A 144,179-nucleotide genomic window follows, 5' to 3' on the forward strand; every position below is an offset into this window, starting at 1 on the left:
ATGTCACCGCTACTATAATAAAGTTATTAACCCCTAAACCTAAGACTAACCCTAACACCCCCCTAAGTTAAATATAATTTAAATAAAACGAAATAAATCTACTATAATTAAATAAATTATTCCTATTTAAAATAAATACTTACCTATAAAATAAACCATAAGATAGCTACAATATAACTAATAGTTACATTGTAGCTATTTTAGGATTTATATTTATTCTACAGGCAACTATGTATTTATTTTAACTAGCTACAATAGCTATTAAATAGTTAATAACTATTTAATAGCTACATAGTTAAAATAATTACAAAATTACCTGTAAAATAAATCCTAACCTAAGTTACAAATACACCTAACACTACACTATCAATAAATTAATTAAATACATTAACTACAATTATCTAAACTAAAATACAATTAAATAAACTAAACAATAGTACAAAAAAAACAAACACTAAATTACAAAAAATAAAAAAATATTACAAGAATTTTAATCTAATTACACCTAATCTAAGCCCCCTAATAAAATAAAAAGCCCCCCAAAATAATAAAATTCCCTACCCTATACTAAATTACAAAAGTAATCAGCTCTTTTACCAGCCCTTAAAAGGGCTTTTTGCGGGACATTGCCCCAAAGTAATCAGCTATTTTATCTGTAAAAAAAAATACAAGACCCCACCCAACATTACAACCCACCACCCACACACCCCTACTCTAAAACCCACCAGATCCCCCCTTAAAAAACCTAACACTACCCCATTGAAGATCATCCTACCTGGAGCTGTGTTCACCCAGCCGGGGCACCTATTGGCCAGAAGTGTACATCCGGAGCGGCAGAAGTCTTCATCCGATCGGGGCAGAAGAGGTCCTCCAAGCGGCAGATGTCTTTATCAAAGCTGCATCTTCTATCTTCAATAAATCGGAGCGGAGCGGAGCCATCTTGAATCCAGCCGACGCGGAACCTTCCTCTTCTTCCGATGTCCTAACAGCGAATGAAGGTTCCTTTAAATGATGTCATCCAAGATGGCGTCCCTCGAATTCCGATTAGCTTATATGATTCTATAGGCCAATCGGAATTAAGGTAGGAAAAATCTGATTGGTTGATTTAATGCGAGGTCAATTCTATTGGCTGATCCAATCAGCCAATCGGATTGAACTTCAATCCGATTGGCTGATTACATCAGTCAATCGGATTTTTCCTACCTTAATTCTGATTGGCTGGTAGAATCCTATCAGCCAATCGGAATATATTATAATTATCTATCTGTATGGATCTGTCCCTTGGCTTTAACCAGCATTGATTACTTATCTCTTTCCTATCTATAAGATCACCTTCTATTTTCACCCAAAGTTTCATATCCTTTTTGGTATGCCACTCTATTACTCTTTGTAACATGGATGCTTGTCTGTATATAACTAAATTGGGGAGACCTAAACCCCCCCGCTTGTCTTTTCCTTAACATAGTCATTCTCCCTATTCTTGGGTGTATTTTACCCCACACATAGTTGTTGATCATTCTTTGAATATCTTCATATATTTATTTGGGAGATAAATAGGCAGAGCCTGTAATAAGTACAAAAATCTAGGTAAAACATTCATCTGAATAATATTTATCCTCCCCAACCATGAGATCCTTTTAGGGTACCAAGATAATAAATCATTTGTTATGGGTTTTTTAAAGCTTATATAGTTGAGGTCATACATTTTGCTTACTGATTTAGTCAAATATATTCCTAAATATTTCAGTTCTTCCATCCTTTTAAAAGGTGAAATCCTAGCTATACATTCTTACATCTTATCGTCCATTCCCACATACATTATTTCAAACTTACTCATGTTTACTAAAAAATTGGACATTGTCCCAAATACCTTAAATTCTTTCAATAGTGCTGCGATTTATGTTAGGGGTTCAGATAGGGACAGGAGGACATTGTCTGCAAATAAAGAAACTTTGTACTCATTATCTCCTAAATTAATCCCTCCAATATATTTATTTTGTCTGATACGGGCTGCTAGAATTTCTATAGTTAAGGTAAATAGAGTTGGTGATAATGGGCACCCTTGCCTCGTCCCGTCGTCTTAAAACTATTAGAGGTTCTCCCATTTATATATTTATGTATAATTCGTTCTAAAATCTGCTTAAGGCGATTAGCCATAATCTTTGCATATATTTTTAGATTCAAATTTAAAAGTGATATAGGTCTAAAATTTTTCACTTCTTCCTTACTCTTACCTGGCTTGGGGATCACAATTACACTCGCTTCCTGCATTTCTGTAGAAAATTTCTTTCCTTCATCTATTGGGGTATATAATTTCAATAAAAATGGGGATAAGATATCTTTATAATATTTATAGTATAGGGCCGTAAACCCATCCGGGCCAGGGGCTTTTCCTTCTGGTAAATTCTGAATAATCTCATAGATTTCCTGGAGGCTTATTGGTTCATCTAACTTTTGGTTTTCTGCTTCTGTTACTTTATTTAGTCTGAGCTTACTTGTATAATTTCTCCAATCTATTTCTTCACTATCTTGAGACTCTAAATTGTATAAGGATTTATAAAAGTTTTCGAATTGTACAGGGAGTGCAGAATTATTAGGCAAGTTGTATTTTTGAGGATTAATTTTATTATTGAACAACAACCATGTTCTCAATGAACCCAAAAAACTAATTAATATCAAAGCTGAATAGTTTTGGAAGTAGTTTTTAGTTTGTTTTTAGTTATAGCTATTTTAGGGGGATATCTGTGTGTGCAGGTGACTATTACTGTGCATAATTATTAGGCAACTTAACAAAAAACAAATATATACCCATTTCAATTATTTATTTTTACCAGTGAAATCAATATAACATCTCAACATTCACAAATATACATTTCTGACATTCAAAAACAAAACAAAAACAAATCAGTGACCAATATAGCCACCTTTCTTTGCATGGACACTCAAAAGCCTGCCATCCATGGATTCTGTCAGTGTTTTGATCTGTTCACCATCAACATTGCGTGCAGCAGCAACCACAGCCTCCCAGACACTGTTCGAAGAGGTGTACTGTTTTCCCTCCTTGTAAATCTCACATTTGATGATGGACCACAGGTTCTCAATGGGGTTCAGATCAGGTGAACAAGGAGGCCATGCCATTAGATTTTCTTCTTTTATACCCTTTCTTGCCAGCCACGCTGTGGAGTACTTGGACGCGTGTGATGGAGCATTGTCCTGCATGAAAATCATGTTTTTCTTGAAGGATGCAGACTTCTTCCTGTACCACTGCTTGAAGAAGGTGTCTTCCAGAAACTGGCAGTAGGACTGGGAGTTGAGCTTGACTCCATCCTCAACCCGAAAAGGCCCCACAAGCTCATCTTTGATGATACCAGCCAAAACCAGTACTCCACCAGCCACGGGCCCATCCATCTGGCCCATCAAGACTCACTCTCATTTCATCAGTCCATAAAACCTTAAAAAAATCAGTCTTGAGATATTTCTTGGCCCAGTCTTGACGTTTCAGCTTGTGTGTCTTGTTCAGTGGTGGTCGTCTTTCAGCCTTTCTTACCTTGGCCATGTCTCTGAGTATTGCACACCTTGTGCTTTTGGGCACTCCAGTGATGTTGCAGCTCTGAAATATGGCCAAACTGGTGGCAAGTGGCATCTTGGCAGCTGCATGCTTGACTTTTCTCAGTTCATGGGCAGTTATTTTGCGCCTTGGTTTTTCCACACGCTTCTTGCGACCCTGTTGACTATTTTGAATGAAACGCTTGATTGTTCGATGATCACGCTTCAGAAGCTTTGCAATTTTAAGAGTGCTGCATCCCTCTGCAAGATATCTCACTATTTTTTACTTTTCTGAGCCTGTCAAGTCCTTCTTTTGACCCATTTTGCCAAAGGAAAGGAAGTTGCCTAATAATTATGCACACCTGATATAGGGTGTTGATGTCATTAGACCACACTCCTTCTCATTACAGAGATGCACATCACCTAATATGCTTAATTGGTAGTAGGCTTTCGAGCCTATACAGCTTGGAGTAAAACAACATGCATAAAGAGGATGATGTGGTCAAAATATTAATTTGCCTAATAATTCTGCACTCCCTGTATACTAATCTCTTTTTGGTTCTTACAGAATTTTTTATTATCATGCTTTATTTTGTAAATGCCATTGCTTATTTCTTTTTTCTAAACAGCTCTAGCCAGGAGCCTACCATTTTTATTTCCTTCCGTATAATATTTATGTTTTAGCCACATTGCTTTTCTTTTATTTATGCTAGACCAGTACTCCTGGATAGTCCTCCTTTCTTTCCTTAGTTCTTCTAAAATGTTTTTATTTTCTGGGGTTTGCTTATGGCTCTTCTCCAAGGTATGTATCTTGTTCATTATCTCCTGAAACGGTTTTTCTCTTAGCCTATTTTGTACAGCTCTTAATTTAATTAGCTCACCCCTCATGACACATTTATGTGCATCCCAGAGGATTGAGGTTGAAATGTTGTCTGTATTATTAATATTAAAATATTCTACTAATAATCCTGCAATCTTATCTTTATCCTCTTGTTTCCTTAATATTGCATCGTCTAGTCTCCAATTATACTGTTTACCCTCCTGTAAACCCCAATTTACCTTCAAGCTTACCGGGGCGTGGTCTGACCACATCATTGGGAGAATCTTAGTTCCCAATGTCCTTGCTAATCCTTTTAAATCCAAACAAAAATAGTCATGTCTTGAATAAGACAAATGTGGGTGTGAAAAAAAAGTATAATCTCTTTGATCCGGGTGAAATAATCTCCATACATCTTGCATAGCGATCTGAGCTAAACTATTATTAACTTGCTTTATAATATATTTAGGTGTGGAAGATTTATTTTTTTAATTATCTAAATTTGGATCTAATGTCACATTGAAATCTCCCCCCAATATAGTGACCCCCTCTTAAAAATCCAAGATGGGGTTAATTATCTTCTTAAAGAATGTATTCTGTTTTGTATTTGGGCCATACACATTAAATATAGTCATGGGTTCCCCCTGAAGGTTGCCCTTTATTCCTATATATCTCCCCTCTTTATCTTTTATTTGATCCTTTAATTGAAAATTCATTTTTTTATGGATCAGTATGCAGACTCCATTCCTCCTAGCTCCATCCGACGCCAAGTAACATATTTTATATTTCTCATTAATAAACTTGGGTTCTTTATTTCTTTTAAAGTGGGTTTCTTGGAACAGTAATATATCCCCTTTTAATTTCTCCATCTCCCTTAGTGCCATGGATCTCTTCTGGGGAGTATTTAGCCCTTTGGCATTTATAGAAATAAAATGTATATCAGACATTTAAAGTTTATAGCTCCCTCGAAGAGTAACCATGCATATATTCCATTGCCCAGCTTCAACTAAAAACTTAACAGTTTTATTCCAAAAAGAGATTCTAGTAACAACAAACATAAACATTTTGTATCCAGACATAACAAATGAAAAAACATAGAACATAAAAAGATAAAGCCCAGGGGGTAGTCTTCCCTCCCTGTCAGAATTATTTCCACTTCTCTTATAGAGAGGGATAAAAAAAACAAAAAAAAAACAAAAAAAAACTCAAAGTGCATACTTCTAGTGATAATATTGGTGTATATGAGAAGGGCTTGCCTTCAGGAAAAAAAAAAAAAAAAAAAGCCCACTAAAAGTGCTTACTTCTAGTGATAATATTGGTGTATATAGGAAGGCCTTGCCTTCAAGAAACAAAAACAAAACAACACAAGCAAGTTAATTAATTAGTTATAGTGATAGTGAGTATCCATGAGAAGGTCTTGCCTTCAAAGTAAAAAATATTCCATGTGCTCCATAGGTGTGATAACACTGGTGCTAGTAATTCCTAGTGATCATAGTGAATTATGTAGGAAAAATCTTACCTACATAACAAAAAATATTCCACACACCCCTTAACAGTAAAGGGGGAGAAGAAAAAAAAAAACAAAAAAAAACAAAACATATTACTTGTTTATAGTGAGTGAGTATAAGAAGGACTTGCCTTCAAAGTAACAATATTTCATGTGTTCCAATACTGTGAAAAGTACAAAAAAAAAAAAGAAGAAAAAGAAAAATTCAAAATATATTAAATATCCCTATCTACAGTCCTTTAAAGAGCTTTAACCTAAAGTAAACTTCAGAAACATTAAACTATCTTTTCTGCTTCTCTTCTTCCAGGGTGTTCCTCTATTTTATGTAGGAGATACTATTGGGGTAGTTTGTCTTGGGAAGTCCTTCTTTTTTTTTCTAACCTCCTCCCAGTAATTCCTTTGGTGTTTACCACTCTCATAGGGTCTTTGTCCTATCTCCCCTTGTATGACCCTTTCAAAATCCTCAGGAATTCCTAGTTGTAATTGTAGTTTAGAGTTAATTTGATGAATATCTTCTTTCCTTCTGTAATATATAGGGTTTCCATTATGGGAAATTATTAGGCCAAAGGGGTATGTCCACTTATATCTGATACCCATTTCTTGTAAGAGTCTAGTTAAAAATCTAAGCTCTCACCTTTTTTCGTTGTTGCCAAACTTAAATCTGCAAAGATCTGTAGGTCCTGGTGTTGAAATTTGAGGATATGTTCTTTTTTTGCTATTCTTAATATTTGTTCTTTTAGATCAAATTCTTGTAATTTTAAGATCACATCTCTTGGTCTCCCTGTTAGCCCCTGATTTGCTGTTCTGTGTATTCTAACTATATTTATTTCTCTGTCCTGAAAGTTCGGGCTAAGTGAATGAAAGAATTTTTGTGTAAAGGACTTGAGCTCTTCTGTTTTAATCTCTTCCGAGATACCTTTTATTCTTCAATTCCCCCTTTTGGACCTGTCTTCCAGATCTGCTAGTTTGTTTTGTATTTCGCTTATAATATGTGTTTGGGCTAATATTAGTTCATTAGCTTGGGAGAAGCTTTTATCCATTTCCCCCTGTTGTTCTTCTAGTGCATTAACCCTTTGGCCCACCTCCTTCATATCTTCATATCCTTTTTCAGTTCTGAGATTTCAGCAATTATACAGTCTTTTATAGACACAATATCCTCCTTGGTAGCCAAATTTCTAATCTCTTCTATATTCATCTGAACTTCCTTAGTTACTGGATTGTCTGTAATTTTTGCCCCCGTATTTTTAAGGCTAGTATGGCTCTCCATACTCAGATTTTGGAAAAAGGGGTTATCTTTCATACTTGGAGATTTATTATTTTTATTAGCTTTGTCTATCTTGGCCACTTTTTTTGCTGCCATTCCTCTGATGGCTTTTTCTTTTACCCTAATTTTACTTTTTTCTGAGGGGTGCTAATAATATTAACCCCTTAGGTGAGAACAGTTATTAATTTAATGTCTTCTCCTTTTCGTTCCTTTTTTCTTCTTTCCACTTTCCTTTCTCTTTTACCTCCTTTTCTTTTCTTTTCTTTCCTTTCACCCTTCTTTCCTTTTTCTCCTTTACCTATACCTTCTTTTCATTTTATAGCCAGTCCTAGCTCTCCTTTATTATAATATAATTTTAGGAGAGAAGCAGGGAACACTTTTTTAGCAGTTTCCCTATAGGTCTTCTGAAAATGTATCTCTGTACCCCCTTATACCTGTCTCCAAGACAGTGCTACCTTTGCATAAGATTAATAGAGTATGGGCTATGTAAATTATAGTTTGCAGACCTTTTTTAATTTTTCTCACAGTCTTCTCCAGAGTAACTTGCTCAATTAGAGCAATCTTTAAAGATTATTCCCAGTGCTTCCTTTGTAAGTTACCCCCTCTTCGGCTCTCAGACTACACAAGCCGGTTTTCCGACAAGCGCCTGTGGGGCTTTATCAAAGTTTACCTGAACTGGTTCCTTGCGGCTCTCCCCGTAGTGGCTAAATCAATAGCATGACCTCAGGTACCTATACGGCTGGGGCCACTTGTTTTCTGCCTCAGAGGGGTTACTGCGGTTCGTCTGTGCCTCAGGTTTTGGGTCTCGCCGCACACCGTTTTCCTGTTCCTAGGTGTCTGTGCAGGCTCCTCACTCTCAAGCGACTCTGCAGGCTCCTCTCTCCCCAGGGCTGCTAGCGTGACTGCCGCCACAACTTTCTTTTCACTATGCGCCCGTAGATCTGCTCCTGGGTCAGCACAGTTCACCTCTTTGTCTTTCTCCGACTGTAGCGGGTCTTGGGTTATCTCCTTAACTTTGTTGTGGCGAGTTTTCACTTACATGGCGTTAGGAGCTCAGCCCTCGCTCTGTCGGCATTACATGTCTCTTCCTCCACCTAGGACCACTAGCGTCTCACACCACCACAGATTCCTTGCAGGTGAGGTTGTTTGTATTAGCTGTCAAGTTTCTTTATTTAGCATATTTTTTCAGTATCATACTTTTACTCTATTTCCAAGGTACAAGGGGGTAAAAATCCTGTCAGCTCCTTGTAACTTAGCTGAACATTTTTAAATTATAATTCCGGCAGGGAGACGTTTTTTAGGAGCTTCAGCTCTCTGCTGCCATCCTCACGCATGCAGCAGGCTCCTCCCCCTTAACGCTGCTTTTTAATGCTAACGCAGAACTCTAAATCCAGCCGATAGTTTTTTTAGGCATGGATTCTTAGTTCCTGTTATGTGTTACTGCAAAGAAACACCTCAATATGTGTTTAACAACATCTCCTGAGTACAGTGATACCACCCATGAATAGGTTTGTTGGATTCTCAGGGGGCTAAAAGGCCTTATTTTTTTGGGACACATTCCAGTTTTTCAATTTGGAATTTTCACATCTGTCATCATGTACCCATGTCCTATTTGGGAAATTTCTGAAGCCAGCCATTGTCAATTGCTCCATAAAACCATATATTTTTAAAAAGTGGACACCCTATGGTAATTAAAATCCAGGTATTTTAACAATTTCCATGCACTAATTCAACCATCAGTCTTTGTCAAACTTTTGGGTAGTCATTGTTTTTGTGTTATTTTTCACACACGTTGTACTTTAGGCATGGATGTTTAGTTCCTGTTATGTGTTACTGCAAAACAACACCTCAATATGTTTTCAACAACATCTCCTGAGTACAGTGATACCAGCCATGAATAGATTTGCTGGGTTCTCAGGGGGCTAAATGGCCTTATTTTTAGGGGGCACATTCCAGTTTCCAACTTGGACATCTGTCATCATGCACCCATGTCCTATTTGGGATATTTCTGAAGCCAGCCATTGTAAATTACCCCATCAAACCATATATATATTTTTAAAAATTGACACCCTAGGGTATTTAAAATGCAGGTATTTTAACACTTTCCATGCACTAATTCAACCACCAGTCTTTGTCAAACTCTTGGGTAGTCATTTTTTCGTGCAATTTTTCACACACATTGTACTTTAGGCATGGATTCTCAGTTCCTGTTATGTGGGAACACCCCAATATTTGTTCAGCAAGATCTCATGAGTACAGTGATACCACCTATGCATAGGTTTGTTGGGTTGTTTGGGGTTTGCAATGCAAAACTTCTGACATGATGTTGTGATTTTTTCAAATTTAACATATCTTCTTTGACTATCTTCTTTTGGGGGGCTTTTTTACATACCCCAACTTATTTGGTCACCATAAAGGTGCATATATTTTAGAAGTTGAGACCCCAAGGTATTGTATATGGGGTGTTTTGATGCCTTTAATGCAACTGTTTTAGCCAAAAAAAAAATAGAAATTGTGTGGTAGTATAAATTTGAAGAAAGTGTGTGGTGGTATTTTTTCATTTTTACACACACATTGCTTTTTTTCTATGATTTAGGAGAGCCTGTTGTAAGTTATTGCAAAAAAACCACTCCAGGTTGTTTTCTGCAAGGCACCCTGAGTACACCTTTGCACCCCATGCATAGGTTTGCCAGGATTTTTGGAAGGTTCTGTTACATAGAAACATAGATATTGACGGCAGATAAGAGCCATAGGCCCAGCAAGTCTGCCCGACCTTACCTAACAGTATAAACTTATCTAGTTCGTAGGATAGCCTTATGCTTGTCACATGCATTTTTAAAGTCCCCCACAGTGTTTGTTGCTACTACCTCTTGAGGAAGTTTATTCCATAAATCAATCACTCTTTCTGTAAAGAAGTGCTTCCTCAAATTACTCCTGAATCTACTACCCTTTAGCTTGAGCTCATGACCCCTTGTTCTTGAATTTTCCATTTTATGTAAAATACCCACAGTCTCAGTTTTACTAAACCCTTTAATGTACTTGAAAGTTGCTATCATATCACCTCTTTCCCTTCTCTCCTCTAAGCTATACATATTTAGGTCATTGAGCCTATCCTGGTAAGTTTTATTTTTTAGACCATGTACCATTTTGGTAGCCCTCCTTTGCACAGATTCAAGTTTGTTAATATCCTTCTAAAGATATGGCCTCCAGAACTGCACACAATACTCAAGATGAGGCCTAACTAATGATCTATAAAGTGGCATAAGAACCTTACTATTTCTGCTGCAAATACCTCTACCAATACATCCAAGCATTCTGCTAGCCTTACTCGCTGCATTACTACATTGTTTACTAAGTTTTAAATCATCTGAAATAATAATTCCCAAGTCCTGTTCCTCATCTGTAACAGTCAGTAAAGTGTCATTGAGTCTGTAATTAACATTTGGATTTTTCTTCCCTAAATGCATTATTTTACACTTTGCTGTGTTAAACTTTAGATCCCAGTCGTTTGTCCAATCCTCCAATTGTTGTATATCACTTCTCATTTTGTCTACCCCCCCTGGAACATCCACTCTGTTGCAAATTTTTGTATCATCTGCAAAGAGACATACTTTCCCCTGTAGCCCTTTGCTGATATTGCAGATAAATATGTTAAACAAAACAGGCCCCAGAACTGACCCCTGAGGAACACCACTAGTAACAGCCCCCTCTGCTGAATGAACTCCATTTACTAAGACACTTTGTTTTCTGTCCTTAAGCCAGCATTCCACCCAGTTCACAATTTTTGAATCTAGACCAAGGAGATATAGTTTGTGAATTAGTTTATTGTGTGGGACGGTGTCAAATGCTTTGCTGAAATCTAGATATGCTACATCAACTGCTCCACCCTTGTCTAATACTTTTGTTACATAATCAAAGAAGTCAATTAGATTAGTCTGACATGATCTCCCTGAAGTAAAACCATGCTGATTTTGGTCCTCTAAATTGTTTGTCTTTATGTAAGTCATAATTCTTTCTTTTAAGAGGCTTTCCATTAATTTCCCTACTACTGAAGTTAAACTAACTGGCCTGTAGTTGCCAGATTCTTCTCTACTGCCCTTTTTATGAAGCGGTATTACATTTGCTATTCTCCAATCATCTGGGACAGCTCCTGTTAATAGTGACTGATTAAACAGATCAGTTAATGGGACAGTTAGCACTGATCGAAGTTCTTTTAAAAACCCTTGGATGAATATTATCAGGACCCACTGCCTTTTTAACATTTATTTTTGATAATGCTAACAAAACCTCATCCTCTGTAAAAAGATTACTGTTAAGCTTGTTTCTATTTTTCGTAGCATACCTTAATGTAGGCATTGTATCTTCACAATCTTTTGTGAAAACAGAACAGAAGTAATCATTGAGACAGTCTGCAATCTGCTTATCTCCTTCTATTATTCTACCATCAACTGATTTCAATTTTACTATTCCTACCTTATTTTTCTTCTTTCACTGATATATCTAAAGAATGTTTTGTCCCCATGTTTTACTGACTGTGCTATCTTCTCTTCTGCATGAGCTTTACTGACTGTGCTATCTTCTCTTCTGCATGAGCTTTTACAATTTTCTGACTTGTAATTTTAGTTATTAAAAGTGAGAGTATTTCTTCTGATAGGCCTATATTTAGTTTGGGGCCTATCGCATACCCCAGTTTTATTTATTGCCATAAAAGTGTATATTTTTGAAATGTTGACACACCAAGGTATTGTATATGGTGTGCTTTGATGCCTTTGATGCAACCGTTTTAGCCAAAAAAAATGGAGAAAGTGTATGGTAATAATGTAATTTTTCAATTTTAATTTTTACACACACATTGCTTTTTGACTATTATTTAGGAGAGACTGTTGTAAGTTATTGCAAAAAAACACCCAAGGTTGTTTTCTGCAAAGCACCCTGAGTACACCTATGTCCCCCATGCATAGGTCTTTTTAATGGGATTTGCCTAACGCCGGTATTACGAGTCTTGGAAGAAGTAAGCGGTACAGCCTCTACCTCCAAGACTCCTACCGCATAAAAAAGTCAGTAGTTAAGAGTTTTATGGGCTAACGCCGGAACTTAAAGCTCTTAACTACAGTGCTGCAAAGTACACTAACACCCATAAACTACCTATGAACCCCTAAACCGAGGCCCCCCCACATCGCAAACCCTTTAATAAAATTATTTAACCCCTAATCTGCCGATCGGACACCGCCGCCACCTACATTATAGCTATGAATCCCTAATCGCTGACACCTATATTATATTTATTAACCCCTAATCTGGCCCCCCCAACATCGCCGCCACCTACCTACACTTATTAACCCCTTATCTGCTGACCGGAAATCGCCGCCACTATAATAAATGTATTAACCCCTAAACCGCCGCACTCCTGCCTCGGAAACACTATAATAAATTTTATTAACCCATAATCTGCCCTCCCTAACATCACCGCCACCTACCTACAATTATTAACCCCCAATCTGCCGCCCCCAACGTCGCCGCTACTATGATAAAGTTACTAACCCCTAAACCTAAGTCTAACCATAACCCTAACACCCCCTAACAAATATAATTTAAATAAAACAAAGTAAATTTACTATAATTAAATAAGTTAATCCTATTTAAAACTAAATATTTACCTATAAAATAAACCCTAATATAGCTACAATATAACTAATAATTACATTGTAGCTATTTTAGGATTGATATTTATTTTACAGGCAACTTTGTATTTATTTTAACTAGGTACAATAGCTATTAAATAGTTAATAACTATTTAATAGCTACCTAGTTAAAATAATTACAAAATTACCTGTAAAATAAATCCTAACCTAAGTTACAAATACACCTAACACTACACTATCAATAAATTAATTAAATAAATTAACTACAATTATCTAAACAAAAATACAATTAAATAAACTAAACTATATTACCAAAAACAAACACTAAATTACAAAAAAGAAAAAAATATTACAAGAATTTTAATCTAATTACACCTAATCTAAGCCCCCTAATAAAATAAAAAAGCCCCCCAAAATAATAAAATTCCCTACCCTATACTAAATTACAAAAGTAATCAGCTCTTTTACCAGACCTTAAAAGGACTTTTTGCGGGGCATTGCCCCAAAGTAATCAGCTCTTTTACCTGTAAACAAAAATACAAGACCCCCCCAACATTACAACCCAACACCCACACACCTACTCTAAAACCCACCCGATCCCCCCTTAAAAAACCTAACACTACCCCATTGAAGATCACCCTACCTTGAGCCATGTTCACCCAGCCGGGCACCACTGGTCATCCGATCCGTCCAGAAGTCTTCATCCGATGGGGCAGAAGAGGACATCCGGACCGGGAGAAGGCTTCATCCACGCGGCATCTTCTATCTTCATCCATCCGGCGTGGAGCGGGTCCATCTTCAAGACATCCGATGCAGAGCATCCTCTTCTTTCCACGGCCGATGACGGAATAAAGGTTCCTTTAAATTACGTCATCAAAGATGGCGTCCCTCAAATTCTGATTGGCTGATAGGATTCTATCAGCTAATCGGAATTAAGGTAGGAAAAATCTGATTGGTTGATGCTATCAGCCAATCGGATTGAAGTTCAATCCGATTGGCTGATTGGATCAGCCAATAGAATTGACATCAGCCAATCAGATTTTTCCTACCTTAATTCCAATTGGCTGATAGAATCCTAGTAGCCAATCAGAATTCGAGAGACGCCATCTTGGATGACGTCATTTAAAGGAACCTTCATTCGTCGCTAGTCGTCGGGTAGAAGAGAATGCTCTGCGTCGGATGTCTTGAAGATGAACCAGCTCAGCGCCGGATGGATGAAGATAGAAGATGCCGCTTGGATGAAGACTTCTGCTGGATGGAGGACCTCTTCTGCCCCGATCGGATGAAGACTTCTGCTGCTCCGGATGTCCTTTTCTGGCCCATCCGTGCCCGACTGGGTGAACACAGCTCAAGGTAGGGTGATCTTCAATGGGGTAGTGTTAGTTTCTTTAAGGGGGAATCGGGTGGGTTTTAGAGTAGGGGTGTGTGGATGGTGGGTTGTAATGTTGGGGGGTTTGTATTTTATTTTACAGGTAAAAGAGCTGATTACTTTTGGGCAATGCCCCACAAAAAGCCCTTTTAAGGGCTGGTAAAAGAGCTGATTACTTTTGTAATTTAGTATAGTGTAGGGAATTTAATTATTTTGTGGGGCTTTTTTATTTTATTAGGGGGCTTAGATTAGGTGTAATTAGATTAAAATTCTTGTAATATTTTTTTATTTTTTGTAATTTAGTGTTTTTTTGTAACATAGTTTAGTTTATTGAATTGTATTTTAGTTTAGATAATTGTAGTTCATTTATTTAATTAATTTATTGATAGTGTAGTGTTAGGTGTATTTGTAACTTAGGTTAGGGTTTATTTTACAGGTAATTTTGTAATTATTTTAACTAGGTAGCTATTAAATAGTTATTAACTATTTAATAGCTATTGTACCTAGTTAAAATAAATACAAATTTGCCTGTAAAATAAATATAAACCCTAAAATAGCTACAATGTAACTAATAGTTATATTGTAGCTATATTAGGGTTTATTTTATAGGTAAGTATTTACTTTTAAATAGGAATAATTTATTTAATTATAGTAAATTTATTTAGATGTATTTAAATTATATTTAACTTAGAGGGGTGTTAGGGTTAGACTTAGGTTTAGGGGCTAATACATTTATTATAGTGGCGGAGATGTCCGGTCGGCAGATTAGGGGTTAATAAGTGTAGGTAGGTGGCGGCGACGTTGGGGGGGGGGACAGATTAGGGGTTAATAAATATAATATAGGTGTCGGTGATGTTAGAGATATCAGATTAGGGGTTCATAGCTATAATGTAGGTGTCAGCGATAGCGGGGGCGGCAAATTAGGGGTTAATAAGTGTAAGGTTAGGGGTGTTTAGACTCAGGGTTCATGTTAGGGTGTTAGGTGTAGACTTAGAAAGTGTTTCCCCATAGGAAACAATGGGGCTGCGTTAGGATCTGAATGCTGCTTTTTTTGCAGGTGTTAGGTTTTTTTTCAGCCAGCTCAGCCCCATTGTATCCTATGGGGAAATCGTGCACGAGCACGTTTTTTCAGCTTACCGCTACCGTAAGCAACGCTGGTATTGAGGGTAGAAGTGGAGCTAAATTTGGCTCAACGCTCACTTTTCTGAGGCTAAAGCAGCCATTCAGAAAACTCGTAATACCAGCGTTGGCTTAAGGGTGCGCTGGAAAAAAAAGGAGCATTAGCACGTTTTTACAGACAAAACTCAAAATCTAGGTGTATGTGTTTCTGATAGAAGTACAATTTATTCATCTCACTCTTTGTTTTCATATTGAAAATTAGTAAATACGAAAAATGTATTATCCCAAAAATACGCTCCCATTACGAAGATGTAAATATAAAGCAACATGTTTTAAGTACAATACCCATTTTTAGTTTTTATAACTCTTGTTTTCAGGCTAGAACAAGGTTTTCTGTTTTCTTTTTGAGTTATGCGTCAGTTACATTTAACAATTTTATAGTAGAAGACCTTATTAATTTGTATGTTGACACAACTGGCTTCACATGTATTAACGGTTTGACTACTATTACATCAAATTCAACAACTATATTCTAAATTCTTTAAAAAAAAATGTGGATGTCAAAGGGCTATTTAGAATATACAAGCTATGCCAGGTGTATTCCTATTGCAATTAATCTAATTGTTAATCTAAAAGTCTAGCTCCATGAGGGCCAGGGTGTCAATTATTTGCAGCACATAGTAAGTTTTTAAAAAATAAAGACTTAATGGAACATAAAAACAAAAAATGATATGACCTTTCATACAAGAAACAAAAAAGCAGAAAAACTGTTTTATTTACTTGCAAATGCAATGCATTTAACTGCTACAAAAGGAAAAAGGGGAATGAGAAAATACTTTGAAAAAGTGTGATCCTACATGAGGCTGGTACCAAGTTATCATGCTAGTTTGGAAATTGGGACCAGATTAACCATTGGGCATACGAATGTTTTTGATAAGAAGGGATCTCTTTGTGCCCCAATCTTCAACCAATAATACAAAGGGCCTGATGATCTAAAGCTCACCACTCTGGTGAGATTATCTAATGAGTCTCTTCAGTAAAACAAGGTTCCTAATTTTTTTTAGAAAGTCAAATTATTATTTTTATCATTTATTTGTAGAGTGCCAACAGATTCTGCAGGGCCGATAAACACCAGCGGTATACAAGGTAACATTTATAGGGATCAAATTGGTAGAGGGCCCTGCCGAGAGTTGCACTGTTGTAGTCAGTTTTTATGAAGGTGACCTGTAAACAGTTGGGCTCTTATGCTTGAATGCTAAGAGGGTTCAAGGGGAAAGCAATGGATTAGAGGAGCTGGGATTAGGAAAGGTTAGTGTAGGTTGTATGCATCCCTGAACAGTAGAGTCTTTAGGGAGCATTTAAAGCTTTCAAAACTAGGGGAGAGTCTTGTGGAGCAAGGCAGAGAGTTCCACAAGATGGGAGCCAGTCTGGACAAGTCCTGTAAATGGGAGTGTAAGGCGGTAACAAGAGAGCAGGAGAGTAGGAGGTCCTGAGTAGAGTGAAGGGGACAAGAGGAAGAGTATCTGGAGACTATGGGGCCTATCTATCAAGCTCTGAATGGAGCTTGATGCCCTGTGTTTCAGGCGAGCCTGAAGGCTTGCCAGAAACAGCAGTTATGAAGCAGCAGCCACAAAGACCGCTGCTCCATAACCTGTCCGCCTGCTCTGAGCAGGCGGACAGAAACCACCGGAAATCAACCCAATAGAGTATGATCGGGTTGATTGACAGCTCCCTGCTGGCGGCCGATTGTCCGCGAGTCTGCAGGGGGCGGCATTGCACCAGCAGCTCTTGTGAGCTGCTGGTGCAATGCTGAATACGGAGAGCGTATTGCTCTCTGTATTCAGCAAGGTCTGGTGGACCTGATCCGCACTGTCCGCCAGACCTTGTTAAATAGGGGCCAAGGTCTGAGATGTAGGGGTGAGCAGTGCAGTTGAGTGCCTTGTATGTCAGAGTCAGAATTTTGTGTTTAATCCTGGAGGCAAGAGGAAGCCAGTGAAGGAATTGGTAGAGAGGTGCTGCAGGTAAAGAGTGGTATGTAAGGAAGATGAGCCTTGCAGAGGCATTTATTATGGATTGTAAAGGAGCTAGGTGGCAGCTAGGGAGACTAGAGAGGACAGAGTTGCAGTAGTCGAGGCGGGAAAGGATGAGAGAGTGGATTGAAATATTAGCTGTGTCTTGTGTAAGGAATTGTCTAATTTTAGAGATGTTTTTAAGGTGGAAGCCGCAGGATTTAGCCAAGGACTGACTGTGAGGAGTGAAAGAAAGATCTGAGTAGAATGTGACCCCAAGACGTGGTAGGGGTAATGATTGAGTTGTTGAGTTGTTGACAGAAAAAAGGGGGGGAAATAAGGAGCTCAGTTTTAGTGAGATTTAGCTTTACCCCTTATCGACCAGACCATTTTTCAATTTCTAACCGTTAGGGACCAGGGCTGTTTTTACATTTCTGCGGTGTTTGTATTTAGCTGTAATTTTCATCTTACTCATTTACTGTACCCACACATATTATATACAATTTTTCTCGCCATAAAATTGACTTTCTAAAGATACCATTTTCATCATATCTTTTAATTTACTATAAAAAAATTATAAAATATGAAAAAGTTGAAAAAAAAACTGTTTTTCTAACTTTGCCCTCCAAAATCTGTTACACATCTACAATCACCAAAAACACCCATGCTGAATAGTTTCTGCATTTTGTCCTGAGTTTAGAAATACCCAATGTTTACATATTCTTTGCTTTTTTTTGCAAGTTATAGGGCGGGCAATAAGTACAAGTAGCACTTTGCTTTTTCCAAACCTTTTTTTTTTTTCAAAATTAGCGATAGTTACATTGTAACACTAATATCTGTCAGGAATCCCTGAATATCCCTTCACATGTATATATATTTTTTTAGTAGACAACCCAAAGTATTGATCTAGGCCCATTATGGTATATTTCATGCCACCATTTCACCGTCAAATGCGATCAAATAAAAAAAAAATCGTTAACTTTTTCACAAACTTTAGGTTTCTTACTGAAATTATGGCACAAATGGTTGTAAATGCTTCTCTGGGATACCCTTTGTTCAGAAATAGCAGACATATACGGCTTTGGCATTTCTTTTTGGTAATTAGAAGGCCGCTGTATGCCACTGCGCACCCCATTTGTATTATACAAACAAGAGAAATGTATACAAGAAATGTATAGAAATGTATACAAGGCACTGCGAAGTATATGAAAAAACCTATATTAGAATTCTTCTTATTTTGTAAAAAAGAGAGACTGTACCTATATACACAGAACAAATTGTGAATATCAGAATTGATAATAAGTATTCAAATACCTGCATTACATATACCCTTAGATATAAGGGGAGTACCTTACACACCCAAATGTGAATCCGTATATGCAGATGTATGTAAGTTCAAATAATAATTGGCTTTCGATAGTCTAGGCTGCTCCTTTAATAAAGTCCCATCACAAACTCCTTAGAATGAACTGTAAAAACAAAAAGCAACAGGAGCGCACAACCACATCTAAGTGCAGATTATAAGATACCTTTAATTAACAAAACAGTGCCCTACTACAGAATAACACTCACAATGTAAAAGATATAAAACAGCATTTGTTTAAAACAGTTGATTCAACTGCAAACCCGCTCTGGCATCCTCAAAGGAATGTATTCCGCCCAAATCAGCGTCTTAGCCAATCGCAGGCGAGGTGTGATTTCATCCGGCCAATCAGACGTCCTCAAACGTAATCCTGTTTTTCAACTGGCTTTTAAGTTGGAGGTGTGTGTGAATACACACTGTCAGTCAATCCTATGTAACACGATATCCATTTCTCTGTAGACTACAATATATGAATAGTCCGTGGTTCACAGTTGTGGATATATTGGGATAAAACCTTAAAAGTGTCCTTTGCTCATGTTGTACTCTATTGGCGATACCAGCACAAAACCGTAGCTTCACTGGGACCTGTTTCACTCAACGTACGTTTCATTCCAATCAAGGAACTTTTTCAAGAGTGATTTTGGTACTTCCTTCCTGTCTTTTAAAGGCAGGAGGATAAAAGCACCTCCTATTAACCTATTAAAGGCCATACAGAAGGGATTACATAAAAATGCATCTAAATACAATACATAACATCTTGAAATATTTTAAAATACACCAATAAAACAAAATGTTTACAATATTCATCTGCTGTACCGTGTATTATACCATATTTAGAGAAATTTAGAACATATACATTTATAGAAAACATTAATTAAAAAACATCACTTTTAATACCTAGACTTATTTAAAGGGGGTTGAGAGAACTGTATATGCCCATTCAAATTACACCTACTAAACCCCCTTTTATGTTTATTTACCCTATTTAAATAAAATGCATGTATGACTAGCAGATATGGATATAGCTAACAGAGGTCCTAGGGAATGATAACCTTAGGAGCCAGAATCTAAACAGATAATAATTTTGAGGATTTTAGAATCAAAGTTTAACAATAACTATGGATTTAAAAATGTATAGAATTATACTATTATATAAAGGCAACGTGAGTCATACTAAAATATAATAAATGTCTAAATCTACAGTCAGCCCTTTCGGTTGGAGACAATCTAGTCTTTTAATCCAATATGTCTCACGTTGTCTTAATTTGAGTAATCTGTTAGTGTCCCAAACATTAGGGGGGATCCATTCTATAATTTTAAGTCTTTAGGGTCCTTATTATGAGCCAACATAAAATGTTAAGAGACACTAAGCGTCTCTAATCCTTTGTCAATGTTGTTTACATGTTCCCTAAAGCTTACTTGATTTTCCTTTTAGCTCCCAACATAAACTAAATTGCTGTCAGGGTTTTTTCCCTGCTTTGTTTGTCATGTGCTGCTGGCAGCCATTTTACTCACCTCTCTTACTGACTCTGGTGCATAGTGTGTGATGCTGCTCATTTCCTGCATGCCCTTTTATGGCCAGACTGGTGTACATCATCCATGTGAGACAGGTTGCAGTCTCAGAATTGGGATGTTATCACTTATTATTTAAAGGGCCTCTGTTCAGTATGCTTTGTCCTTGCGTTGTCTCAGACCTGTTTGTGTGTAGGATAGATGTTACTTGTGGATCGCAATTGTAAAAACTAGGTGTGTATATACCTTTAATTGTATTCAGATACCACTATTGTAGTGGTGATTATAATATGGAATGTATCACTTACACCTCTTAGCCTACTATCACAGAGTAAGTAAATCAGGTGGTAAATTAATTAATAAATGTTCCTTTAGCATGCAAGAGGAGAGTCTGAATTGAAGGAACAGTTATTTATAATACACACAGATCCTAATAGTATCGTATGTATCTTTAAATAAGGTAGTACCTTTATGCTCGAGTTAATACAGACAGCAGGAGATTGCACAATGTTGAACCTTGTCTGATTTGAGATTCAGCAGTGTACTGAATGACATCTCATGTAGAGGAAGGCAGAGGATCTGAGATGATGACATCGGGAGGGGAGGAGTCAATCTCTGTAACAGCTTGGATCCTTTTGTTTGCAGATGACAAACAAACAGTGACAAATTGACTTAACTCTTCTGAGACAGAGGATTGATCACAGGAAAAGACCTCAGGTAAGAGGAGATTGTTGCTCAAAAACTGATTCAGAACAAACAAATTAGTTGCAGTTTCAGCAGTCCAGGTAAAAGGAATCTGTTTGAGGCAGAGGTGAGCACTGCAGCTGCTGACAGGCAGAGTGTAGAGAGAAAAAAAACAGCAGTGTGAAAGCACCAATTAGCTTTAAATGCTGGTAATTTGCAATCCGAAAAAAGAGAAAGTAACTTCACCAGGAATGAGAGAAGCTACTGCTTTGAAGAGACTTCTGTAGCTGCTGACAAACAGTGGAAAGCAGGTTGCTGAAAGTATCAGGGAGCTCAGGATAATGTCCTATAGTTAGCACCAAACACAAAATACTAAGCACCTGTGAATATGTGTAAAAGATTCTTAAAGAGAAGTGGGAGGAGTTTTGTGAAAGGAGGTAAACCAGGTAATGAGGAGAGAAAAAGAAACACAGGCTAAACCTGACATTGTGAGAATTCCTGTTCCTTTGTATTACCTGGCTGTCTGACGTCCCTCCTGGTTCCTGATCCATGGCTTGTTTCTGACTCTGCTGTTCTCCTTGTTCCTGATTATGGCTCGTATGACTACTCGCTTTGGCTCCTGATTTGGCTCGTATGACTATTCGCTTTGGCTCCTGACTTGGCTCGTCTGACTACCAGCTTTGGTTTTGACTTGTGGGCTTTTTTTTAATAATTAATAAAGGTGTGATTATTTTTGTATTTCTTGTCAGTCTCATTCCTGGCACCCTGACATTTGCACTTGCATTTTAAAAGGTACACCACATAGGTGCTAATGCATGTGCACCTACTTTTATAACTAAATCTCTTTGAGCTATCATAATTCTCAAAAGAATTATGATCTGCTCCAATATGAGGGCACATCACACAGTTTTTAGTTTTACACTTATATATATATTTCAAATCCCTATTTTTCTTTAAAATAATTTCTGGTCGATCACCAATAGACTTTCTGAGGATCGGGTCAAGTTGTAATACTTACCAATGTTTATTAATTATGCCCTTAATTTTATGATGTTGATTGTTAAATTTTGTTACAAACTTTGGGTTTGAATGTATTTTTTTTTTTTTTTTTTTTTCTAAAAGAGACTTCCTAACTATTTGGTCCACTCTTTCTTTAATTTTTTTCCAAAAGATGTTGATTATAGCCCTTATCCTCGACTTTCTTTGTTAATACACTGGCCTCCTGAATATAATCCTCATTGTTTGTAAAATTTCCTTTTTTATGCACTGATATTGGCCCAGGGGAATGTTATTATTCCATAGTTTGAGATGGCCACTGTGCACATTTAAAAGTCCATTCCTATCTGTATCCTTTCTGTAGTTTTTCACCACTGTTTTATTCATGTCAATAAACAAAGTTAGGTCCAAAAAATTAATTTGGGTATGAGAATATGAGAATGTGAATTTAAGATTGTAATTGTTCCTATTCATATGGTTAACTATGTTCGCAATATTCTGAGGTTCACCTTGCCACACCATAATAATGTCGTCTATATAGCGGTAATACATGATTATGTATGAAAAAAGGGGTTATTTTTCCATATGTACTGATCCTCATAGTTGGACATATAGAGGTACGCATATGATGGGGCAAAAGTTGTCCCCATCGCTGTTCCCTGTATCTGTTTATAAAATCTGTTTTCAAATAAAAAATAATTATGCGATAAAATAAAACGTATAGAATCTGAAAGAAATTTAGTATGTATCTGCAATAAGTCCCCTTTTATACATTCTTCATTAATTACTGATACCCCTTTATCATGTGGGATGCTTGTATAAAGGACTGAGACATCACATGTGACCTAAAAATAATCGGGTCCCCATCTCAACACTTCAAACCTTTTAATAACATCCACTGTATTCATTAAATATGCTGAAATATTCGTTACAAGGGGTTGCAAATAATAATCAATGTATTTTGGCAAGTTGTCGCATAGAGAACCTACTCCAGATACGATAGGTCTCCCAGGTGGTTCCGTAATATTTTTATGTATTTTGGGGAGGTGGTAAAAGCATGCAACTTTCGGGTACACTTCATAAAGATGATTACATTCATTCTGGTTGAGGATGCCCTCTTGTTTTGCCATTATAAGCTGGTTAAACAGTTCTTTCTTGTAGTTATTGGTAGGATTAAAAGTGAGAGGCAAGTAGGTATCCCTATCATTTAATAAGTTGTAAGCTTCTTTTAAATAGTTGTGTCTCTTTTGCACGACAATCCCACCTCCCTTATCTGCTGGACGATATACCACCTCCATGTCATTTATTAATACTTTTATGGAATCCCTTTCCCTTTTTGTAAGATTATCATTTTTCATTTTGTTATTGGTAAATAACTTATTGATTTCCTCACATACCAATTCATTAAAATATATTATTTTATATTGATTGTGATGTTGTTGTTTAATTTCATGCTGCCCTTATTCTTATAAAAATGTTTGTTTTTATTATTATTTTTATTGGTAATATTACCACTACTATTATAACTGAAGGTTTTTTTGAATGGGGGTCTGTACTAATCTAGGGATATTGATTGGTGTATTTACTTCCTTTCTCCCTGTATCCTTGATGATTCTCTTATATCCTACCGAGTCATTAGCGTTATCTTGTTGTTTATATGTAAAAATTTGGTTAGTTCTAAAATCCTCCAAATCCCTATTTTTCTAACTCTCTGAAAAGATCTAATGGGTTCTCAGTCTGTATTAAATATGAACTGCCTATTAGTAAATTTGTGTCTCTTTGTCTATTGGATCTCAAAGAGTTGTCACCAAATTTACTACTTTCCACTGTAATTTCATTGGTATTAACGGCTGATGTTTCCATTAGGAATTATTTGTTAAATTATTTATTGTATATACACAAAAACCTAAACTATTATTAAAAGCTGAATACTGCTAAATACTGCTAAATTCTGCTACATAAAACAGTACTATATTAAAATATATTGATTAACGAGGAATATGGCTGCACACTAGCACGGCTCCGTAGTCCTTTATGCTGTGAGAACCAAAAGAATGGACGATATCACACAATATGAACTTTAAAGCAGTGGGGGAAGTATGAACAAACACTCTGGCAGCGAATCATCTAGATCCTGAAATGTGCACCCAAATATAGAGGCAGAAACTCGACGGAACTCATCCTCTGCAGCAAGGTATACCCACGTGGCTCCCCGGCCCTCACTTACTCCACAGAGCACAACAATCTTTCCTGCTAACGGAACCCAATAAGGCTGAGACTTACCCGATGGTGGCAAACAACTAACCCTGCAATTGACTCCAGAGCAGCGGCCCATCTGGCCAACAGGGTCAGCGTCTGTTAAGAGGAACAGCTGTGGTCGCGGTCACAATTGCTAACGGCCGACCGGAGCAGGAAGGCCTGGGCGGCAGAAAATCCACTGCCCGGCGGCTGCTGGGACACCTCGTCACAAGAGTACAGCACAAGGCAAGCGGTAACTGCCCTGACCCACCAATCACCAAAATATAAGCCTCTGTGTTATAGGAGGTCAGTCCCCATAGACACTAGTCTGCACAAAACACATAGCCCACATGGACATGGGCTCTCACAATTAGCAGATAAGAAAACACTTTGTTTCAGGGCCACATTTCTGAAGGGAAATACTGCAGTCTAAAATCTTTTATTGTACTTTATAGTGCACCTTGAGACTGGGACATAAATAAATTGTTCACAGAACAAAATAGCACACTGGGGATAATCTAGTACGCTTGCTCCTAATCAACTCAAACTTCTGGCATGCCCTGCAAAAAGGTACAAAAGGCTGAAAAACAGGCCCAGCAGGCAACAATAAATCACTTTATGAAGGACCAAACAAGCGTTATGTCCTCAGAAAGGAGTGCCGCTCAAGAGTCACAACTTAACGAAAGGGAGAAAGATAAGGATGAAGGACACTCAGACCCTACCAGTATCACCAGAGAGGATCTGAAACTCTTATCATCCAAAGATGACATAAAAAATGTATTATCTGAAGTAATGGGTCTGTTTAATGAGTTAAAAAAAGAACACAATCTACTATGCACACCAAATTACAAAATAACGCACACACAATTGGACAACAAAGTGAAGCCATTGCATTTTTATTTGACAAGGTGGAAGATTTAGATAATCGCAACAGAAGAAACAATCTTCGCATAAGGGGCATCCCAGAGTCAATATCCCCTATATCACTAAACGGCTGTCTACAAGATCTTTTTAGAGTTATAAAAGGCACCCCCTCTTCACAGACATCCCCATTGAAAGGGCACACAGATCATTACGCCCGAAACCTACAAATAAAGCACCTCCCAGGGATGTTATTGTCCGCTTCTTGAGCTTCGTGGACAAGGAGGAAGTAGCAAAAGGGGCCAGAACCAAAGCTCATATTACCCATGCCGGCAATGAAATCCAAGTATTCTCAGATATCTCACCAGCCACTTTCCAGAAGCGCCGGGAATTGAAGTACATAACGGAGTACCTGAGGGATCACAAGATCCCCTACCGTTGGGGATTCCCTGTGTGCATTGTGGCCAACAACAATGGGAAACCTGCGACCTACAGACCTGGAGAAGAACTCAGGGACTTTTACAAAACCTTGGGAATTCCACCCAGGGATCAACAAGACCACATGAATAACCCAAAAGCTCAATCCTCCCAAGGACAGAGAGGAGACATGGCTCAGACACTGCCAATGCCTACTAAATGAGCAGCTGAAGAACCTCTGACTAAGGGACTTTGATCAGATACCTCAGACACGCAAGAGCAGATGGAAGACAGAATAGTACTGTATAACTCAATAAGATGCTCTTGCACTTCTGCAATTCACCATTGACTTTCACATTTCACTAGGTTGTGGAGTTATGCCCTGCTCCTCTAAACTGGAACGTTATTACATTTAAGCTGTTTTCTTTAACTAAATTCTTTCTTCCCCATATATATCTAGTTAGCACTGTACTGTAATGCCACTACTACTAGTGTCTTTGGCAGGCAATATAGTAACAGCTTCTCACATATGAACAAATAGATGTGTTGATTTGTATGCCACTCCCCACTGAACTGCCATGCCTCATTTCATGCTTCTTAACCAAGCTTTATTAGTTAGTTTTGTAACATAATACACTTAATATGGATGACCTGGATAGACAGCGTAGGATTAGCTGTTAAGATACGATCACTTATATTTGTAACTGTACTTTCCAGAGCAATGCCAGACATGCATTCAAATGCCTTAGCAGATAGTAAACGCGTAGAGCCTGTCTGGAGGGAACACCTACCAGGTTATTTAAAAACCTTTGCATAATTGGACTGCAAATGGGTTTAATAACACATTGAATGAACTCATGCAAAGATACTATTATTCTTGTTATTTATGTTCACCAGGTTTACCCAATATGTTTTTCTCTATTTGTACTTTATATCTTATGATGTTTACGTTGACACAAACTATCTAATGCACAGGTCATTATAGAACACAACCTCAAATATTACACTGTTCTCAACTCAACACCACCCCTTTGGGGTTACATAACCCAAAGCAAAGTGAACATGCACATGAAAGACCGCAGTTAACTATGATGCTTCCCCCCATGCACATACCCACACACACTACTACCGCAACCTGCTGCGGAAAAATCTTCCCACTCCTATTTTTCAAACAGCCCATTTCTTTCATATGAATTATCTACCTAAATCCATACACTTAGAATACAGCTTAGGATCTCAGTCCCCAAAAACTTTATATCACCGCGTACACTGTGACAGAGATAACATAGTGACCGAGTCCAGAGCACCCGGTGACCGCGAGATAGAGATAAAACCAAATAAAAGGGATACATTACAGAGTTTTGTACACTGACTGATACCAATCCCAACGCATTCTTCTCAATACTATTAAGCTAATTGAAGTGCTCAACAGCCAGTGGCCGATCTCGACCGACCCCAACCCCTCACCCCCCATCCCTCTTGACTCACCCCCCACATCCCTTCCCTATAATCATTGAAGGCTCTAGACATTGCAATATGCAACTGATACATATAGGGACATATCTGTTGTGTTGGGTACTCACTATGTTCAGCTAGGAGTCCCTGCACCCGGTTACATTCACCACAGCAAACGTAAAAAGTCTTAATACCCCGAATAAACAAAACCTTATTCTATCAGACCTGCATAAGCAGAGAAGCGCTATAATATTGTTGCAAGAAACACACTTTAAGAAGGGCAAAGAGCCCAAACAAATGCACCATAAATACCCCATGACCTTCTTTTCCTCAGGACCTACTAAGAAAAATGGAGTCTGTATTCTCATAAGACACAATATACTGTTCCAAGCCTTACACATAGAACGAGACACGGAGGGCAGAATGCTTTTAGTGACCGGCCTAATGTATGGCAGGCCTATAACCATAGTGAATGTTTATTTCCCAAACTTAGCACAGAACAAGTTTATGAGAGGCTTGTCCAACACAATACTGGATCATAAAAAGGGGATACTGCTAGTGGGTGGGGATTTCAATTTACCACTTGATCCCAAGGTAGACACTTATGGGGGCCTGTCCTCTATACCCAAGAGAGACATTAAAATTATTAACAAACAGTTATCTGACCTGGCCTTACTGGATGTATGGCGTATATTACACCCTGACAAATCAGACTTCACCTTCTACTCTCACCCTCACAAAACCTACTCGAGGATTGACTACATCCTAATGGACACATTGTGTCTTTCCCTTATCAAAAACATTGACATACATCCCATTGTTTGGTCAGACCATGCACCCATATCCTGCCTAATCAACTGGCCAGACATACCAGTTACCCCATTCCAATGGAAACTTGACGATGCCCTTCTTGACCAACCAACAATAGGGACCGAAATAGAAGAGGTAATTAAAGAATATTTTCTCTTCAATGACAGGACTGACACCGAATATACTAACGTATGGGAGGCACATAAGTGTGTTAAGGGGAGAATTTTTAAAGCATAAGGCCAAAATGACCAAGCAGGCTAGACTAAAGTATGACTCCCTAATCAAGGACTTACAAACATTTGAGCGAGCCCACAAAAACACCCCCGAAGATTTGGCCCTATTGACGAAACTCACAGACACTAGAAAAGAACTTAACAAACACTTACAATATACGCAGCAAAAACAAGCTTTTATACTGCAACAATGCTACTATGAGCAAGGGAATAAATCTGGTAGGCTTCTTGTTAGGGCCCTTAAACGCAAGCAACTTAAACAACACATTCATTCAATAAAAGATAGTTCAGGGCAAGAACAACGAGACAGCGTCTCTATAGCCAAAACATTTTGCACCTATTACTCCTCACTCTATAAACTGAAGGAGGGAGCCGCCCAGCCCCATAGCAAAGATACCAAATCAAAGGCATCAATCAGTACCTAGACCAGATTGAGATCCCCAGACTGACATACGAACAATCACAGGGATTGGATTCCCCAATTGAGTGTAAGGAGATCCTACAGGCCATACATAACCTACCTGCAGGTAAGAGTCCAGGGCCTGATGGATATGGAGCCAAATATTGCAAAAAATTTGCACACATACTGGCCCCCAAATTAAAACCATTATTCAACTCCTTTGCGGATTCTGGTGGGTTTAGCAGATCGATGCTAGAGGCACATACTGAACAAGGACGTAAAAATATTTGCAAAAGTTCTTGCGGACAGGCTCAACTCTTTGATTGGCTCAGTGATCTCGCCAGATCAGGTAGGATTCATCCCAGGCAGGAAGCCAGGGATAACACCCTTAAAGTATTAAAACTCATGGCCCACACACAAAATAACAACATACCAATCTCTCTGATTTCTACAGACACGGAGAAAGCCTTTGACAGGGTGGACTGGGACTTTCTCAGGGCCACTCTGTCAAGGCTGAACATTGGACAGGTTTTCATAAATAAGATATTCGTGCTGTACTCAGACCCCACAGCAAAGGTCAAGGTTAATTCAGTTTTATCTGATTCATTCGAAATTAAAAATGGTACTAGACAGGGCTGCCCATTGTCGCCCATCCTTTTTGCACTCACTATTGAGATACTGGCTCAAAAAATTAGACAGCACCCACAAATTAAGGGCATTCAAATAAGCACATCAGAATACAAAGTAGCGATGTACGCCGATGACATCATGCTTACAATCACAGATATAGAGAACTCTCTAAAGCTAATCCTCGACACCTTTGCAGAATACAGTAAACATTCAAATTTTCATCTAAACCTGACCAAGTCGGAGATCCTCATGCTAAATACACCTAACTCGGTGGTGGAGAAAATTAAACAGACATGCCCCCTGAGAGTGCAGCCATCTCACTTAACATACCTAGGAATAAACTTGACTGGCGACCCCGGACAGTTATTTATCAAGAACTACAAAACCCTACAGACCAATATTGTTAGGGACTTGTCTTGTTGGAAGAGCAAAACCATCTTGTGAATAGGCAGGGTCCATGTGATTAAAATGAATGTTCTACCTCAGATTCTCTATCTTTTCCAGACCCTGCCCATACCCTTACCTAAAAACTTTCTAACCCAACTACAAAGGTACATAGAGCAGTATATTTGGGGTTCGGTGAAGCCAAGAGTACCAAGACACACCTTATACAGAACCAGAGACCGGGAGGGGGGGGGGCTTAGGTGTCCCAGATGTAACGAGATACAGACTGACAACTATTTTACAGAGGCAAATAGACTGGAGTCACAACTCTGCAGACAAGGGATATCTTTCAAACACATAATTTGAGCTGGCTGGGCTGGATGCATCCAGCACATAGGCCACCTACCATCCTGACATACCCTCTTCTTCATGAATTTTTCTCTCAATGGGACAATCTCCTGGCAACCAGCACTCACATATATTCCAGACCCTCCCCATTAACGCCCATTCAAAATAATCCAGAATTATCTACTCTCCCTCCCTTAAAATTCACCCCCTGCTACGCTCAAAAACTCCCCAAACACACATGGAAAAACATAACGGACCAAGGTCTCGGTACAACAGATCCAAGACAATGAAGAGGGTCTCACACTCAATTAGCTTACACACCTGCAGGAATCTCATTACCTGAACACACATAGACAAAGCCGCCACATTACAAGACCACTTACAAAATTGGAGTCGTTGCGTGGCCCCTATTCCTCCCAGACACACGATTTCAATAATATACAAGATCCTTCAGGATCCAGATCCTGAATCCCTCCCCTCTTACTGTCTTAAATGGCAATCTGAGTTTATAGGCGAAGTCACTACTAAAGAGTGGCAAACAATATTTATTCACCACAAAAAAGCATCGGTCTCAGCGAGGGTCCAGGAGATGAACTACAAGTTCCTCTCTTGCTGGTATCTAACTCCTGTGAAACTCAAGAAAATATATAAACATGCTAATGACAAGTGCTGGCGAGACTGTAATGAGACTGTAATGAGACTGCAGGGCTGTTACACATCTGGTGGTACTGCTCTAGATTAGGCTCCTTCTGGGAAGATGTTATATCACACATGAACACAACATTAGACTCTCAGTTCCCTATATGCCCAGACATATTGCTATTTCACAAGCTCCCAAATCTTAAAGATGGTGTCAAGACAGCATTACTGTACATTATGATCAACAGCGCTAAAATACTAATTCCACAAAGGTGGAAAACACAAAAATCCCCAACACTGACTGACTGGAAGGAACAAGTAGAGGAGATGTTGATTCTGGAAAGATATCACTTTTACAAAACAGGCAGGATAGACAATCATGAACTGATGCTAATGAGATGGAATGCTACCAAGACCTAAGGCCCACAGGACCTCTAGATATCCGAGACGTTTCGGGAGACCGCCCTCCCCCCTGGTCCTCTTACCCCCCTCCTCATCCTACCCCATTACACCACACGCTATGCACTCCTCTGCCCTGCAGAGGTTATCGGCCACTGGCTGACTTCCTATAGCACCCTCTGCCACAACATGCCAACTTTAGAATACTTACCATATACACAATCTTGCATTATATATGACAACTCTTCATTTTATGTTTTCTCATTTAAAAACTGTCTTTCTTATTGCAGATGTGAGTTTATTTACATGTTTAGCTAATGATATTACTGCTATGTACCTTACCAATGAACAGAAATTAATGAAAACGATATGTATATGCCGCTCACTGTGTTGCTACACAGACTGTGTGGCAGACCTGTATGTTATTCTTTTGTTTAATAAAGCATTTAAAAAATATATATATATTGATTAACAAATACCTAATATTTTTTGCTGCTGTCCGTATGATTAAGTAATGGTTAGAAAAAATACAAACAGGACAAGTGTATACAAGGCGCTGCAAAGTATATGAAAAAACCTATATCAGAATTCTTCGTATTTTGTAAAGAAAAAGAGACTGTACCTATATACACAGATCAAATTGTGAATATCAGAATTGATAATAAGTATTCAAATACCTGCAATACATATACCCTTAAATATAAGGGGATTACCATTTGTATTATGCTCAGCAGTGAAGGGGTTAATTAGGTAGCTTGTAGGGTTAATTTTAGCTTTAGTGTAGAGATCAGCCTCCCGCCTGACACATCCCACCCCCTCCATGATCCCTCCCTGACCCATCCTTGGTCATTAACAACCAGTTTTTGTAGGATGTACCTGGTATGTCCTTGGTCATTAAGAGGTTAAGGTAGTGAGAGGACATCCAGGATGAGATGTGAGAAAGACAGTTAGTGACACGGTTAGCTTAAGAGGATGTGACAGGGTGAAGACAGGGTGAAGACACTTCTCAAGAGAGAAGTTTATTGGATCTTCACACTAGCAACTAGGTCACCCACCGGGATCAATAGAAGCTATAATGTAAATCTATTCATAGAGTAAAACTACTTATAGATCTACTATGAAGTACCACATATGACCCTTTCTCCAACAGTTCACAAGTAATATGTCTACTATCATAAAATCTAACTTCCTATAAGCTACTAGATAGGACACTCATTATAGCTCAATCATTCTTTATCCCTCTTACAAACCCTCCCTGTATATTAGAGAGAATAGAAACAAATGATTAACCCCTTAATGACCGCAGCACTTTTCCATTTTCTGTCCGTTTGGGACCAAGGCTATTTTTACATTTTTGCGGTGTTTGTGTTTAGCTGTAATTTTCCTCTTACTCATTTACTGTACCCACACATATTATATACCGTTTTTCTCGCCATTAAATGGACTTTCAAAAGATACCATTATTTTCATCATATCTTATAATTTACTATAAAAAAATTATAAAATATGAGGAAAAATTGAAAAAAAAAACACTTTTTCTAACTTTGACCCCCAAAATCTGTTACACATCTACAACCACCAAAAAACACTTATGCTAAATAGTTTCTAAATTTTGTCCTGAGTTTAGAAATACCCAATGTTTACATCTTCTTTGCTTTTTTTGTAAGTTATAGGGCCATAAATACAAGTAGCACTTTGCTATTTGCAAACCACTTTTTTTTCAAAATTAGCGCTAGTTACATTAGAACACTAATATCTTTCAGGAATCCCTGAATATCCATTGACATGTATATATTTTTTTTTAGTAGACAACCCAAAGTATTGATCTAGGCCAATTTTGGTATATTTCATGCCACCATTTCACCGCCAAATGTGATCAAATAAAAAAAATTGTTCACTTTTTCACAATTTTTTTCACAAACTTTAGGTTTCTCACTGAAATTATTTACAAATAGTTTGTGCAATTATGGCACAAATGGTTGTAAATTCTTCTCTGTGATCCCCTTTGTTCAGAAATAGCAGACTTATATGGCTTTGGTGTTGCTTTTTGGTAATTAGAATGCCACTAAATGCCACTGCGCACCACACGTGTATTATGCCCAGCAGTGAAGGGGTTAATTAGGGAGCATGTAGGGAGCTTGTAGGGTTAATTTTAGCTTTAGTGTAGTGTAGTAGACAACCCCAAGTATTGATCTAGGCCCATTTTGGTATATTTCATGCCACCATTTCACCGCCAAATGCGATCAAATTAAAAAAAACGTAAAATTTTTCACAATTTTAGGTTTCTCACTGAAATCATTTACAAACAGCTTGTGCAGTTATGGCACAAATGGTTGTAAATGCTTCTCTGGGATCCCCTTTGTTCAGAAATAGCAGACATATATGGCTTTGGCGTTGCTTTTTGGTATTTAGAAGGCCACTAAATGCCGCTGCGCATCACACGTGTATTATGGCTAGCAGTGAAGGGGTTAATTAGGTAGCTTGTAGGGAGCTTGCAGGGTTAATATTAGATTTAGTGTAGAGCTCAGCCTCCCACCTGAAACATCAGACCCCCTGATCCCTCCCAAACAGTTCTCTTCCCTCCCCCACCCCACAATTGTCCCCGCCATCTTAAGTACTGGCAGAAAGTCTGCCAGTACTAAAATAAAAGCTATATATATTTTTTTTTAATGATTTTTTTAAGCATATTTACATATGCTGCTGTGTACTATCCCCCCTTAGCCCCCAACCTCACTGATCCCCCCCCCCAAACAGCTCTATCCCCTCCCACTCTAACTTAATGGGCGCCATCTTGGGTACTGGCAGCTGTCTGCCAGTACCCAGTTTAGAAGAAAAAATTGTTTGTTTTTTTAATTTGTTGAAAGTTTCTGTAGTGTAGCTTCCCCACACACAAACCAACCCCCCCACCCCTCCACGATCGCTTTTTTGTGCTTTTGCACAAACAAGATTAGGCAGGTTTTATGAAAATATTTTCCGTAGTGTAGCGGTTCCCACCCGCTCCCGCCCCGTGCACGCGCCCGCCCGCCACCCTCCGTGCACGTGCGCGCGCCCGTGCGCGCCCTCGACGGTCCCGCGGCACACCGATGGCCGCCCACCCGCCTCCCAATTCGGCTCCCACCCACCAACGATACCGGCCATCGATGTCCGGTGCAGAGAGGGCCACAGAGTGGCTCTCTCTGCATCGGATGGCCATGTGAGGTTATTGCAGGATGCCTCCATATCGAGGCATCACTGCAATAACCGGAAAGCAGCTGGAAGCGAGCAGGATCGCTTCTAGCTGCTTTCCACACCGAGGACGTGCAGGGTACGTCCTCAGGCGTTAACTGCCTTTTTTTTGAGGACGTACCCTGCACGTCCTCAGTCATTAAGGGGTTAATTATCAGATAAGTTGGGGACCAATTATAGGCCATAACCTAATCATATACTACACATGACCCCTACATATATACATATGTTTATGACGCGACAAGGTCCATACTACATTTTCATAAGCTATAATTGATCCTAACAATGCTACCCCAACATCAAGTTTGACTTTTACTACACCCTTTGCATTATTTTAACTTAGAATAAACTCCAAGTAAGCTACCTATTCAAGTATATCCTTAGTACTTACTTTTTAAACTCCTAGGTTATACTTTGTTCATATTTTGTTTATATTCTGGTTGTAGTTTGTTCATTCAATTAATTATTGAGGTTACAATGTTCTCTACTTAATGTATAATATTGTATACCACTTTTTCATATAAGAGAGACAGTATGTATATATTATACCCAAGTCTCTCTTTCTCTTTTATATATGTTTTAATGAAACATTACTAATAACATCAACAATGTCACTATTCTTAACTATTTAAATTGTGATATAAGAAAATCAATTTTCCATTCACTTCTATACTAAGATGTACAAAACAATTTGTAGTACCCAATTTCTATGTTAAATTTTTATGTCAATGTATATTCCCATATCCTTTTCTATTGTATATGTAATTTGTAAATGTTTTAAATGCTATGAAATGTCATCCCATTGAGTTAAATACTTTGGCTTCTACAGATGAACTTAAGTGATCTACCCACTACCTAAGATCAACCCACTTTTTCTAATTGGCTGAAACAGCCTATTTAAGCTCACCTGTGGCACCCAACCCACTATCTCTGAAGAAGCGCATGAGATATGCGCGAAACATGTCAGTTAGTTTAAGCTGTCCTTGCTAAACTACTCTACAGATGAATAAAACTCCATTGCACTGGCTATCTATCCGGATTTGTCCTCTTTTTTCCTTTTTATTTATATTGCTATGGAGAGTTTTGGATGTGAAGGAGAGGCACGTGTGTTACAATATAATGTTCAGAAAAAGCCCTCAAATATTTTCTGTGATTTTTCTCCATTGCAGCAAATATTTGATCATCAGTCCCAAAGTGAGGTGCCTCATTCACCTACCTACTGTATTTATTTACTATATGTAGGCTATAAGCACCAAATGAGCCCCTATTTCTTAAAGATAATATACAAATGTTATTAATCAGAAATAGATTTATAATTTCCTGAAATAAGTTGTTGTTTATTTGGGGAACCATTTTATGTTGGGCCTTGTCAATGGTTGATGCCATCTTAGATAAACTCTGGGAAGTAAGAGAGAGTGAGACTTCTGACAGTGTTCTTAATTTATAATTTATGTCTACTTTGTTTAAGGATACTTATGAGAGAATTTTGTGAGTTAGACAACATGCTGATGTAGACTAATATGAAGTGATGGACCAGTGAGGAATAGAAAACAATTAGCATCATTGCAAGTCAAAGTACAAACATCCATTATATACAACCTACTAGTAGTACATATTTACTTAAATAGTTTTTTGTAACAAGTGTCTGTTGTTAAAACTGCTATTCTAATTGTGTGACTAGTATTAGAAGTCACAATTTTAGAAAGCATGTTGGGGCATAATGGCCGCAGGAGGTTAATAGCAACAACAATAAGATGCAAAGGAAAAATGTGTTTGTAACTTTAATTAAAACTACAGCTATTAATACTAAACCGTCATTATGATATACAACTTTTTTGGATACCAGAATTTTGATTGCATGTTAACCATAATTGATAGTGGTAGGGTTTCTGTTATATGGAATTTCTCTTTCTATTGATTTGATGCAATTGTGATAGAGCTCTATTTTCCATAAATGAGTCAGTAGAGGAATATTAAAAATGATCTATAGCTGTTAAAAGTAATAAAGCAGTAAAAATAATTAATTCCATTTTATTAGAAGGTTAAGGACTGAATTGAGGTAAATGAAACCTGAATGTCATTAGATCAAGAAGGTTCTGGCAGATGGGTTAGTTACACATCTCCCTACTCCAGCCTGTAGTTCATCATTAACAATTGTTCCAACAAGTGCTTGGCAAAGTCGATCAGTTGAGCAGCCTCGTGCAGATATCTTGGTCGATTCTGAATTTAAAAATAAATATTCTTTAGGGCTTCCATATAAGTAGCTTGAATGAACATCAGATAAATATTAAGGTTAAGTAAAATTATTTTACAAAAACAACTACATAAAGCATTGCCAAAAAAGATTGTAGAATTGTATAAGCAAAAAATTAATTATCGGCTAGATTACGAGTTGTGCGTTAGGGTAAAAAAGCAGGGTTAAGAGGTCCTAACGCTGCTTTTTTTATGCCCGCTGGTATTACAAGTCTTGAAGGTTTAGGGGCACCGCATCAGCATCTATGATTAAGCGCAAGTGTGCGCGAAACATGTAAGACTGCTGTTTCCCTCTTTTTGGTTTGTTGTGTCTTATTTTTTCACCCATACATTTTCATTGGAATAAATTTTCTTTTCTGTAGCTCAGTAGCCGCCTGTATTTTTTCCTTTGTCTTTTGCGGCTGTCCTCTGCTTTTTTGGCTGGCTCCACACACCCCTTCTCAGAGTGGAAACAAAGCAGAGAGAAAGGGCGCCTCCTAGTGTAGCCAATAAATCACAAATGGAGTATAAAAGAAAAAAACATACTCACAGTGTAGAAAGGCAGAGGTAATGCCTAGGAGAGTGGTCTGGGAACTTGACAGTGTCCCAGTAAACTGTGCACCGTTCAGTGGCTGCTCCTCCCAAAATCAGAAAAAGAATCTGTAGTAGGAAAAGATGTGAAAAAAAAAGAGGGCGACCCCTAGTGCAAATCAGTTATGAAGATATATTGAGTATCAACTTAGTAACAAGGGAATACTCACAAATTGTATTGCACACTGTAGTGCAAATGGAGCATACTAGGTATATTATGGTGACCTAGTGCACATTTAAACCAGGGTAATGCTGCTGCAGTGGGAGATGAACTCCAAGTAAGCTGTGGATGAACGTCAGGACCAAAAGACAGAAGACTCCAGTAAAAAAAGTGGATATAAAAGATTTAATAAAAACAAGTGGTTTTAAAAAAACACAGATCAGACAATGAACCTGTGTTAAAAACAATGCTACGTGTTTCTAAGCGCTGACCGCGCTTTTTCCTCAGGCAAATGATACTAACTGAACTGGAGTCTCCTATATATATACCCATGCACATTTGGTGATAGGCAGCTGTGTTCAATTGAACAGGTGTTACATTGATTAGCCACAATGGTTGCTAACAACAAGTTGGAAATTTGAAAACACATTTGTTTAAAAAAATAAATACATATTTAAAACTGTAATGTAACAAAGTAACAATATGGCAAGAATAATACAAAGAATAAATTGCAAATATTATGAACCGTCTAACTTTCAAACATATAGTGTTATCATGTAGTGTGCAAAGCGATATTAAAAAATGTGTGTAAATGATATCAACATGGTAGGCTATAATGTTTCACAGATACCAATACTTGATGGGATCACCTCAGAAAAAAATATGTTAACATCGCTATAAAGTATATCGTGAAAACATCAAATTAGAAAATTACGGGCAAAAAATATTCATGAATGAAAAACAGAGGGGGTGTGTGGAACTCAGCCAATGAGAACAAACTAGTGAATTCCTCTGAACTAGGTCATTTCTACAATATAACATTCCGCTTAAAACGATCGTTCTCTATATATATTTTACTTGAGCATATGTACATATTATAACTTTTTTACTGTTGCAATGAAATAATGAGGGATCGGTAATTATGTCAGATATGGCGATATTATCAATTTTCGTCTTAATCCGTGATATAATAGAATGCTAGTAATCCTAATACTATATATAATAAATTTATAAGGAAAATAAATCTAATCTAGGATGTTTAAAAGGCTGAATGATAAGAGAGAAATATCTATAAGATGACTAATTTTAACTATATACTTACATTGATTTAGTGGAGTTCGTAAAAATGTGAAAGACTGCAATGTAATATGTGCCTATAGAGTGTGAAAGGCTCATCTATTGGTTAATAAAAAATGTGTGTCCAATGACGTATGAGCTGCAGCAATGGGCTATAGAGTAAAAGAGGCTCATCTATTAGTTAATAGAGAGTGTGTGTGCAGTGACGTGTGGGCTGCAGCAATAGGCTAATGAAGTATGTGCATAAAATGTGGACAAATATGTTGGGAATTCGAAATAGAAGAGATAGAACCTGTGAATTTGGATATGAGAATGTGCTGAATAAACGGGTGTTGTGAATGAAGGCTATGTGTAACTGAAATATAATGCGTGTATGGTTGACTGTTATATAAACAGAACTAGTGACTAAAATGAAGTGCTGAGATACTATAAGATATAGTATAGGGAGTGTTCCTATATTATTGAACCAACTAAGTCGGTATGTGTGAATGTTATACTTATAACTAAACAATGTATAATAAATATGATTCAAAATCTAAAATACATGTTGCGTGTGGGGGAGAAAACACTAATAATTGTGAGGTGTTCTATAAATGAGTGCTCCGGAATAAGGGCTAGAAGAAAAAAAAAAAAAAAAAAAAAAGCCCTTAGTTCAAAGGAATTCACTAGTTTGTTCTCATTGGCTGAGTTCCACACACCCCCTCTGTTTTTCATTCATGAATATTTTTTGCCCGTAATTTTCTAATTTGATGTTTTCACGATATACTTTATAGCGATGTTAACATATTTTTTTCTGAGGTGATCCCATCAAGTATTGGTATCTGTGAAACATTATAGCCTACCATGTTGATATCATTTACACACATTTTTTAATATCGCTTTGCACACTACATGATAACACTATATGTTTGAAAGTTAGACGGTTCATAATATTTGCAATTTATTCTTTGTATTATTCTTGCCATATTGTTACTTTGTTTCATTACAGTTTTAAATATGTATTTATTTTTTGAAACAAATGTGTTTGCAAATTTCCAACTTGTTGTTAGCAACCATTGTGGCTAATCAATGTAACACCTGTTCAATTGAACACAGCTGCCTATCACCAAATGTGCATGGGTATATATATAGGAGACTCCAGTTCAGTTAGTATCATTTGCCTGAGGAAAAAGCGCGGTCAGCGCTTAGAAACGCGTAGCATTGTTTTTAACACAGGTTCATTGTCTGATCTGTGTTTTTTTAAAACCACTTGTTTTTATTAAATCTTTTATATCCACTTTTTTTACTGGAGTCTTCTGTCTTTTGGTCCTGACGTTCATCCACAGCTTACTTGGAGTTCATCTCCCACTGCAGCAGCATTACCCTGGTTTAAATGTGCACTAGGTCACCATAATATACCTAGTATGCTCCATTTGCACTACAGTGTGCAATACAATTTGTGAGTATTCCCTTGTTACTAAGTTGATACTCAATATATCTTCATAACTGATTTGCACTAGGGGTCGCCCTCTTTTTTTTTCACATCTTTTCCTACTACAGATTCTTTTTCTGATTTTGGGAGGAGCAGCCACTGAACGGTGCACAGTTTACTGGGACACTGTCAAGTTCCCAGACCACTCTCCTAGGCATTACCTCTGCCTTTCTACACTGTGAGTATGTTTTTTTCTTTTATACTCCATTTGTGATTTATTGGCTACACTAGGAGGCGCCCTTTCTCTCTGCTTTGTTTCCACTCTGAGAAGGGGTGTTTTTTTCACATCTTTTCCTTCTCAGAGTGGGTCCACTCTATCCCCTTTCCCCCTACCCGGCGGACGCTTCCTGCAGCAGCACTTCCCTTTGTTACACGCACCGCACACTTGTTTGGCCTTACCGCAAAACGACTTACGTAAACTTCGTAAAGTCTTTTTTCTATGGGACTTCCATAGCGCCGGTATTATGAGTCTGTCCTGGGAGGCCAAAAAGTGAGCGGTACAGCCTACCCTGTCAAGATCCCTAACCCATTTAAAAGTCAGTAGTTATGAGTTTTACACTACAACGCTGTAACATAAAACTCATAACTTAAGTGCTAAAAAGTACACTAACACCCATAAACTACCTATTAACCCTTAAACCGAGGCCCTCCCGCATTGCAAACACTATAATAAAAATTTTAACCCCTAATCTGCTGCTCCGGACACCGCCGCCACCTACATTATATTTATGAACCCCTAATCTGCTGCCCCCAACATCGCTGACACCTACATTATATTTATTAACCCCTAATCTGCCTTCCCCAATGTCGCCGACACCTACATTATATTTATTAACCCCTAATCTGCCACCCCCAACGTCGCCGCCACTATATTAAAGTTATTAACCCCTAAACCTAAGTGTAACCCTAAACCTAACACCCCTAACAAATATAATTTAAATAATTCTAAATAAATATTCCTATTGTTAACTAAATTAATCCAAACTAAATACTTACCTATAAAATAAACCCTAAGCTAGCTATAATATAACTCAGTGTTTTTCAACCAGTGTGCCGTGGCACACTAGTGTGCCATGAGAGATCCTCAGGTGTGCCACGGCAGACTGACAACAGTGTGACATATTTTTTAAACTTTTCTTGTTTTTTACTCCCAGTGCAGGGGTAGTTTGTAGGAGGCATGGCATAACAGCACAATATATACAGTATGTGTGTGTTTGTGTGTATGTGTATATATATATGCTGTATTAGGCTACAATGTGTGATTTTTTTTACATTTTGAGATGGTGGTGTGCCACAGGATTTTTTAATGTAAAAAAGTGTGCCACGGCAAAAAAAAGGTTAAAAATCACTGATATAACTAATAGTTACATTGTAGCTATCTTAGGGTTTATTTTTATTTTACAGGCAAGTTTGTATTTATTTTAACTAGGTAGAATAGTTATTAAATAGTTATTAACTATTTAATAACTACCTAGCTAAAATAAATACAAAAGTACCTGTAAAATAAAACCTAACCTAAGTTACAATAACACCTAACACTACACTATAATTAAATAAATTAACTAAATTAAATACAATTAAATAAATTACATACAATTAGCTAAATTAAATGAAAGTAGCTAAAGTGCAAAAAACAAACAAACACTAAATTACAGAAAATAATAAACAAATTACAGATATTTAAACTATTTACACCCTTTAATAGCCCTATTAAAATAAAAAAGCCCCCCCCAAAATAAAAAAAACCCCTAGCCTAAACTAAACTACCAATAGCCCCAAAGTAATCAGCTCTTTTACCTGTAAAAAAAAAATACAAACAACCCCACCAACAGTTAAATCCACCACCCACACAACCAACCCCCCAAATAAAATACTATCTTAAAAAAACCTAAGCTCCCCATTGCCCTTAAAAGGGAAGTTAGCTCTTTTGCAGCCCAAAGTCCCTAACCTAAAAATAAAACCCACCCAATACACCCTTAAAAAAACCTACGGTATCTTCTATCTTCATCCATCCGGCGCTGAGTCGGTCCATCTTCAAGATATCCGACGCAGAGCATCCTCTTCATCCGATGACTAAAGCTGAATGAAGGTACCTTTAAGTGACGTCATCCAAGATGGCGTCCCTTAGATTCTGATTGGCTGATAGAATTCTATCAGCCAATTGGAATTAAGGTAGAAAAAATCCTATTGGCTGATGCAATCAGCCAATAGGATCGAAGTCCAATAGGATTGAGCTTGCATTCTATTGGCTGTTCCAATCCGTGCTGGATGGATGAAGATAGAAGATGCCGTCTGGATGAAGACTTCTGCCCGTCTGGAGGACCAGTTCACCCCAGCTTGGATGAAGACTTCTCCCGTCAGTCTTCAGGGGGTTAGTGTAAGGTTTTTTTTCAGGGTTTATTGGGTGGGTTTTATTTTTAGGTTATGGACTTTGGGCTGCAAAAGAGCTAACTGCCCTTTTAAGGGCAATGCCCATCCAAATGCCCTTTTCAGGGCAATGGGGAGATTAGTTTTTTTAGATAGTATTTTATTTGGGGGTTGGTTGTGTGGGTGGTGGGTTTTACTGTTGGGGGTGTTTGTATTTTTTTTTTACAGGTAAAAGAGCCGATTACTTTGGGGCAATGCCCCGCAAAAGGCCCTTTTAAGGGCTATTGGTAGTTTAGTTTATGCTAGCTTTTTTTTTTTTGGGGGGGTCTTTTTTATTTTAATGGGGCTATTAGATTAGGTTTAGATTAGGTGTAATTAGATTAAATATCTGTAATTTGTTTATTATTTTCTGTAATTTAGTGTTTGTTTGTTTTTTGTACTTTAGCTACTTTCATTTAATTTAGCTAATTGTATGTAATTTATTTAATTGTATTTAATTTAGTTAATTTATTTAATTATAGTGTAGTGTTAGGTGTTATTGTAACTTAGGATAGGTTTTATTTTACAGGTACTTTTGTATTTATTTTAGCTTGGTAGTTATTAAATAGTTAATAACTATTTAATAACTATTCTACCTAGTTAAAATAAATACAAAGTTGCCTGTAAAATAAAAATAAACCCTAAGATAGCTACAATGTAACTATTATTTATATTGTAGCTATCTTAGGGTTTATTTTATAGGTAAGTATTTAGTTTTAAATATTAATAATTTAGTTAATGATAGGAATATTTATTTAGATTTATTTAAATTATATTTGTTAGGGGGTGTTAGGTTTAGGGTTAGACTTAGGTTTAGGGGTTAATAACTTTAATATAGTGGCGGCGACGTTGGGGCGGCAGATTAGGGGTTAATAAATATAATGTAGGTGTCGGCGATGTTGGGGGCAGCAGATTAGGGTTTAATAAATATAATGTAGGTGGCAGTGGTGTCTGGAGCGGCAGATTAGGGGTTAATAATAAAATGCAGGTGTCAGCGATGTCGGGGGCAGCAGATTAGGGGTTAATAAGTGTAAGATTAGGGGTGTTTAGACTCGGGGTTCATGTTAGGGTGTTAGGTGTAGACATAACTTTTATTTCCCCATAGGAATCAATGGGGCTGCGTTAAGGAGTTTTACACTGCTTTTTGCAGGTGTTAGACTTTTTTTCAGCCGGCTCTCCCCGTTGATTCCTATGGGGAAATTGTACATGAGCACGTACGACTAGCTCACCGCTGACTTAAGCAGCGCTGGTATTGAAGTGCGGTAATGAGCAAAATTTTGCTCAATGCTGAAAACCCATAATACCAGCACTGTAGTTAAGTGAGCGGTGAGAGAAAACTGCTCGTTAGCACCGCATAGCCTCTAACGCAAAACTCGTAATCTAGGTGTAGGTTATTTCCTATGAATATATTAAAAACTGCTACATTTAGAATTACATTTAATTAAAATGTCCTTATACTAGAAATGAACATGGAAATTTTTATAAAAAATTGGCACATTTCCTATCAAAGGGAAAAAAAGGGTTCAGTCATAGCACTTAATCAGGTTACAGATAGATAATCACAATCCATTTTTGAAAGACTTTTCAACACCTTTTCAAGGCCAGTTTTTACTTTTCAAATTAGACACCTCAAGGCACTTGATAAAGGGGCATATATATCAAACTCCGTATGGAGCTTGATGCCCCGTGTTTCTGGCGAGCCTTCAGGCTCACCAGAAACACAAGTTATGAAGCAGAGGTCTAAAGAAGGCTGCTCCATAATCTGTCTACCTGCTCTGAGGTGGTGGACAGACATCGCCGGAAATCAACCAGATTGAATACGATCAGGTTGATTGACACCCCCTGCTGGCAGCGGTTTCCGGGCCATCTTTAACTCAGGGCAAAAAGGGCAGCTGCCCAGGGCCCTGTCTTTGTTGAGGGGCCCAAGAGTCCTAAAAAAATGCCAGACTGATGATTTCATGTGACATAGGGGGCACACACAGTCAGTCCTAATACTGTCACAGTCAAAATTTATCTGTTTATATTTATTTGTGAGAAACTGTGCCAGACCGTGTCAGTGTCATGTGAAATGCCAATGCCAAGCTAGTGCCTTGTGCTGTTTTAGATGTGCACTGTGCAGCACTGAATGCTAAGCCCTAACTCAGCATCCAGCCAATCCCACTGCATCAGAAAAGGTCCTGCTGGGGTTACCATGGTTATCAGGTAACTACACTGGTGGTGGGGTTTGTTTATGGGTAGGGCTGACTGTAGGCACATGCAGCAGAAAGCTGGAGTGGCAGGCACATGAGGATTTGAACACCAGTGTAACTGCACACACTGCTCTCTTCAGTCTTGAGGCTGTGTGACTCATCTCACACTGTATCCATGCAGCCTTGTGCAGACAGCATCCAGTATGCTGGTTCCCTTAGCCCTGCTCTTTCTGCTGTGGCCCTAAGATCAACTAACTGAAGTTTGTTAGGGGAACAGTGCTTTGTAGAAAGGTGTCAGTGGGAAGAATAAGTGAGTGCACACACGCCCCTCCCCCATGCAGCATCGTCTAGTGCAGGGTGAGAGGGAACTTGTTCCTAGCAAAGAAGTGACGTGCTGCTGTGGCTTATGTATAGTCTCATGCTGATGCTTCACACATTAAGGTAAGGTTTATTTTTATATTTTATATATTTTCTCTCTTTCTCAGATTTTACAGCTTCCCATAGTAGTTCTGCTGTTCCAGTCAGTAAACGTATATTTGTCTGCACCTCCATGCTTCATCCTCAGTCTTTACTTGCTTTGCTCCTGTTGGCTGCCCTAAATCTCTTTAACCAGCTAACCTCACACCAGAATCGCATTCAAAAGCATATTAAATTAATCCACAGTGGAGGAATTTATATATTTATTTACTTATTAGTACTGCTAAGGTCCAGTTTCACATATTGCAATTTATTTCATTTTTCTTAAATTATTAGCCCAGCAGTGGATGATCCACTGCTGGGCTAATAATTTTAAAACAATTATAAAATAAATTGATTTAGTTGTTTTTTGGGATGTTGGGGTGGAGAGCGAAATTTCATGGGGGGGCAAGAAAATGTTTGCCCAGGGTCCAGACAATATTAAAGAAGGCCCTGGGCGGATTGGCCGTGAATCTGCAGGGGGCGGCATTGCACCAGCAGCTTACAAGAACTGCTGGTGCAATGATAAATGCTGATAGCGTATGCTGTCGGCATTTATCGATGTACAGCGGACATGATCTGCAATATCGGATCATGTCCGCTCGCACAATGTTAAATCGACCCCAAAGCCTCAAAAGGGGATTTTGGAAATATTTGCAACTATTTTATAACTGTAAGAAAACAGCCTATTTTCTTGTACATGTGCAAAACACAGGAGACCTTGCAGTGGTGTATTTACTTACTTTAATATATCTTTAATATATCAATTCATTAAAGCTCTAGTCATCACTATTGTATAGTCTGTATACAGTGGACAGGGTACACATTTAAGTATAAGTATATGATATCCTGTTCAGCCATATACAAATGGCGTATTTTTAAATTATAATTTTTTAATATTTGATTCTAAGGGGTAGATTTATTAAATGTCAGATGGACATGTAGCATACGCTGTCAGCTTTAAACATTGCACAAGCATTTCTAGTGAGTGTCATATCTGATTGGGATGATTGCTGTTCGCCACCTCAGAGGTGGCAGATGAGTTAAGGAGCAGCGGTTTTAGACCGCTGTTCTTAACTTTTGTTTTCAGCGAGCCTGAACGCTCGGGCGGAAACAGCTGCACTCACAGCTTAATAAATCAGCCCCCTAGTCACACTCACACTGTTGTGTTTATCAGTAACTGGGTTTAAAAACTGAATTGCACAATGGTGATTTTCAAAGTAACCTATTGCAATCTGTTTCCATCCCCACCACTGCTTATATACAGTATCTGAATGACAATTGGATGTTTGCATGATGGATGTAATGGGCACTATTTTTCTATCGCTTTATGGTCATTTATGAACTTTCACAAGTATTGTTTTTTACAATATTTATTTATCTTGTTTGTTAAAGCACCATTTTCATTTTGACGTGTTCTGAAAACAAGATTGCGACTATAGCTTCTATTGAAAGGACTTTTTAGACTGGATTTTAAAATAACTGAAACTGTAAGCGTGAACTGCTCTCTTGCAACATTGTTTATGCCTAGGAGAAATTTGAATGAGACTGCGCCATCGTGACCAGGTTTTATAAAGGATGCGCCTTCATGCATGATAAGTCCAAACACTGTCACAACAGTGCTATTAAAAGTGCTTGTGTCTACATTATTGAACTCTTAAACTGGACTACACCTTCATGACTGTGAGTTCGTTAATGTAGGCTCTTACAGAAAGGAACCACATTTCAAAAAAGGATATTAAATGAAAAAAGTAAATTTGATCATAGAATAAATTAAATTTGTATTCCTATAAATATCTTGTATATTTAATTAAAATATGTTATGACATGACAATGAAACAGTGATTAATTTCATATTATAATAATAAAATTACCTCCATTTAAGATGTAGTTGTAACATTTGTTTTCTTTTCCAGTGCATTCAATAAGATTCTCTGAGGAACAGTAGGTAGTTCCCGGGGAAAAACAGACAGGGCATTTAATTCCATTACCAACAGCTGAAACAAAGTAGAGTAAGATAATGTAGGATTATTTTTTTTAGAATATGTAAAATAAAGCAAATATGAAGTCCTTTTATTTATAGATTGAAAAAAAAATACATTCTTGCCAGAGTTTAATTTCTCACTTCACTGCAAATAAGCAGGGCAATTCCAGGTTTCAGCCTCATGGACATTGGGTAATAGACATTACTAAAATTAATAATTTCCATAAGTTCTTTGAGGGAGATTTGAACACATGACACTTTATAGGCCCTATTCTCAAGGTCTCTGGGCTAGTGAAAGTTTCTAAGAAATCACTTGCGTACCATAAAGACACTGGTGGAGTTATTTTTCTTACCTTTAGAACAGTGTGTCTTGCAAAGAGTCATTCTATGCATTTAAGTATGTGAGGAATGTAAAGGAAAGGCATACATTGCAATAGACATAAAAAAAATCATAACTTAAAAATCGTATTAAACAAATAAAAATGAAATACCAAAATAAAAATATTTCATTAAAAATTGTATTGTTGAATCACATTTTTTTGTCTTGCAAAAAACATTTTATTGAAAATTGTAAATTTGTATCGAGGATTTTCAGGTCCCATCTGGCAAATGTTAAATAATTGGGTGCAGAGTCAGAAAAGTAGCTTTATGTTATAAGCTTCCTTGGCCCCAAATATGTACACAAGCAAGTTGATATTACAAAAAAAAAAAAAAAAAAAACGTTGGGCCATCTTAGATACAGATGTAATACATTATCTTTCCCTCTCTCTCACATATACATACACAGCACTGGATCATCCCACCGGGATATTTCTCAGTGGGCTGGTGGGCCGCCTGAGTCACAGGGCCAAATCCTGAATAGAGGGAGCCCCCAGCCAGGACATGGAGCAAACCTTGTGTGTAGTGTAGAGCATCTATTTAAGGATGCTCCACTCCTTGAAAGCAGTGTTGGCTGGGCCCGTGTCATGGGGGTGGATGCTGGGGTTGGGCCAATCTTCAAAAAATTCCCAGTCCATCCCTGCACACACACACACACTACATGCTGTGTACTGTGTACTTGTGTATTATATATTTATTTTCTTTTAGTTATAGTTTTGTACGCATACTGTTTCTTCAATGATATGTAATCTGGAACCCTGGTTTTCAGCTTTTTCTACTTCTAGTTATTGGCTCACTCAGAGCTTGCTAACTCTTACCAGCAAACTTTGTGGCACTTATACATATGTTTTGTAATGTGGGTGTCTCTCCTTTGCATCCAGAACCCTGCATAACTAGATAAACTGCTCACAAGGTAAAATATGCCTTTTTAACTTTCTTTGATGGTCCTCACAGTACTGACAAGACTTCTTAGAGCATCCCACTAGAGCAGAGCACTTTAGATAAATCAGGCTCTTATTCATTTACAAACATAATTTCAAATAAATGTGTGTTTGTGTGTTTATGTTTATGTGTGTATATGTTTATGTGTGTAAGTCTATAAATAAACCTGTAGCTAATATTATAAAGGTTCTAGTTACATTTATTTTATTTACCAAAGCTCTTATACCATTTGAATGCAACAGTCATCAAGTTTTCTATACTCTGATCTGAAAGTTAACATTTAACACAAGAATCCCCCTTTCATTTAATAAACCCCTGCTATACAATATGTTATATTCCGTACAATGTTTTTGAGTAACAGACAGTTATCCTATAAGTAACCATTTTAAATCTGTGGTTTGCCCATCTGCATCTTCCATTTTTTAATCCCTATGGTAAATAGCTGATACAGCCTATTATAAGCTATATCCAAAATAATTGTTGGAGAATGTCTGGCATACAGAAAATTGATTAAAGGGACATTATACACACAAAAATATGGGCTATTAAAATAAAACATTCAAAGAATATGATGTTTGTAATTGACATGAATTATCAATTTTGCTGCCAAAGCTCCTAAAAATGATGATAAAGTTTGCAATTCTGCATATGAATATGTACGTAATACCCACTAGCTACAGAGAAAGGCTTTTTACCTCAGTCCCTAGCTAGTGTCCTTACAGCCAGCCCCCATGATGAAGCTGGCTGTATAATTGATAATACATGTCAATTACAATACCCTCACCTCACAATTTGCAAACAGCACTCAGCTGTTTCTCCCTGACTGTTACACTGGGCATGGATCTCTTCCCCCCCCCCTCTGTGTTCACCGTAACACGAAGCAAGGCTTTATTGGTGAAGAAAAATAGTGGACAAAAAATGAAAATGAATGATAAGGACTGTTGAACACTAGCAAGGATTGTTTCCAAACAACACAGAACTACAGCAGCAAAAGTGACAGCACCATGAAGACCCTGTTTCCACAAAAACCAGTCCCTATAGAATTTCACATAACCAACATTCATGGAACAGCTACAATTGCTAAACCTTTAATTAAAGACAGCAACACTATAGTGCAAAAAAGATGGTGTCACGATCATAAAACCTGGACAGCTGAAGACTAGAAACGAGTGATAAGGTCCTCATTTACATTATTTTCAATAGCAGGTTGGGTTTATATATGAAGAACTCCAATGAAGGGTACAACTCGGACTGTCTGGTTCTAACTGTCAAACATGGGGCTAGATCTGTAATTATTTGGGAGCCATAGCTTGGAATTTGGCTGGCTCCATCATTACCCTAAATAGTCATTACTGCCAGCAAGTACTTGGACATTCTAGATGATCAGTTGCAGAAGTTGTTTCCCAACGATGATGCCATTTTTTAAGATGATAATGTGCCCTTACAATCAGCCAGAACATTTCAGTCTTGGTTTAAGAAGCACCAAGATGAACTTCAACATCTGCTCTGGCCAGCCAAATCACTTGACTTGAATTTCATCAAACCACTTTGGGCAGTTTTGGGTTAAAGTAAGGTTACTGGGTTAAAGTAAGGTTACTGGGTTAAAGTTTTAAAATTTTAAAAGCAATTGGCAAACGTCTTTCGTTCATGTTTGAGATGAAAATGATCACACATTTTAATACCAGAAATGAAGGACTTAATGTAGACTCTGGCTTTCTCACACACTACCATAACTTTCTATAATCTCTCATCTTATTGTCCTATATTGGTTTCTTTTTCCTTTTGTTTTTCCTCTCATCTGGCCTATTTACTCTCCTCTGTTTATTTACTCTTTCTGGCTATTCTCAGCTATTTTCTCCTTCAGACACATTCTCTGCTTTTATGACCCCCCTCTCACCCCCCTCCCTCCCTTCCATTTGTTCTATGTGATGTGTATCTATATCAGAATGATCAGTATTGCTTTAGACCTGAGGAAGAGAGGAAAACTCTTGAAAGCTTGTCTTTCAAATATTATGTTAGTCCAATAAAAAAGGTATCACTGCATACTGCAATACTTTGTTTTTTGAGCATCTATCTACTGGACTAACACGGCTACTCCAATCTTCACTATATATATATATATATATATATATATATATATATATATATATATATATATATATATATTCATAAACACACACACACACATATACCTTTGACCACTTCCCTGTCCCACCCCTTGGCATAACACACACATATACACACACACAAATACTCCTTTTACCACTTCCGTGTTCTGCCCCTTGGCATAAGACACATACACACCTTTGACCACTTCACTGTCCAACCCCTTGGCATATATCATATCCTATTAATTCTGACACAAAACTTTTTGTTAATCTTTAAAATAACTATTTCCATACCATTTTCATGTGTTTTGTATACCAACTAGAAAGTGATAAAGGTTTACTTTAAGTCTCAAAAAGTTCTTAAATTTACAGTGGTATTTTGAATTGTGCCTGAGAGAAACACTTCACTCGCCACTTGTAAGACCAGCTCAACAAGCCTGCTAAAAGAGCTTCCTGTAGTATCCATTAAAAGCATAGAACACCATAAAAAAAACTGTGGCTGTGGTAGCATGCTGTTGTTTAAAATTTTAACCATTGTCTTGTTATACCAGATCATATATTATTCTTTGTGGAAGGTTGCTCAAAAGACAACACAACCTGCGCTATTGATTATGCTCCATTAAATCTAGCAAAAAATGTTTATGTAGTTAAAACTTTGCGATGTACATATATAATTTATTTTGTCCCCTTTCCATGTAACTTAAAGGGACATATTACCCATGTATCTAAAAAAAAGCTAACTAAAAAATAAGATATTTTACTTTAAAAATGCCTTCAGTTCTGTGAACAGTTATACTTCAGCTACTTTTTTACTGTAACCTGCATGGTGAAAAAAAATACAATAAATAAAGTGAGTGTGCTGCACATGTCAATTGCACACTCCCTTGTAAGCCCCAGGGCAAGCATTCTGATTTGATGTTTATAGTCCATTACAACGGGATACTATGAAATCTCATCAGACTTTTGTGAAATCCCACAAGCTGATTAACTTTTTTTCACCATGCAGATAATGACAGTGGTTGAAGGATAATTGTTCACAGAATACTTACTTAGGAGAACTAAAGAAATGTTAAGGTATATATCTTAATTTTCTTACACAAGGATGGTCATCACTTTCAAATGACCTAGCATATGAATAGTATGTTCCTTTAGGATCTAGTAATCAAGCCATATCTAAGCAGAAAAAAGTATGGTAATATTTTCTGCAGGGGGTGTCATGGCATTTTAAGTTTTTAACAGCAGTCCTGTAGCCTGAAGGTGCAGACTAGCTTGTCATTGGTGGCTAAGAAATCTGAATATTGTTTTTTCTTCTTATATATAATGAGAATTGTTGCAAAAAATAGCGTTTTAGTTTAAGTGGTGTGTTATTGTTAGCGTGAGGCACGATAATCAATATCACAACTGCGTTAACATGCACACATATTATAGGTTGGAAGTATTTGTGCTCATTAGGTTAGAGCGAGTGAAGACCTCACGTAAAGTGTCAGGGTTAAAAAAATATGCACCAAACACAACATAAGTACATTAAAATAAACTATTACACTCCCACTTTCAAAACAAATCTGTGGGCTACCCCCAACCCTGCCATTTTGAATGAAACTTCACCCTTCCCACACACCATTGCCCACAAGATCTTAACCATCCACATCCTGTTAATAATCTGGCGATGTTAGGAGATATGGACACTGACAGAATGAGTGTTATCTATACTGGATATTATACAATACTAGTGTTATATGTTATTATTTAGTGACTAATACACAGTGCAATGTTGATAATAGTGATTTAATTGTGATCCTGTCACAGAAATAGATTCCCTAGGAATATATATATATATATATATATATATATATATATATATATATATATATATATATATATATATATATATATGAATAACTTGTGTTTCTAATAGTATTCTTGGTTGGAGAAATGGCCCATTCCTATTTTTTTAACACATTTAGAATCCAGTAAATTATAAAACTTTATACATACTATCTGTGCTAGGTTTAACAGGTGTACAGTCATCAGTATTACAGCAGCTGGAGGATACAATTGTTCTATGATCTTCTCGAATGAGTGAGAAGGACTGGTCACAGAATGAAATTGGTTGACAGTTTCTTACGACTTCCAATTTAAGAGTTCCAAGTACTGTAAAAATATAAAAAGATATTCATCTATCATAAATATATATATATTTCAAATCTGTAATAGGTTATAGGAGCATACAGTGTCATGTAAAATGCATATATATATTTCAACTTATAATTTATGTAAAAATCTACTGCTGTTGAAATCCGCATTCCACCCTTTTTCATACCAGTTTCTTTTGCAAAACGAGAAGCACAGATAAGGCCACTTGGGCAGGTTTTTAACGGACCATCACAGTCATGTCCAGATGAAGATAGGCAATGAGCACATTGTATACAATTCCCTGTAAGTAAACACAAATAAAAATGTTATTTTGTAACTTTATATTCTGAATAAACAACTAACTTAAAGGGATACTAAATACATTTTTTTTTCTTTTATGATTCAGATAAAGCATGCAATTTTAAGCAACTTTCTAATTTACTCCTTATTATCTCTTGCTATGTTTATTTTAAAAGCAGTAATGTAAAGCTTAGGAGCCGGCCCGTTTTTGCTTCAGAGCCTGGGTTATGCTTGCTTATTGGTGGCTAAATGTAGCCACCAATAAGCAAGCGCTATCCAGGGTGTTGAACCTAAAATGGGCTGGCTCCTAAGCTTTACATTCTTGCTTTTTAAATTAAAATAGCAAGAGAACAAATAATTTTGTGCTCTATCTGAATCCTGAGCAAAAAAAAAAAATGGGTTTAGTGTCCCTTTAAGAAACGGTGATACAACAATAAACGTTTGCTTTTATGAACTTATGTTAAATATTTAAACAATTGTGCAGATTTATTACCCAACCTAAAATATCTCACTGTACCAACAGGGATTGCAGGAACACGAAAGAAGCATCTGATCAGCTTCAATGGTAGATAACACTTATGTACAAATCACAATTTACATTTTGAGAAATGTTTAAAAGTTCACTATTGCAACCGGGAAAAAACACAAATTTATTTTTTATTTTTTTATGATGTGAATATCCTGTAAAAGGGTTCCAAGTATAATGAACCCTTTTACAGTATAATTCATACAAATAACATATCATGCACTCATATACTGTATATCCATAATGCCCCAGCCCAAATGAATTAAACAAGAATTAACTTTATTTATTTAAAAAACAAATACCATTGATTTTACAACCTCAATATATATATATGTTATAGACACCACATCATAAATTACTGCAATTTAAACAAAATAGCCTTCATTAATCTAGATCATTGTATATTAAAGGGACAGTGTACTGTGGTTCTTTTCCCCTCCCCTTTAATGTTTCACCAGTGATCCATTTTACCTGCTGGAGTCTAATACATTGTTTTAATTTATTTTATCATTTGTAATAGCTGTTTATCCCTGTTGTATGGCCACATTTACTGTACACTACAAGAATGTTTACTAAACAAAAATGAAAATTTAAAAAGAAAAAAATCCCTATTACTTTATTAAAAACCCAAAAATTAAAGATCAATCAGTGCACAAAAGCAATGTTTTGTGTACAAAATATAGAAATAGTGTGAAAATGGAACCTAAGAGGCCAGTTTTGTAGTTTATGAAGTCCTGTAAGAGCAGTCACAAGGATTTTACCAGAGTGCAGAAAATGAATTTCCATAAGGAGAATTTATCTTGACCAATATATTTATAGTTCTCATACTGTAAATCTTTAAACTGCTAAGTGTCTAGATTTAAAAGTTTAGGCAAAATTTCCAAACCTCACTATACATAACAAGGTTTGTCTGCTGAGTTTCTATTACTGTATGAAGAACAGGGGTCAAGTCGAGCGGGAACGCATGGAAATGGAGTTCCTGCACTAAGTTCCCCCTGGAAAGAAAACAGAAACGCTTCAGTAAACACTGCTGGTGGTAGGAGCTACAACGTTTCATGTCCGCCAGACATTGGTAAATCGGCCCCAATGTGTGTGTGTGTTTAAGTGTGTGTGTGTATAAAATAATATTAATTCAGACTCGTCAAATACGATCGGGTTGATTGACACCCCATGCTAGATTGTCTGCGAATCTGCAGGGAGCGGCATTGCACAAGAACTGCTGGTGCAATGATAAATGCTGACATTTATCGATGTGCAGCAATATGCAGTGGACATGATACATTACTTCGTATCATGTCTGCTCGCACATTGATAAATATAACCTACCAGGTTCACATTATTGTTAATTGCTGTTGGTTTTTTAAAACACAATTTCCGAGACTTCTGTTTACTGCAAAAAAATGTTATTATGAAATAAAAACAAACATTTTAAGAATGAGAATGCTAACCCTCATTTCCAGATGTTGCAGTAACGGTTTTTGTTTTTTTCTTCTTTTCTACAGATCCCTTTAGCTGTCAAAATAGCTAGACCACATTTTCAGATATGTATCTAAAATGGCATTAATGAGCAAGATAATAGAATTATTACAAATCATTAGCCCCCATACTTTCTATTGTTTGTGTAACACCTAGATTACGAGTTTTGCGCTATAGAGAGTGCAAAATGAACTCAACAAAAGTTGCGTTATTTCACCCTCCATACCGCTGCCATTACGAGTTTCTGAAAAGTCTCCTTGTGCGTGCGATATGGCGGCGTTAAACAGCCAATAGAATTTCATTAGCTCTCATCCTATTGGCTGTTTTGAACAGCCAATATGATTTCAGTAGCTCTCATCCTATTGGCTGATTTGAATTTCAAGAATCAAATCAGCCAATAGAAATGCAAGGGATGCCATTTTGAAAAGGCTCCCTTGCATTGAAGATCTAGTGTATGGCGGTGTCAGGGTTACTGCTTACTAATGATCTGTCCCTTTAAGTTCTTCCTATATCAAGCACTTCCCTCAGCACTCATTGCTGGTTAATTGAGAAAGGATTCACAGTTCAAGCGTGTCTCTGAGAGTTTTCCACACTCTCCAACAGCCTCTCTAAATTTCTATTTAAAGAGTTCCTAAAAGTTACTGATAATATCTCTTATTTTCATCCCTACATTAAGCAGCACTACTACCTTAATCCACTACTGGAATATTTCACCTATTGCAAGGAAATCAACAGACTCGACATCTCATCCTGAAGCTGTTACAAGGTAACAGGATTTGCAAGCCGCTTCAGACACAGCACAGCGAGTAGCGGTGACGTCATCAGCTGCAGCCAACAACCGCTCTCCCTGTGAGTACCACGCTGCTGCTCATAGCAAACGGACACAAGTATCTAACTCCTGGGTTTTCAGGTCAGAACTATTTAATCCATTATTATTCGTTATTCTCACATAACTTGATGAACTATACCTGTCTAATCAAGGAATACAATAATTTACGTTATTGCTTAATTTGAACTGTTTGCATTTACAATTGCCCTGATAGTATTATACAGTTTATGAAGTCAATAAACTGACACTTATTGGGCAAATATTAAAACATTATAAGAAGCATTAACAACTAATTCATCAAGCTTCTTTAATGTTACAAACCTATTTTTGAGGCAATTGCTGTTTCTGAGTTACAACACAAAATTAAAGGCTTGTTCAAATTGCTACTATTACAGAATTAACCAGCCATAAGGAAGCAAGGATTTAGTGTTTGTGTACACAGAATTATCCTATACCAAACATATTTACTCAACAGCAATTATGGAACAAGATCTTTTAAGTGATAAAGTTCAAGTCCTGTCAGACAGATTAGAAGCTCTATCAGGTTCTTTCCATGAATTACAAGTGGAAAATCAGGCTTTGAAGGCCTGCTTAAGAGAGACTCTGGCACCTAAACCTGCAAGTGCAGATTCTATCCCTGAACCCATGGTCTCCCCCCCAGAAAAATTCTCTGGTGACCGTTCAAGATTCAGAGAGTTTAAAAACTCCTGCATGTTGCTTTTTCAATTTAAGCCACGCACTTATCCCACTGAAAGGTCAAGAGTGCTCACTGTGATATCATATTTGAGGGGGGAGCCTAGGGCTTGGGCTGACTCTTTTTTTGAAAATGATGATGCAATACTGGGATCCCTAGATTAGTTCTTTGATCAAATGTCAGCATTATATGATGACCCTTTCAAACAGGTCACAGCTGAAAACATACTTAGATCTTTAAAACAAAGAAAGAACCCTGTGGAGACATACATCACACAATTTAAAATTTCCGCCCGCGATTCCGGATGGAATGAGGTCTCACTTAAAACTCAATATCGTTTAGGGTTGTCTGAGGATATAAAGGATGAACTCTCACGTACAGGTATTCCAGATTCATTGGAAGATTTCTTTTCCCTCACTATTAATATAGATAGACGGCTTATGGAACGCCTCTCTGAAAAGGCTAGCGGTACAAGAAGCTTTCTCTCCACTCCCGTTTATCAAACTAAGGAATCGCCGCAACCTATGGACATAGGCTTTATGAAGGGTCCCCTCTCCTCTCAGGAAAAGACTAGAAGGAAGTTGCATAGTCTGTGCATGTATTGTGCCTGCCCCACACATGAAGTAAAGGACTGCCCAGTTCTCGCTAAGAATAAGAAGGGTAGGTTGCCTAACATCTCTGAATCCCTGCTGATGAAAATCATTAAACCCTCATATCTAACTATCCCTATTATTTTACAGTGGGATCAAATCAGGATAACAACTGAAGCTATCCTGGACACCGGCTCATGTAGAAATTTTGTTGATTTTTCTTTTGTGAAACAGAATAAAATACCTTTGGTGTGTAAGAGAACTCCGGTCTCTGTGAAGGTCATTGATGGCTCTTTTTTAAAATCAGGTCCTGTCACACACCAGACTACACCATTACAGGTAACATCTTGCACACACATCACAGAAATACTCACTTTTGATGTCATATCTTCACCAATGTTTAATGTAATCCTTGGTATAAATTGGTTTTGTAAACACAAACCAACTATAAACTGGAATGACCTCAGTTTATCTTTCCCTCATCTCACTCAAAATAGTAAGACATCATCAGATATAATTATGCTACAGGTTGAGGATAATATTTTACCTAAACAATATGCAGACTTCTCAGATGTTTTTAATAAAAAAGAAGCTGAATGTTTGCCTCCTCATAGGGATTATGATTGTCCCATTGATTTACTCCCAGGAGTTTCAATTCCCTATGGACATATCTACCCCCTTTCAAAACCAGAATTAGAACACCTTAAAAATTATATCGATGAGAACCTCAGAAAAGGTTTTATAAGACCTAGTACCTCTCCTGCAGGTGCAGGCATATTTTTTGTCACCAATAAAGATGGCACGTTAAGACCAATTATCGATTACAGGGAATTGAACAGGCGTACCAGAAAAAACAGGTATCCCCTACCTTTGATCCCTGAATTAATTGAAAGATTACAGGGGGCCTCAATTTTCATGAAATTGGATCTTCGAGGTGCCTATAATCTTATACGAATGAGAGCTGGCGACGAATGGCTCACTGCTTTTCGGACTAGATATGGGCTATTCGAATATACAGTGATGCCATTCGGTCTGTGCAATGCCCCAGCAACATTCCAATGCTTAATCAATGATCTTTTCAGAGATATTTTGGATGTATATGTTGTTGTCTATTTGGACGATATTCTAGTTTACTCACAAAATCTAGATCAACATAGAATACATGTTAGAGAGGTTCTCACTAGGTTACGAAAAAATAACCTATACGCTAAACTAGAAAAATGTATATTTGAATCAAATAATATCTCTTTCCTGGGTTATAACATCTCTCCTGATGGAATCAAGATGCAAGATGACAAGGTTCAGGCTATTCATAACTGGCCAACTCCTCAATGTAAGAAAGATGTTCAACATTTCCTTAGCTTCTCAAATTATTATAGGAAATTCATTCCTGGATTTGCTGCTATTACCAAACCTCTTACTGAGCTTACCAAATTGAATCATCCTTTCAGGTGGACAAGCCATACTCAACAGGTATTTGATCTTTTAAAAAATAAATTCACTACAGCACCCATTCTCCAATACCCGGATTTAGAAAAGCAATTCATCCTGGAAGTTGACGCTTCTGAGTTTGCAATAGGGGCAATCCTCTCTCAACGGAAATCGTTCAAAGATCCCTTACACCCGGTCGCATTTTTCTCTAGATTGATGCAACCAGCAGAGTTAAATTATCCAGTTGGCGAGAAAGAATTACTTGCAATAAAGTGTTCCTTCGATCACTGGAGACACTTGCTTGAGGGCGCAACACAACAAACCGTCATATATACTGACCACAAAAATCTGCAGTATCTTCAGTCCAATCGAACCCTATCCTCCAGACAATTACGCTGGAGTCTTTACTTTTCTCGTTTCCATTACATCATTACCTACAGGCCTGGTACTAAAAATGGCAAGGCTGACGCCCTCTCTAGACAAGGTCCTAAACCTATAATACCATGCATTCCTACTACTGTTGTCCCTAAGGACTCTATCATTGGTGTTATAACAAGTCTAACTACAGTGTTAAAAGATGCTATTGCTATTGACCCATCAGTACCTCATACAGATCTTACCTACAATTCTGACGGCTTACTCTGCAAGGACGGGAAGCTATACATACCTCCAAATCTTAGATCTTCAATCTTGAAAACAGTTCATGAGTCCCCCCTTGCTGGACACATGGGAAGGGATAAAACTTTGGATTTACTAAAGCGTTCTTTTTGGTGGCCTACTCTTAACCTCGATCTCAAAGAATATCTATCTAAATGTGTTATATGTGCAACCTCCAAACCTTCTAAACAACTTCCTGCGGGTCTTTTACAGCCTTTACCTGTACCACAAGTACCCTGGGAGGCGGTATCTCTGGACTTTATCGTGGACTTACCTGTCTCTAACAATTACACCACTATAATGGTTGTCACCGATTTATTCTCAAAGATGGCACATTTCACACCGATTGCCTCTCTACCCACTTCCAAGATCACAAGTGAATTGTTCATTCAAAACATTGTAAGATTGCATGGAATTCCTAAAACCATCCTTAGTGACCGTGGAACCCAATTCACTTCTAAGTTCTGGAGAAATTTGTGTGCTGCTCTGCATATAGAACATAAACTCACCACTGCCTACCATCCTCAAACGAATGGGCAGACGGAGAGGGTGAATCAGTGGCTCGAGCAATACCTACGATGCTTCTGCTCTCACCAACAAGATTCATGGGCCTCCTACTTGCCCCTAGCAGAATTCGCCTATAATAATAATAAGAGTTCCACAACTGGCACATCACCATTTTTTGTAAATTATGGTTTACATCCAAATTTCACTCTACTTCTGAAGATTGATACCCCATGTCCTCAGGTGAATGATCTAGTTAACGACATTTCTGCCAACTTTTCTTTGATTCGTGAACATATTCTTCAGGCACAAGCATCACAAAGCAGGTACTACGATCTTCGCCACAGACCTAGTCCTCAATATTCCGTAGGACAACAAGTATGGCTCTCCACTAAGAACCTCAAGATACCCTATCCTTGTAGGAAACTAGGTAAACTCTTTTTGGGTCCTTACCCTATCATCAGGGTAAATGGTCCAACAACAGTCACACTCAAATTGCCATCAACTTTCAAGATACATCCGACTTTCCATGTGTCTCTTGTCAAACCTTGCAACCTACCCATATCAAATGTTACATCAGCAGACCCGATACCTTCTGCTACCCTTGATATGCAGTATGAGGTTCATAGCATTCTGGATTCTAGACTCCGTCATGGGAATCTTTTCTATTTGGTACATTGGAAAGGATTTGGACATGAAGATGATTCCTGGGAGCCTGCCTCGAACATATCTGCTCCACGTCTGATCTCTCTCTTCCATAGACGTAACCCTGATCGTCCCAGGCCTTGAACCTCGCTGTGGTTCTTTTTGTGGGGGGCTCTGTCAGGGTTACTGCTTACTAATGATCTGTCCCTTTAAGTTCTTCCTATATCAAGCACTTCCCCCAGCACTCATTGCTGGTTAATTGAGAAAGGATTCACAGTTCAAGCGTGTCTCTGAGAGTTTTCCACACTCTCCAACAGCCTCTCTAAATTTCTATTTAAAGAGTTCCTAAAAGTTACTGATAATATATCTTATTTTCATCTCTACATTAAGCAGCACTACTACCTTAATCCACTACTGGAATATTTCACCTATTGCAAGGAAATCAACAGACTCGACATCTCATCCTGAAGCTGTTACAAGGTAACAGGATTTGCAAGCCGCTTCAGACACAGCACAGCGAGTAGCGGTGACGTCATCAGCTGCAGCCAACATCCGCTCTCCCTGTGAGTACCACGCTGCTGCTCATAGCAAACGGACACAAGTATCTAACTCCTGGGTTTTCAGGTCAGAACTATTTAATCCATTATTATTCGTTATTCTCACATAACTTGATGAACTATACCTGTCTAATCAAGGAATACAATAATTTACGTTATTGCTTAATTTGAACTGTTTGCGTTTACAATTGCCCTGATAGTATTATACAGTTTATGAAGTCAATAAACTGACACTTATTGGGCAAATATTAAAACATTATAAGAAGCATTAACAACTAATTCATCAAGCTTCTTTAATGTTACAAACCTATTTTTGAGGCAATTGCTGTTTCTGAGTTACAACACAAAATTAAAGGCTTGTTCAAATTGCTACTATTACAGGCGGTGACCGTATGAAGAGGACACTCCGAGCCGGATGTCTTCAAGGATGGATCTGCTCCACGCCGCTGGGATGAAGATAGAAGACACCGCCTGGATGAAGACCTCTCCGTCTGGATGAAGACTTCTCGCCGCCTGGATGAGGATGGATCTCCGGAGTTCAGAAACTGTGAGTGGATCATCGGGGGTTAGTGTTAGTTTTTTTAATAGAATGTTTGTGTGGGTTTTTTTTTTAGATTAGGATTTTGGGCTTTAGGTAAAAGAGCTGAATGCCCTTTTCAGGGCAATGGTTAACTTCGGTTTTTGTTAGAGTTTGTTTTTTTATTTTGGGGGTTGGTTGGGTGGTGGTTTTAACTGTTGGGGGTCTTTGTATTTTTTTCCAGGTAAAAGAGCTGATTTCTTTAGGGCAATGCCCTACAAAAGGCCCTTTTAAGGACTATTGGTAGTTTATTATAGGCTAGGGTTTTTTTTTATTTTGGGAGGGGGTTATTTTTATAGGGCTATTAGATTAGGTGTAATTGTTTTTATTTTTGATAATTTTGTTATTATTATTAATTATTATTATTTTTTGTAATTTAGTGTTTGTTATTTTTCGTAATTTAGTATTTTTTATTTTTAGTAATTTTAGACTTAAATTTTTTTAGAAGTCTTATTTTTTTTTATGTGTAATTTAGTTTTTTTAATTGGCAGTTATTTTAATTTTAGTATTATAGTTTAGCATAATAGTTATGTTAGATTAATTGTTATTTTAAACTTAGGTTTTTTAATTTCACAGGTAAGTTTTTTTTCATTTTAAGATAGAGATATTGTAATTTTAATTTAAAGTTAGGGGTGATAGGTTTAGGGGTTAATAGTTTAATTTATTAGTGGCGATGTGGGGGGCTGGCGGTTTAGGGATTAGTAGGTTTAGTTAGTGGCTGCGGTGTTGAGGAGCGGCAGAATAGGGGTTAATAACTTTATTCTAGTGGTGGGGATGTGGGTGGGAGGCAGATTAGGGGTTAATAAATTTTAAATAGTGTTTGCGATGCAGGAGGGCCTCGGTTTAGGGGTTAATAGGTAGTTTATGGGTGTTAGTGTACTTTGTAACAGTTTAGTTATGAGTTTTGAGAAACATTTTTGTTACACAAAATCCATAACTACTGCTCTCAGATGGCGGTATGGATCGTGTTGGTATAGGCTGTAACGCAAGCTTTTTAGCCTCACCGCACAACCAGTAATACCAGCACTATAGAAATCCCACGCAAAAATGCTATTTTTTTGAGTGCAGAATTGACGTTGCATTACAGGCTAAAATGCTTGCGGTATAACTATACCGACATGACTCGTAATGGGTTCGTTACTGTTTTTGCGCGGAAATTGTCATTTTTCAGCGTTAAAACCATAACGCACAACTCATAATCTAGCCGTAGTTTAATTGTTATTTTGGAGGATTAGCACTTTATCTCATAGAAATATTAATATTTGATAAGTTGTTCCCACTCCTTTGGATTGTAGTGCCAGTTAGCTCTAATCTGTTAATTATTTCCAATCATCTTGGAATATTCAATAACATGTCAAAAAGGCTGTTTTGCACTTTTTCAAGGGGATTTAAGTCCATTTAGTAAATATGTGGATGATAACTTGTGGTCAGACGGAGTGTGATTGCTTATGTCAATGTTCTCCATGCCTCATATAGTTAAATTTTCTGATTTCTAATTCAGTATTTTTTCAATATGAAAATTATTTGCATTATGATCACCCTTATGCTGAAGAGGAAGTTTAAAAATGGCTGATCGGTAAGATTAAAATCTACCCTAACATTTAATAAATAGCAAGGGACTCAAAAACATAATTTTTTAAATCAAGATGTCATTTTAAGTGAATGTTTTTACAGTATGGGAAAGAAAGAAAATAGAAAAGGATATTAAGAATTTCTTGCAGAAAAGGCACAAGATGTTGTGCAAACCAAACCAAGTGTATTCAAAAATATTTAAAGCTGGGGGCTGGTAAAGACTTCCGGTAGGAGGCGGAGCAAGTTGGAGGCTTAAAGGTTGGCACCCCGTATTGAGCTGCGGAATACATCTCCCGACTGGCATAGTTACCCTTGGCCGAGACAGGCTGTACCGGCCTGGGTTTTGGAAAGTGCCACGGAAGTCTGAGAAGGCAGCAGGTTGCTTCGTAGCTGAAGCAGTGTTAAAGTCCCCTAACAGACCTCTCAGCTGACATTGCCCGGATACAGAAGAGAAGTAAGCACCAGCAGGGAGCTACAGACTGAGGACAGAGATACCCCGCAACACCTCCAGGTCATAGCATATCTAGGACCAGCTCACCCTGAAAAATGCAGATGGACTCTACAATTCCAGCGTTAGTATCATGTCAGGCAAGGTTGCTCAGAAAACGGCGGTCAGGGGACGGGCCCCTACAAAACCCGTATCTCGCCCTCCAACAGACTTCTGGAAGCAACTACTAAAGGAAAAGGTGATGATCTTAAAAGTATGCAAAAAATAAGTTTCCAAGAAGGCAACAACCCTCAATATTATAAAAATAAAAAGTCCAATTTATTGAGTACACTTAGTACAAAAATATTAAAAGCAAGCAGAGCAGCATCAAAAATTTATACAAGCAGTAGGTAAGATCACAGTCTTACGCGTTTCAGCATAGATTTGCTGTAATCATAGACTCATTGTGAAGTTAATTGCTACATACATTTAAAGAACCAACTCTCACCTGATTGGTGCTCTAAAAACATACACCTACTGCTCTAATTAGATTACAACCCTGGGTCCTAAATACCTCCCTCTCTTTCCTGTCATGTTTTTAAAAGTATACCAGGTACTGTCTTTCACTTCTAATAACAGTGACATATTGACTGTAATACCTGGTGACACTTCTACACTGGACGCCCGACTCTGACCAACAGAATCTACGGAGACATTTAATGCTGGAAAGTATGTTTTAGGGTCGACAGTTATGGTACTAACTATACTCAGTACACGGTTATCCCTAGACTCAAGAGTGGACTGAACCACAACTGCAATGGGTGTTGCATGAGGGAAAACCTTTTTCTCTCTAACGGACTTATCAAGGATAATGTGTGACTCTAGACTAATTTTCTACAAAGTCTCAATTAAGATTAAAGGACTATATAAGATCATTTACAAGTAATATATATATATATATATATATATATATATATATATATATATATATTCTCTTTTGTTGTTTTTTCTTTTTCTTTTTTTTGGTCTGGCAACTAATAAGAAACCTGGAATAATACCACCACCTGAATCTCTAGTGGAATTACAACTTATACTGTATACAGAATAATGTGGTAACATTTTAAAAATAAGATCTAACCACTATCGCCACAGATATAAAAATTTACATCTGTTGGTAGCAGCAGGATTTATTATTATACTGAGACACTCAGTTAGAAATACCACATCCCAAGGGGTAAATAAGCAGTGTGGTGCAGGATACTAAGTGTGGCAAGTTAGAGGCCCTCTAATTAATGGTAGTACGCCCGATACAAGGTACGACCAAAGTGTATGAATATTGGCTTATATCTGCAGTGATAATTTTGTTACCAGAGGCTCTTTTTTATTGTGTTTTGAATGTCACTTAGAGATTAGTATAAGACTAGTGCAGGGATTGTAAACCACATTAAACAGATACATCTTAACAAATTCCATCTGTGGTCAGGGGTTTGTGGCTGTAGACACATAAGGCACAGATAGAATCTTTTTTCTAGATTCCCCCTTTTTTTTTTCCTCTCTTCATTATTCACTTTTTTTCCCTTTTTGCTGCGTAAGTGCACTTGCACATTAAACACGCCCTGGGGTAGAATAGATTGATACCCACCCCTCTTCCTAGCACACTTGTATACGCAACTCTCTTTTTTTGTACTTCTTTTTTGTTTACCCTCACAATCACTTTTCACATATGGAAAGGTATATGGCACCATCTAAAGCAAATTCACCAGCCATGCCCCGAAACACAGGGAGAAGAAAAATGTAAAATATGTAGAGATTAATGTGGAATATTTACAAGATCAGACTGAGATAAATACAACCAACTCAGGAATAGCGGATATAGTAGCACAAATAACGAAGGCAATCACACCCCAACTTGATTCCCTTAAACAAGAAATTAAATTAGAAATCAACACTCTCACTAATGAAGTAAGGAAATCCGCCAATAGAATGAATGAGGTTGAGGTAAGGGTCTCTGAAATTGAGGACAGGACCACCCATATTGAACACACCCAGCAAGCACACAGTAACACATTACTAAACTTCCAAGCAAAGCTGGAATATTTAGAAGACTGTGCAAGGCGGAACAACATTAGAATTATAGGGCTTCCAGAGACCCCTGAATATCACAACTTAATGTACTTTATGACATATACCCTACCAAATTTGTTGAATATTACTATATCTACGCCCCCCATTTAGATTGAAAGAATGCATAGAGTGGGTTTTATGCGGATAAACACTGATGGCACACCCAGAGCCAGACCTATTATCGCCAAGTTTTTAAACTTCCAAGATAAAACAATTTTTCTCAGAAGCTATAGGAGGAGTATCCCTCTAGTGGTGGGCCAAAACAAGATTCTTTTGTTTCAGAATTTTTCGGCTGAAACGTCCGCCAGGAGGAGGGAGATGTCCCCATTGCTCTAAGTTGATTAAAGCGAATGTTAATGTCAGGATGGTATATCCGTCAAATTGGTGATTAATGGTGACACAAAAACACTAAATAACATATATGAAGCGCAAGCTTTCTGTAAAGCTATAGGAATTGAATAGACTACAAGCTAATAGGTTGTCTAGTGAAATGATTTTGGAATGTTATGTCTTTTATATTGTTGCAGTGTTTCTATATATATATATATATATATATATATATATATATATATATATATAATTTTTCCCCCTCTCTTTCTCTTCTCTTCCCCCCCCCCACCGCTCCTCTTTACCACTTTCTAATCCTCTGTTAAAGCAGATAATTTCAGTATTAATACATTAGTAAGTAATACATTAGTAAGATTGTAAATGGAGAAAATAACTCTTAAATTATTATCATGGAACGTGGGAGGGATTACATCCCCAATCAAAAGGAAGACAATAATTAAAGAATTAGGGCAGTACCGTGCAGACATAGTGATGATACAATAAACTCACCTGAACGATTCAGAAATAGGTAAACTAAAGTGTAAGTGGGTTGGGGAGATTATCGCTGCTGCAGGTAATGGAAGGAGGAATGGAGTAGTCATTTTAATTAATAAGCAGTTAACATACCAGGTCTTAGAGCAAACAATAGACACAGAAGGTAGATATGTGATCGCCATTATGGAAATAGATAAAGTCAAGTACATAGCTGAAGCAGTGTTAAAGTCCCCTAACAGACCTCTCAGCTGACATTGCCTGGATACAGAAGAGAAGTAAGCACCAGCAGGGAGCTACAGACTGAGGACAGAGATACCCCGCAACACCTCCAGGTCATAGCATATCTAGGACCAGCTCACCCTGAAAAATGCAGATGGACTCTACAATTCCAGCATTAGTATCATGTCAGGCAAGGTTGCTCAGAAAACGGCGGTCAGGGGACGGGCCCCTACAAAACCCGTATCTCGCCCTCCAACAGACTTCTGGAAGCAACTACTAAAGGAAAAGGTGATGATCTTAAAAGTATGCAAAAAATAAGTTTCCAAGAAGGCAACAACCCTCAATATTATAAAAATAAAAAGTCCAATTTATTGAGTACACTTAGTACAAAAATATTAAAAGCAAGCAGAGCAGCATCAAAAATGTATACAAGCAGTAGGTAAGATCACAGTCTTACGCGTTTCAGCATAGATTTGCTGTAATCATAGACTCATTGTGAAGTTAATTGCTACATACATTTAAAGAACCAACTCTCACCTGATTGGTGCTCTAAAAACATACACCTACTGCTCTAATTAGATTACAACCCTGGGTCCTAAATACCTCCCTCTCTCTCTTTCCTGTCATGTTTTTAAAAGTATACCAGGTACTGTCTTTCACTTCTAATAACAGTGACATATTGACTGTAATACCTGGTGACACTTCTACACTGGACGCCGACTCTGACCAACAGAATCTACGGAGACATTTAATGCTGGAAAGTATGTTTTAGGGTCGACAGTTATGGTACTAACTATACTCAGTACACGGTTATCCCTAGACTCAAGAGTGGACTGAACCACAACTGCAATGGGTGTTGCATGAGGGAAAACCTTTTTCTCTCTAACGGACTTATCAAGGATAATGTGTGACTCTAGACTAATTTTCTACAAAGTCTCAATTAAGACTAAAGGACTATATAAGATCATTTACAAGTAATATATATATATATATATATATATATATATATATATATATATATATATATATATATATTCTCTTTTGTTGTTTTTTCTTTTTCTTTTTTTTGGTCTGGCAACTAATAAGAAACCTGGAATAATACCACCACCTGAATCTCTAGTGGAATTACAACTTATACTGTATACAGAATAATGTGGTAACATTTTAAAAATAAGATCTAGCCACTATCGCCACAGATATAAAAATTTACATCTGTTGGTAGCAGCAGGATTTATTATTATACTGAGACACTCAGTTAGAAATACCACATCCCAAGGGGTAAATAAGCAGTGTGGTGCAGGATACTAAGTGTGGCAAGTTAGAGGCCCTCTAATTAATGGTAGTACGCCCGATACAAGGTACGACCAAAGTGTATGAATATTGGCTTATATCTGCAGTGATAATTTTGTTACCAGAGGCTCTTTTTTATTGTGTTTTGAATGTCACTTAGAGATTAGTATAAGACTAGTGCAGGGATTGTAAACCACATTAAACAGATACATCTTAACAAATTCCATCTGTGGTCAGGGGTTTGTGGCTGTAGACACATAAGGCACAGATAGAATCTTTATTCTAGATTCCCCCTTTTTTTTTCCTCTCTTCATTATTCACTTTTTTTCCCTTTTTGCTGCGTAAGTGCACTTGCACATTAAACACGCCCTGGGGTAGAATAGATTGATACCCACCCCTCTTCCTAGCACACTTGTATATGCAACTCTCTTTTTTTGTACTTCTTTTTTGTTTACCCTCACAATCACTTTTCACATATGGAAAGGTATATGGCACCATCTAAAGCAAATTCACCAGCCATGCCCCGAAACACAGGGAGAAGAAAAATGTAAAATATACAGAGATTAATGTGGAATATTTACAAGATCAGACTGAGATAAATACAACCAACTCAGGAATAGCGGATATAGTAGCACAAATAACGAAGGCAATCACACCCCAACTTGATTCCCTTAAACAAGAAATTAAATTAGAAATCAACACTCTCACTAATGAAGTAAGGAAATCCGCCACTAGAATGAATGAGGTTGAGGTAAGGGTCTCTGAAATTGAGGACAGGACCACCCATATTGAACACACCCAGCAAGCACACAGTAACACATTACTAAACTTCCAAGCAAAGCTGGAATATTTAGAAGACTGTGCAAGGCGGAACAACATTAGAATTATAGGGCTTCCAGAGACCCCTGAATATCACAACTTAATGTACTTAATGACATATACCCTACCAAATTTGTTGAATATTACTATATCTACGCCCCCCATTTAGATTGAAAGAATGCATAGAGTGGGTTTTATGCGGATAAACACTGATGGCACACCCAGAGCCAGACCTATTATCGCCAAATTTTTAAACTTCCAAGATAAAACAATTTTTCTCAGAAGCTATAGGAGGAGTATACCTCTAGTGGTGAGCCAAAACAAGATTCTTTTGTTTCAGGATTTTTCGGCTGAAACGTCCGCCAGGAGGAGGGAGATGTCCCCATTGCTCTAAGTTGATTAAAGCGAATGTTAATGTCAGGATGGTATATCCGTCAAATTGGTGATTAATGGTGACACAAAAACACTAAATAACATAAATGAAGCGCAAGCTTTCTGTAAAGCTATAGGAATTGAATAGACTACAAGCTAATATGTTGTCTAGTGAAATGATTTTGGAATGTTATGTCTTTTACATTGTTGCAGTGTTTCTATATATATATATATTATTTTTCCCCCTCTCTTTCTCTTCTCCCCCCCCCCCCCACCGCTCCTCTTTACCACTTTCTAATCCTCTGTTAAAGCAGATAATTTCAGTATTAATACATTAGTAAGATTGTAAATGGAGAAAATAACTCTTAAATTATTATCATGGAACGTGGGAGGGATTACATACCCAATCAAAAGGAAGACAATAATTAAAGAATTAGGGCAGTACCGTGCAGACATAGTGATGATACAATAAATTCACCTGAACGATTCAGAAATAGGTAAACTAAAGTGTAAGTGGGTTGGGGAGATTATCGCTGCTGCAGGTAATGGAAGGAGGAATGGAGTAGTCATTTTAATTAATAAGCAGTTAACATACCAGGTCTTAGAGCAAACAATAGACACAGAAGGTAGATATGTGATCGCCATTATGGAAATAGATAAAGTCAAGTACATTCTGTGTAATGTTTACGGCCCCAATAAAACCGACAATAACTTCTGGGATAATATGTCCCTAAAATTGAAGGATTACCAAGAGAAAAATGTAATAATAGGAGGAGACTTAAATTTCATTTCAATGCCAAATGTTGATAAAATGAGGCCAGGGACCATAAGAGAAAGGAAAACACGTATTTTGCAGAATTTTGCAATAATTTAAGTGTACGGGATATATGGCGCATTTATAATCCAGATCAGAAAGTATTTACATGCTTGTCTAAAAGCCACAAAAACATTACTTGGATTAAGAATAAAAGCTGATATTAAGGACATATGCATATCAGATCATGCAGTTATTTCACTGGAATTCCAATTTAAACCTCTCCAAAACTCATACGCTAATAATCTTTTTTCCCCAAAACATCTAGTGCATAACACCAAATTTCAGAATTGGCTAAAACAAAAGTGGCTGGAGTTTGCAGAATATAATATAATGTTTTGGGAAACAGGGAAAGCGTTTTTCCGTAGGAATATCAAGTCGTACTTATGTAATCTCAAAAAAAGTATAAATAACAGAATTTACAATTAGCCAATACGGTGAAAAACAGCTATAATAAATATATTGCTAACCCAACTAAAAATAACTGGGATAATTATGTACATTTTAAAACACAGAGGGATCTGTTCCTCAAACAAAATGTTATACAAGAGGAATTACGGTTAAAAGCATTATACGGGGATATGATGGAAGAGCAGCTAAGTACCTAGCCAGAATCATGACACAAAAATCACACAATCATATAGAGGCAATCAAACTAGGCCCAAATAGGTACTCAACAAACCTAGATATCAAAAAATTGATTTTCTAAATTTTTTCCAAACCTTAAACACAGCGGAGAAACCAGATTTAGAACAAAAAAAGATATTTTGGAGAGATGTGAAATTGCCAAAACTCCCTCAAGAGGTAGTACAACAACTTAATTTAATGATAACCCTACAGGAAATTAATGAGGGCATAAAAGCTGCAAAATTAAATAAGGCCCTGGGTCTAGATGCCCTACCAGAAGAATTTTATAGAATGCTCTCAGAACAGGTTACACCTATCCTAGATCAAGTATTTAAGATATACTATAATAATGAGGGTTGAGCCTCCTCCTATTTCACTGCTTCCAATATAACACTAATACACAAAAAGGACAAAGATCCTGAAAATATATCATCTTACAGACCAATAGCTTTACTTAATTTTGACTATAAACTTTTGACATCAATAGTTGCTAATCGATTAAAACCACATCTTCATAAAATAATTCAAGAGAACCAAGCTGGGGTTATGCCGGGCAGGAACCCAGTTAAAAATATACGAAAAACTATCGGCTAGATTTGGAGTTTTGTCGGTAACGACCCGAAAATCTAACGCCGGCTTTTTTCTGGCCTCACCATAAAAATAACTCTGGTATTGAGAGTCCACATAAAGGCTGCGTTAGGCTCCAAAAAAAGGAGCGTAGAGCATTTTTAACGCAGCTTCAACTCTCGATACTAGAGTTGCTTACGCAAGCGGCCAGCCTCAAAAACGTGCTCGTGCACGATTCCCCCATAGAAAACAATGGGGCTGTTTGAGCTGAAAAAAAACCTAACACCTGCAAAAAAGCCGCATTCAGCTCTTAACGCAGCCCCATTGTTTGCTATGCGGAAACACCTCCTAAGTCTGCACCTAACACCCTAACATGTACCCCGAGTCTAAACACCCCTAACCTTACACTTATTAACCCCTAATCTGCCGCCCCCGCTATCGCTGACACCTGCATTTTATTTTTAACCCCTAATCTGCCGCTCCGTAAACCGCCGCTACTTACATTATCCTTATGTAACCCTAATCTGCTGCCCCTAACACCACCGAACCTTATATTATATTTATATACCATAAAGTGTGACCGCACCACCCTTTCTAGTTAGTGCGCTCAGGCACGGGATAAAGTCCGGTCAAAGACTGAATAATAGTACAAAATTACAAAAATCCCAGCCACTGAGTCTTAGAATCAAAAAGTTTTATTCTTCAACAAAAGATATGATCAAAATTGATCTTTCAAAAAGCAATCATGAGTATCAAGGAAACATCAGGTGTGAGTTCACTCAAATCCACACATACCCCATCCACCAAACACATTCGTACTGACCCTCAGCAAAATAAAGAAAAACATCAAAGAAAAAACAATCATCAGAAACAAAATTTGCAATGTCACTCCCAGGGCGTCCCCAGAGAGTGAATGTTACGACACCACCCACTCAGGACCTCAAAGGATCAAGAACCATTGCGAGTGTCCACTCAATCTTCAACTCTGTAGTATTATATTAACCAAGAGTGTCTCATATTAATCGTGGCAACTCCCAAAACAAGAATGTCTCATTCGTTATAGAGCCTCCAGCTGTAACAATATGTATCTGTTTGAAACCATCAGCAATTTGTCTACTTGCCACTGTAAAAAAGTGGTCACAGGAGATGTGAAATATTATGGTATTTGTAATCCATCATAGTAAATGCTGGTAACGGCTATAATGACAAATCTTGTGATTGTTGAAATCTTTTGGTTCAGATGTCCCTTTAACCTGACGTGCTACCGGCCATACATTATATTGCGGGGAGCTGTGAACGTAGTAACGGCCCAAACACACACCCTTTTCACACTTCACTCACGGTATTGTGCACTGTCCCTTTATAGCAGAGGATGTATTACACTCCACATTATCCTTTTCACCAAAACTGCGAGTATCTCATACCCTCGTGGCAGTTCATAACCATTAATGTATTGTGAATGTGTTGTAAACAAAGCAAATGCTTGAACATTGGTATTACCTCCTTCAGCATATATGAGCATATGTCGGTAGTGCCGTGAGACTCTCTGTCTTCAGTGTGGTTTCTATTGGCCCCCCGTATAGGTATCTAGTCTCACCTCGCAATTTCTGTGGCTTAGGTAGCACGATATCCAGGTAACTGTGGTGGCGTCTCCTCGTTCCGACGCGCGTTTCGGGACTCCGCCCCTTTCTCAAGGAATTTGCAGGTAATGGGGTGGAGGTGTGCCTTAAATGGAATCAATAGTAATCTAATTGGCTACTCGCATACACACCCCCACTCTAACGTCACATTCTACATTCGTGTTTGTGAAAGCATTGCTGAGATAGAAAACGAATGAATCTAAGACTCACGAATAGCTGGTGATCGCTGCCGATCAGGTACTAAATAGGCTCCACATAACTCCCCAGTGAAAATATGTCAATATATGACACCTTCAAGATCAAACCGCTGTACTATCTCTGTTCAGGGGATTATAACTGTATGTATATAGAGGCATCCGCGGCAATTTTCAATTGTAGCTCTATATTTGCCATCAATCAACGTACCTTACACGAAACATTCCCTCTCATCAGTATTCCGCGCACAGCGTGTTTAATCAGGATGAGTTAATATTTCATATTTACCGGGGGTCCCGTCACGGGATATCCTATTTGTGTGAAACATTAGGGAGACTATATGTAGTCGGTTAAGGCAACGCATGCTTATTCTCACAAATGTGATATTTCTAACAAATGAATCATATAAAAGAAACTACTCGAGTTGGTGTATATCCGGACCATGTGCATTGTTGCATCTTTCTATCCAAAGAATCAATTAATCGGCTCAGACAAAGCCTATCCCAAGGGTCTCAAAGAGCCCTTACCTACCCTATTCTATGTTGTTTCTCGCAATTCTAATTTCTATAACAAATGAGTCCTACAGAAGGAACTGCCCTTATGTCATCAATTCTGCTTCAACGTATTTATAGGATAGATGGTTAATTCTATCCAAAGAAAACTAGATCCCATACATCCTACGTAGATATCGCAGGACTACCGTTATTGGATCTAAGTGTCCACAAGTTATAATTGATTTGAACCTCTATCATGGCTCTATACCCTGTGTATTGTTGAGATGTCATGTCCAAAGCATCGCAATTCTTCATACCCTTTCCTACTTCTCTTCAGTTTTTCATCTTTTAGAGAGGACATATTCAGAGAAGGAAATTCGCCAATTAAGAACTATTGAAAATCTCAGATGAAATTTCCCCAGGAAATGTCTCTATTGAGACCTCTAGGGACCATGGTATCCAATTTTTTAATCCATAGTGCCTCCTTACGGAATAGTATTTTTTGTCTGTCACCTCCCCTCCGTAAGGGGGAGACCCCATCAATTACTTGGAACCTTAATTGGCTCTTGTTGTGTGCCAATCGGGTAAAATGATGGGCCACAGGTGCATCCTCGTCATCCTTGCCTATGGCTGCTTTATGCTGGCGTATCCTATCACGGACAGTCTGTGTGGTCTCTCCTACATATGCTAGGCCACATGGGCACTTAATAACATATATAACATATTTAGAATTGCAGGAGAACCTGCCATTAATGTAGAATGTGACGTTAGAGTGGGGGTGTGTATGCGAGTAGCCAATTAGATTACTATTGATTCCATTTAAGGCACACCTCCACCCCATTACCTGCAAATTCCTTGAGAAAGGGGCGGAGTCCCGAAACGCGCGTCGGAACGAGGAGACGCCACCACAGTTACCTGGATATCGTGCTACCTAAGCCACAGAAATTGCGAGGTGAGACTAGATACCTATACGGGGGGCCAATAGAAACCACACTGAAGACAGAGAGTCTCACGGCACTACCGACATATGCTCATATATGCTGAAGGAGGTAATACCAATGTTCAAGCATTTGCTTTGTTTACAACACATTCACAATACATTAATGGTTATGAACTGCCACGAGGGTATGAGATACTCGCAGTTTTGGTGAAAAGGATAATGTGGAGTGTAATACATCCTCTGCTATAAAGGGACAGTGCACAATACCGTGAGTGAAGTGTGAAAAGGGTGTGTGTTTGGGCCGTTACTACGTTCACAGCTCCCCGCAATATAATGTATGGCCGGTAGCACGTCAGGTTAAAGGGACATCTGAACCAAAAGATTTCAACAATCACAAGATTTGTCATTATAGCCGTTACCAGCATTTACTATGATGGATTACAAATACCATAATATTTCACATCTCCTGTGACCACTTTTTTACAGTGGCAAGTAGACAAATTGCTGATGGTTTCAAACAGATACATATTGTTACAGCTGGAGGCTCTATAACGAATGAGACATTCTTGTTTTGGGAGTTGCCACGATTAATATGAGACACTCTTGGTTAATATAATACTACAGAGTTGAAGATTGAGTGGACACTCGCAATGGTTCTTGATCCTTTGAGGTCCTGAGTGGGTGGTGTCGTAACATTCACTCTCTGGGGACGCCCTGGGAGTGACATTGCAAATTTTGTTTCTGATGATTGTTTTTTCTTTGATGTTTTTCTTTATTTTGCTGAGGGTCAGTACGAATGTGTTTGGTGGATGGGGTATGTGTGGATTTGAGTGAACTCACACCTGATGTTTCCTTGATACTCATGATTGCTTTTTGAAAGATCAATTTTGATCATATCTTTTGTTGAAGAATAAAACTTTTTGATTCTAAGACTCAGTGGCTGGGATTTTTGTAATTTTGTACTTATATTATATTTATTAACCCCTAATCTGCCGCCCACAACGTCGCCTCCACCTGCCTACACTTATTAACCCCTAATCTGCCGAGCGGACCGCACCGCTACTATAATAAAGTTATTAACCCCTAATCCGCCTCACTAACCCTATAATAAATAGTATTAACCACTAATCTGCCCTCCCTAACATCGCCGACACCTAACTTCAATTATTAACCCCTAATCTGACGACCGGAGCTCACCGCTATTCTAATAAATGTATTAACCCCTAAAGCTAAGTCTAACCCTAACACTAACACCCCCCTAAGTTAAATATAATTTAAATCTAACGAAATAAATTAACTCTTATTAAATACATTATTCCTATTTAAAGCTAAATACTTACCTGTAAAATAAATCCTAATATAGCTACAATATAAATTATAATTATATTATAGCTATTTTAGGATTAATATTTATTTTACAGGTAACTTTGTATTTATTTTAACCAGGTACAATAGCTATTAAATAGTTAAGAACTATTTAATAGCTAAAATAGTTAAAATAATTACAAAATTACCTGTAAAATAAATCCTAACCTAAGTTAAAATTAAACCTAACACTACACTATCAATAAATTAATCAAATAAACTACCTACAATTACCTACAATTAACCTAACACTACACTATCAATAAATTAATTAAATACAATTCCTACAAATAAATACAATTAAATAAACTAGCTAAAGTACAAAAAATAAAAAAAACTAAGTTACAAAAAATAAATAAATATTTACAAACATAAGAAAAATATTACAACAATTTTAAACTAATTACACCTACTCTAAGCCCCCTAATAAAATATCAAAGCCCCCCAAAATAAAAAAATGCCCTACCCTATTCTAAATTACTAAAGTTCAAAGCTCTTTTACCTTACCAGCCCTGAACAGGGCCCTTTGCGGGGCATGCCCCAAGAAGTTCAGCTCTTTTGCCTGTAAAAAAAACATACAATACCCCCCCCAACATTACAACCCACATACCCCTAATCTAACCCAAACCCCCCTTAAATAAACCTAACACTAAGCCCCTGAAGATCATCCTACCTTGTCTTCACCTCACCAGGTATCACCGATCCCTCCTGGCTCCAAAATCTTTATCCAACCCAAGCGGGGGCTGGCGATCCATCATCCGGTGGCTGAAGAGGTCCAGAAGAGGCTCCAAAGTCTTCATCCTATCCGGGAAGAAGAGTAGATCCGGACCGGCAACCATCATCTTCCAAGCGGCATCTTCTATCTTTATCCGATGAGGACCGGCTCCATCCTGAAGACCTCCGACGCGGACCCATCTTCATCCGGCGACGTCCAACTGAAGAATGAAGGTTCCTTTAAGGGACGTCATCCAAGATGGCGTCCCTCGAATTCCGATTGGCTGATAGGATTCTATCAGCCAATCGGAATTAAGGTAGGAATATTCTGATTGGCGGATGGAATCAGCCAATCAGAATCAAGTTCAATCCGATTGGCTGATCCAATCAGCCAATCAGATTGAGCTCGCATTCTATTGGCTGATTTCGTTAGATTTAAATTATATTTAACTTAGGGGGGTGTTAGTGTTAGGGTTAGACTTAGCTTTAGGAGTTAATACATTTATTAGAATAGCGGTGAGCTCCGGTCGTCAGATTAGGGGTTAATAATTGAAGTTAGGTGTCGGCGATGTTAGGGAGGGCAGATTAGGGGTTACTACTATTTATTATAGGGTTAGTGAGGCAGATTAGGGGTTAATAACTTTATTATAATAGCGGTGCGGTAAGCTCGGCAGATTTGGGGTTAATAAGTGTAGGCAGGTGGAGGCGACGTTGAGGGGGGCAGATTAGGGGTTAATAAATATAATATAGGGGTCAGCGGTGTTAGGGGCAGCAGATTAGGGGTACATAAGTATAACGTAGGTGGCGGCGCTTTGCGGTCGTCAGATTAGGGGTTAATAAGTGTAGGCAGGTGGAGGCGACGTTGAGGGGGGCAGATTAGGGGTTAATAAATATAACATAGGGGTCGGCGGTGTTAGGGGCAGCAGATTAGGGGTACATAAGTGTAACGTAGGTGGCGGTTGGCAGATTAGGGGTTAAAAAAATTTAATCGAGTGTCGGCGATGTGGGGGGGGCCTCGGTTTAGGGGTACATAGGTAGTTTATGGGTGTTAGTGTACTTTAGAGTACAGTAGTTAAGAGCTTTATAAACTGGCGTTAGCCCAGAAAGCTCTTAACTACTGACTTTTTTCCTGCGGCTGGAGTTTTGTCGTTAGATGGCTAACGCTCACTTCAGACACGACTCTAAATACCGGAGTTAGAAAGATCCCATTTAAAAGATAGGATACGCAATTGACGTAAAGGGATCTGCGGTATGGAAAAGTCACGGCTGAAAAGTGAGCGTTAGACCCTTTTTTGAGTGACTCCAAATACCGGAGGTAGCCTAAAACCAGCGTTAGGAGCCTCTAACGCTGGTTTTCACGGCTAACGCCAAACTCCAAATCTAGGCCCAAGTTAATCTTAGATTTCTACTGGAATGAATTTAGACAGAAAAAATTACATAAAGAGAGAATGCAGCTATCTGACAGCCGACGCCAAAAAGACTTTTGATTATATAAACTGGGACCACCTACTTGGCACATTAGAGAAATTCGGGTTTTCAGGGAAGTTCTATGATTTCATTCAATTAATCTATAATATCCCTTCCTCATCAATCATAGTTAATGGGTTACTGACAGAAAGATTCAACTTATATCGAGGTACTAGACAAGGCTGCCCCCTGTCCCCACTCCTTTTCAATATTTCTTTAGAACCCCTAGCAATTCTACTGAGACAAGAACTGAAAGGTATACAAATAGGTGGACAGAATTTTGTGCTTTCTTTATATGCAGACGGCCTATTACTCTAGCTAAGCAATTTGGAAGAGACATTGCCGATCCTGATAGCTAAAATGATTCAATTCGGCTCTATATCACGGTATAAGATCAACATAGAAAAATCTAAACGTTTATGGTTTAATAAACCAGTTAAATTAAGTTGTAAACATCCCTTCAAAGAAGATCATCAAATAAAATATTTAGGGGTAATCTTAACCAGGGACCCACAAAAGTGGTATGACCAAAATGTCACCAAATGTTTTATAGATTGTAAAAGGAAAATAACAGAATGGGTGAAACTCCCAATTTCTATTATGCGCAAAGCAGACTTGACTAGTTTTAAACAAGCATGTACAAATTTTATTTGGAATAGAAAAAAGACCCTTAATAGCTTCAAGCAAATTGATGCGACCGATAGAAGCAACTGGCCTGGCTTTTCAAAATATAAAGTTTTATAACCTTGCAACATTACTAAAATTCCTGTTCAATTGGATTACGGGCAGGAATATGTCTCATTTACGCAATGCAAAAGTGGCATGATAGCTCCTTATGATCTCAAAGCCATATTACACTGTCCCAAACCTGTACTACCAAGTAAGATAAGTAATCTGACCTCATTTAAAAATATAATATTTGCATGGCAAAAGTACTGTTTAGAAGTTAATATTAACCCTTTTTGCACAGAAATGTTACCGATTATTGGAAACCCATAATTTGAACCTGGCTACTCCCAAATAGTTTTTGCTCAATGGAAGTGTCAGGTTAGGTAATGTCCAGAAGAAGACCCAAAAGCTAGGGTGAACTAAAACAACACCCTTGCACTCTGAGTTTAATCCAGGATGTGACCCCACGACAACTACTATAAAACAATGTACTCACAATATGGAGCAGTGTTGGTCAGGGTCCTCAGGAAGGAGTATAGTAAATCTTGATTGCTGCAGGATAGACTTCAGAATAGGGAACCATAAACAAACAGTAAATTAGGAAGGATTAGGTAACTTGAAAACAGGCAATTTGAGGGTTAAGCTCAACGTGGTCAAAGAAGCAGAGACTGGCAATGAGTAATCAGGCAGTTTGTGGGTTAAGCAAAAGAGTAGTCGTACAGCAGAGTTTGGAAACTTGTAATCAGGCAGTTTGAGGGTTAAGCAGTAGAGTAGTCGTATAAGCAGAGTTTGGCAACTTGTAATCGGGCAGTTTGAGGGTTAAGCAGTAGAGTAGTTGCATAAGCAGAGTTTGGCAACTTGTAATCAGGCAGTTTGAGGGTTAATCAATAGAGTAGTCGTACAGCAGGGTTTGGCAACTTGTAATCAGGCAGTTTGAGGGTTAAGTAATAGAGTAGTCATATAAGCAGAGTTTGGCAACTTCTATTCAGGCAGTTTGAGGGTTAAGCAATAGAGTAGTCATTCAGCAGAGTTTGGCAACTTGTAATCAGGCAGTTTGAGGGTTAAGCAATAGAGTAGTCGTACAGCAGGGTTTGGCAACTTGTAATCAGGCAGTTTGAGGGTTAAGCAATAGAGTAGTCATACAGCTGGGTTTGGCAACTTGTAATCAGGAAGTTTAAAGGTTAAGCAATAGAGTAGTCGTTCAGGCAAGGTACAGGAACAGAGGACGAATACTAAAGATGAGTACTCACAATAGCCACAGGAATACAACAAACAAAAATCAGGGACCGGAGGTTAGAGAGACCAAAATAAGAAGCCGGTCCTAACATCAGCAGAGGGGGACGGCTCAGAGAGAGGAAGACGTTGCCAGGCAACAAGACACGCTGGAGGAACCGCCGGACCTCCGGCGGTGAGCGTGACAGTGCCCCCTCCTCAAGGACCCCTCCGGGGTACCCGACCAGGCTTGGCAGGATACTTCATATGACAAGACTTGACAAGAGCAGGAGCATGTACATGAGAGGCAGGTTCCCAAGAGCGTTCCGTGATAGGATAACCCTTCCAATGGACCAGGTAATACAACCGATCACCCCGTAGCTTGGAATCCAGAATCTGGCTGACCTCGAACTCTGAAGTACCCTCTACAGAGAGCGGAGGAGGAGGTTTAATCTTGATGGAGTACCGGTTGTAGATGACTGGCTTGAGAAGAGACACATGAAATACAGGATGGATCTTTAGGGTCTTAGGTAAGGCCAAACGATAAGCTGAAGAACAAGCTTTGGAAACAATTCAAAAAGGCCCAATGTATTTGGGACGCAATTTTGTACAGGGCTGTTTTAGACGAATGAATCTGGTGGATAACCATACTCCGTCTCCAGTACAAAGTAAAGGAACCTTACACCTTCTGCGATCAACAAATTTTTTGTGCCTTATAGCAGAAGAGAGTAGATTCTGACGAATATGTTGCCAATGGTTACTGAGATTCTTTACGATACGATCTGCTCCAGGAACTGCAAAGGTACTAACAATCATAGGAAAAGTCCTAAGTTCAAAACCATAAGCTGCCTTAAAGGGTGAGGTCTGTAAGGAGGAATTGAATCATGAGTTAAGAGCTAATTCCGCCAAAGGCAATAACTGTGACCAGTTGGAATGGTGATGGTTTACATAATGTCTGAGAAAAGATTCCAAGGACTGGTTTACACGCTCTGTCTGTCCGTTGGACTGAGGATGATGTGCAGTATAAAGAGATAAGTTGATTCCAAAGTGCTTACAAAAAGACCTCCAGAATTTCGAAACAAATTGAACACCACGATCAGACACAATGTCAGAAGGAAATCCATGTAAACGAGAGATATGAAGAATGAAAAGATCAGAAAGTCTTTGAGCAGAAGGCAATCCAGGAAGAGGAATGAAATGAGCAGACTTGGAGAATTGGTCCAGCACTACCCAAATGGTCGTATTTCCAGCAGAAACCGGAAGATCCGTAACAAAGTCCATGGATATGTGGGACCAAGGGTAATGAGGAACAAGAAGAGGCTGTAACAATCCAAAGGGTTTTATGAGTAGACTGTTTATTAGATGCACAAGAACTACAAGCGGCAATGTAATCCTTAACGTCACTCCTCATAGTGGACCACCAAACATGCTGTTTAAGTCTCCACAGAGTATTGGTTACTCCAGGATGACCCGAAGATATGTTGTCATGAGCCCAACGTAAGAGCCTAAGACATAATCCACTGAGTACATAAAGGATTCCAGGAGGAAGTTTGTAAGAAGATGGTACCCGGTCTTGTGCAGATCGTAAAGCCTGTACCGGAAAAGGGGATACCTGAGCCAAAACTCTGACTGGACATAATATGGGTTTGACTTCCATCGGAGAAGACTCTGTGGACTGAAAATGCCTGGATAAGGCATCTGCCTTTGACTTCTTAGAACCAGGAATATAGGAAAGTACAAAATTAAATCTGGAAAAGAACAAGGCCCACCGAGCCTGACGAGGATTGAGACGTTTAGCTGTATGGAGGTACAGGAGATTCTTATGGTCTGTGAGAATGAAAAATGGTTGACTAGAACCCTCTAACCAATGCCTCCACTCATCCAAAGCAAGTTTAATGGCCAATAATTCTTTGTTGCCCACATCATAGTTTAACTCGGCAGGATAGAACTTTTTGGAAAAGAACGCCACAGGATGTATTTTGCTGGTAGATGGATTTAGTTGGGAGAGAACAGCTCCAGCTGCAATAGAGGAAGCATCTACCTCCGGGATAAACTGGTGATCAGGAATAGGATGCCTAAGGAGTGGTGCTGAAGAAAAGGCCACTTTAAGTGTTTCAAAAGCTTATACTGCCAAAACGGACCAGTTCCTACAATCTTGTCCCTTCTTAGTGAGAGAAGTGAGAGGAGACGTGATATCAGCGAAGTTCTTAATAAACTTTCTATAGTAATTGGCAAAACCAAGAAATCTTTGCAGGGATCTGAGAGTGGTAGGTCTTGGCCAGTCCTTAATTGCAGAAAGTTTAGCAGGATCCATCTCAAAACCAGATTCCGAAATGATATAACCCAAGAAGGGAATGGACTTCTGATGGAAAGAGCATTTCTCCAATTGAGCGAACAGGTAGTTGTCACGTAATCTCTAAAGCACAAGCTTTACTTGGTGTACATGTTTTTGTAAAGTACTAGAATAGATCAGTATTTCGTCCAGATAGATGATAACAAATTGGTTCAAATAATCTCTGAAAATCTCATTAACAAAGTGCTGGAATGCTGCTTGTGCATTGCACAATCCAAAAGGCATTACAAGATACTCGTAGTGACCAAATCTAGTGTTAAATGCTATCTTACGAATTCTGACCAAATTGTAGGCCCCACGGAGATCCAGCTTGGAAAAAACAGAGGCACCTTGGAGATGATAAAATAGCTCAGGGATGAGCAGAAGTGGATAACTGTTTTGACAGTAATCTGATGCAAGGCCTGATAAGCAATACAGGGACCAAGCACTCCATCTTTTTTCCCAATAAAAAAACCCTGCTCCCACCGGTGAAGATGAAGGGCGAATAAATCCTCTGGCCAGGTTGTCCTTAATGTATTCTTCAAGCGAGGTATTTTCTTGTCGAGAGAGAGGATAGGTCCTCCCTTTAGGCAGAGGAGCCCCGGAATACAAATAGATAGGACAGTCAAAAATCCGATGAGGAGGTAGCGACTCAGCCTCCTTTTTAGAAAAAACATCACAGAAGGCATGATAGTGTTTAGGAAGAGAATCAGGAACTTCCACAAAAGCCACAACAGAACTGGATGGTTTGGAGGGATTTTGCAGGCAATGCTTAAAACAGGTGGTTCCCCAGGAAAGAACTCTCCCTTAGACCAAGAAAATACAGGATCATGTAGCTGCAACCAAGGTAGCCCCAAAATCAACAGAATGTGGGGGGAGGAGATAACATCAAAACAAATAATTTCAGAGTAGAGTATGCCCACAGATATAAGAAGAGGTGTGGTACAATGTTGGATGACTCCAGATCCTAGAGGCTGCCCACTAACAATAGTTACTTTGATTAATTGTTTCTTGGCTAGAAGAGGAATCCTGAGAGAGTTAACAAAACTTGAATCAATAAAAACACCAGACGCTCCTGAGTCGATGAGAGCTTGAGCTTGAAACGTAGTGTTCCCAAAACAAATGGTTACAGGAACAAATAGTTTAGAATTGAGGGAAGTCATGGGATTTTGGCTTAACTCTGTCCCTCTATCAGAAGTTAAGCCTTGGCTTTTACTGGTCAGATTGGACAGTCCTTAAGTAAATGTCCTTTAGTACCACAATACAAACATAACCCCAGAGTACGCCTTCTATGATGTTTGGCTTCAGTTAACTTAATAGCTCCTACTTCCATGGGTTCTACAGACTCAGATGAAGGGGAGTTGTTACTTGAAAGACTTGGGGTACGAATAGGAGGACGAAAAGCAGATCTAGAAAAAGTTCTCCGATTCCTATCTCTCTCCTGTAGATGTTCAGAATGCCAGGCGTCGAGATTTATACATAAATTGATAAGATCCTCAAGAGAGTCAGGAAGTTCCCGAAACACAAGTTCATCCTTCAAGCGCTCGCAAAGTCCCTTGCGAAAAGCAGCTTGTAAGGCTCCATGATTCCAATCAGTCTCAGCCGCTAAAGTCCTGAATTCTATGGAATATTGAGCTACAGATAGAGATCCCTGTCTCAAATCCAACAACCCAGCCTCAGCAGCAGCTGACCTCCCGGGTTTGTCAAAAACAGGAGAAAATAGACACAAATAACTCCAAATCCAGAAGAAGAGGGTCGTCCTTCTCCAAAAGAGGGGATACCCAGGCCAGAGCCTTACCCTTCAAGAGGGAAATGATAAAAGTGATCTTGGAAGAGGAATTGATGAATACTTGAGGATTGTTTCTGACATGTAAATGACACTGATTATGGAATCCACGACATTCTTCTGGATTTCCGTCATACTTATCAGGAAGAAGAATTCTAGGTATATATTGTCCCACTGGCTGAGGTGGATTATAAACAGCATTCGTACTGGCAGCAGCTGCAGTAGGAGAAGTAGTAGCTTGAGAAGGAGCGGAGATATTATGTAGCAGAGCCATTATCTGGTCCAGCTTGGAATCCAAAGATTGCAAATGTGCAGAATGATTACCAAGAAGTTGTCCTTGCAGGGCTACAGCCCTGGATAACTCATCTGGGTCCATAATATGGCCTGATTGTAATGTCAGGTTAGGTAATGTCCAGAAGAAGACCCAAATGCTAGGGCGAACTAAAACAACACCCTTGCACTCTGAGTTTAATCCAGGACGTGACCCTATGACAACTACTATAAAACAATGTACAAGGAGTATAGTAAATCTTGATTGCTGCAGGATAGACTTCAGAATAGGGTACCATAAACAAACAGTAAATTAGGAAGGATTAGGCAACTTGAAAACAGGCAATTTGAGGGTGAAGCTCAATGTGGTCAAAGAAGCAGAGACTGGCAATGAGTAATCAGGCAGGTCGTGGGTTAAGCAATAGAGTAGTCATACAGAAGAGTTTGGCAACTTGTAATCAGGCAGTTTGAGGGTTAAGCAGTAGAGTAGTCGTATAAGCAGAGTTTGGCAACTTGTAATCAGGCAGTTTGAGGGTTAAGCAATAGAGTAGTCGTTCAGCAGAGTTTGGCAGCTTGTAATCAGGCAGTTTGAGGGTTAAGCAATAGAGTAGTTGTACAGCAGGGTTTGGCAACTTGTAATCAGGCAGTTTGAGGGTTGAGTAATAGAGTAGTCGTATAAGCAGAGTATGGCAACTTGTAATCATGCAGTTTGAGGGTTAAGCAATAGAGTAGTCATACAGCAGGGTTTGGCAACTTGTAATCAGGCAGTTTCAGGGTTAAGCAATAGAGAGTAGTCGTACAGCAGGGTTTGGCAACTTGTAATCAGGCAGTTTGAGGGTTAAAGGGCCATTATACACTCATTTTTTCTTTGCATAAATGTTTTGTAGATGATCTATTTATAAACCCCATAAAGTTAGTTTTTTTTAAAAATGTATAATTTTGCTTATTTTTAAATAACATTGCTCTGATTTTCAGACTCCTATCCAAGCCCCAAAGTTTTATTTGAATACCGTCAGCTACCTTCTCCAGTTTGCTCCTGTTTGTGTAAAGGGTCTTTTCATATGCAAAAGAAGGGGAAGGGGGGGGGTGTCTTATTTTCCACTTGCAGTGGGCTTTCCAGCTACCTTTTCAACAAAGCTAAACTGAAAGCTTCTAAGTACGTTTTTAAACCATTTTATACTGGATTTTTATATCAATATCTGTGCATCTTATTCTTTATAGTAGTGTCTATTACATGCAGTTATATGAAAATTAGTGTATACTGTCCCTTTAAGCTATAGAGTAGTCGTTCAGGCAAGGTAGAAGAACAGAGGATGAATACTATGGATGAGTACTCACGATAGCCACAGGAATACAACAAACAATCAGGCACCGGAGGTTAGAGAGACGGGAATAAGAAGCCGGTCCTGAAGTCAGCAGAGGGGGACAGCTCAGAGAGAGAAAAACGTTGCCAGGCAACAAGACACGCTGGAGGAACCGCCGGACCTCCGGCGGCGAGCATGACAAGAAGATTAAAGGCCTAACTCAGATTAAGCAATTCTTATTGCCAGATTTAACTATTAGAACTTTCCAGGACATTGCAACCCCATTTAGACTACCCAAGCGAGACTTTTTCGGCTTTCTGCAAATTAGACATTACATTAATAATTTACAACAAAAATATAATGCGGATTGGTCTTTGGGACCATTAGAGAGCAGAATCAAATTATATCAGGGGGAGTACATTTAATTTTGCATCTGTACGACTTAATCAATTCAAATTTGAACGTAAAACAGAGGGGATCCAAAATATATGGCAAAAGGACTTCCCTGATATAACTATTCAAAAAGTACAAGACAGTTTTAAAATAATAAATAAGTCTTGGGTACCAACGACGTGGTACTTGAAACTGTTAAATAGATCGTACATTACAGCATGTAGTCTTAGGAAATGGTATAAATCAAATCAAACATGTCCTAAATGCAATGCACAGGTAGCAGACACCTTACACTATTTCTGGTATTGTCCTAAGATAGGTCAATTATGGTCTCAAATAAACTACTGGCTCCAAAGAACATTGCAATTAGAAAGTGAGATAGTCGCCCAACAGGCTATCTTTTTAATTAAATATTCACAGCAACATAGAAATAATGAATTAATGACTCTTAATACAATCATATTAATAACACGGAATTGCATTCTTAAAAACTTACGTCAATTGTGTATCCTATCTTTTTAATGGGATTTTCCTAACGCCGGTATTACGAGTCTTAGAGAAAGTGACTCCTACCGCATTTAAAAGTCAGAGTTAACATAAAACTCTTATCTAAAGTGCTAAAAAGTACACTAACACCCATAAACTACCTATTAACCCCTAAACCGAGGCCCACCCCCACATCGCAAACACTTAAATAAAATTTTTAACCCCAAATCTGCCGACCGGACATCGCCGCCACTGTAATAAATATATTAACCCCTAAACCGCTGCACTCCCGCCTCGCAAACACTAGTTCAATTTTATTAACCCCTAATCTACCGTCCCTAACATCGCCGACACCTACCTATATGTATTAACCCCTAATCTGCAGTCCCCAACGTCGCCGCCACTATACTAAATTTATTAACCCCTAAACCTAAGTCTAACCCTAACACCCCCCTAACTTAAGTATAATTTTAAATAATCTAAATAAAATTACTACAATTAAATAAATTATTCCTTTTTAAAACTAAATACTTAACTATAAAATAAACCCTAAGATAGCTTCAATATAACTAATAGTTACATTGTAGCTATCTTAGTGTTTATTTTTCGTTTACAGGCAACTTTGTATTTATTTTAACTAGGGACAATAGTTATTAAATAGTTATTAACTATTTAATAACTACCTAGCTAAAATAAATACAAATTTACCTGTAAAATAAACCCTAACCTAAGTTACAATTACACCTAACACTACACTACAATTAAATTAATTACCTAAACTAACTACAATTAATTACAATTAAATTAAATAAACTAAAGTACAAAAAAACCACTAAATTACAAAAAATAATAAAATAATTACAAGAATTTTAAACTAATTACACCTACTCTAATCCCCCTAATAAAATAAAAAGCCCCCCAAAATAATAAAAATCCCTACCCTATACTAAATTACAAATAGCCCTTAAAAGGGCCCCCCCAACCTTAAAACCCACCACCCACACACACAACCCTACTCTAAAACCCACCCAATCCCTCCTTAATAAAACCTAACACTAACCCCCTGAAGATCACCCTACCTTGAGACGTCTTCACCCAGCCAGGCACAAGTGGTCCTCCAGAGGGACCAAAGTCTTCATCCAATCCGGGCAGAAAAGAACCTCCAGACGGGCAGAAGTCTTCATCCAGGCGGCATCTTCTATCTTCATCCATCCGGAGCGGAGCAGGTCTATCTTGAAGCCAGCCGATGCGGAGCATCCATCCAGACCGACGACTACCCGACGAATGATGGTTCCTTTAAATGACGTCATCCAAGTTGGCATCCCTTGAATCCCGATTGGCTGATAGGATTCTATCAGCCAATCGGAATTAAGGTAGGAAAAATCCTATTGGCTGATGCAATCCTATTGGGGTTGATAAATATAATTTAGGTGTCGGCGATGTTGGGGGCAGCAGATTAGAGGTTAATAAGTGTAGTTAGATGGCGGCGGCATTAGGTGCGAAAGATTAGGGTTTAATAAATATGATGTAGGGTTGGGCGATGTTGGGGGCGGCAGATTAGGGGTTAATACATATAATGTAGGTGGCAATGGTGTCCGGAGCGGCAGATTAGGGGTTAATAATATAAAGCAGGTGTCGGCGATGTTGGGGGCGGCAGATTAGGGGTTAATAAGTTTAAGATTAGGGGTGTTTAGACTCCGGGTTCATGTTAGGGTGTTAGGTGTAGACATAAATTTACTTTCCCCATAGGAAACAATGGGGCTGCGTTAGGAGCTGAACGCTGCTTTTTTTGCAGGTGTTAGGTTTTTTTCAGCTGGCTCAGCCCCATTGTTTCCTATGGGGAAATCGTGCACGAGCATGTTTAGCCAGCTCACTGCTGACTTAAGCAGCACTGGTATTGAGGTGAGATGTGGAGCTAAATTTTGCTCTCTGCTCACTTTTTAGAGGCTTACGCCAGGGTTTGAAAAACCTGTAATACCAGCGTTGTCTTAAGTGAGCGGTGAGAAATAAATGCTTGTTAGCACCGCAAGCCTTACCGACAAAAACTCGTAATCTAGCAGAAAGTTATTTAAATATATATATATATATATATATATATATATATATAATATATAAGCTATTACAAAGCATGGAAAGTGGTAAAAAGGAACAAGAGGAAAGAGTAGATCTTAACATACTCAAAAACAGGAGAATTATGTTCCACCACATGTGCGACATGGAAGATAAATTTTCTATCAAATAGAATAAAAAATTCTAAAAAGGAAGACGCCTCAAAAGGCAAGCATAGAAAACAACACAGAAACCAGGAAAAGGAAATTAAATTGGTAGGGAAACATATGGTAACAAAGTTCATGGTCATGTCTACAATTGTTGAATTAGAAACAGCAGATAATCCTTGTAGAATCAGAAACATCAGATGGTCAACGGGATCAGAAACATTAGAATTAGTGACAGAGTAACAGTTTAAAAATAAACCATTGAAAATTTAATAAAAGGACCCTTAAAAACAAGAAAAGAGATGAGTAGCCTTTATTAGCCTGGAGTGTACATAGATTATACTGATAATGCTAATGAACCCTAGCACAAGACAATTATAAACATTCATTGGGTGGTGCCAATAAGATAACAAATCTTGGAAGCATAAAGATAAACCCTACATAACCAAATATTTGAATGAAACTGGAGACAGATACTACATCAAATGACTCACACTTCTTGTTATTTATGTCTAAAAAAAGATTAGCTGTTTGGTATAAGTTAATCATTAAAATACTAGTAGCTATACCGAGAATCAAGTCAAGTCAAGTCTAGTAAACTACTTGTGCTTGTGCAATGCCGCCCCTGCAGATTTGCAGCCAATCGGCCACTAGCAGGGGGTATCAATCAACCCGATCGTATTCGATCGGGTTGATTGCTGTCCGCGGCTCAAGGAGCAGCAGTCTTAAAACCGCTGCTTCTTAACTGCTGTTTCCAGCGAGCCTGAAGGTTTGCGCTAAAAAACAGGGTCATCAGGGGCCATTTGGCCCTTGATAATTCAGCCCGCTGTATCAGTGTAAAAAATGTGACATGATTAATAAGAAACCTAAACCTGTGAAGGGGCAGATAATGCATGTTTTTACTTCATAAGTGCAATATAATATATATACAGATACAGTATATATATATATATATATATATATATATATATATATATATATATATATATATATATATATATATCTATATATATATATATATATATATATATACATATGTATATATATATATATATATGTTGGGGTCTATCCTAGTCTTGCCAGTTACAAAACAGATCAATGTGGTTCAATAAGACATTTCATATTAGAGGCCTTTGTAATCCTTATGTTGAAGAAAGTGTACTAAAATATTACCTTTGTATAAAATTGCTAGAATATGCATGACCTCACCTTAACCGCATTTTTCGAAAATCAGTTTTAATAAATCCACTCTACTTTTACAACCTGTGCAGATGTTTTCCTTTGTAATTTGCTTATTTGGTATCTATCCAACTGATAACTATTGGCTGTAACTCATAAAGATGTACAATAATAAATTATTTTGTTTTTAATTTCACAAGCAGGATACTTCCCATCCTAATCATTTAGATTTTATTACATGACCAAAGACTCATAGTTTGCTTAATCCTGCTCTTTACTGCTCAAGACAGCATTTAAAAGCATAAATAATACAGCATACAATACACTATGAATAAAATAAATAACAAACTGACAGAAAAATGGTGACCAATGAGAGTACAATTTTTAGTGGACAGTGAAGTAAAAGACCAATCATTTAAATATCCAAATAGTGACAGGTAGTATCCAAACTGTCCTCTTTCTTTTTGCTGCTCAAGAAAGTTAAGTACATGATATTTGTTGCTCTGTGTTTTGTGTTGATTTACTACTTAACATTGTGTATCTTTATTATAAATTCCCATACAAATGCCCCTTTAGGGGCAATGGGTAGCTTAGGTGTTTTTAAAGTTAGATTTTTTTTTGGGGGGGTTGGTTGGGTGGTGGGTTTTACTGTTGGGGGGACTTTGTATTTTTTACAGGTAAAATAGCTGATTTCTTTAGGGCAATGCTCTACAAAAGGCCATTTTAAGGGCTATTGGTAGTTAATTGTAGGCTAGGGGGGGGGTTATTCTGAGGGGGCTTTTTATTTTTATAGGGTTATTAGATTAGGTGTAATTGTTTTTATTTTTTATAATTTAATGTATATTTTTTGTAATCTTAGTGTTTTTTTATTTTTCTTGATTTTAGTGTTAATTATTTTTGGTAAACTTTTAGATTTTTTTAATTTTTTGTAGTGTTAGGTTTTTTTAAATTTGTTATTTAGATATTTTATTTTGTAGTATTTTAATTTTATTAGATTAGTTATTTTAAGTTAATTTACAGTTTAATGTTAGGTTTATATTTATTTCATAGGTAAGTTTTTATTTATTTAAATGGAGTTAATTGTAATTTTAATTTAAAGGGACAGTCTAGAACAAAAAAAACTTTCATGATTCAGATAGAGCATGTAATTTTAAACAATTTTCCAATTTACTTTTATCACCAATTTTTCTTTGTTCTCTTGGTATTCTTAGTTGAAAGCTTAACTTAGGAGGTTCATATGCTAATTTCTTAGACCTTGAAGGCCGCCTCTTTAGAATGCATTTTAACAGGTTTTTCACCACTAGAGGGTGTTATTTCATGTTTTTCATATAGATAACACTGTGCTCGTGCACGTGAAGTTACCTGGGAGCCATCACTGATTGGCTAAACTGCAAGTCTGTCAAAAGAACAAATAAAGGGGCAGTCTTCAGAAGCTTAGATACAAGATAATCACAGAGGTAAAAAATATATAAATATTTCTGTGTTGGTTATGCAAAACTAGGGAATGGGTAAACAAGGGATTATCAATCTTTTAAAACAATAACAATTCTGGTGTAGACTGTCCCTTTAAAGTTAGGGGGGGTGTTAGGGGTTAATAGTTAAATTTAGTGTTTTGTGATGTGAGGGGCTGGCAGTTTAGGGGTTAATAGGTTTATTTAGTGGCGGAGATGTGGGAGGCCTGAGGTTTAGGGGTTAATACATTTATTATAGTGGCGTAGATGTCGGGAAATGGCGGAATAGGGGTCAATAACTTTTATTAGTGTCGGTTATGTCAGGAGCGGCAGATTAGGGGTTAATAACTTTATTTAGGTGTCAGCGAGGTGGGGGGCAGCGGATTTATTTTAGCGTAATAGGTTTAATTGTAACTTTTTTTCCCCATAGACATCAATGGGCTTGCATTACAACAATTTTTATATCCTCGCTTCAGGTGTTTTTCTAACACTCTCTCCCCATTGATGTCTATGGGGGAAAGCATGCAGGAGCACGTCAAAGCAGCCCTTGGATTTTGTGCAGTATGGAGCTTAATGCCACCATTACACATGCACAAGGAGGCTTTTCAGTAACTTGTAACAACAGATTATTAATTCCTCTATTGAACATTTAAGAAAAACAACTTTCTTCCTGAAATACAATCTTTTATGACATCTGTTAATAAAATGCATTTTATATATATATATATATATATATATATATATATATATATGTATAGATATACAGTACATAGATGTATATAGGAATATCTATTTAAAAATACTTAGAATGAGGGGATGGAGCTAACCGTGGAGCAGAGCAGACGCACCTAAAGAGAGCTATGTCTATTTGTATTTTTTGTCATATTTGTTAAACTAGAGCACTTTAGACAATCATCCAATTTTGTCCTGGTGACCAAGTTTGACCACTGAGCTTTGGAGGTAACTAACATTGCACTCAAAGAAAAAGTTAGCCTTACACCCAGAAGCCTACGTAAGTGCAGCGGTAGCTTGGTACAGCACTCAACATTTAAGACCTGCTTCCGAAGTTAAGGGGCACCATATCCGAGGACTTTTCAATGGAAAAAATTGAGGCCTAGGTCTAAGGTGAGCCATCCATATATAATCGGTTGTGGTTGTGATACGCACTTACCTCCGTCATCCATTGTATCTCTATGCATGGGAACCCCCTCCTCCATTTCTCCTGGAGATAGCAGATTGCGACTGGGGCTTAAATCTCATTGCAGCCTTATTCCTGGAGGATTTTTTCCTTTATAGTAGGAAATTATTAACACCATATTTTGCATGATAAAAGAGATATCAGTGCCTCTGTGCACATAGAGTGATGCCTTACTTCAAATAACAGGAAAATGCCATCTTGGCTCTGTAGTTCCCCTCTTTACTAGTCCCATTTACAGTTCAGTGCAGCATCATACTAGTGAACTGAACTTATATAGAGGCTTTCCATCTAGACACCTCCTGCCAACTACAGAGATATCAAATTTCCTGATGGAAAGAGTGCATAGATCCCTTGTCAAACCTCCAATGACCTGTAATTCAAGAGATGTAATAGTAAACTTGCACTATTTCCACATTAAGGATCAAATTGAGGTTCCGTTGAGGTTGAATTTGAAGGGCACATACTTCAATTGTTCACTGATCTCTCTCCAGTTACCTTGAAAAAATGCAGAGCCTTTAAACCAATTACTACTGCATTATCTAAAGTTCAAATCCAGTACCGGTGGGCATTCCCATTTAAACTTTAAATTTCTCCAGAGATTGGTCTGAAGTTGGAAAAGGAGGCTAGGTCAAAAAATCACAGAATGGAACCTCAAGCCCGAGACAATATGAGCTCTCCACAGATTCTCCCAAAGGATGAACTTTTCTAAGGGACTGTTTTTGGATACAAAGAGGGATATTTATCAAGCTGTCACCTATGCTGCATTCAACAGCACCAATACGCTTGCCTAACATCACCTAACATTGTGGCCTCAGACCTGAATACGCTCTCCTTATTTATTAAAAAAGCTGTCAAAAAGCCGCCCACCAAGTACGGGGTGATGAGCAGTGGACTGTTGTTAACTAACAGTCATCGATCTCGCTGCTATTCGGCTTTTTCCCAATTTTATTTATACCCTGTCACTAAACACAGCCACTATACTAAAATGTTTAACTCCTATCCCGCCACTCCCAGACCCCGCCGCAACTAAATAAAGTTATTAACCCCCATCCTGCTGCTCCCGGAGACCACCGCAACTCTAATAAAGTTATTAACCCCTATCCCTCCGCTCCCGGAACCCACTGCAACTCTAATAAAGTTATTAACCCCTATCCCTCCTCTCCCGGAGCCCACCGCAACTCTAATAAAGTTTTTAAACCCCTATCCCTCCGCTCCTGGAGCCCACCGCAACTAACTAAATGTATCACCACTAAGTTACACAAAATAAAAAACAAATTATCAAATATTTAAACTAATTACACCTAATCTAATAGCCCTATAAAAAAAAACAAAAAAACTAGCCTACAATAAACTACCAATGGCCCTTAAAAGTGCCTTTTGCGGGGCACTGCCCCAAAGAAATCAGTTCTTTTACCTGTAAAAAAAATGCAACCCCCCCAACAGTAAAACCCACCACCCCACAACCAACCCCCCAAATAAAAACCTATCTAAAAAACCTAAGCTCCCCATTGCCCTGAAAAGGGCATTTGTATGGGCATTGCCCTTAAAAGGATATTTAGCTCTATTTCCACCCAAAGTCTCTAACCTAAAATTAAAACCCACCCAATAAACCCTTAAAAAACATAATACTTACCCCCAAAGATCTACTTACAGTTTTCGAAGACCGGACATCCATCCTCATCCAAGCGGCAGAAGTCCTCAGCGAAGCCGGCAGAAGTCTTCATCCAAGCGAGCCGAAGTCTTCATCCAACCGGGCAGAAGTCTTCATCCAGTAAAAGAAAAAAAAAAGTACTCTCAACTCCCATCTCCTCCCCCTCCTCTCAACTCCACTCCTCAACATCCTGTTGTCCTGTATTGTTCTCCAAACAAGGCCATTCTCCTCTGAGCCTATCCTCTATTATTATTTCAGTATAGATAAATGGAAGTAGTTTTTTTTTCTGCTCACTAGGCTCTAAAGTCTTTATATATATATCTGCCATTTACTCAGAAAACCTTTAATTCTATTTATTGAGTCTAATTTAGTGTCCCATTGTTCGATCCACATCTGTCTCTGTAATTTATTCTTCAATTGTGTCATAGTTGGAGTTTTTTTAGTAATCCACTGTTCTAATATACATTTCCTCGCTAGAAGGATAATAATTACCAATAAACTTTGACCTCTAAATTGAGCCTTGTCCCATTTAAACAAACATATTTGCGGAATTCCTAAATGACTTTCTATCTTAAATTTTTGTTTAATCCAGTATTGTATTCTACACCAGAAATACTTGATCTTTGGGCAATTATAGAAATAATGTATAAACTCTGCATTTTCCTTTTGACATTTATTACACTTGTTCGTGCCTTCTGGATTCCATTTTTTCCACCTACGTGGGGTTATATAATCTTGATGTAATATTTTTAACTGTGATTCCCTGAGAGGGATTGCAAGGGTTACCTTTTTAACAGTTTTTAAGCTATCGCTTATTTGATCTGATGTCAGGCTCTCCACGCTCCATTTATCTTTTAAGGGTTTATTAAGTGGGTTTTAATTTTAGGTTAGGGACTTTTGGCGGAAAAATAGCTAAATGCCCTTTTAAGAGCAATGCCCATACAAATGCCCTTTTCAGGGCAATGGGGAGCTTAGGTTTTTTAGATAGGTTTTTATTTGGGAAGTTAGTTGGGGGGGTGGTGGGTTTTACTGTGTGGGGGGGTGTTTGTATTTTTTTTACAGGTAAAAGAACTGATTTCTTTGGGGCAGTGCCCAGCAAAAGGCACTTTTAAGGGCCATTGGTAGTTTATTGCCACCTGGATGAAGACTTCTGCCCAGTTGAAGGAAGACTTTGGCCCGCTTGGATGAAGATTTCTGTCGCTTGGATGAGGATGGATGTCCGGTCTTCGAAAACTGTGGATCTTTGGGGGGTTAGTATTAGGTTTTTAAGGGTTTATTGGGTAGGTTTTAATTTTAGGTTAGGGACTTTGGGTGGAAATAGAGCTAAATGCCCTTTTAAGGGCAATGCCCATACAAATGCACTTTTCAGGGCAATGGGGAGCTTAGTTTTTTTAGATAGGTTTTTATTTGGGGGGTTGGTTGTGGGGGTGGTGGGTTTTACTGTTGGGGGCGGTGTTTGTATTTTTTTTACAGTGTTGATAGGCTAGAGTTTTTTTTATTTTTGGGGGCTTTTTTATTTTGGGGGGCTTTTTTATTTTGATAGGGCTATTAGGTGTAATTAGTTTAAATATTTGATAATTTGTTTTTTATTTTGTGTAATAGTGTTTTTTTTTATTTTGTGTAACTTAGTTGTTATGTTTTTGTAATTTAGTAATTCTTTATAGTAGATTTAAATAACTTGAGTAGTGTTAGGTTTTTAAATATTTAATATAGTTAATTTAATTTGTAGTTTAATGTAATTTTAGTATAATAGTTAGGGTAGGTTAATTAATAGTTTAATATAGTTTGATGTAATTTTAGTATAATAGTTAGAGTAGGTTAATTAATAGTTTAATATAGTTTATTTTAATTCTAAAGTTAAATTTACATTTATTATTAGATAGGGATGAGTTAATATTTAATGTAAAGTTAGCGGGTTGTTAGGTTTAGGGGTTAATAGCTTAATTTAGTTTATGGCGATGTGGGGAGCTGGTGGTTTAGGGGTTAATAGGCTTAGTAAGTGGTAGTGATGGAAGGCCAGGGGTTTAGGGGTTAATACATTTATTTAGTTGCGGAGGGGTCCGGGAGTGGCGGGATAGCGGTTAATACATTTTATTTAGGTGGCGGCGATGTCGAGGCGGCAGATTATGAGCGTTTAGACTCGGGCTTATGTTAGGGTGTTAGGTGTAAACGTAATTTGTTTTCTACCATATAAATCAATGGGATATTTGGCAGCATCGAACATGATCTTTCGCTGCTTTCAGACTCCCATTGATTCCTATGGCATCTGCGGCTTCTAGGGTGGCGGGTTGAAAATCAGGTACTCTGGGCCGGAATAGTGGCGAGCGTACCTGTTAGAAGTTTGATAACTTGCAAAAGTTGTCAGATAGTGCCGAATTTGTATTCGGAACATCTGTAATGACATAAGCATCGATCTGTGTCGGACTGAGACCGGCGGATCGTATGTTACGTCACAGATTTCAACTTTTGCTGGTCTGTAGGCTTTGATAAATATGTCGAATCAGGCTAGTCACAATGATAAATAGGCCTCTTTGTCTCTAAATTGCCTTATGGTATTAGATTAAAATAGAAAGGGAAGAAGAAAAAAAAAAGGAATTAGGCCTGAAAATTCCCTTTCTAGGGTTAGGTTTCTGTAGCTTCTTGCTTTAAGTAAAGAAGGATAAGCAATCAGACTTTTTTTTCTTATTTATTAGATACTTAACTCAAAAGACTTATTGTCTATATTCCCCTAAAGGCCTAAAGTTCTTGTGTCAATATGATTTTTTAATACTGTTTTGACATAATTAAAATTATTTTTCATGAAAGGTTAGGAAATACCTGTTGGAGAATTGTCTCCCTTAATAATAAGATTTAGTTATGTGTATTCTTTATGCATTTTTTGTTTATATTTGTATTTTCTTTCTAAGGTACTTGTTGCATTTACCAATAGTCACACTCAGTCCACTATACAAAGTGTTTGGATATTGTTAACGGATTCTTTTTATATGTCTCTATTAGCTGAAATTCCCTTTCTTATAACAGTGAAGTGCTTAAGATGTTTGGGGGAATACGATGGAGCCAGCGCTCTCCAGTGTGGTAAGTTCCTTTTAATACACATAGGGATCATACAGACAACTCACACAGATAAACGTCCCTCTAACTTTAATGGCCCTAAACATTATATCCCATAATGTTAGAGGACTCCACTCTAACATCAAATGAAAAAAAGCCCTTATGGAATATAAATCTGTAGAAGCATATATTATATTATTGCAGGAAAACCATTTCAATAGAGACGAGGAAAGAGAGGCACTGAGTCTTTATAGTAAATATAAGAAGTTTATTAGGAGCAGGCTTCCATCAAGGACATCAGGTAAGCTCCTATCTTACGCGTTTCGCGCATGAGCACATGCGCTTCATCAGAGATATTGGTCTCTGCAGCTGGGGATCAATTTAAAGGGGAGAAGAACCAATCAGCAGGTGAGAAAGTATCTGCCCTTTGTGTATATGATGGACCGTATAAGCTGGTGATTAAAGGGAACACACCTGAATATACCTGATAGTAAAAATGATAGTTCTCACCTATTACATTGCTCCCCAGCAGGGAGAGACATACGAAAACAGAATCATACATATATCAATTATATGAAATGCAGTTAGTGTTTACAATAAGGGTGTCTTCGCCAAAGAGCAATATGATAATATATTAATAGTGTATTTCAGTTAGATGACAATTCACATAATTAAGTGAGCACATGAAAAATAATTGCTCATAGTTTAAATGACTATAATAGTCATAATACATACTGAATAATGGGGGACAACTGGCAAAGAACAGCAAAACAAGAAACAATCTATTGTGTACAATTATTGATTTAAAAAGTTAATCACATTAAAGACACAATGTTAAATTAGCATAGGTTAGAGAAAGTGAAAAATAAAAAAAGGGAATAATAGAAGACAGTAGAGAAAAATAGTAGAACAAGGAGAAAATATATATGTGAGCAGGATGATATAAGTATATATAGAACACCCCTAATCCGATTGGGTATTTTTAGATGGAATATGACTAGTGTGCAACCCATAGTAAATATGGAGTATCATGAGGGTTAGTGTATGCATCACTCATGAGTGATTGAAATATCAAGTCTACAATTACTTATGTAGAAAAAAGGATTGGGGTTATACATTACAGGAGTAAAACATAGGCTTAAGGCATCTGAATCGTCAGAAACTATGGTCGTTTGTGACGATGCAGAGTAGAAAATAATAACCAATAAATGAATAAGATAAAAACATTTTCTTGTAAAGCAATAGGGAAAAAGAAAAACAAGCAAAAATTTGTGGAAGGGGAAAATGGAAAGAATGCAACCTCTGGGGCTGAGAAAACCAACTAGTATGTTATAGAGGAAGAATCAACTAGGTTAATTTATTAGGCACTGGTCTAGTGATTCGTATCAGAAAAGACACCTAGATTAGATGATTTACTTAAAAAAAGGGTAAAGCTAATTGGTTGAATCACAGGAGCAATATTGTGTTATAATTAGTAGTATAGAATCTAGTGTTGGTTCATTTACGTGTGTGTGTGCTTAAAATGTTTGGGGGAATGCGATGAAGCCAGCGCTCTCCAGTGTGGTAAGTTCCTTTTAATACACATAGGGATCATACAGACAACTCACACAGATAAACGTCCCTCTAACTTTAAGGGCCCTAAACACTATATCCCATAATGTTAGAGGACTCCACTCTAACATCAAATGAAAAAGAGCCCTTTTGGAATATAAATCTGTAGAAGCATATATTATATTATTGCAGGAAAACCATTTCAATAGAGAACAAACCCCTAAATCATGGAATAAAGCATACCAGCAACAATTCCATGCCACTGATAAAAAAAAATGTGGAGTATCAAATCTACTACATAGTTATTTTAATTTCTAGGAAGAGGAAGTGACTGAAGACCTATTAGGCAGATATCTCATCCTTATGGGCAGTCTAGCCGGTAAACCAATAATTATTGAGAACATTTACGCCCTAAACGAAAACCCTGGCCCATTTTTTTCAAAACTTAACCATCTGTAAACTTCATGGCAACAATATAGGTTGATAATTGGAGGGTATTTCAATTTAGACTTAGACAAACACTTGATAGATCAGATTTAGCAATAGGACAAAAAGGGAGCAGGCAAAGTAATATCTTAAGTGAAATTTTGCTAGATCAGAACCTAAAAATTTCAGTTTGCGAACGGCGGACTCGAACTTCCGCAAGTGTTCGTGAACCGGTGAACCAGGCGAACCGCCATTGACTTCAATAGGCAGGCGAACTTTAAAACCAACAGGGACTCTTTCTGGCCATAATAGTGATGGAAAAGTTGTTTCAAGGGGACTAACACCTGGACTGTGGCATGCCGGAGGGGGATCCATGGCAAAACTCCCACGGAAAATTACATAGCTTATGCAGAGTCTGTTTTTAAGCCATAAAGGGCATAAATCACCTAACATTCCTAAATTGTTTGGAATAACGTGCTTTAAAACATCAGGTATGATGTTGTATTGATCAGGTAGTTTAAGGGTTACGCCCGCTTCACAGTGACAGACCAAACTCCCCGTGTAACGCACCGCAAACAACCGCAAACAGTCCATTTGCACAACCACGAGATAGATAGATTTGATAGATAGATAGATAGATAGATAGATTACATAGATCAATAGAACTGAAATTAGATTACACTAGCAGACTGATGTAAAAAAAAAATAAAAAAAATTTTTTACACTAATGTTACACCAGATATGACTGGTGGCACTGAGCAAGTAGGCACAGTATATGCTGTGAGCCTGACACACAGGCTGGCCGTGGCAGGCTGGCCTGGCAACTGAAATTAGATTACACTAGCAGACTGATGTAAAAGTTTTTTTTTTTATATTTACACTAATGTTACACCAGATATGAGTGGTGGCACTGAGCAAGTAGGCACAGCATATGCTGTGAGCCTGACACACAGGCTGGCAGGCTGGCCTGGCAACTGAAATTAGATTACACTAGCAGACTGATGTAAACGTTTTTTTTTTTTTTTTTTTTTAAATGTACACTAATTTTACTAGATATGACTGGTGGCACTGAGCAAGTAGGCACAGTATATGCTGTGAGCCTGACACACAGGCTGGCAGTGGCAGGTTGGCCTGGCAACTGAAATTAGATTACACTAGCAGACTGATGTAAAGGGTTTTTTTTTTTTAAATTTACACTAATGTTAGACCAGATATGACTGGTGGCACTGAGCAAGTAGGCACAGTATATGCTGTGAGTCTGTCACACAGGCTGGCAGTGGCAGGCTGGCCGGGCAACTGAAATTAGATTACACTAGCAGACTGATGTAAACGTTTTTTTATTTTTAAATTTACACTAATGTTACACCAGATATGACTGGTGGCACTGAGCAAGTAGGCACAGTATATGCTGTGAGCCTGACACACAGGCTGGCAGTGGCAGGCTGGCCTAGCAACTGAAATTAGATTACACTAGCAGACTGATGTAAAAGTTTTTTTTTTTTTTTAAATTTACACTACTGTTACACCAGATATGACTGGTGGCACTGAGCAAGTAGGCACAGTATATGCTGTGAGCCTGACACACAGGCTGACAGTGGCAGGCTGGCCTGGCAACTGAAATTAGATTACACTAGCAGACTGATGTAAAAGTTTTTTTAAAAAAAATTTACACTAATGTTACACCAGATATGACTGGTGGTGGCACTGAGCAAGTAGGCACAGTATATGCTGTGACCCTGACACACAGTCTGGCAGTGGCAGGCTGGCCTGGCAACTGAAATTAGATTACACTAGCAGACTGATGTAAAAGTTTTTTTTTTTAAATTTACACTAATGTTACACCAGATATGACTGGTGGTGGCACTGAGCAAGTAGGCACAGTATATGCCCTGACCCTGACACACAGGCTGGCAGTGGCAGGCAGGCAACTGCTATTAGATTACAAAGAAAAAAAAAAGAAAAAAAATCACTGATGTAGCCCTAAAAAGGTTTTTTTGGGTGCTGTCCTTACAGCAGAGATCAGATGAGTCCTTCAGGACTGCAGTGGACATTGAATACACTAGCCTAGCTATCAATTTCCCTATAAAATCAGCAGCAGCTACACTGTCCCTCCTCTCACTAAGAATGCAGGATCAGAATGAATCTAAAATGGCTGCTGCCCACGAGCTGGGAGGGTCTGGGAGGGAGTGTTTGCTGCTGATTGGCTGTAATGTGTCTGCAGACTGTGAGATACAGGGTCAAAGTTTACTCAATGATGACGAATAGGGGGCGGATCGAACATTGCATATGTTCGCCAGCCGCTGCAAACGCGAACAAGCTATGTTCGCCGGGAACTGTTCTCCGGCGAACTGTTCACAACATCACTACTGAAGGATAGTTTAATCTCCTAAAAGAAATCTGAACACATACAATCTTTTTTTTTTTTTTTTTTTTTTTTTAAAGGCTTTATTCAACGCTTTAACATACAGATAATATAGATAAACAGCACAAAACATAATGAATCAAATTTAACTCTGGTATCCACCAGGTATCTTTCCTTATATTTAAATTATTACAATTCTTAATATTCCAAAAATAAAAAGATAAAGACCCCGTAAATTGCTATGAATTCCGTTACCGTCATCTGGTAGCTTTTCATTAACAATAATAATGCATATTAATTAGGAATTTAAAGTGTGTATATAAAGCCTAAAGAAAAATAACTCCACATATTTACAATCGTAGAAAAAAATTGAACTAATATAATATAGTATCTTCAGCAATATAGAATTTTAATTAATCTCCTTCACATTTCATACTCATTTTGACCTAATTCCGCAGATGTGATCCTATACTTTTATTTGTAAAACATTCACTATATTATAATATAAATCCATCTGATCCATCAATTGATAATGTAGCTTTTCCATTGATATTGAGTATTGTATTTGTGATTTCCATTCTGTTATTGTCGGAGCTCTTTTCTGTTTCCAAGTCTTGGTATTATCTGTTTGGCACTATTCAAAAGGCTATACGATGCTCTATCATATACTGTTGTTAATTTTAGTGTTGGTTTATACAATAAAAATGTTGTCGGTTCTAAAGGTAGTTGTATTGATAATAATCTATTTATCTCTGTTATTATTAATGACCAATCATTAAATATTATTGGGCATAACCACCATATGTAACAACGTACCTATCCCTCCACATTCTCTCCAACATTGTTCTGAGGAGTTAGGGAATACTGATTTAACCCTGCTAGGGGTTAAATACCACCTCATCAATATTTTATAATTTGTTTCTTGTATACTAGCTGATATTGAAGCTTTGGCATGACGTTGAAAAATTTAATTCCATTCTTTCCTTGTAGGGGGTATTATAAGTTCTCGTGACCATGCTTTAGTGTATGATGGTAATTCAGAAGTTGTAGCCGTCATTATTATTTTGTATATAAGTGATAGTGTGCCTTTTGTTGGTAATTTTCCTGAACAGAGTACTTCAAAAGGGAACCTTTGTCTAGTTAAATCCTGTTTCTTTGGATGTGTAGTTAAAAAAGCTTTAAGCTGAAAATACCTAAACCAAGGGTTAAATATCTTCACCCCGATATTAGTTAATTCTAATTTTGACTTTAGAGTGTTTCCATTCATAAAAATATAAAATGGTAATGAGTCCTCCAATGTTTGTATATTGATTTTTCCTATATATTCACTAAATGATAAAGATTCATCTAATATAATAGGTGTAAGTGGGGATGGAATTGTTGAAATTGGATTAATAAATTTAAGAATGGTTTTCCATTTTTGTAGCAGTTCTTTTAAAATAGGGTATTCTTGCATTATTTTAGGCCATATTTTTATTGGTAACCAGCAGTTGCCTCCTAATTGTCTCTTTCTGTTTTATATTCTTACACCAATCGATTATTCTTTGTAGTATTGATGCCCTCTTATATTTAATAAACAGGGTACCCCCAGCCCCCCTTTATCCTTGGAAGATAAAGAGTTATTTTAGATTATCTTGGGGTGGTTCCATGCCATATATATTTACACATACAATACAATCTTATATGGATATCTATACAAATTCCACAGACAACCCTCTAATAGTATGGGCAGCCCATACAGCTTATATCAGAGGAGCCATTATAAAAGAAGCTAGTATTGCTAGGAAAAATAATACTCAACTCCTTTCCAAACTAAGAGCAGAAATTAAAGACCTAGAACTTAAATACAGTAGCACTCCTAAAACATCTATTCCAACAGAACTGATTAAAAAACTAACTAAACTTGATGAAATCCTGACGGAAAATGCCCAAGATCCATTCACCAGATAGACTTGCATTACTTTGTATTTGCGAATAAACCATATATGTTATTAGCTAATAAGCTTCGAGACATAACCAGAATATTGGTTGTTCCACAAAGTCAATCACCAACAGGTGTCCCCACTAATGAGCCGATAGAAATAGCCAAAACATTTGCCAAATATTATCAAACATTATATAACATTCCTAGTGACAATAGCAGTAAAGCAATCCAATCAAATATCCACTCATTCCTATCAGAAAGCCCAACTCCCTTATTAACTCAAGATGAAACAGACACATTAAATGCAGATATCTCCCCCTCTGAAGTTATGGGAGTAATTCAAAAGTTGAAAATATCTAAAGCCCCAGGCCCTGATGGGTTCTCAAGCAGTTATTACAAAGCTTTTGTACCTGTGCTTCTCCCCCACTTAGTTTCTTTTTGCAACTCAATTCTTAGGGGCCACCCTATCCCCCCCTGATTTAATAATAGCTAGAATTACAGTTGTCCCTAAACCAGGAAAAAGTAAATTACAATGCAAAAATTACTGTACGATCTCCCTGATTAATCAGGACATCAATATTTTCACAAAGATTTTAGCAAACAGACTTATTAATCTGCTACCACGTCTGGTTAACTTAGATCAGGTGGGTTTCATTACGAGAAGGGAGGCCCTGGATAATGTCCGCAAACTTATCAACTTAATTGATGTCTCAACACAGAATGGAGTGCCTTCTCTGCTTCTAGCTATGGATGCTAGAAGGCATTTGATAGGGTCAACTGGTTATATCTATTACAAACTTTGCAACAATTTGGGTTAAAAGGAATTTTTTTATCAGCAATTTGAGTTATTTACTCCTCCCCCACAGCATTTGTTAAGATTGCGGGATATACTGTAAGTCTAGTAACATTAATATAAGAAATTGAACTAGACAGGGTGCCCCTTGGCTCCACTTCTGTTCACCCTATATATCGAGCCGCTAGCAGCCCAAATTCGTAAAAACACAGACATCTCGGGAATTACAGTTGATGACTCCTCACATAAATTGTCCTTGTTGTGTATGATCTTATCCTCACAATCACAAAACCACTTATTTCTCTTATATCATCTCTTATCAGGATGATAATGTAACAATTGATCAATGTCCTTTGGTAGATTAGATTTGGTAGGTTGAAATCCTCTTTTTTAATTTGCATCTCTTTGCCTTTAGACTTTGTACTGTGAAACCAGGAATTTCAATTTCACAAGTACCTTTCATAATTCCCCACAGGCCTGATAAATAATGCATACTAATGAAGCATGTGTAATTTGATAGACTTTAATTTGTCTTAAGCACTTATATAAATATTTGATACATAAAATGCCAGCTATGCATGTGGAGTCTGCAGTAGGCAATTTAATTTAAAGCTAGTTAGCGCAAGGGAGCAGACTTCCACTATAAATTGAAGTCATGAGTATTAGTAACTAAAGATTGCCTGAAACAATATTAGACAGCTGTAGTTGCTCTGTAAAAGAATAATGGGTTGACACATTGGTGAGCATGTATTTTGTTGACAATGTTAAAGTACAAATTTTATTTCTACTGTACTGATGTCACTAGAAAAAGTGTATGGACTCTCATCATCCACTGCAGTCATTATTGTCATATTTTTATTGGGCTAGATTACCAGTTGTGCGCAAAAAGTGATATTTGTGCTCAACTGAGTATAACAGCTGGTATTACAAGTAAAGCGCAATGCAAATGCAGCCTCTTGCATTACAGGGAAGTTTTTTTTTAAAGAAACTAAACATATTTTTTTTGGGGGGGGCGGCAGTTGGGGAACATTTAAAAAATTCAGACCTCTGGTTAATTTTTAGAGCGCTAATTGCTAACTTGAGCTCATGGTAGCAATAACCAGCCACTTGTAATGGCTCTTTATTTATCAAATTTTCCCGTATAAGGGCACGCAAAAATAGCGCTCCACTTGTAATCCAGCCCATTTAGTTGCAATTGTCATTTGCCTTATAATAAATTAAACTATACATTTAAATTCTCTTGCTATCTTTATTTAAAAAGCAGGAATGTAAGCATAGGAGCCGGCCCATTTTAGATTCAGTACCTGGGTTACGCTTATTGGTTGGCTGAATGTAGTCACCAATAAGCAAACTCTATCTAGGGTGTTGAACCTAAAATGGGCCGGCTCCTAAGCATTACATTCCTGCTTTTTAAATAAAGATAGCATGAGAACATAGAACATTTTAAAATAGAAGTAAATTAGAAAGTTGCTTAAAATTGCATGCTCTATCTGAATCATTAAAGAAAAAAATGGGGTTTAATATCCATTTAAGAAAATTGAGACCATACAACGCACAGTTGTATTATTTTAATAGTGAACCACACAAATAACATCATATCATATGAGTTTTCTTTCCATTTCTTTTTAACAAAATAACTAATTAAATGAAGAATTCCAGTAAACTGTACCCATTCATTTAAAGGGGCACTCAGGTTAAATTAAATGTTCATGATTCAGATACACCATGTAATTTTAAACAACTTTCCAATTTACTTCCATTAAAAAAAAAATGTGCACAGTCTTTTATATTTACACTTCTTGAGTCACCAGATCCTACTGAGCATGTGCAAGAATTCACAGACTATACGTGTATGCATTTGTGATTGGCTGATTGCTATCACATGGTACAGGGGGAGTGGAAATATACATAACTTTGAAATTTGTTATAAAAAAATCTACTACTCATTTGAAGTTCAGACTAAGTGCTATTGCATTGTCTTGTTATTTTGCATTTGTTGATTATGCAAATTTAATGTGTTGATTGGTCCTTTAAAACTCCAAAAAATATTTTCTAGGGTTTGTGATTGTGAAATGATGCTTTATGTGTCAATTAAAAAGGTACAAATAACAAGTTAGTCTAAGAATACACATGAAAACATTAACGGGAAATAAAATTCCAACATTTTCCTTCTTCATTTAAATAGAGCATACAATTTTATTCAACTTTGCAATTTACGTCTATTATCAAATATTCTTTGTTTTCTTGTTATCCTTCTTTGAAAAGCAAATGTAAGCTCAGAGGTGTGCACGTGTCTGCAGTACTATATGGCATCACAACAATGTTATACATTAGCAAGAACACTAGATGGCAGCACTATTTCCTGTCATGTAGTGCATCAGGCATGTGCACTCTACTTACCTAGGTATCTCTTCAACAAAGAATAACACAAGAAGAAAGTCAATTTCATAACAGAAGTAAATTGTAAACTTTTTAAAGGTTGTAATTTTTATTTGAATTATGAAAGAAAGATTTTGGTTTTCATGACCCTTTAAAAAGAATTTTGAATACTATTCCAGTTTTAGATGATATATTATTTATAGCAAGGCAACTACAATATACAATGTCATCAGCACATTTAGCACTAAAACAAGTTTAAAAGTTTCAAATATACATTGCAGCAGATTTTTCTAATTAAACATTTAAATCATTTAATATCCTAACTAGAGTAAAAAAATGAAAGATTTGCAGTACTGTACCTGTATCAAGGAGAGTAGAAAGAATGCAGAACACAAAAATAATGTAGTTCATATTAGCAAAGGAGATTTTTCATAAAAAATGAAAATAGTCTAAATTAAAGTTCTGTAAAAGGTAGCTATGATCCGGATACGTTGCTAGTACATAACAAGTATATAATGTTGACTATCAAGACAATTTAGGAATTATTATGAGAGGTGGAGCAGCCATTGTATTTTTAGAAAGATCTAAACAATACGCCACCAATTTCCTTGTTCATTTGCATAATTTCAACATGCCTAAATGCGTGTGATCTGTGTATGGCAGATAAAAACATCAAATTAACATAAATCAAATAAACATATATTCAAATTAACTTATTTTGATGTACAATTTAAGTGAAGCCCTTAGAGCAAAAAAAGGAACTGCTGAAAAAAGGTCATGCTAGAGGATTTTTTTTAATATACTGCATGCCACAGATTAAAAAGGACAATTTTAGTCACAAAGCACCTAATTTAAAGGGATATGAAACCTTAAATTTGTCTCCCATGATTCAGGTAGAGCTACAATTCTAAACAACATTCCAATTTACTTATATGATCATATTTACTTTATTTTCATGGTATCCTTTTTTGAAGGAGCAGCAATGTTGTAAAAGGGGCTGGCTAAACACATCAGGTGAGCCAATAACAAGCCTTTGCTTTGGATTTTGACATTTCCCTCACATGCTGATTGTGTCTGATACTGCCTATGAGCTGTGACCTTTGCTTTGGACTTTGTCTTTTCCCTTGCATGCTGATTTTGTCTGATACTGCCTATGAGCTGTGACCTTTGCTTTGGACTTTGTCTTTTCCCTTGCATGCTGATTTTGTCTGATACTGACTATTAGTTGTGACCTTCTGCCTGAAGTTTGACCTCATTCTTGTCTGCTCCTTTGGCATTTGACTCTGCTTGCTCTATTGCTAATTCTACTTTTCTTGTGAATCTCTATTAACCCTTTAAGGACACAGCTTTCAGTTTGCTCAATGGTTTTATGACGGAAAAATGCCATCATATGTCCTTAAGAGGTTAATCCAAATCCTTTTTCCAGAAGTTAGCCTGAACAGTTTCTAACTTTGCTTGCAACTCATACCTCCAGAATCAGAATCATGTTATGTGGGGGTCATGCCTTGAACTGTTTCCTGTGTGCTGAGTTTATGTTCAAATCATCACTATTCATCTCAGGGTCCAGGACAGGACTGACATTGTCATAATAAATATATTTTATAAGTCATTCTTATAATTTTTTTTTTTTTTATAATAAAAATTTTATTGAGAAAGTTGGGTACAAAGAAATACATCTTGCAGATCCACACAGGGATGAGTGTGTACAAAAACATTTATATACAATGCATAACCTAGGGCAAACAAAATAAATATCATAAAATAGATAGGAATGAAGACACTGATACCTGCTGACGAGGGTTAAAGTGTCAGTAGGAGCGGGATCTACATGTTTAACAGCTTATATTAGTAAAGTTTGCGCTGTTGGCCTAAAAATCAGGACTAAGGAAATGTGCCCTGAGTTACTAAATTGTTTCTCATTTTAAATTATTATACCTTATAGTCCTATATTTCTCGTAGATTGCTAAAAACTAAGATGAGGAAGAAAAAAAAAAAAGAGGAGGGGGGCAGGGATAATTGGGATTTCTCGCGTGCCTCAGTGGGGGAAATGCTCTATCCAGGGTGCCCTGATTTCAAGATAAGTATCCACTTTATCTAAGACCGAGTGAGAGTATGATTCCATCTTCTTTAGATAAGTTACTGTTGCAATGATTTGCGTAATGGTGGGGGTGGGGGGGTTTGTTTCCAAGCTTTTGCGATTTCGATCTTAATAGACATTAGTAAATAAATGGTCAGGGATTTTTGAGCTGGAGAGATTACTGGAAAATCTAAGTGGAGAAGGCAAGTCTGCAGACTGAGTGGGAGGGCAATGTTTAGTAGATTAAGAATGTTAAAGAGTTGTATCCATACAGGTTACATTTTTGGGCAGGACCACCAGATGTGGCTCTGTGTACCCAGCTGGCCACAACCTCTTCAGCATGTGGGTGGATGATTATTATAAATTTTGTGTAGAGCAGTAGGGACTAGGTGCCAGCAAACTGTGATCTTATAATATAGTTCCCATAAGGTTGCACAGTGCAGGAGTTTTCTAGTAAATAATATCTCTCTATGCCAGGCGTCAGTGTCAGCAGTGAAATTTAGTTCTCTCTCCTACGCCAAATGCTGTGAGATCTTATGGTGGGAATACGGATGGAGATCATAATGGAATGACAGTGTCCCCTTGATCGCGAGTGCTTGTGTCCATCTTTGTTCCAAACTGGTGACATTCTTGAGGCTACTCCTTGGAAAACCCCATGTTCTAATGATAGAGTAAAGACGAAACGCTTCAAATCTGAGTGTATGTGGTATTTGTAGATCTGTGCATATTCTATTATGTGACAATGTATTTGTATGGTCATAGAGGTCTGAAATGTAGGTAGCGATAATGTTTTGCCAAGCAGAGATGTGGGAGTCAGGAAAACAGAAAATGGAGCTGGCGATTGTCTGTCATGGTTAGGGGTGAGGGGCAATAGTGGGAAGGTGTCTAGTCTGATCCAAAAATCGTAAAGTGTCAAGGATCACGGGATGGTTTGATTTGAGCTCTCTCCTGCAATGTAAGGGGATCCAAGGTAGATCATGTAGATGTAAACCTAGAGGTAGAAGGGCAGGGGCGGACTGACAAGTCGGGCAAATCGGTCCTGGCCCAAGGTCCCGGCTTCTTAAAGGGGCCCCATGCATCATACTGATGCTGCAGTTTTTTTTTCTATTAATTTTTTTTAATTAATATTATATATATATTTTTTGGCCTTGAATTATTTTTATTTTTTTTGCAGAGGGGCATGGGGGGGGGGGGGGCTCCGGTGCAGTGGTGGAGGAGATTTGACTCTAAATGAAGGAAAGAGCCGGTTAACGTGACAAGTACTGTTGGACTGTAGGAAGGAATAAAAGACTGGAGCGCGGAGCCAGTGTAACAATGAAGCAAGTGGCAGCCTGCCCTGCAATATGTGGACCGGACGGTGTGTGTATAAATCCGGAATCCAGTCCACATATTAATGATCACCTGCCCTGTACCCTGGCTCTGTCTGGCTGCTCAGCTCCGCCTCCACATGCCGTGCGCGTGCACACAATGTTAACTGCGCACATTAGAGACTAAGACGGCAGCTGCAGCAGACAGACAGTGGCCACACGTGAAGGAAGAAGCCAAGCTGCTAAGGAGGACCCAGCTGCTAAGGAGGTCTGAGCCAGCTAAGTGGGCCGAGGCAACGCCGCAATGCCAACTAAGGACTTAAGGAGGTATGTCTGATATAGTGAAGTAGCCCCTGCTGCCTTAGGGGGCCAGGGCTAGATCGATGGCAAAAGAAAAGTGGAGGTAATAAATGTGAAGAACCCAACTATCAGAGACTTCTGGCATGGCGTGAATACCAGTTTTGTAAAAAAATACTCCTTTGCATTTTGTACTGGGGGGAGGAGGGGGGTTCTGTGGGGGCCCTCTCACGTCACGTGCCCATAATGACCAGAACAGCACAATGTTTCTGATCACATTATCATTTAAAACATTAGTTCTGCACTTCTGAGAGACTTAGTGGCAGTGCAGTCTGCAGATGATTGTGACAATTTTTTTTTAAGCCCTGAAGAATGTGGTTGGCATTGAAAGGTTAATTCGAGCCAAACAGACCAGAAGGCAGATTTATCCACAAGCAGGATGTTTGTGGATACATCTGCATTCTGATCTGTTTGGCACAAATTAACCTTGCAATGCCAACTGCATTCTTCAGGGCTTACATTTTTTTTGTCACAATCATCTGCAATGCCAGTGTTTTCAGTATTCACTTGAAGTCACTTTTTTCAGCTTTTTTAATTTATCTTCTGACCCTTGACAACATTTAGTTTTAGTATGACATGAGCCTTTATGGCAGGCAGCTAATCATCAGAGCCAGCTTTGCTGAAAACCTTAAAAATCAAGATAGCACACCTAGTTGTGGTTTAGTGGAGAGGTAGGCTCTTGATAGATTGTTATTTACAATATATCATTTTCCCCCCTTCCCTTTTTTTCTGTGCACCAACAATTCAATTCCTCCCCATTGCAAGTGTGATAGATATTTTATGTGGATTTCTGATGCATTGTAATTCAAATCCCTCTTGTTATAAACATTATATTTATGTCTACACTAACAATATGCACCTTCAAAACCATGGCATGTTCATCTGGTGATGTTTTTGAATGATTCCTAATGTTATGTGTGTGAAAATCTTAATAAAAATTAAGATATTGGGCACAGAGGAATATATTACTTCGCAACATCAACAGACAATAAGGTATAAATGAATGACTGGTATAACTAGAGGCAATGGCCCCTATTTATGAAAGTCTGGTGGACCTGATCCGACAGTGCAGATCAGGTCCGCCACACCTTGCTGAATACGGCGAGCAATATGCTTGCCGTATTCAGCATTGCACCAGCAGCTCACAAGAGCTGCTGGTGCAACACCGCCCCCTGCAGACTCGTGGCCAATGGGCCGCCAGCAGGGGGGTGTCAATCAACCCAATCGTACTTGATCGGGTTGATTTCCAGCGATGTCTGTCTGCCTGCTCAGAGCAGGCGGACAGGTTATGGAGCAGCGTTCTTTGTGACCGCTGCTTCATAACTGCTGTTTCTGGCGAGCCTGCAGGCTCGCCAGAAACACGGGGCATCAAGCTCCATACAGAGCTTGATAAATATGCCCCATTAGCTGGATGTACCTGCTGTGCCAGTCAGTTTATTTTGGAATGAGGTTATTTAATCCATAAAAATCCCCCAACAAAGTATCGATTGACAGCCCTGTGAATGACAAATAACTAATGTGGATTTTTTTTCTTGTTCGGGGGACTCTATGTTCTTTCACAAAGGATACAAAGGATACTGTGTGCCTAGGTCAGCATCCAACATTTGAGAAAAGGAAGTGAGGAATTTATACTGTAGCATCCAGTTTGAGGATCAGGTGCCTGAGAACTTTCCTCTTATGGAATCCACAGCTGTTTGAAACAGCAAATTGCCAAGGCTGAAATTGTATACAATACAAATACTTCTGTGGATTCCATCAGAGGAAGGTTCTCAGGCACCTCATCCTCAAACTGGATGCTACAGTATAAATTTCTTACTTCCTTTTCTCAAACGTTGGATGCTGACCTAGGCACACAGTATCCTTTGTGAAAGAACATAGAGTCCCCCAAGAAGAAAACAATCCACATTAGTTATTTTTCATTCACAGGGCTGTCAATCAATACTTTGTTGGGGGATTTTTATGGATTGAATAACCTTATCCCAAAATAAACTGGCTGGTACAGCAGATACGTCCAGCTATTGCCTCTAGTTATACCAGTCATTCATCTATACCTTATTGTCTGTTGATGTTGCTAAGTGATATATTCCTCTGTGCCCAATATCTTGATTATTTTTTTTTAATACATTTTTATTAAGATTCTTACACACATAAGAAGAAGGAATCATTCAAAAATATCACCAAATAAACATAGTTTTGAAGGTGCATATATAGACATAAATATAATGTATATAACAAGAGGGATTTGAATTACAATGCATCAGAAATTCACATAAAGTATCTATCCCACTTGCAATGGGGAGGAATTGAATTGTAGGTGCACTGAAAAAAAGGGAAGGGGGAAAAATCATATATTGAAAATAACAATCTATCAAGAGCCTACCTCTCCACTAAACCACATCTATGTGTGCTATCTTGATTTTCAATGAGGTTTTTTAAGCAAAGCTGGCTCTGATGATTAGCTGCCTGTCATAAAGGCTCATGTAATACTAAATTTTGTCAAGGGTCAGAAGAGAAATTTAAAAAGCAGGAAAAAGTGCCTTCAAGTGAATACTGAAAACACTGGCAGTGCAGATGATTGCGAGTTGACATTTTTATTTTTTTTGAAGCCCTGAAGAATGTGGTTGGCATTGCAAGGTTTGTTACGTGAAATTCAAATATGTTATCAAAAATGAGGACTGTAACTGTTATATAGTTTAAGTATATTAGTGACTGTTTTGTGAAGCATTAAGGTATAAGGGAATACCATTGGATATGTGTCTGTAGGGAACATTTTACAAAATATTTAGCACTGGGTGGCAATTTGTGTGTCTTATGCCTTTGTATTCATATTTCATGTTGTAATGGTACATTGCATCTATTCAATAGTGTCTATACCTTTACATTTTAGTACCTGAGATATATATATATAACAAATAGAGACACCCAGCACTCACCAACTAGCTCACAGCTAAGATAAAATCACAACTGGAAAGGTTAGTTACCGCATCTGGCCAAATGGGAAAAGCTCAGGCACCACGTCAAGGTCCTTTCCACTGCCTGAGTCCCTAACACAGCCACACCATGCGAGCTTACAAAGCCAAACAAACTGAGAACAAAGAAGGGGTGCACAGGTAGATGTAATCACCCAGAGAAATACAAAATACGGAAGAGAACTGCATTCCAAGACCGGACCAGGTACGTATCCAGTGACTCAGCAACATCCCAGCCCTGGGTGCTAAATAGCACTCCAAAAAAAGCTGTGATGTCACCAGAGCTACAGGCAGTTAACCCCAGTCCGGAATGGGTGCAAGAAACAAGGGGGATTACAAACAAAAAGTAATACAACACATAGAAACACCCAGCACTCACCAACTAGCTCACAGCTAAGATAAAATCACAACTGGAAAGGTTAGTTACCGGATCTGGCCAAATGGGAAAAGCTCAGGCACCACATCAAGGTCCTTTCCACTGCCTGAGTCCCTAACACAGCCACACCATGTGAGCTTACAAAGCCAAACAAACTGAGAACAAAGAAGGGGTGCACAGGTGGATGTAATCACCCAGAGAAATACAAAATACGGAAGGGAATTGCACTCCAAGACCGGACCAGGTACGCATCCAGTGACTCAGCAACATCCCAGCCCTGGGTGCTAAATAGCACTCCAAAAAAAGTGCTATTTGGCTTTGTAAGCTCGCATGGTGTGGCTGTGTTAGGGACTCAGGCAGTGGAAAGGACCTTGACGTGGTGCCTGAGCTTTTCCCATTTGGCCAGATGCGGTAACTAACCTTTCCAGTTGTGATTTTATCTTAGCTGTGAGCTAGTTGGTGAGTGCTGGGTGTCTCTATGTGTTGTATTACTTTTTGTTTGTAATCCCCCTTGTTTCTTGCACCCATTCCGGACCGGGGTTAACTGCCTGTGGCTCTGGTGACATCACAGCTTTTTTTGGAGTGCTATTTAACACCCAGGGTTGGGATTTTGCTGAGTCACTGGATGCGTACCTGGTCCGGTCTTGGAGTGCAGTTCCCTTCCGTATTTTATATATATATATCTTCATTTTCCTCAACCACATTTAAACAAGTACTAGAAGGATATATAAATTATTGTGCTTGTTATTTTTTAACATGTACAGCACTCTACAGAATTGAAGTAGAGACATAATGAAGGGACAGGACCCCAGAGGGATATAAATTATATACCTCTGGAATCCTGTCCATTCTTTATGTCTCTGCTTCAATTCACTGCTATGTGTTACTGACAGCTATGAGGGTAATATCACTGCTATGTGTTACTGACAGCTATGAGGGATAATATCACTGTTATGTGTTACTGACAGCTATGAGGGATAATATCACTGGTATGTGTTACTGACAGCTATGAGGGATAATATCACTGTTATGTGTTACTGACAGCTATGAGGGATAATATCACTGTTATGTGTTACTGACAGCTATGAGGGATAATATCACTGTTTTGTGTTACTGGTAGCTATGAGGGATATTATCACTGTTGTGTTACTGACAGCTATGAGGGATAATATCACTGTTATGTGTTACTGAGAGCTATGAGGGATAATATCAGTGCTGTGTTATTGACAGCTATGACTGATAATATCACTGTTATGTGTTACTGACAGCTATGAGGGATAATATCACTGCTATGTGTTACTGACGGCTATGAGGCATAATATCACTGCTATGTGTTACTGACAGCTACAGTATGAGAGATAATATCACTGTTATGTGTTACTGACAGCTATGAGGGATAATATCACTGTTAAAATGACATGCAGTATCTGTAAAACACCAATACCATATAACTCCCTTTTTTAAAATTTTCTTTTCAACCAAGAATCATATGACCAAGGGTAAGTTAAAGACTCTTTTTATTCGTATCCTCAAAACCAGACTCCTGCTGTCCTCCACCAATATACTGGACAATCTGTGATAGGCACAATGATAGTTGGGTAACACAATGTCCCACCTAACAGCACCACCCCTAGCCCCATTGTTAATCCCATGATGTATATTTTTGATAACTAATAAGTAATGTTAGCCAGTAACATACAAATTCATTATTTTACCTCTTTAGCTGTCAGTAAAAAGTAAACAGAAGTGATTTTAACTGCTTGTCTGCCCCTCACTACTTTCTGTTCCATACTGTATTACATATATAGGCAGGGGGACATTTTTTTGTTTGTTGCACAAGCACTTGATAATTTACAATATTTAGTTCTTATAAAAAAATATTTAAAGAAAAGATTGTCACTTTTTATGGCAATTGAAATAATGAGGTGGGAGGAGTATATGGGGTGGGAGGGGCAAGGGGATGGGAGGGTCAATAGGGTAGAGGAGGGGCAGATGAGGTAGGTAGGTGGAGCAAAGGTGGGGGGCCCTGCCACACTTTTACCCGGGGGCCCTGGTTGGTCTCAGTCCGCCCCTGTAGAAGGGATTGCTCTACTTCCATCCACGAGGATATGTTAGCCGTGTTACTCCAGCTAATCAGGTGCATTAAGCGGGCGGCGTGATAGTAGAGAATGATATTTGGTAGACTTAGTCCCCCTTTAGCAGTATCCCTTTGTAAAGTCTGTCTGGAGGTCCTGGGTTTTTTACCTTTCCAGACATACGAGGTGATAAGGCTCTGCAGCCTATTAAAAATGGGTCTGGGGACATTAATCGGAAGGGAATGGAAAAGATAAGTTATTTTGGGAATAAAGGACATTTTGATAGCGACTATCCTTCCCGTCCAAGAGATCTCTCGGAATTCCCAAGAGTCCAGAAGTTTTTGCCACTCAGGAAATCTGTCGGAGAAGCTGTGTTCATGCTGAGGTGTATTCCTAATAACTTGATAGAGTGTGCGGACCATTGGAATTTATATTTTTTCTGTAAGAAGATCAGTTCAGGGGGTGAGATGTTTAAATGTAGGGCTTCCGTCTTGGAAATATTTAATTTATAGTGACTCATGGTGCCAAAGTGGGTAAGTAGTCTGAAAACAGCTGGGAGAGATTTGGATGGGTGAGTCATAAGTAAAGTGATGTTGTCAGCATAGAGTGTAATTTTATGTTGAGTCTCTTGGATGGGGAAACCTGAAATATCTGGGTCTAGTCTAATGGCTTGTGCTACGGGTTCTATAGAGAGTGCAAACAGCAACGGTGAAAGGGAGCAGCCCTGCCTAGTCCCGTTGGAGATTTCAAAATCTCTGGACTGAAAGCCCACTCCTTTAACTCTAGCAGACGGATTAGAGTATAGGGCCTGTACAGCAGTAATGAATTCCCTTGGGAGCTTAAATGCTCGCAAAGTCTCCCACAAATATTCCCAACCCACCCTGTTGAAGGCCTTTTCGGCATCTAACGACAGGGTGAGCACTGGTAATCCTATCTCAGCTGCTTCAACCAAGATATCCAAAACCAGTCTTGTAGCATCCGGTCCCTCTCTAAGGGGAATAAAGCCCACTTGATCAGGGTGAACCAAAGTGGAGATTACCTTTGAGAGGCGGTTGGCAATAATTTTGGTGTACAATTTGGTATCCACATTAAGTAACGAGATAGGGCGATAACTGCAGCAGTCTGAAGGATCTTTGCCTGGTTTGAGTATGGCAGTGAGGTAGCGAGGTATTCTTTACAGAAAGAACCTTTAAGCATTACTTCATTAAAAGTTCTGCATAGGATGGGGGCAATTACGGGGGCAAAAGTTTTTTAAAATTTCCCAGTGAAGCCATCTGGGCCTGGGGATTTAGCTACCTTAAGTTCTTTAATGTTTAAACATACCTCCTCAAGTATCTGATCAGGCGGACAGGGTTATGGAGCAGCCATCTTTAGACCGCTGCTTCATAACTGCTGTTTCTGGCGAGTCTTGATAAATGGGCCTCTAAGTCCGAAATCATTTCAGAGAGAGACTCGGTGTAGGCGAGAATATTTGAGTGATCTAAGTGGAGATCCTCCTGTTTCTTTTTAAGGGTTTCTGTTCTTTCACCAAGGCGGGAAATATCTCTTTTATGTTCTGAAAATGACATTTTAAGTTCCTGTTTAAGTGAAGAATGGTGGGAGCCCATCTTGTCTGATAAATCCTTAATGGAGTCCAACATGAAGGCATAGGAATTAGAGGACCTCTCATTTGAATGAGCCATAGCTCTATGTGTTCCTTTAGTGAAGACTATCGATTCTCTAGAGTCCTCATCTGACATGTCTTGTTAATAAAGGGTTTTGTTAGAGAAGTGATCTGATAGAGTCTGTTTTGGGATATCGGTGTGCTTCTGCTTCTTCTTTTGGGAATGGGCCATATTGGGAAAAGTAAGTACAGGGAGACTTTAGATGTTCCTCCAATAAATAGGGAAGATGATCTCTATGACAAATGGCAGGTGGAGAGAAAAGATCCGGCACCCCCTTAGATGGTTAGCACTTAGCACATCATAATGTAATAGGGGTGCATTTCTTAAAATGAAGTTACCGCTGGGTTCTATGTATCCTAAAAGGCAGCTTGTTGGAAGGTTTTAAGAGTTACCAGTGGTCTGTCTCTCTCCAGGAGTGGGTGCTCTATTCTGAGTAAGTTAGGTAAAAGGGACATGGGATATGACCCAATAAGGACCAATGGGAAAGGAGGGAGAGAGAGCAGAAAGTGACTATGAGTGAATACCTTACTTATGCTGGTAATGAGACAAATGTTTAGTAGTAGAGTCCTTAGGCTAGCCTCTGAGATGCATAGATGTAAGTGAACTTTCAGGGTAATGCAAGACAGGCACGCTGTTCTGGGCACAATGCTAATGAGATATAAATGTGGGAGATCAGGGCTAGGGGTGAGGGTTAATAGGCCTTTGTAATTAGCTGGCAGGCTATGTAGATATACCTGGCTGCTAAGTTGTCTTGTGCGACTCTGGAGGTGTGAGTTAGGGCTCAGACTGGAGGGTAGGAGGCCCCTGTGAATAAGTTATCTTACAGAGCTGAGGGCTCCAATCAAACACACGGGTGGGTAATGGCAGGAAAAGTATCTAGCAGCAATCTAGGTGGACTCACACAAGCCACAGTGTACCCAGCAGGAGCATCATAGTGTGATCATAGGGCCATACGGATCTATCCGACTCCTGTGCAGTGAGTCAGGGGATAGTGTGTGTGAGGTACACCAGTTTTCCTCTCGTGCTTGATTTCTGTGAGGCCTCCCTCGGCATCCACAGTGAAGTCACTCTCAGCACTTAGCTTGATGCACTGGCAGCCGGCCAGGAACAGTCAAAAGGGCTCTAGTCGTGAGCCGGAGAGCAACAGTGGCGTCACTGCTAGGCAAGTGTGGAGTGCAGTGGTAAATGGGCCGACCTGTCGTCTATCCTCCGTTAGCGTGTATGGACTGTACACAAATCCCCTCAATCCGCCGTCATTGCTTCCCTCCTACTGCTGCTTGGCCGTTAAGGATTTCCCAGGTTACTGACATTGAGTGGATCGATTTTGGTATGTAGTCCATTCCAGGCTTAGGGAGATGGGTATGAAGGGCCACAAGGCAAGAAAGACTGATCTGTAAGATTGGTGCCAAACCAGGTCCATAGAGACGCCGGAAGTTAATCCTCGTTGCTGCTGGGGGATAAAATAGAAGGAGGCAAAAGGTTCCCTAATCTTCAGATCTCCAAAATTTTCCTTTTCCCCCAGCTAATATTGGGACAGTACGATCTGGGGTAATAGATATATAGGTAGTAGGGAGTGGAAAAACCCCTTAAAGATATGTCTTAATGCACTTGGTCCACGGAGCTTTCTGAAAGTGCAGCCACCCTGTATCGTGGCAAGCTCCGCCCCTATTTAATTATTTTTAAAGGCATATTCTATATAAAACGTACATGCTTTAAATTGATATTGAATGTAATGTTTACAAGTTGAAATCTATTGGTCACCCACAACATGTTATTTTGCGCTTGGCCTCATGCAGATAATAATGTTTGATAGGATATTATAAATTGTTAGTTAAAATGTTTAACTAAACATTTAATGCACCCAATACTTATATAGAGTGCCTTAAACTTTCAATGGGAAGCAGAATTAGTGCCCTCATTGCACTTGTAGTTCAATCATTGGTTCTGTGCTCACGTGCAATCCGAGATCCTACTTTCTCAATTGACGCTTTTGAAAACCTGGTTTTAAGTATTGACACTTGATAACAGGTATTCCAATATATAGCAAAATGATTCCAGGTCTCTCAGATGGATAGGGAAACACTTATAAAAGATAAGCAAAAGTTTACTAATGTAAACACACATCATGGGCAAGATTACATATGCCACATCGGGCGCAAAACCCGGGGTCGAATATTTTTAGTCGATTCGAGTGATCACATATACGTGCCGCATACAAGTTAGGTGTGTAATATTTCACCCGTTACCTGCTGATTTGAACAGCCAGTAGAATGTAAGCACCTCTCATCCTATTGGCTGAATAAATTAATTTTTAGCTTTTTTATTTTTTAGCTTTTTTATTTTTTAGCTTTTTTATTTTTTGTAATCTTAGCTTTTTTATTTTTATGTAATCTTATTTTTTTTTTATTTTAATGTAAAGTGAGGATTTTTTATTTTGAATAATGTTATTTTTTTTTGGTAATTTGTAATAAATTTTTAATGTAGCTAGTATTTTTTTATGTTAGTGTATTTTAATCGGGGTTAACTTAGGGGGTGCTAGGTTAGGGGGCTTAGTTATTAGATTAATACTTTGCATTGTGGGCGGTTGGCGGTTTAGGGGTTAATAGGTTAATTAGTTGTTTGTGTTGTGGGGGTTTGCGGGTTAGGGGTTAAAAGTGTTAATAAGTAGATTTTGTTGAAGAGGGTTGGAGGTTTAGGTGTTAATATGTTTATCAGTTAGTTTGTGTTGTAGGGGAGTTGGCGGATTATGGGTTAATAATGTAATTAGTTAGATTGGGATGTGGGAGTTGGTGGTTTAGGGGTTAATACTTTTATAAGTAGTGGCGATGTGGGGGGGTGGATATAGGGGTTTTGACGTGTTGGTTTAATTTTTTTGAGGTGGGTTAGATTTTTAGGTGTGTTTTGCACTTTTTTTGCCTTAAACATAGGCGCCAGCAGATGATATACTGCCGTAAGTCACTTGTGATGCCAGATATGTGTATTTCTCCACATTTCTGAACGTCGCCAGTTTGTTCGACTTACGGCAGTATGTCATCTGCCGGCGTGGTTTATGTGATTCACCCGATGTGCGAGGTTAACTTATGGCAACGGGGGTTTCAGAAGTTGCTCTGAAACCTAAGACGTATATGTAATCTTGCCCAATGTGACACAATACTCTGCACAACATCACCAAATTTCCAAAATAGTTCAACAACATCTACAAATGCTCACTACAGATAACAAATTTAAAGAAATTGTTCCACAGCACTGTAGGTTTACATACAGAAGATGGAAGAGTATAGGTAATATGGTCTCTCCAACAAAAAAATAAATAAAAACACAAACACAGAGTTTATGGTTAATTTGTAAGGGCATCTACACGTGTGGTACAAGATATTGCAAAGCAAACTGGGAATTCATGTATTTCCATGGTAACAGGCAAGACATATGAAATGAAGACCTGCAATAATTGTATGTCATAATAGGTTATCTATCTAACCACCTGTACAGTATGTGGGCAAAACAAATAGGGAGGCCAGATTTAGAATACATAAGCATATTTCAAATACTACCTCAGAAACAAACAACCATGATTAGCATGCACTCTTTGCTAGATACCTTTAAAGGGACATTGTACTCTAGATTTTTCTTTACATAAATGTTTTGTACATGATTATCATTGAGATACTCCTTTCTGAGTATTCTGAGTTTAAGGGATGGTGATAGGGAACAACTTCTTTGTAAGAGAGACATATTTTGGATATTTAATTTACAAACCAGAATTCAGTGGGGTCTGTAAATATATGTTGGCTTAGCTGCTATCACTAATGGCAAGTGTAGAACCTGCCCCAATAATTTTTAATGACAAGGCATAAATAATAATTTAAATAGATGAGTAAAAACATTGAATCATAATGCAAATTGAAGTCACCCATGCAAAAGCACATTTGCAATTCAATAAGCACTACTTAAAAATTTACTTTTTTGTTTGCATTTTGTTTTTTGCATTTTTGCTTTATGAAATATTTAAATATGTATTCCATGACACCATGTTTTTAATTAAATTTGTAGTTTTAAGTTTCAAAACCTCTTACAGAATTTTCTAGTTAATTTAGGGCAAATTTAATTTACAATTAGATATCAAGAAAGCAAACAATATTTATTTGTTTGTTTCTGCTTGTTAAATTGTCCACAAGCTACAGAAATTATTTTGAGGTGATAAAATGAATTAGATTTTATTAGTGAAAAAAATAGATTTATTTGTGCATATTTGTTTACATGAAGAACACCTGAGAGATAATATTGCATAAAGATACAACAGTACATGCAGCACTGAATAACACACAATTTTATTGAACATTTATCCATTAATATATGCACACTAGCTAGGTTCCATAGTTTCATATTTTATTTCATATTTTATTGTCTTATTAAAGGGACACTGAACCCAATTTTTTACTTTTGTGATTCAGATAGAGCATTCAATTTTAAGCAACTTTCTAATTTACTCTTATCATCAAATGTTCTTCATTCTCTTGGTATTTTTATTTGAGAAGCAAAAATGTAGGTTTAGATGCTGGACTATTTATGATGAACTACCTGGGTTGTTCTTGCTGATTGGTGGATAAATTTGTCCACCAATAAACAAGTGCTGCCCAGTGTTCTGGACTTTCTTTTTCAAATAAATATAGCAAGAGAACAAAGAAAAATTTATAATAGGAGTAAATTAGAAAGTTGCTTAAATTTGCATGCTCTATCTGAATCACAAAAGAAAAAGTTTGGGTTCAGTATCCCTTTAATTGTATTGTTTAACTTATATTTCAAAAAATATTGTAATAATCATATAATGTTAACTACGTGTATATCAGAGATACATTTTCAATATTTTTCACACCTAGAGAGTTAGGAAGTATATAGATAATCAGTACTAGAAAAATATGATACTTTTTCATTCTTTAATTACATCTGAATATTTTAATACTTTATTCAATATTATTATTTATTGCCTTGAGGGTAAATTTCCACTATTCCAAGTCTAGTAATATTTAATAATCACTTTACCAGTTAAATACACTGTGTTAATTACAATAAGCTCTGGATTAATAATGTAGTAACAGTTTATGTTGTGTACGTGATTAATAATACAGTATTTACCTGGGCAGATTAGTGATTTTTTATTGTGGGATGTGTGGAACATAAACAGATATCCAAAAACAGCTTAAACAGTGAGATGCATTCAATTCAAACATAGTAGGCATCCAAATATTTAATGTTTTGTTTACAACATTATCCAACACCCAACAATGAGATCTATTCAGTATTGTTAGAATAACTCTTTGTGCAAGGTTTCACAAAGTTTTAATTTTAAACATGTGTTTGTGTTTTTAAGTTTATTTAATTCAAGACTTTAGGTTTGAAATAATTATTTCGGTCATTTTTACAATACACATCTAGGCTGTTCACATGCATTAAGAAAACACTCATGCTAAATTTATATTTTAACAAATGGTTGTTTCCATATTCTTAAAATAATATTACATGGTGTTAAAAATAATGTAAAAAAAATATATATATATAAAAAATGGTTACATGTAAAATAACAAAAGAAAGGAAACAGCACACAACGAAGACTCCCAGAATGGGAATATGAAATTAATGTGAATCTTTTCTGAAGTAATTGTATCTAATGTGCCCTCTAGAAATGTTCCTAAAAGAGAAGGGGCTAAGTGTGAATGACAAAATGTTGCTATCTAGACTTTTTTTGGTCACTTCTATAAAATCATATTCTATATCTAAGTATGGACCCCTAAACTGTAACTTATTTTGAATATTGGTTGAAAGTTACTTTATAATCATTTTATCAGCTGGGGATACTGTTAAACGAATCTGTCTATCTTTCTATCTATCTATCTATCTATCTATCTATCTATCTATCTATCTATCTATCTATCTATCTATCTATCATCTATCTATCCATTGTAAGTGAATACATTTACAAAGACATTTCCTATAGTCTATTAAATTAAGTGAATTCCTTGATTTCTTATATCAAATAACTTGCTGAACACACTGTCAACTCTAGGGGGCACAAAGATGATAGCCAATATACAACAATAAGGTATCTTATATTATATCCCAATATCAATAATGCATTATATAGATTAAACCAATAAATGCACTCTAACAACTAAAAGACAGATATGGTGTTATACGTATAACATATGTAAAAGAACTGTATAATGATGATGGATATCTGCACAAGTAATGATAGAGTCTCTAATCAGATTAAGATACCAGTCCTTAAATGGATCCAAAGGTGTATAGGTCCTCTTGATGTAGGTGTTCTTACTGCTTTAGATAGGCAGTCACTCCTGTGTTGATCACACCCAATCTGGAGTCAGCTCTTTGCCAGGCAAACGATCAGGATACAAACTTTCTCTGTGAACAAGATCACAAAACAAAGGCGCCTCCTAGTGTGATACAGTGGATGTAATTGGATAATAAAGATGCTAAATGAATACTCACAAGTAGAGCAGCACCCAATTGTGCTAATTAACTTGCAGTGTCCCAGCTCACTGTCTCAGCATTAGTACCGGTATCCCCGATGACCTCAGTGGATAAAAATAAGCACAGACTCTCAGTGATAGTATTAAAATAAACCGCAGTTTAATGGCCTATAAAATTCAGATGTCAACCAAATGACTCTGACACATAAAAGAACAAAATGCAACACATTTCTTAGACTACTGTCTGTTTCATCAGGCTTCTCTTCTTCAGACAGCATCAATCAGCGCACCCAGTAGAGATGAAATGAAAGACTTTAATCAGAGCAAAGGAAACTCTATTTTAATTCAATACTTCAAATCCATCTTGTAGGAAATCTTAACAAAGCAGATGAAAGGACAAATAATATGGCAAGACAGGCAGCACAGGTCAAATCAGGTCAGACGCTTTTCATAATATATCAGAGCATAACTTCCTCAGTGACCATGCTTATCACCCATAATACACCGCTATTTAACACTAATGTGGACTCCTCACAATAATTGGCAGTCCAATCAGAGACAAATAAATCTCACAAGCAGGTTATAATGGGTGAAAAAAATTGGATACTTAAACTATGCACTGATTACAATATGTAACAAAGTGTCACAAATATAAGTAATAACTACAATATCTATACATATCAAAAAATTACCTATATGACACATATTCCACCACAGAAATCAATTAAGTGCATAGAAAAAAGGAAAAAATATAAATTTGTTATTTCAGATAAAAAATCACGTTAGCACTATGCTGAAAATATTTAAAGAGACAGTAAATCTGTATAACTATTAATCTACATACAATTTAACATCCCAATCCGAGTTTAAACCAGCTGGCATCCTCGTATCCAGCTGGAAAATCCAGAAAATGTCTCCTTTACTGAGAATAGTTCCTCTATTCCCCCCTCTTGGGTGCCTGGGAATCAGCTGGATAGCTTGGAATGACAGGAGGGAGCTATCAGAGTTATGTTGTGTTTTGAAATGCAGGGAGATTGGAGTAATGGACTCAGGGTCCTCAATTGAACGTAAATGTTCTAGGAATAGATCTTTGAGGGCACGTGTCGTTTGTCCCACATATTGCCTCAAACACCCCCTGCAGGTCAAAAGGTAAATAACATAACAAGAGCTGCAAGTCATATGCTCCTGATTCCGAATCTGAAAATTCTTTTTGTTTACAGTAGACACAAAACTGGTACCAAAAGAAGCATAGGAGCAGGATTTACATCTTCTGCTCCCACACCTAAAAAAACAGGTTTAATAGATAGCCAATTTTTATTTTGTTGCTCCCTTGGCAACATCGAAGGAGATAAAAAATTCCCTAATGTTTGCGCTTTTCGTGACACAAAACATATACTTTCTTTAACAATGCCTTTTAGACTCTCATCTATTGCTAAAATATGAAGTGCTTTACGCAATATGTTACATATTCTATCATATTCTACACTATATGTAGTGATGAATTTTGGTTTGTTAAACCTATCCTGTCCCTTAGATTTACCAGACAGAAAGAGATATTTTCTTTCTGAATGATCCACTTCATTTTTAATCTGCTCAAGGGTCCTGCAATAACCCCTTTGAATCAAACTATCAGTTAGATCTTTAGAATGTTTAAAGTAACTCTGATCATTTGTGCAAGTTCGTTTTACCCTAATATATTGGCTTTTAGGGATAGAATTTATAGTATGTTTCTCTTCTTCAGAGAAGCCTGATGAAACAGACAGTAGTCTGAGAAATGCGTTGCATTTTGTTCTTTTATGTGTCAGAGTCATTTGGCTGACATCTGAATTTTATAGGCCATTAAACTGTGGTTTATTTTAATATTATTACTGAGAGTCTGAGCTTATTTTTATCCACTGAGGACATCGGGGATACCGGTACTAATGCTGGGACAGTGAGCTGTGACACTGCAAGTTCCCAGTCTGCCTTATTTAACAAAATTGAGTGCTGCTCCACTTGTGAGTATTCATTTAGCATCTTTATTATCCAATTACAGCCACTGTATCACACTAGGAGGCGCCTTTGTTTTGTGATCTTGATTTCTTATACCATGTGTATATGAGCCAAGACAAGTTTTAATGTTTTTCCTTTCAAATGATTCTATTATTATTGAGTTTGCTACTGCTTGGAAAAAAAGTATTTTAATACATATTATACTATAATTCTTATTTGTTTCAAATGTGTTTCTTTTTTTTATAGTTTGAAGCTACTAACAAGAGGTTTAGTTCACTTTTACCAGTGGTGTCTATTGCATACATCATTATTAGTCTGTATTCTACATTTTTTATTCATTGTGTATGCAAGTGTCTCATGAAAGGATTTGGTGACTCTGAAAATATATTAGAACTCCGAAAGGTTCCGTTAAACACACATCAATTACAGCAATTTTACAAACATGAGAAGAGCTGCTATTAAAAGAAGCAAATTGTAACAAAGACTGGAGCTTCCACATTTCAGATCTATTATTGTGTTGTTGTTTAGAGATATTGTTAGGTTCACACTTTTACAGGCATGTTGTGTTGCACAACCCCTCATGGACCAGTAGTATTTTGATTTTCCTGTATAGATATAATAAAATAATAGAATAATTACAAAAATATAGAAATAAAATTGATAAATTATTAAAATAGATTAATTCATTTCCTTATACATTGCACCAAAGGATTATAGGAAAACAATTGTAACAACAACGTAGAATGTATTCTTTTTTGGCTAAGTTAGTTACAAATTTTAAACCTTTTGGACATTTACAGTGTGAAAATCAACTGCAGAATTGACCTATAATGCTTCAAGAGAATGAGACCCATTTCTGACTATACTGTAAAATTATAAGGAAATACAAGTAGGGATTCCACTCATCAGGTATTTTTAAGGTTCAGGTCACTATAGATAATAATGAATAAATATAGAACTAAAGGTCCGGTCATGCTGAAACTTCTTCAATGGGATTTTGGAATCTTTTCATAAACAAATAATCAATTAAATCTGTCATCATAGCTTTAGTTTAGTTAAGTTATGCTGTGTAATAATTTATGCAAATGTATGATAAAAAGCATGACCAGTCTTTTCCTCCATATATATATATATATGTACTTTTGCATATATAAACTATTGCTGTACTGACAGCAGACATCCAAAAGTGGACTATAGGACAAATAATTTTTATAAGTTCTATCTTCGTTCATACACATTAGCCCTTCACTTAGACAAGCAAACTTCTCTTCACTTATATCTTCCTTTTCCACAAACCCTAAAGACTGTTATCTTTACTATCTTCCTCATGCCTCATTACCTGCGCTCTCGACCTTATCCTTTTCCAGCTGATACCTTCCCTGTCTTCTCTCCTCACTTATACCTTCTCTGTCTTCTCTCCTCACTCCTGCTCTTACTCACAACTTCAGCCTATCCCTTTCTACTGGTTCATTCCCATCTTCATTCAAACATGCAAAGGTCACTCCCATACTCAAAAAACCTTCCCTTGACCCTAATTGTCCTGCAAACTAGTGCCCAATATCATTGCTTCCACTAACATCAAAACTCCTGGAAAACTAGTTTATGACTACCTATCCCACTTTCTGTCCTCCAACTCCTTGTTTGATCCCCTGCAATCTGGCTTCTGCCCCCAACATTCAAATGAAACTGCTTTGACCAATGTTACTAATAATCTTCTTTCTGCTAAAAGCAACGGCCACTACTCAATACTTTTCGTTTTTAACAGAGTGGAACACCCCCTACCTTCTACATGCCCTAAGCTCTCTTGGTCTCTGTGACACAAAACTCTCTTGGATCCACTCTTATCTCTCTCACAGGTCCTTTTCTGTGTCATTTTCTGGTGACTCCCCCTCTTCAATACCTCTATCTGTTGGGTCCTCTTCTCTTCTCCATTTATACTTCTTCACTAGGTAAACTCTTCAACAGCTATGGCTTCAAATATCACCTCTATGCTGATGACTCTCAGATCTACCTCTCCACCTCTGCTCTGCTATCTCAGAGTTACAGATGACTCAAACCTGTCCTTCATCCCCCACATCCAATTGCTCTCTTCATCCTGCCGCAACCACCAACACAATATTTCCAAAATTCGCTTGTTTCTGAGCGCTGACACCACAAAGAAATTAATCCACTTCCTTGTAATTTCCCGACTCAACTACTGCATTAACCTATCCACTGGATTTCCTCTCTCCCACCTCTCTCCCTACTTCAATCCATCCTAAATGCCTTTGCCAGGCTAATCCACCTTTACCATCACTCTATATCTGCTGCACCTCTTTGCAAATCTCTTCACTGGCTCCCCATTCAAATCAAAATCAAATTCAAATGTCTCACCCTGACCTACAAAGCCCTTACCAATGCCCCACTACCTCTACTCACTAATTAGCAAATATACTCCAGCCTGCCCACTCAGATCCATGTCTTGAAGATGGAGCCGCTCCGCGTCAGATGGATGAAGATAGAAGATGCCGTCTGGATGAAGACTTCTGCCTGTCGGGAGGACCACTTCCCCCGGCTTGGATGAAGACTTCTCCTGCCTTCGTTGAGGACTTCGGCGCAGTTGGATGAAAACTTCTGCCGCTTCCTTGAGGATGGATGTCCGGTCTTCAGAACAGTAAGTCGATCTTCAGGGGGTTAGTGTTAGGTTTTTTTTAAGGGTGTATTGGGTGGGTTTTATTTTTAGGTTAGGGCTTTGGGCCGCAAAAGAGCTAACTGCCCTTTTAAGGGCAATGCCCATCCAAATGCCCTTTTCAGGGCAATGGGGAGCTTAGGTTTTTTTAGTTAGTATTTTATTTGGTTGTGTGGGTGGTGGGTTTTACTGTTGGGGGGGTTGTTTGTATTTTTTTTCAGGTAAAAGAGCTGATTTCTTGGGGGCAATGCCCCACAAAAGGCCCTTTTAAGGGCTATTGGTAGTTTAGTTTAGGCTAGTTTTTTTTTTTTGGGAGGCTTTTTTTATTTTGATAGGGCTATTAGATTACGTGTAATTAGTTTAAATATCTTGTAATTTGTTTATTATTTTCTGTAATTTAGTGGGGGGTTTTTGTTGTGATTTAGCTAATTTAATTTAATTTATTTAATTGTTTTTAATTTAGTTAATTTATTTAATTGTAGTGTAGTGTTAGGTGTTATTGTAACTTATGTTAGGTTTTATTTTACAGGTGAATTTGTATTTATTTTAGCTAGGTATTAATTAAATAGTTAATAACTATTTAATAATTATACCTTCTTAAAATAAATGCAAACTTGCCTGTAAAATAAAAATAAACCCTATGCTAGCTACAATGTAACTATTAGTTATATTGTAGCTAGCTTAGGGTTTATTTTATTGGTAAGTATTTAGTTTTAAATAGGAATTATTTAGGTAATAATATTAATTTTAATTAGATTTATTTAAATTATATTTAAGTTAGGGGGTGTTAGGGTTAGACTTAGGTTTAGGGGTTAATAAATTTAGACTAGTGGCGGCGACGTTGGGGCGGCAGATTAGGGGTTAATAAGTATAATGTAGGTGGCGGCGATGTTAGGGACGGCAGATTAGGGGTTAATAATATTTAACTAGTGTTTGCAAAGCGGGAGTGCGGCGGTTTAGGAGTTAATATGTTTATTCTAGTGGCGGCGATGTCCGGAGCACCAGATTAGGGGTTAAAAAATGTATTTTAGTGTTTGCGATGCGGGAGGGCCTCGGTTTAGGGGTTAATAGGTAATTTATGGGTGTTAGTGTACTTTTTAGCACTTTAGTTATGAGTTTTATGCTACGGCGTTGTACCATAAAACTCTTAACTAATGACTTTAAAATGCGTTAGGGATCTTGGAGGTAGAGGGTGTACCGCTCACTTTTTGGCCTCCCAGGACAGACTCGTAATACCAGCGCTATGGAAGTCCCATAGAAAAAAGACTTTACAAAGTTTACGTAAGTCGTTTTGCGGTAAGGCCAAAGAAGTGTGCGGTGCCCCTAAACCTGCAAGATTCGTAATACCAGCGGTAGTGAAAAAGCAGCGTTAGGACCTGTTAACGTTGCTTTTTCAGCCTAACGCACAACTCATAATCTAGTAGATTGTTTTTCTTTAAAACCTACCACCCAACTCAGTAACAAATTATTCCCACTTACCTAATAATTGTCCTTATCTAACTCAGTATTAATCCCATTCTCACCCTTGCAGTCCTCACCCTCCCATTCTCCCATTCTTCTAGATTAAAAATTCCCACGGAAATAGGGCCCTCAACTCCTATATGTGTTTGTCAAATGTTGTTTCATCTCTTTCAAGTCTTGTATATTTTTTTATTTAAACAATTGTTCCCTTGGAAAGCACTATGGAATATGTTGGCGCTATATAAATAAAGTATAATAATAAGTATATAATAATAACGTGAACTCTTTTTGAAATAATAAGCTACCAGCAATACATAATTATCTGAAACAATTAGAGAGCCTATTCAGACATTTTTTTTCACATAGGAATTTAAGAGCTTTTGGATGTTATGTTTTATATTTATATTTATAGCATTCATTTCCATGACTGTTTATGTGTGTGTATGTGTTCATTTTTCCAGTTTTTAATATATCGAACGAGAAAATCAGAAAGATTGAAATCAACCCTATAATTAGATATTTTTGCTTTCTATTAGTTTTATTCTTCGTATTATAAACAGTTCTTAGTAAATATATATTATGCCTGTATATAGCCATATTAAACATGATTATCATCAGTAAATAATATAAAGTTTCTGTGTTCAAAACATACCTGTGGATTCTGTTAAGATTTGAATGCACGTGTTCTCCTGTCCGTAGCAGTTCATTTTTCTATCAGATTCACATTGCTTAGAAGTTGTATTGTAACAGTAATGGCATTGATGATTATTTTGCTTTTTACTTAATTCTTGAATTGTTACTGAAAGAAAAAGAAAACTTAAGTACCAAATACATTTCTGCAATCACTATTGTTTTTACCCTATTAAATTCTATAGGACTAATTTAAAAAAAAATTCTGACATAGGGTTAGATTACAAATGGCGCACTAAATAATTTTTTTCAATCTGCACTGAAAGAAAAAATGATCACAGCCGCATTAGTGCTGCTATTACAAGTTGAAAGTAAAACGTTAATGTGATTATGGTATCCAAAAGTTCTGAAACCTCTGTCTTGAGCACAAACTTCAGGACTTTGTATACCTTGAGCGTGTTAACCTTTCCCCATAGACTCCTATGGATCTCTGTAAAATAGCCCTAACAGTTATTATATATATATATATATATATATATGAATATATACAGATAGATAGATAGAGATTTTTAAATAAAAGTAATTTTTTTCTATGTGATACAACATAGGATTTTCAAGTATTTCTATTGAAAATACATTAATACACTATAAAAATGATATTGCATGTTTTAAAGTATTTGAATGGGAATGGCACAAAAGTGCATATATACAGTATGTATATACTGTATATATATATATATATATATATATATATATATATATATATATATATATATATATATATATATATATATATGATGGATCTCACTATGCAAATAATAGTGGGTGAAATACCACTCATGACCCATAGGAGATTGCCCAATTTACGGGATAAATTAGTGCATAATCACTTTAGAAATCCAGTTCACAAACATAACTGGCTACAAAACTATCGGAAAAAAATATGGTAACTTCCCATGTGGGAAATGTAGCATTTGCAAAAAAATCCAGAAAGAAAACAAAATTACAGATGCCCAGGGAAAAACACACACAATAATAAATTGCAGGAGTGAAGGAGTGATATATGCGGTATCATGCTCGTGTTCCCTACCTAACTACAGGGAACTAAGAGAGAGGGTAAAAGAGCATAAAAGGAACATAAAAAATGAACAGTGTAAAGACAGCAGTGAAGCGAGACATTTTTTAAATATCATAATAGCGCTTCAATTGGCCTAAGAGCTGTAGGTCTAGACCTCATAGATCAGCAAGTAGGAGGGGGGTACCTAGATAAACACCTATTACAGGCAGAATGTAAATGGATCCATAACATGAATACCCTTAAACCCAAAGGTCTAAATGAGGAAATAAACTTTGCCCCATTCCTGTAATGATGACCATGAATTTATAGGCAACACATACACTACTCCTCCCTCCACAAATAAAAGGGCGGCTTATATTTATGCCTTTGTCTAAAGGGGTGTATTTAGACCCTCACATTAATGGCACACATGCTATATGTAGCAGATAGTCTTTAATAAACAACTTTGCACAACATTTGAAATCTTAGGCAATATCCCAGTTATTACAATCTGGAGTGTCTTTTAAAAATTTAAAATTTAAATTATATTTGTACGAGAGCCGTCTCCATCCTAGTTCTATCTCTCTTTCTTAAGGTTGACAATAGAGTTTGTCAGTAATGTACGTTATGTACATGTTATCATAAATAGCCTTAATACACCTCAAGTACACACTGAGGATAATATCATAGCATTAAAAATAGGTGCTTATTTTCTAGGGACAGAATATGTACATATGGTATAGATACAACGTTACATATTGATTTGAGTACAAAACAGATCCCCTCCCAATGATGCTTCTGATGCGGTATTACATTAAATATGCAATAAGGGCAAAAAGTTGCAAATATAAAACATGAATATGTATAAAATTGATACTTTTTGATGTATTGATACCTTCTAAGTAGGACTATACATCAGACAGGAAGTATACTATCTGGAACTTCCCAAAATTTGTTTAGTTTCAGACCGATTCTGATTTTTTCGAATTTCGTTTCGGATTGATTAGAATTCGGATACATTCAAATGTATTAGTTTCGGCTTCATTCGGATTCAAATACATTTTGATGTATTCGGATGTATTTGTTTCGGATTCTATTCATAAATTCGGATGTTCGGTATGTTTTACGTTGATTCAGATGGTTCCAAGTTACACAAACGGAATTATTTCACTGTTCTATCTCACTAAATTTCACTAAATTTAATTTTTATACTGAATTGTGAATGTAAATTTAATTTTTATACTGAATTGTGATTTGTCCATGGCCATTCGAATGTAACAAATAAATCCGAACTCATTCGGATTTATTCGCTACAAATTCATTCAGATTAGTTTTGCTTCGTTGCTAAGGTAATTCGGAAATTTGAATCAATTCAAATCTCCGAATTTGGCAAATTCATCCAAATTTCGATTTGGAATGAAATGAAACATGCATGTCTACTATATTATACCAAAATATATTTTAGATTACAGCTTGGATTATATATATTGCAAGATGTTGTTTTCTATTTGATTATAGTTTAGACTACCAGATTAGATGTGTTTATTGTTATTAATATTATTATTTATACAGTTTATGCACAGTATTGGGTTTGTGTAAGATAAGATAAGTACTATCCTCAATGTTTAAACTTTCTATTGTATTATCTTATTTTGGTATAATGCACCATATTTGGGTTTTTTTTAATTTTTTTATTCTGGGGTTATAACATAGCTATTGTCACATACATGTGGATAAATTGATGTAATTATGAAACAAAACAAAATGTATGCTTACCTAACAAATGTATTTATTTCCGGATATGGTGAGTCCAAAGCTTGAGTAATTACTGTTGGGAATATCACTCCTGGCCAGCAGGAGAAGGCAAAGAGCACCCCAGTTAAACTGTTAAGTATCACTCCCTTACCCACAACCCCCAGTCATTCGACCAAAGGGAAATGGAGAAAAAGGAGTAACACAGGGTGTAGAGGTTATAGTAAAAAGAACAACTGTCTTAAAATAAAGGGTGGGGCCGTGGACTCACCATATCTGGAAATAAATACATTTATCAGGTAAGCATACATTTTGCTTTTCTTTCCTAAGATATTGTGAGTCCACGGCTTGATTAATTACTGTTGGGAACCAATACCCAAGCTAGAGGACACGGATAAATAGGGAGGGATAAGATAGGCAGTCCTAAACAGAAGGCACCATGCTTGAAGAACCTTTCTCCCAAAAGAAGCCTCAGCCGAGACAAAAGTATCAAATTTGTAAAAATTTTAAACAAGTATGTAGAGAAGACCAAGTTGCAGCCTTGCAAATTTGTTCCACAGAAGCTTCATTTTTTAAAGCCTAAGAAGAGGAAACAGCTCTTGTGGAATGAGCAGTAATTCTTTCAGGAAGCTGCTGTCCAGCAGTCACATAAGCCAAACCGAATTATACTTTGTAACCAAAAAGAATGAGTAGCAGCAGTAGCTTTCTGACCTTTACGTTTCCCAGAGCAACAGACAAAGAGGGCAGAGGACTGGCGAAAATCCTTAGTCGCCTGTAAGTAGAATTTAAGAGCATGTACAACATCCAAATTGTGTAACAAACATTCTTTGGTAGAAGAAGGATTAGGACACAGAGAGGAAACAACAATTTCCTGATTGATATTTCTATTAGAAACAACCTTAGGAAGGAAACCTAACTTAGTACGAAGAACCGCCTTATTGGCATGAAACATAAGATAAGGGGAATCACTCTGCAGATCTGAGAGTTCCGAGACTTTTCGAGCAGAAGAGATAGCAACAAGAAACAAAACCTTCCACGATAACAACTTAATGTCTATGGAATGCAATGGCTCAAACGGAGACAGCTGTAAAACTTTAAGAACAAGGTAAGGACTCAAAGGAGGAGCAACAGACTTAAAGACAGGCCTGATTTTGACCAAGGCCTGAAAAAAAGACTGTACATCTTGCACATCCGCCAAATGTTTATGTAGTAAAACTGGTTAAGCAGAAATCTGACCCTTCAGGGTACTGACTGACAATCCCTTCTCCAGGCCTTCCTGAAGAAAAGATAAAATTTGAGGAATTCTAATTCTACTCCAAGAGTAGCCCTTGGATTCACACCAATAAAGATATTTACGCCATATCTTATGGAAAAATCTTTCTAGTAACAGGCTTGCGAGCCTGAATCATGGTCTCAATGACCGACTCAGAAAATCCACGCTTAGAAAGAATTAAGCGTTCAATCTCCAAGCAGTCAGTTTCAGAGAAATGAGATTTGGATGAAGGAAGGGACCCTGAATCAGGAGGTCCTTCCACAGAGGTAGTCTCCAAGATGAAAAGTCTGTCTGCTCAGAAAATCTTCTTCCCAGTTGTCTACTCCTGGAATGTGGAGGGCAGATAGATAGCATTTGTGGGTCTCAGCCCACTGAAGAATCCAAGTAACCTCCTTCATGGCTAAGGAACTCAGAGTTCCTCCCTGGTTATTGATGTAAGCCACAGAGGTTATGTTGTCTGACTGGAACCTGATAAACTGGGCTGAGGCTAAGCCAATAGATCATTGTAAATCACCCTCAACTCCAAGATGTTGATGGGAAGAGTAGACTCCTCCCGAGTCCAAAGGCCCTGAGCTTTTAATGAGTTCCAGACTGCACACCAGCCCAGCAGGCTAGTGTCCATGGTCATGATCACCCAGGAAGGTCTCCAAAAGCATGTGCCCTGAACAGATGTGCCTGAGAAATCCACCATGGGAGAGAAACCCTTGATGACTGATCTAACTCTATTCTCTGAGATAGATCTGCATGGTTGCCTTTCCATTGTCTGAGCATGCACAACTGGAGAGATCTCAAATGGAATTGAGCAAAAGGAATGATGTCCATGGAAACCACCATCAGACCGATTACCTCCATACAATGAGCCACTGAAGGATGAGCAGTAGCCTGAAGAGAGAGGCAAGAAGAAATGATTTTGTTTTTCCTAAACTCTGTCAGAAAAATCTTCATCAATAGAGAATCTATTATGGTCAATAAGAACACTACTCTTGTAGCAGGGACAAGGGAGCTTTTTTCCAGATTCACATTCCATCCGTGATTTTGCTAGTTGAAAATATGGTGCCTGAACCAATATGTCGTCCATTTAGGGTGCCACAGCAATTTCACGAGAACGTATCACTGCCAAAAGAGCCCCCAGAACCTTTGAAAAAATTCTGGGAGCCATGGCTAGACCAAATGGAAGGGCCACAAACTGGAAATGTTTGTCCAGAAAAGCAAATCTCTGGAATCTGTGATGGTCCCTATGAATAGGCACATGAAGATATGCATCCTTTAAGTCTATGGTTGTCATGAACTTACCCTCTTGTACTAAAGGAAGAATGGAGCGTATAGTCTCCATCTTGAAGGATGGAACTTTGAGAAACTTGTTTAGACACTTCAAGTCTAGAATGGGATGAATAGTTCCCTCTTTTTTGAGAACCACAAATAGGTTGGAGTAGACCCTGTTCCTGCACTAGAACTGGAACTATCACTCCCAGGGAGGAAAGATGTTGTATACATTTCAAGAATGCCTCTCTCTTTATCTGGTCTGCAGATAATCTTGAGAGAAGGAATCAAGAAGGAAAAGTCTTGAAATCCAATTTGTAACCCTGTGATACTATGTTTACAGTCCAGGGATCTGGGACATCTCATATCCAGGCTTGAGAGAACTGAGAAAGTCTACCCCCCACCTGATCCAATCTCGGATCAGAGGCAAACCCTTCATGCTTATTTGGAATCAGCTGCAGGTTTTTTTGATCATTTTTCCTTGTTCCAAGACTGATTGGGTTTCCAAGAAGACTTGGATTGTTCCTGCTTGGAAGAATGGGAAAGCTTTCCTCTGAAGTTACGAAAGGAACGAAAATCACTCTGATGTCCTTTAGGCCTATTCTTCTTTTCTTGAGGTAGAAAAGACCCTTTTCCACCCATAATTTCTGCCAAACCGGGTCCAAACAAGGTTTTGCACTTGTAAGGAATCGCCAGAAGCTTGCCTTTAGAGGAAACGTCTGCAGACCAGGATTTCAACCATAACGCCCTCTGGGGTAGGACAGCGAAACTCAAAGTTTTAGCTCCTAGTCTAACAACCTGTAAAATGGCATCTGAAATAAAGTAATTGTCCGACTTAAGAGTTTTAATCCTACCTTAAATTTCATCCAAGGAATTCTCTACTTGAAGAGAATCAGACAAGGCGTCAAACCAATAAGATGCCGCACTAGTCACGGTGGCAATACACACCGCAGGTTGCCATTGGAGACCTTGATGAACATAAATCTTTTTCAAATAAGCCTCCAGCTTCTTGTCCATTGGATCCTTAAAAGAGCAGCTATTCTCAATAGGAATAGTGGTTCTCTTAGCCAGAGTGGAAATTTTCCTTTCAACTTTGGGTACAGTGTACCAAGGGTCTTTAATAGAGTCCTTGACAGGAAACATTTTCTTAAAAATGGATGATGGGGAAAAAGACACCCCTGGTTTTTTCCATTCCTGTGAGATAATCTCCCTAGCATGGTCCAGCACAGTAAAAGCATCAGAAGTGGAAAGTTCATCAAAGAAACGTTTAAATTTACTAGATTTCTTAGGAGTGACAACAACAGGGGTATCGGAGTCATCTAAAGTAGCTAAAACCTCCTTTAACAATACACAAAGGTGTTCAAGCTTAAATCTGAAGGATACCACCACAGTCTCAGAAGAGGGAATTATACTGTCCGAATCTGAGATTTCACCCTCAGAAAGTCCCAATGTATCTTCCTCATCAGACTTATGAGAAAGGGCAACTTGGGAAGCAGAACTGAGGACAGGCACCTTACTTTCTAAAATTCTAGATTTCCTCTTGGTTTTTCCGTGTAATCTGGGAATGGCAGCTAATGCCCCAGATACCACTGAAGATACCTGGGCAGCAATTTCTGCTTTTAAATAAACTCCACTAGGAGAGGAGAGGATCACAGGGCACTGCATGTGATGCCATTGAGGCTTGGGATGCAGCAGTAGAAAGCTGAGGTATTATTTTAACAGCATCATCCTGAGAGAAATTAGGCTAAAGAATTTAGTTTATTTTGCAAAGTTTTCTTGACACATGAAGAACAAAATTGCATAGGAGCTACAATTTGTGCATCTAAACATAATAAGCATGAATTTGTGAGAGCAGGCTCTTGCTCCATATCAGACATTAGGTGAAACCGTAAATAAACGTGTACAGATAAGTTTCAAAGATTTTAATATTCAATTAAAATAAGCCAAGGAAGAAATTCACTTTAAATTTTATCCCAAATAAGGATTGACCCCCAGCTAAAATTATGTGAGAAAAGTTAAGAAAAAACATTTAATAAACATCAAATAAACTTCTAAAATACCCCTCAGGCAACCCCATACCTCAATTATTGAGGTGCCTTACCGCTACCAATTAAGACCGGATCACCCAGAAATGGAGAAAAAATACTTTTTTCCTCAGAAACGTTCTGAAGTAAAATCGGTCATGTGACCTCAACTACCGAGCTGCGACATAGAGAGGCACTAAAAATAGCTTCCTGGTACACTGAGTACCAGAAAAACTTGTATTGTTTTATCAAGTAAATATGTGTCAGGAAATAAAGCCTAATAAAAACATTTTACCTTTTTTTATTTTTTAAAAGGGTTTAAATGTTAGTCTCACACATGCTACAGTGCCTACTTCATGCCCTAGTGTAACCCATACAACAGGATTATCTATGTCCCAATAAAAAAGCATTGTCTTTTAATTTGTTAAGTGCATGGTCTCCCAAACTGGAAGGAAAAGCACTTATCTGCTCCGCTGTCCGGCATGTAGACAGTTACAAGGTATGAGAAGACACAGTTCTTCACAGAGACCTTTGAAAAAGAAATAACAGAGTAGCCAACTATGGCTTTCTAAACTAGGACAGCAATTGTTAGGAAAACACAGTAAGTACCTCTTTACAAGTTCCTAACTGCTTTAAAGCCACCACTACCCGACTGCAAGGAATGACGTGGAATACGGCTATACCCCAAAACGTGCTTGTAGATTAAATCAACATTTTTCTTCAGACTCCTAAACTTCACCTCCTCCATGCACCAAAGGCAAAGAGAATGACTGGGGGTTTTGGGTAAGGGAGTGATACTTAACAGTTTAACTGTGGTACTCATTGCCTCCTGCTTCTGGCCAGGAGTGATATTCACAACAGTAATTACTCAAGCCATGGACTCTTAGGAAAGAAAATATGTTTTTAAAATTTGAATGTCTTAATGTTTAAAAGTTTGGATTATGATAAATACTGTTATTTTTTTGGAAGGGGTGGATGCCCCAACATATCACTGAATAAATAACTACTTTTTCATTTTAAATCCAGAGAGTGTTGGTATTCATTTGGATGTGTTTTTATTTTCCCCCCAGTTTTTGTCAGTGAGAGTGCACCTTTACTGAGAATGTGTGTTTGTGTACATATATATATATTATCATCCTACTTGTAATTTGGCTCCTAGAGAGAAATAATCATGCCATGACTTTACTCAGTTCTTTAAGAGAGAGGGCTAAACATGAAAATCCCAGTGCGTGATGAACTGTCCCCCATAGAAAGTAATGCAGGTCTCTGGAATGCTGAATCTCCCAGAAGAGGGGAGCACCCTTTATCATTAATAACGTTTCAAATTGCACACTTTTCAGCATACTTGACCTTGCATTCACTTCTAGTTCCTCATACATGTCTTCGTTTTCTATTAGTGCAATATTTGCATTGCTTTGGAGACAAATTTATTAGCTAAGGGAATACAATGAGTAAATATAAAACATGCTCAAGTAGCTCTCTTGTTCAGTGCACTCATCAAGGCTAAAAGAATTTGTTTAACAAAAGATAAATAGACTATGCTTTGTATTCTGTACTGTTTTCTATGATTTTAACTTCGTATTTTAAGATCACATTCTACGTTACTTAAATTTTTTTCATTAAAGGAACAGTAACATTTCTTTCCTGCTGTAAAATGTCCAATGACTTGTTATACCAGCAGCAGTGTATAAATATATAAGAGAAATTGCTCTTTTAGATTTATTTTTGTATATAAAACATTCAAATTGACCGAGCATGCAGGAGAACAGACCAAATGCTTCTTTATCTTATATTTGTATGTTTACTAAAGTACAATACTTTGGGCCTGATTCTATAAAGCTCTCTGATCTTATGAGATTCTATAAGATATCTTGCAAGTATAAATACGCCCCTGTACTAATTCTATAATGGACATTTTTACCTTTAGAAGAGCATGTTTCACAAAGGGGGGTTTCCTGCTTTTAAGTATGTGAAGGCAATGCATAACATGTGAATATTTAGAGGTCGATTTATCAATCTGCGGCGGACAGAGGTGAATATATGCGCCCCTGACCGCCGCATCTCACCTCTGGCGGATTGAGTTCCGCTGGCACTATTTTGAGCTTGTGTGCAATCCCGCCCGTGCCCAGCCAATCATGCGCGGTCAAGAGCTGTCAATCTCCCTGGCCCTGGTCTGATGACCTCTACTTGTTAATTACGGCGTGTAGGTTCTCTTGTGAGAACCTGTAGTCGTAGGGGATTGAAAGGATTGCAAAGCCTTTGATAAATCAAGCCCATAATCCTATGGGGTTTGTCTTGGAGCTGACAGGCTTCGCTATGTTTATTTTTTAGTCGTTCCTAATAAAGCTACTATATTTTAAGAAATCTGGTGCCTTGAGTCTCGCCTGGTCGCTTGTTTGTCCCATAATCCTAGTGTCAAATGGAGGATATACTGTATCTGAAGACAGTGTTGCAACTTGAAGCAATTTGATTGAATATAAAAAACAGGACCTGCTCCATCTTTACTGATGTATTACATTTCAATCTTAATTTAAAACAATTGTATTTTTGTATTTAACAATTAAATATTGAAATAAAAATTATGCAGTAAAAATTGTACTGTTTAATTGCATTAAAAATCATAAAGAAATTGTTCTGCAAAAAGATTGGATTTTATGGAGAAAAAATATATATTAAAATTGTGCATTAGAGAAACTATTTAAGGTGCAAAGTAAAAATCATAATATAACACTGCGAATGCAAAAATACAGTGAAATTCTTATTCATAATACAATATTAAGAGCGTATTATTTCCCTTACAGTAAAATTAGGTTCACTGCCTGTGCTAGAGGGCTGAACAGGGGTGTTCTATGGGTGTAGGTGAAATTTCTCAAAAAGCTCTAGTGTATTGACCATAGGATCTAAATAGAGCGCTTGCAGCACATCTGTGGTCTAGGAGGCACAGTCCTTAACTGGTTTAAATCTTTTCCTAGCTTTTATATTACAGAGAGTAATATCAGGATCAAGCTCATCAGCACCAACAGAACTGGCCTGCGGAGTTCCACAAGGATCCATCCTGTCTCCCATGCTATTCGTAATCTACTTACTACCACTGAGGGACATCATTAACCGACATGGCCTAAGGTATCATTGTTATGCTGATGACACACAACTCTACTTCTCCTTTGCTCCAAATACTACAGACCCAGCATGCCGCATAAACAGTTGCTTAGCAGACCTCATAGAATGAATGAATGCTAGCTGTCTCAAATTGAACCCGGACAAAACAGAGTTACTCTTGGTGAGGGGACCCACGGACATCAAAAATATCCCATGATCACCCAACTGGCCTGGAGCTTGGAAGCTCTGAACTGTTAGTTCAGCAAAGGTGTGAAACCTTGGAGTGCTGATTGACGCTAGACTATCTTTTAAACAGCAGATTTCCTCCAGAATAAAATCTTCCTACTTTCATTTGAAAAACATAGCCAGGATTCAACACTTAATTCCACCGGATGATATGCCAACATTAATCCATGCATTTGTATCCTCTAGTCTAGATAACTGAAATGCACTGTACTTGGGCCTTCCAAAAAAAGAACTCCATCGCCTTCAGACGGTACAAAATGCAGCAGCCAGACTACTGACCAATCAATCTAGCTCCTTCAACATAACACCTGTTCTCCATTCCCTGTATTGGCTTCTAATTAAATGGCAAACATATTTTAAAATTGGCCTGCTGACCTTCAAAGCCTTAAACAACCAAGGCCCACAGTACCTGAAAGAGCTCCTGACAACCTACATCCCATCCCGCTCACTTAGGTCAGCCAACACATCCCTCCTCTCAGTGCCAAGAATAAGGAAAAACTCAGGCTCCAGAGCAATCAGCCATGCTGCCCCTACTTTCTGTAACTCTTTACCGTGCGCAATCAGAGAGGCACCGTGCTTACAGACTTTTAAAAAAAAGCTAAAGACCCACCTCTTCAATCAGGCATTCAATCCGCTTATATGACCTTCAGAAACTCCTAACTTTTATGTCTTTATGTTGAAATATTTGTAAAGTGCTTTGAGTCTTACAGGGAGAATAGCGGAAATTCTTCTTCTTATTATTATTATTATTATTCTGTAAATATTTTCCTCATATAGATCTCACGGGAATAGGTGGGACCACTACGCTACAGAAAAAAAAACATCCGAGAGCGTCAGGGAGGGGGAAGGAGGGAGGGGGTGGAGGGAGAGAGGGACTATACAGTGGAGGTGGGATTAGAGGGTGCAAAGCTATCTGGGAGGGGGTAAATGACGTGGGGGGCAGCTACACTACAGAAAAAAATGTGTGTGTTTTTATTATTAAATAAAATTGACATATTTTGGAAAACTGGGTACTGCCAGTACCTAAGATTGTGGTAATTAATTAGAGGGGGGGTTAGAGAGCTTTTTGGGAGGGATCAGGGAGGTGGGAAGGTAAGGGGGTAATCCTACACTAAGGACAATAATAATATTAATAATAATAAAAATATATTTTAAAAAAAGTGTCTGTCTGCCGGTACTTAAGATGGTGGTGACCATTGGGGGGTGGTGCAGGGAAGAGAGTTGTTTGAGATGGACCAGGGAGGGATCAGAGGTGGGAAGTGTCAGGTGGGAGGCTGATCTCTGCACTAAAGCTAAAATTAAGCTTATAAACTACCTAATTAATCCCTTCACTGCTGGGAATAATAAAAGTGTGGTGCGCAGCTGCAATTAGCGACCTTCTAATTACCAAAAAGCAATGGCAAAGCCATATATGTCTGCTATTTCTGAACAAATTCCACAGAAGCTTTTACAACCATTTGTGCCATGATTGCACAAGCTGTGTTTAAATAATTTCATTGAGAAACCTAAAGTTTGTGAAAAAGATAACATTTTTGTTTTATTTCATCGCATTTGGTGGTGGAATGGTGGCATGAAATATACCAAAATGGGCCTAGATCAATACTTTGGGTTGTCTACTAACAAAAATATATAGTTTTAATAGGCAAATAAAAAAAACAAGGCTCTATTTCTGTTTAAATGGAGTGATGGCAAATTGCTAAAAATGCAGTCTTTTAGGGAAGTTTTTGCCTGAAATGTCCGGTCTTTAAGGGGTTAAGGAGGTTTGCTATGAAATATTGTAGATATATCAGTGAAATCTTATGACATTGCAATAAAGCAAAGTGTGATATCAGCACTGATAAAACTGATTGGCTGCTAGTTTTTTTTTCTTATTGAACATGCAGTAGCTGAAGGATAACTGTTCATAGAGCACTTATTCTAGTTAGAAATGTTTAGCTAAAATATCTTCCTTTTTTACATAGAGATACTCAGGTGATATTTTCTTCTTAGCCTTTTACTGTTATGGTGCATTCCTTTCAAGTGATTTATCATATGAGTATTATGTCACTTTAATAAAATACACCACAAGTCAGGTACATTTTACAACATCATTTTTATTTAGAGAATCTCGTCTGAGTAGAGGGCTTTAAAGAATTAGGCCCAATATGTTATTCTTAAATATGTGTAATTCAGTTTTTTGACCAAGTGGCTAAAATGTGTGAATATATTTGAAGAAGTACAACATTAGCTATGTGCCTACCTCACATTAAGCAAAATAAAGAAAAAGTCTGGGGATCTTGTCGGTCTCTAGGCCTTTTAATGAGCTGTTACATGATAATAGAAAATGTGTCTGCTTTTTATTTATTTACTTGTTTATTTAAATATTTGACTGTGAACCCCCAAGTTAACTACACTTGAAAGAGCAGGTGAGCTTAATTTAAAGCTTTAAATATTTATTACTCAGTTCAGCTCCCCTAAGCGCTCTGCAGCAACCCGGGACTTGCTAGTTTCTGGGGCCTGGTGACATCACCATGTATGGGTGTGGTGATGTCACTGGCATCTAAACCACTAGGGATGCTCGGGTAATTGCATGGGGCTGCAATTATTTCTGAAAACAGCCCCCGGATGATAACACATCATACACATTGTGCAGATGATGACTACTTGTTGTCATTTGCAGCAAGAGGGTTAGATGCATGGTTATATATGCATACATTTGAAACTTACATAGAGTTTATAAATGATTTTATATGTTCATAATGGCATAATGACTTTACTTTTTAAAAAGGAAAATATAATGAAACAAACAAACAAAATAAATAAACACAATGCAAATTTGCACAATACATGTCAATAAAACCCTTTTATACCCAAGTTTGTGGTACTATATGTATCCCAGCACCTTCAATGGGAATTTTTGTTTAATAATATAACAGGAATGTCAGCTACATGTGAAATCTTAAATGTGATTCTTCAAAAAAGGCAAAGTTTTAGTTAATTTTTAAACATATTTAGACAGATTCCCTTTTAGTTAAAAAGTTAGAAAACCATTTATGAATAACTGGTCTTGCGGCAGTTTCACAAGAAAATATTAGTTTCACAAAAAATAAAAAACTTTTTATCTTTTTCATAGAAGGGATGAACCACAAACATTTTTTAAAATGATATTTAAAAAAATAAAATAAAAAATAAAAATCTCCCAAGTTCTAAAGTTAAGGCTATGCTGTAAAAATTACCATAATATACTAATAAATGAGATGTAATGAATAAAGAGGAATCAACAGTGAAAAGAAAATGGTGTGAGCTAGCTGCTCATTGGTGCTTACACATATTTGTCTCTTTTGACTGGTTGAAGAGACAGTCTGTCTACACCAGAATGTTTATTGTTTTAAAATATAGATAATCTCTTTATTACCCATTCCCTAGTTTTGCATAACCAACACAGTAATATAAATACACTTTTTATCTCTGTGATTATCTTGAATATAAGCCTCTGCAAACTACCCCCTTATTTCAGTTCTTTTGACAGACATGCATTTTAGCCAAT

At 37.7% G+C, this 144,179-nt stretch overlaps 1 protein-coding gene across 1 annotated transcript; it reads right to left on the minus strand.

Moving 5' to 3' along the window:
• Positions 1-35,882: 35,882 nt before the first annotated feature.
• LOC128638142 (phospholipase A2 inhibitor and Ly6/PLAUR domain-containing protein-like) lies at positions 35,883-106,376 on the minus strand. Its single transcript, XM_053690005.1, has 5 exons — positions 106,241-106,376; positions 52,182-52,295; positions 51,857-52,012; positions 46,324-46,446; positions 35,883-36,087 (listed from the first exon to the last, which is right to left on the minus strand). Exons 1-5 carry the CDS (start codon positions 106,290-106,292, stop codon positions 35,948-35,950), a joined length of 585 nt encoding a protein of 194 aa, XP_053545980.1. The 5' UTR covers positions 106,293-106,376; the 3' UTR covers positions 35,883-35,947.
• Positions 106,377-144,179: the final 37,803 nt, after the last annotated feature.

Source organism: Bombina bombina, chromosome 8 (assembly GCF_027579735.1).
Source record: "Bombina bombina isolate aBomBom1 chromosome 8, aBomBom1.pri, whole genome shotgun sequence".
NCBI lineage: Eukaryota > Metazoa > Chordata > Amphibia > Anura > Bombinatoridae > Bombina > Bombina bombina.

Coding starts and splice junctions, on each gene's coding strand:
- LOC128638142 (XM_053690005.1), bottom strand. CDS start 106,292: ATGAACTACATTATTTTTGTGTTCTGCATTCTTTCTACTCTCCTTGAT. Junction 52,296..106,240: donor TTCTACTCTCCTTGATACAG/GTACAGTACTGC, acceptor GTTTACTTACAG/GGAATTGTATACAATGTGCT. Junction 52,013..52,181: donor TCGTTTTGCAAAAGAAACTG/GTATGAAAAAGG, acceptor ATATTTTTACAG/TACTTGGAACTCTTAAATTG.